The 133,787-nt window shown below is 50.1% G+C and overlaps 6 protein-coding genes across 8 annotated transcripts in view; 2 read left to right on the top strand and 4 right to left on the bottom strand.

Annotated features, from left to right (window-relative positions):
• SOWAHA (sosondowah ankyrin repeat domain family member A) overlaps positions 1-1,324 on the bottom strand; it is a 1,662-nt gene extending 338 nt beyond the window's left edge. The window contains exon 1 of the mRNA XM_040976556.1: positions 1-1,324. This exon is cut by the window's left edge and continues 338 nt beyond it. Coding sequence (XP_040832490.1) covers positions 1-1,324 — 1,324 coding nt within the window.
• Positions 1,325-26,599: 25,275 nt separating this feature from the next.
• On the top strand, positions 26,600-43,275 carry SEPTIN8 (septin 8). 2 transcript variants are annotated; one of them, XM_040971522.1, is made up of 10 exons: positions 26,600-26,877; positions 36,114-36,234; positions 36,910-37,105; positions 37,350-37,536; positions 38,505-38,666; positions 39,197-39,293; positions 39,386-39,554; positions 39,741-39,873; positions 39,980-40,164; positions 42,550-43,275. In XM_040971522.1, the coding sequence occupies exons 1-10, from the start codon at positions 26,848-26,850 to the stop codon at positions 42,590-42,592; spliced, it is 1,323 nt and encodes a 440-aa protein (XP_040827456.1). In that variant the 5' UTR covers positions 26,600-26,847; the 3' UTR covers positions 42,593-43,275. The 2 variants fall into 2 exon arrangements, with proteins under 2 accessions (XP_040827456.1, XP_040827466.1); XM_040971532.1 differs by having other exon boundaries at positions 26,746-26,877; positions 37,356-37,536.
• Positions 43,276-47,147: 3,872 nt separating this feature from the next.
• On the bottom strand, positions 47,148-53,458 carry CCNI2 (cyclin I family member 2). Its single transcript, XM_040974597.1, has 8 exons — positions 53,424-53,458; positions 53,214-53,329; positions 51,296-51,423; positions 50,853-50,981; positions 50,528-50,602; positions 49,065-49,205; positions 47,850-48,080; positions 47,148-47,210 (listed from the first exon to the last, which is right to left on the bottom strand). The coding sequence occupies exons 1-8, from the start codon at positions 53,456-53,458 to the stop codon at positions 47,148-47,150; spliced, it is 918 nt and encodes a 305-aa protein (XP_040830531.1).
• Positions 53,459-53,543: 85 nt separating this feature from the next.
• KIF3A (kinesin family member 3A) lies at positions 53,544-87,841 on the top strand. The gene is made up of 19 exons (XM_040971511.1): positions 53,544-53,594; positions 56,507-56,780; positions 60,424-60,568; positions 60,709-60,793; positions 65,003-65,108; positions 66,922-67,061; positions 68,057-68,254; positions 68,672-68,846; positions 70,905-71,003; positions 72,430-72,501; positions 74,495-74,503; positions 77,729-77,885; positions 79,203-79,383; positions 79,585-79,695; positions 81,377-81,502; positions 85,250-85,303; positions 85,634-85,702; positions 86,633-86,757; positions 87,724-87,841. Exons 1-19 carry the CDS (start codon positions 53,589-53,591, stop codon positions 87,770-87,772), a joined length of 2,181 nt encoding a protein of 726 aa, XP_040827445.1. The 5' UTR covers positions 53,544-53,588; the 3' UTR covers positions 87,773-87,841.
• A 10,384-nt stretch (positions 87,842-98,225) lies between these two features.
• IL4 (interleukin 4) lies at positions 98,226-105,620 on the bottom strand. 2 transcript variants are annotated; one of them, XM_040976538.1, is made up of 4 exons: positions 105,316-105,620; positions 105,058-105,105; positions 100,756-100,914; positions 98,226-98,360 (listed from the first exon to the last, which is right to left on the bottom strand). In XM_040976538.1, exons 1-4 carry the CDS (start codon positions 105,448-105,450, stop codon positions 98,259-98,261), a joined length of 444 nt encoding a protein of 147 aa, XP_040832472.1. In that variant the 5' UTR covers positions 105,451-105,620; the 3' UTR covers positions 98,226-98,258. The 2 variants fall into 2 exon arrangements, with proteins under 2 accessions (XP_040832472.1, XP_040832479.1); XM_040976545.1 differs by lacking the exon at positions 105,058-105,105.
• Positions 105,621-115,629: 10,009 nt separating this feature from the next.
• On the bottom strand, positions 115,630-117,495 carry IL13 (interleukin 13). The gene is made up of 4 exons (XM_040976529.1): positions 117,353-117,495; positions 116,478-116,531; positions 116,245-116,349; positions 115,630-115,974 (listed from the first exon to the last, which is right to left on the bottom strand). The coding sequence occupies exons 1-4, from the start codon at positions 117,479-117,481 to the stop codon at positions 115,858-115,860; spliced, it is 405 nt and encodes a 134-aa protein (XP_040832463.1). The 5' UTR covers positions 117,482-117,495; the 3' UTR covers positions 115,630-115,857.
• Positions 117,496-133,787: the final 16,292 nt, after the last annotated feature.

The raw sequence follows: 133,787 nt of genomic DNA, 5'->3' as shown, positions 1-133,787 counted from the left end.
GACGCCGCAGCGCGTACGAGGAGCCGGGCCGCAGATACTGGTAAGCCCTCCGGCCGCTGTGGTCGCGCACGTGCACCTGCGCCCCGAGGCGCACGACCAGCAGCACGGCGGCATCCTCGTGGCCGTGCAGGGCGGCTAGGTGCAGCGGCGTGTAGCCGCCGTGCGAGCGCGCGTTCACGTCCACGGGCGCGCCGCCGCGCCGCGCCACCTCCACCAGCTGCAGCGCCATTTCGTGGTCGCCGCTCTTGGCAGCCCAGTGCAGGGCGGTGTAGCCCGAGATGAAGTCGCGCTTGGCCGCCAGGCCGCGGTCACGCAGCAGCAGCCCGTGCAGCTGGTGGGTCCAGCGGCCACCGGCCGTTCGCACGAGCCACTCGTGCTCAGCCGGCTCCAGGGGCACGGCAGAGGGCGGCGGCGCGGCGGGCACCTCCTCGGTGTCGGGGCTCAGCAGCAGGCGGGGACCTGCGCGCGACAGGCGCCGCAGGTGCGGGGAGCGACCAGGGCCCAGGCCCAGGCCCAGGCCGGACTCCTCCACCGAGAGCCGCCTCAGCAGAGGCGGGGAGCTCCGTGGGCCGGGCTCTTCCGACAGCTGCCGGCGCAGGCCCTGGTCCTCAGCCCGGATGCGGAGCGCAGCGGGGCCCGGCACGCAGCGCACCGGCAGCATGCAGGGCTTCGGCGGTGGTGGCGCGCGCGGGGCCGGAGGTGGCAGTCCCGAGCCCGGGCTCGGGGTGAGCGCTTCCGTGCGGGCTGAGGATGGCTCCGACGGCGCCTCGGGTTGCGGGGCCGCATCCGCACAGGGTCCCTCTGAGGGCTGGGCAGGCTCCAAGGCTGGAGGTCGGGGGTCTGCGGGGCCGTGGACCGAGTCTACCGGCGACTCCCCAGGGGGCGGACTGGACGCAGGGGCCGGAGCCCCGGGGGCATCCTGTGGCGTGGGCTGCCCCGCCGGGTCCTGCTGCACGGGGGCCGGGGATTGAGCTGCAAGAGCAGCGCCTTCTCCCGGGGCTGCGGAGAGGGCGCTCGACGGCGGCGCTGCGATGCGCAGGGGCAGGGACAGGGACTCGGATCCCACCGGGCGCCGGGGCTTCTTTCTTAGCACCACGAACTTGACACCGTCCAGCTCCTTCACCACGGCCACGTCGTTGACGAACTGCTTGAAGCGATCCCTGCGCGCAGCGCGGCCATGCGGGTCGCCGGCCTCCAGCAGCGGCTTGAAACGGCTCAGCAGCTCCGAGTTGCGCACCTTCCCGCCCCGCTCTTGCAGGAAACCTAGCACCGCTGCCTGGCTCACTCCGGCGGCCGCGGCGGCCGCGGCGGCAGCCAGCGCCATGGCCAGTGCCTGCCTGGGACGCAGCGGCAGGTGGAAGCGACGCCGCTGGCTGGACACACGGAAGCAGGGGTTTCCGGGAGTCACCTGGTCGCTGTCCCCGCGGTGGCTTGGGCGTGTTGCCGAAGCTGGACTTCAGTCAGGCCCACGCCCTAGGGCAGGGACGTGGCCGGGCGCAGGGTGCCGGGGTCTGCCGCCCCCGCCGTGCCGGGCAGCCAGGCTGCAGCCTTTCCGTGCTGTCCAATAGGCGCCGGGCTCCATGGCCCGTGGCGGGATGCTCGCCTTACAGGTGACGACTGCCGCTGGTGCCGCGGATGGAGCCGGGGGCGCGCGGGTTGTGCGGCACCCCCCACCCCGGAGTTAAAGGCGTAGCGCAGTGCTGTTGCTAGGTGGGCGTGTTCCCCAAGCCCGCAGCGGCGGGTGGGCGCAGCGTGCGTGTGCTTGCCGTAGGCAGTAGCTAACCACCGCAGAACAGTGGGGCGTGATGAAAATGGTCTTTAAAATCCACAGCCCTGCCCCTCCAGTTTGTGGTTGTGTTTGTACTGGAAGACAGCTTCATGCGGGCTACCGCAAAAAGGACTGGCTGTGCGTGCACTGCGTTACTAGAAGAGGTTAGTTAGCAAGCACTTTTCTCATAAGGCACCACGTTTTCACATAGGATTGGGTCATGTGGGTGAACTGAAGCTGGGGGGCTGGGAACTCAGTTTCAATCTCCCACGCGGGTACCTGGGACATAACAACCAGAGCCATCACTGCTGTTTCGGGGGCCTCATTACCAGGAAGGGGGACCCGGAGTGGGAAGTGGGTGCTGTGGGACGCAGGTACCCGAACACGCCAGACCGCCCGCCCTCAGGCTGTTTTCAGAATTTTGCTCTCAGATGCTGCCGGAGCTCCTGGTTTGTGCTGGGAACTTTTCAAAAGGCTGTTAGGTGAACAGAAAGGATAAAAGCAGGGGCCTAGTGGAAGGAGCAGGTGTACGGGGGCGGGGGAAGGGAGTGTGATGAACCTTTGCTGATAAGTACCGTGAGAGACTAGAGGGGTAGGTTGCAGCTGTGAGCTGAGTGGGCGGGCGGGGTGGGGGGTGACTTCCAGTGTAAGAGATGATTACAGGGACAGCTCCAGGGGAGCCCTGAGCCTTCTTAGCAGGCACCACCGCGCGAAGGAGGCACTAAAAATACTTGATGGGTACACAGAGAACGCTGTTCTGGGTCAAACATTGGTAATTGGATCTGGGCTCTGCTTTGGGAGTATGGCTTGACCCGCTGCACTTCAATTTTCCTATCTGTAAATGGGATGGGAAAAGTATTGACCTCCTCAGGTTGTTGTCAGGATTAAAGGGAAACAGGGAGCACTTAGGCCATTGTCCTTCCAGTGAGAATTGACAGTACAGGCACTGCAGTAAAACAGCAAGGATCTTCTCGTGCAAGGTGCCAGCCCCCAGCTGGGACACTCACGGTTTAAACTCTGCCCTTATGAGCCTTGCCCTGCAATGACAATGGCTGTTTATCAAAATACACCCTTAATGATGGTGTTGAATCAGTATAGTGTTGCAGCTTTTTTTTTTTTTAGTATTTTGGCTTGTCTGTGTTATTTCTAGATTTTAATGCTTATGCGTGTTATTGCTTATACAAAAGCTTTTTTAAATTTATTTTTATCGGAAAGGCAAATATACAGAGAGGAGAGACAGAGAGAGAAATCTTCCGTCCATTGGTTCGCTCCAGGAGTGGCTGCAACAGCCAAAACTGAACCAATCTGAAGCCAGGATCTCCCCCACGGGCAGGGTCCCACGGCTTTGGACTGTCCTAGACTGCTTTTCCACGCCACAAGCAGGGGGCTGGAAGGGAAATGGAGAGGCCAGAACACGAACCGACACCCATATGGGATCCCAGCGCATGCAAGGCGAGGATTTAGTCACTAGGCTACTCTCGCATGGCCCATATAAAAGATTGAAATGTTTTCCTTAGGATGAAGTGCTGCCAGTACAATGAGGGTGAGCAAATGAATTGGATACTTTTAAGACTTGAAACCTTTTGCTAAGTTGTTTCTCCAAAATTACAGCTGCCTGCAAGCCCGGGTCCTTCCCTCCCTGGAGCTGAGCAGTATCTTCTCTTGTCCATCTCAAGCCCAGGGCTTCTGTCATCCTCTCATGCACATGGGCTTTATTGTAGGGAAGTTCAAACTGGTTACCTCTTATCATGCATGTGATTTGTTCCTTTGTGAGCAACCTTTGCCCCTTTGTCCTGTTCATTAATGTTTTTCTCGTTGACGTGCAGGTACTCATTATTCTTCCCATTTGTCATTTATCTCTTAATATTTGTTTTCTGATGACAGCTCCATTTTTAGATAACTGCTATTTATTGATAAATGGTGCTTCTTTAGCTTAAGAATGTAAGCACAAGAAGTGAAAAAAAAAATAGAAAAAAATGTAAGTACAAAATAAGGAAGTATACCTCTCTTAGAAAGGAGCACTTTGTGGAGCAATATATCCTGTTGTATCCAGGAAAGCGGTGACCCCCAAAGGGTTGTCACAAAGCCCTTGGAAGAGGTCCTTGTAGCTCCTAGTGACTCTAGTCAGCTGTCGGTTCTGTCCACATCGTGTCTGTCGGTAGAGCTACACCCTGCCCATTCCTGCAAAGCAGCGGGCCAGGTGCTCTGGGAAGAAGAGTCTGTTGCTGAGCAGAGGAGAGAGACTCACACAATTACTTCTGTTGTGTGGCTAATGAAGCAAATGTTCAGGTGCTCAGTAGAGGGTGACTGTAAGGAAGGGGTGCAAACCTGGGGGATGGCAATCTGAAGATAGGACCCAGGCTAGGAGCAGCACCGTGTCTGCAGTGCCACGGGTGTGCCCGGGAGCTGAGGGAGACAGTACCAGAGCAGGCCCAGGCCATGGCTGGTGGACCCTACATGCTCATCCGGACTCCCTGCTGTTTGCCACTGAAAGCTTCCTTTTGAAAAAGTAACTTTGTTTCTGATAATAAAATTTATAATGTTTTTTTCATGTGTCAAGTGGTTTCCAAAATGAAAAAAAGCAAAACCAAAAAAAGAGTCCCAGTCAGCTCCGAGTTTTTCTCCATGTGTAACGTTGGATCCCACCGTGGGATGCTGGAAGCTACCTCACCCTCGGGCTGTGCATCCTCAATGGCTGCTGAGCCAGAGAAGTGACAGCTGGGTCTGCGCAATGGGCGATGGGTAACAGATACTGTCCACTGCGCGGCATCAGCATTGTCTCCTTGGGCTTTCAGCACAAGTTGCTAGGCCCCTTGGGAGACCTCTGTCTTGACCTTACAGCTAGTAGAGCCAGCTCTGGGCTCTGCTTCCTGCTGCCTCCCGGGTGAGGAGGAGGAGGCCACTCCCTGTGGAAGACTTGTGTGGTTTGAGCTCATTTTGACCATCATCAGAGGGCCAGACAAGTGAATCATCCCTGATGGGAAAGGAGCTGCCAATACCAGCAAAGTTGATCGACAGTGCTTGGCAGGCTGCAGGCACTGAGCTATATATACAAAGAAACCTGTCCTCAGGTCCCAGCGAGTAATTGGCTGACCCCAAACTTGAACCCCAGGCTATCTGCTTGTGCTCATTTGCCATGCAATGTTAGCTCACCAGCTACTTAACATCAGTGTTCTCAGAGTTGGGTAAGACTCCTTGTACTAACCACGTTTGAGCCTTTCTGCTTGTGCATCTGAGCACCTTCTGCTTTAATATTTTAAGTGATTAGTTTTCAGTGTGAGCAATTATTGGAGCAAGGATGCCAATGACATCCAGTTCCCCAGGCTGCTTTTCGCTGTTGCTGCCAACCAGGCCACAGAATCAATTCTCCCAGTGACCTAGCACTTTGCTCATAAGCATCAGGAAAATCAGATATAGAATGTACATTCCTCACTAGGGTGAAATTCCATCACATGACTGCAGCGTGAGGAAGGCCGCAGGAAGGTCGGCAGCCCTTAGTTCTGTAGTGCACCGCATCCTATGCTGTAGTCCGTTGCTTATTGTAGGCCATCCTGCCCTCTGAACCCCAAGCCCAGGCATCATCAAGAGCCATGGTGACCGCCTGCTTTGCAGCCCTCATATCCCCTGTCAGTCCATGTGGATCAGTGCCTGCCACTGGGCTTGGTCCTTTCCAGTCTGCCAGCTGTCCTTGGCAAACAAGAGCCATGTGTCAGGCCCTAGGAGCCTGGAGCTCCAGGGACCCGCGGGGGTGGGCTGCCCAGCAGTGGCCGTTGAGGGACTTTGCCCAGAAAGCAAGCTTCTGCAGTCTCAGCTTCCGGAACAAATTGAGTTTTGTTCTAGCTTCCCAGCCCAGGGGAAACCAAGCTCAGTCCAGTTCTCTCTGAGGTCAAAGGGACTTTAAGGTCAAATCCTTCTGAGAAAATGCACCCTCGTGGACTTTGCCACAAACCGTGTTACATTCATTCCTGTGCTCTCCAGGCTGCCTCAGGTGCAGGCCTCACACTGCTGCCCGGTTGCTAGGGAGGGCGCAGCTAACCCAGTCCCTGGTGGTCTGCAGGGCTGGGGCCCCGCCCCCTGCCAGGTGAACTTGGTCAGTTGTCACACTTTGCACCCTTCCTTAGTCGCCCCCAGTGACATGTTTGATGGTCTGTTTTCCTTTCAGGCAGATGAGCTTGGGAGTTAGGAGCGACCTGACCTAGCAGAGCAGCCCAGTGCTGTTCTGAACATCCCCTGCTGACAGGGTAGGATCCATGTGGAAAAACGGGCCTGGCTCCAGCCCTGTGGCCTCTGACGGTGTATGGAGAGTGAGCCAGCTGATGGGAGCTCTGCTTCTGAGTCTTAAATAAATGAATAAAATTTGAAAATGAACGTATAAGGTTACTGTCTGCATGCCTGACTCCTGAGGGGCGAACCAGTCCATGGCCTATAGTATTGTGCAGGAGGGTTGTAGCTATGCAGGGGCCAGGCATGAGGCTATGGAGAGAATGCTTGTCTGGAACTTTCTCTTCTTTTCAAATTAACGAATGTATTGAAAGAGCTCTAGACAGGCTAGGGGAGACAGCCTTCCGTTTACCAGTTCACATCTCAAGTGGCTGCAGCAGCCGGAGCTGAGCCAATCCAAAGGGAAGAACCAGAAGCTTGTTCTGATGCCCCCTCGTGGGTGCAGGTGCTCAAGCCCTTGGGCCATCCTCTACTGCTCCTACCAGGCACATTATCAGGGAGCTGGATCAGAAGTTTAGCAGCTGGGACCCAAGAAATGATCCCAGGCAGTGACTTAACCCACTGTGTGTGCCATAGCGCTGGGACCCAACACCATCCCCTCCCCAGAACTTTCTGAATGTAAGCTCCTGGTAGCTCCCTCTGGTCTTGATCACAGGGAGCCGAGTGCAGCAGAGTTGGCAGCCCAGGCATCCGCTCCAGCTCTGCAGGACCCTGGTTGCACATAGAGTGGTTGCAGCAGGACAGGGCACAGTAGAACGCAGATGGAGCTGGGGCAGGGGCCGGGGGAGGGACCCCACCTCCCACATGCAGCTTCCCAACACCAAGGCCCCAGGGGGAAGTGGCTGTGGGCTGCGGCAAAGCTAGTTCTGCATGCTTCTTCCTCTCTTCTTCCTTCTCCAGTGTCTCCTCTTCCCCAGCAGTGTTGATACAATTCCCTGGGCGAAAGAGCCCTTTCTTTCTTTGCTGGAAAATCTTGGCAAAATATCACTGTGTTCCAGTGTCCCCAGAGCTCAACATACTGGGCCTTAGAAAGCACCCAGCCGGGAGACAATGAGAGCACAGTCTGCCGGGGACCTTCTGCGTGGCTGGGCCAGGAGGACAGGACAATCGTGTTGATGTTGTTCGCCAGGCTTGGGCTCCTTTGTGCTCGTTTTTCACTGTTCAGTCTAAATTCTTAAAGGACCTTGTTTGTATTTCCGTTCAGAGAAACTGTTTGTGACTCAAAGCTAGCAAACCATATTTGTCCTTTTCCATTCAGAAAGGGTCACACATGGAATGGTTGTCTCCAAAACTTGTGCCCATGCCCCCAAATCTGAGTGTGATTCTGGAAAAGGGGTCTTTGCGGATGTCATAAATGGACAGATGAGCATGGGGAAAGGCTGGTGGGCACTCAGCTCAGGGATGGGCACCCCCAGAAGAGACACGCAGCGAGAGAGACCAGGGCCGTGGCAGGGGTTGGGGTGATGCACCCAAGAAATGCTTGTAGCTGTCCAGAGCTGGGAGAGGCAAGACAGCATGTCACCTAGGGCCTCCAGACGCAGCCAGACCCTGCTGACTCCCCAACTTTGGACATCTGGTCCCCAGAACTGGAAAAGAAAAAATGATGTATCTGTGAAGTTACCCAGTTTGTGGTCATTGCTTGTGGATGCCACCAGAAACCAAAACGGAAGTTTAGACAGAAATGGGCTCAGCCCACTCATACTGGTGTGGAAAATTCCATTTAGAATATGGCAGGCAGGCAGGCAGTTAGCCTGGCAGTTAGCCTGGCAGCGGAGATGCCTGTTCTCAGACAGGAATACCTGGGCATGGTTCCCCCTCCAGCATCTCACTCTAGCTTCCTAGCTAAACAGACCATGGGGCACAACAGGGATGGCTGCCACCTCCAGCTCCCACCTGTGGCCTGGCCCAGCCCTGGCTGTGGCAGACATTTGAGAAGTAAACCAGGAAATGACAGCACTTGCTCGCTCATTCTCTCTTTTTTCCAAACATGCACATAGTTATGTACATATGTAAGTACTCATGAAATGGGCCTAGTGCAATAGCCTAGTGGCTAAATCCTCACCTTGCATGCACTGGGATCCCATATGGGCAACATCTCATGTCCCAGCTGCTTCACTTACCATCCAGCTCCCTGCTTGTGGCCTGGGAAAGCAGTTGAGGACAGCCCAAAGCCTTGGGACCCTGCACTTGTGTGGGAGACCTGGAAGAGACTCCTAGCAACTGGCATTGGATTGGCTCAGCTCTGGCCATTGTAAACATTTGGGAGTGAACCAGCGGACGGACGATCTTTCTCTGTCTCTCTTTCTCTCTATAAATCTCACTTTCCAATAAAAATCTTTTAATAATAATAAGATCATGAAATGAGAGTAGCATTCCCTGGGTCCTTGGGACACACGTGACCTGAGATTATGAGGAGATCACAGGAATATCTCAACCTAAAGCTGGAACAAGCTGGGAAATCCTGCCGTGGAGCAGAAGTTTTTTTTCTGGGGCAAAGGTGCCCAGGCCCCAAGGAAGATTCCTCCATTTGTATTTAAAAAAAAAAAAAAAGACTTATTCTTTATTAGTTTGAAAGGCAGATAAAGAGCGAGGCCTATCTACTGGGTCACTGCCCAGATGGTGCAATGGCGACACCTGCAACAGGCCACAGCCAGGTGCCAGGAGCCAGGTGCCAGGAGCCAGGTGCCAGGAGCCAGGCGCCAGGCGCCAGGAGCTGCTTCTGGGGTCCCAAGTGGGGACAGGGACCTAAGCAGCTGAGCTGTCGTGCTCTGCTTTCTCAGGTGCATTAGCAGGGAGCTGGGTCACAAGTGGGGACATCCAGGCTTGAACCAGTGCCCATACACAATGCCGGTGCTGCAAGCAGAAGTTTAACTCACCATGCCACAGCTCTGGCCCCAATCAATGCAGTGTTTTATGGGATGAGATGCTAGGTTGGAAGAGGCTTCCTACAGCCCTTGGGTGTCCTGAGATGATGGTTGACTTGCTGAGTTTGCCTTCCCCTGTCCCCATTCATGGCACGCTTCACCTTCCCAGTGTTCCCCACCAGCCCGCACAGCCTGTTTCTCAAATTCTCCAGGATGCAGTGTTCTAGGCACTTGTCACCAGCTGACAGAGCTGATACAAGGAAACACCTGACATTTCTGGTATTCTTAATAAGGTTTTATTTATTTGAGAAGGAGAGAAAGAGAGAAACATTCCTATTCACTGATTTGCTCCCCCAATGCCCACAACAGCTGAGCCTCAGCCAAAGCTGAGAGCTGGGCCTTCAGTTGGGGTTTCCCGCGTGGCGACCGGCAGCTGCTTGAGCCAGGCCCTGCTGCCTCCCAGCATGCATCTCAGCAGGAAGGCAGAATCAGAAGCAAAATAGCCAGGACCTGAGCTGGGGTACAGAGGCCTGGGGTATGCGCATCCCTCGTGACACATGAATACCTGCAGAAACACAGAGAGGATCATGTGGGGCAGCTCCCGCCTTGTCGGAGCCGGCCTCTGCTGAGGGAGACAGACACACACGACAGATTACCTGGGGTGGGCAGTGCTGCCAGGGGCCTGGGGCATCGGCAGGAGAGATCCCTGCTTGGAGGGTCTGATACATTCTGAGAAGGTGGCACTTAGGCTGCGTGATGCCACGAGCTATGCAGGCTAGATGGGAGGAGCTCGCGTCCCAGTGGAGGAGTCAGCAACGCAGAGGCACGGAGGGCTTTCGTGGAGCAGCAAACAGTTGTGTCAGAGGGCTGGCAGGGGCTTCGAGAGGGCAGCAGCTGGTTGGGGAGGGCGGCTGGTACCAGACCATCAAGGGCTTCCCACATCTTTGATGACTCAAAGGGAAGAAGTCCAAATTGGTTATCATCTTCCCACCCCATGTCCCTCCCATGGCATCTCCAGCTCCTAAAAGGGCCTCAGGCGCCTGGCATGATGCTCCCTCACCCTCTTCGTGCCTCGTCCTGTGCTCAGCCAGGTCATCATTATCTCCTGTGTGAAAGTGTGCGAAGTGCCTCCTGGCCCCCGTGATTTCGTACCCCAACTCCAGGCTCCCTGCTGGGCCCTTCCCCCTATTGCTCCCCCTCTACCAGAGCTACAACATCTGGTCGGAACAGTGCAGCTCACAGGAACTGTCAAGGGACAGTTCAGGCTTAACCCCAGCTCAGGCTTTCTCTGCTGGCCCCGGCAGCTCCTTTGCTTAGTCCGGGTGTCGGGACTTTGGCTGGCTGTCTCAATACCCACCCCCCCCAATACTGTGCTGCATCTGCATTTTTCAATGGAGTACTCAAGTAGGGTTTTGTAGCCTTCTAATATATTGTATCTCCTTTTCTCATTCTCAGGCTCTTCCTGCTGTAGAATTCCCTGAAACCATAATGTTTAGCCTCTTTGGGCTTGACCTGGCCTTGGCCAGTAGTCCGAGGAAAATCACTCCTTCTGTGCCTGAGTACATGGATTCCATTTAACCATGGAGGAATCTCCCAGAAATCCTCAAACAAACAAACAAGCAAACAAATAAATAAAAGTTGCTTTGAAGTAGCCACGCAGTGGTACTCCCAGCACCTGCCCTGTGCTGTCTACTCCCTCCTGGGTTTGACCTTTCTTGTCTACATCGATTGTGAAGTGTGGTGGTTTTCTTTTTGGTTGCTTTGTGTTCCGAGTTTTCTGAGTCATCAGCCATTGCACCCCTCCCAGTAAGGACTCCACCCCATCGCCTCACCACTTCCCAGGAGTCTGGGGACAGCCCAGCCTGGTTTCTGTCCCAACTTCTGACTGGGTCCTGACCCAGTCCTGGAACTCCCCTACTTTCCTTGGGTGCACTACCAGCCTCTTCTTGCTATAGATTTCTCTTTCTCCTTCCAGTTTAGTGATAGGGGAAAGTGTGCCGTCTCTTTGTTGTAGAGAGAACATCACATAATGAACAGTCAAGGAGCTGTCAACCCTTGGCCAACAGTATTTCGCCTACACCCTTAGCTACTCCTCACCACTCCCAGAATATTTTGAAGTAAATCCCAGATCTGGTATGACCGGAAAATGTTTCATTATGTATCCTAAAAAGATAAGAGCTCTTAAAAAAACAAAGCACATAGACAGGCAGGGGGAGTGTTTGTTGTGGAGGCTGGCATACGGCTGTAGTGCTGCATCCATGTCTGCAGCCTGGCTCTTCTACCCTGGGCACCATGCTGCTCATGCACACCCTGGGAAGCGGCGAGGGCTCACGCACTTGGGTTCCGCCATTCACACAGGAGGTCTGGACTGAGTTTCTGGCCCCCAGCTGCAGCCTCCCCGAGCCCCCGCTGACGCAAACGAGTGCAGCGTCACTGGCTCCATGACGTGGAGCTCTCTGGCTCCATTGCTCTTTCTCTCCCTTCTTTTTTCAAATTAAAGATTTTTAAAAAATTATTTCATTGGAAAAGCAGATATACAGAGAGAAGGAGAGACAGAAAGCTCTTCTACCTGCTGGTTATTTCCCCAAGTGGTCGCAAAGGCTGCAGCTGAGCCAATCCAAAGCCAGGAGCCAGGAACTTCTTTCTGGGTCTCTCACGCAGGTACAGGATTCCCGAGGCTTTGGGCCGTCCTCGACTGCTTTCCCAGGCCACAAGCAGCCAGAAAGGAAGCCAGAAGGGAAGCAGGGCTGCTGGGATTAGAACCAGCGCCCATATGGGATCACAGCACATGCAAGGCAAGGACCCAGCCACTAGACCATTGTGCTGGATCCTCAAATAAATAATTTTAAGTAAAAGAAAAATGTGTAAAAAGTATAATCCACTAATTTTGGGGTGATTTGTTGCATGATTCTAAAACAGGGTATGTGGGTTTTTTATTTTAACTGATACTGGCCTCTGTGATTATCACCAAGAAATCATTCTCATTATTTTAGAAGCATTTACTAGGCCCAGAGCAATGGCTCAGTTGGTTAATCTTTCCCCTTCAAGTGCTGGGATCCTATATAGGCACCATTTCATGTCCTGGCTACTCCACCTCCCGTACAGCTCCTTGCTTGTGGCCTGGGAAAGCAGCAGAGAATGGCCCAAAGTCTTGGGATCCTGCACCCACATGAGAGACCCAGGAGAAGCTCCTGGCTCCTGGCTTTGGATGGGCTCACTCTAGCCGTTGCAGCCACTTGGGGAGTGAGCCAACAAAAGGAAGAGCTTTCTGTCTCTCTTTTTTTTGTAAAACTGCCTTTCCAATGAAAATAAATCTTTTTTTAAAAAGTAATTTGCCATTTTTCTCTTTGATTTCTCAGCATTTCCCCCCTTTGTTTCTAGGTCCCACTTTTTTTTTTTTTTATTACAGTTGAAGTGCATTTAAGTTTGCAATGACATGTCTGTATTTACCATAGTGCATCTAGGTTGAGCTTTACCTCCCTGTAAAGAATACTGCTTCTAGGTAAATGTTTGGCAAAGTGGTTGGGGCAGTATGTGGATGCCCCACCTCAGTCCCAGCTCCTGGGTTTGAGTCCCTGCTCTGCTTTCTTTGGCAGTTCCCTGTAAATGCACACCTGGGAGGCAGCCAGGGCAGGTCTGTGTGCAGTTTCTGGCTCCCAGCTTCAGCCTGGCCTCATCCCAGCTGCTGCAGGCACTTGGGGAGTGAACCAGTAGCCAGCAACTCTGCCTTTCAAATAAAATAAGCTGAAATATAACTGCCATACCATCAACACACCTGGAACTGTTGGTCATCATGTCTCAGTATCTTCAAATGACTGGTACGAGTTAATACTCTAATATGTTTGAATTGCATCTAATTACAGCTATTTTATTGATTTTCTTTAAAACTGTGCTTGTTTATTTATTTGAAGGATAGAGTTACAGAGATGGTGGGAGACACAGAAGTATCTTCCATCTGCTGAATCACTCCCCATAGGGCCATAACAGCCAGGCTGGGCCAGGCTGAAACCAGTAACTCCTGCCTGGTCTGCCACGTGGGTGCAAGGGTCCAAGAACCTGGCCTATCCCATGCTGCTTTCTCAAGCATACTAGTAGGATGTGGATTGCAACGAGAATGCCTGGAACATCACCCATGTGGGTAGCTCAACTTGCTATGCCGCAGTGCTGGCCCCTGACTACAGTTATTTGATACATCTCTCTCTGTTCTAAAAGATTTATTGATTTTTATTGGAAAGTCAGATATACAGACAAGATGAGAGACAGAGAGGAAGATCTTCCCTCCGATCATTCACTCCCCAAGTGGCCGCAACAGGCGGTGCAGGCCAGGAGCTGAGATCCTCTTCAGGTCTCCCACGCGGGTGCAGGGTCCTAAGCCATTGTGTGGTCCTTGACTGCTTTCCCAGGACACCAGCAGGGAGCTGGATGGGAAGTGGAGCTGCCGGGATTAGAACTGGCGCCCATATGGGATCCCGTTGCGTTCAAGACAAGGACTTTAACCACTAGGACACTGTACCAGGCCCTGATATATCTCTTGAGTCTGTTTTTTTTTTTTTTAAAGGATTTAGAATTTCTACACAATGGCATTTCTGCTGTTTCTTTTCTTTTCTTTTTTTTTTTTTTTAAGATTTATTTATTTTATTGGAAAGTCAGATATACAGACAAGATGAGAGACAGAGAGGAAGATCTTCCGTCTGATGATTCACTCCCCAAGTGACCGCAATGGCCCATCCGAAGCCAGGATCCAGGAACCTCTTCCGGGTCTCCCACATGGGTGCAGGGTCCCAAAGCTTTGGGCCATCCTCGACTGCTTTCCCAGGACACAAGCAGGGAGCTGGATGGGAAGTGGAGCTGCTGGGATTAGAACCGGCACCCATATGAGATCCCAGTGCGTTCAAGGCGAGGACTTTAGCCGCTAGGCCACGCTGCCGGGCCTCTTGAGTCTGTTTTGAGCTATGATTTCCCTGCTTCTTTTTCACACACACACACACACTCTGTTTTTTTTTTTTTAAATCTTGTAAAGTCTCCCAGAACCTGTATCTTGTGAGTGCCCTCCCATCATGCCATTTTTTAAAAAAGATTTATTTTTTTATTTGAAAGTGCTACACAGAGAAAAGGAGAGACAGAGCTTCCATTCCCCTAATTTATTCCCCAAATGGCTGCACTAGCTGGAGCTAGGCTGGTTCAAAGCTGGGGTCCCGGAGCTTCTTCTCCGTCTCCCACGTGAGTCAGGGCCCACGGTCTTGGACCATTGTTCGCTGCCTTCCCAGGCAGCTAGCTCCATCATGCCGTTTGATATAACCCTTTGACTCCCTGTCATTTCCGTGGATTAGTGGTTAAATCCCGAGTCTTGATCAGATACAGGGAGGGTGCCTCGTGGCAGGTGTTGTGGGCCTGTGTATGGGGCCATCCTGTCTGTCCTGTTTGCCGTGTGGGTATGTGGGTAACCATCATCTCAGTGTAATGAAGGGGTCACAGCATGCTGATGTTCTAATCCTGTCCGCTTCTCTGTTAGCTGGGAGTTCTGACAGGTTAGGGAGAGAGCCTTCCTCCTCGCTGTGCCATTTCCTGAGGTTCATATGGAAAAGGCAGGATTACATTTTTGAATCTTACCTTTTATTCAGCAGTTCTCAAATGAATGAGTGCCTAGCATCTTCCAAAGACAACCAAGAATTGCTTTTTTTTTTTTTTCATAAATTTGAGCAAATTGGATAGCACAATCCCTAGCAGTGCTCACACCATCTTTGCCTTCACTGCTGTGGAAATCTCACCGTCGGCCTGGCCTCTCACCTTGCCTCTTGCTTGAGGTCCATTCCAGTCCTGCTCTGCTTTCCCTACCCTGCGCCCAGGAGAACTCATTCTCATTCTCATTGGGCTGGCCATATTTGTAGGCCTTCCTAGTGGACACAGCTAGAAGTACTAGAAATATATGTGTGTATATATATTTTTAAGGATTTATTTATTTTTATTGGAAAGTCAGATTGAAAGAGAGGAGAAGCAGAAAGATCTTCCATCCATTGGCTTACTCCCCAAGTGACCATAATTGCTACAGCTAAGCTGATCCAAAGCCAGGAGCTTCTCCTGGGTCTTCTGTGTGGGTGCAATGTACCAGTACTAAGGCTTTGTGCCATCTTCGACTGCCTTCCCAGGCCACAAGCAAGGAGCTGGATGGGAAGTGGAGCAGCCAGGACACAGATTGGCACCCATATGGGATGTTGGTGCTTGGAGGTAGAGAATTATCCTGTTAAGCCATGGCACCAGCCCCTAGAAATACATCTTTTGAACATTATTTAAAGACCCAGTGCCGAGGCCAGCTTTGGCTGACTCGAGAGCTTGCAAAGGATGCGTGGATCAGGGAGACAATATGAAAAAGAGATAAGACATGGACCACTATGGCATGATGCTCATAATGGACAACTCAGAAAAGTTGCCTTCTTTATTTATACACAAATCATCACAAGCTTTTGCCCAACATCCAATTGTTTTATTTTTACTTCATTACAAAAGAACAATTACAAAATCAATCCTAAAAAACATTATTATTATTTTACTTTAGAGAAAATATTTTCAGTGAGCTATTACTCATTCAAACCTGCAGTGACCTGGCTGAAGCCAGGAACTCCACGGTTGGCAGTACATGTGGTTACATAGTGACAAGTGGTTTACTTATATCCAAAATCAATTTTTACTAAACACAAACTAACTAATATTGCTTAAAATATCAAGAGTACAAAGTTAAAAGATCATAAATGAAAGGAATTCATAAAATCATATAACATAGATTCTTTGCAAAATCTTATAATCAAATCATGCATTAATTACTGTCACCTTCACCTAGTGCTGATTCAATTGTTTTTTATTCTTTTGTTGATTTAATTTTTTTTTTTTGTCTTTCTTTTGTTAAAGGACAATGAAAGAGATCAAGGCAACTCAGCCAATATACAAACGGAGGGCCTTTACAAGAAACTTCCCTTTATCTTTTTTTTTTTTAAGATTTATTTATTTATTGGAAAGTCAGATATACAGAGAGGAGGAGAGACAGAGTGGAAGATCTTCTGTCCGATGATTCACTCCCGAAGTGAGCGCAACGGCCGATGCTCTGTTGATCCAAAGCCAGGATCCAGGAACTTCTTCCAGGTCCCCACATGGGTGCAGGGTCCCAAGGCTTTGGGCCATCCTCGACTGCTTTCCCAGGCCACAAGCAGGGAGCTGGATGGGAAGTGGAGCTGCTGGGATTAGAACCGGCGCCCATATGGGATCCCGGTGCGTTCAAGGCGAGGACTTTAACCGCTAGGCCACGCTGCCGGGCCCACTTCCCTTTATCTTTATAAACTGTTTTCTTTCCCTAAATATGAGTGCCAGTATAAGATAGAAGTTTTTATAAACTGCTTCCTTTCCCTAAATATAAGTGCCAATATAAGGTTGAGACTTTTAGCCATTTTGGAGGGGGTCGGTTCACATTTGTTTTGCTTTAGAAGATCTCCATATACTTTCTGCTTTCCGTGGTGAGAAACCAAAATGTGTCATATGAAGTGTTATAACAGTTTGAGGCGCATGGTAAACAAACTCTTTGTACTTCCATGATCGCCATCTGTTCCAAGGTATTATCAAGCCATTTCTTAAGGAAAACATTACTTATATTAAGGCAAATTTCAGGACAAAGGTGGGCACGTAACAGGATGTTTGGAGACATTATGGGCTCAATTTGTACTATTGTATACTTTTAGGTCTGTGTCATAGCCTTAAGTTGCTAAAGGTATTTTTATCATAACATGATTGATCAGTTTGAGGTGTCATACCACTTACAGAAATCACATCACATTAGCAGAAAAACAACAACACCCTCAGGAGAATTCTATGAAACATCAGAGAGGTGATTGAGTGTCCATACAATGAGGTGAGGCAGCAATGAGGTGACTAGAGACATTCTGCCGGGCCTTGCTAACTGAGGCGCGGTGCTCATCGCACACCCATGCCATCCGACCCAACTGCATGGCTCCCCACAACCCAGCATAATGGCCTTGTGGCTAAAGTCCTCACCTCACACATGCCAGGATCCCATATGAGCAACAGTTTGTATCCCAACAGCCCTGCTTCCCATCCAGCTCCCTGCCTGTGGCCTGGGAAAGCAGTCGAGGACGGCCCAGAGCCTTGGGACCCTGCACCATGTGGGAGACCTGGAAGAATCTTCTGGCTTTGGGTTGACTCAGCTCCAGCTGTAGTGGCTACTTGGGGAATGAACCAGCAGATGGAGTATCTTCTTCTTTGTCTCTCCTCCTCTCTGTATATCTGACTTTCCAATAAAAATAAATAAACCTTAAAAAATTATTTAAAATTATTTACTTATTTGAAAGATGGCTTGAGAGAAAAAGAGAGAAAGGGATACTTCTCGTACTGATGCCAACCGCTGGTTTACTTCCTAAATGGCCTCAATAGCCAGGACTTGTTCTGGCCGAAACCAGGAGTCCAGAATTCTACTCAAGTCTCCCAGGTGGGTGGCAGGGACCCAAGCACTTGCTCTATAATTTGCTGCTTTCTCAGGTGCAGTACTGGGGAGTTTGGTGGATAGCAGAGCATCTGAAACTTGAACCAGTGCTGTGATATGAGATGCTGCCATTGCAAGCAGCAACTCCACCCACTGTGCCACAGCACTGGTTCCAGAAGCATGTTTCTTCAACATCAGAAACATGATGAATCCTCCTTCAAGCTTCCAAATGACACGGAAAACTAAGGCCTTTCACTTGCTCTCATAGACCTTGTTCCTTCTTTTTCCCATTCCCCAAGTGAGGTACGGACAATGCCCGTTTTAAATACCTGAAGGCTTCTTTATTTTCCTTTTGGGAGCGGACACCTTGGCTTAGTCACCAGCCTAGTTGAAAATACTTTTCCCTGAAACCTTTGAAGACATAGCTTCCTTTTCTCTTAAGCAACCAATGTTACTAAAGGGAAGTCTAATGCCATTCCTCTTTTAAAACTATATATAATAATAAAGGAATTGGAGCTACATGTCAGCCCTATGTGAAGGGAGATGGCCTGCGCTTGGGGTTAGAACTGGGGTAGCTGCTGTGGGAATGGGCAGGTGGAGACGGGCGCCATGAGCAGGGATTCCGAGCAACCCCGTGGGGCCAGAAGGATGTGGCACTGTCAGCCAGCAGGGTATGCGACACCGTTCATCTCAGTAACTCTGGGCAGCTCAGTAGCCTGCCAAGAGAGCAGATGGGCACTTCTGTAACATGGCTGACCTGCTGTCCTCCCAGTGGTGGCCTAGAGGAATCCGTGTCACTCCCACAGGCCTTGGCTTCCTTCCCAGGCACTGTCTGCCTTGGGTGGGCTCATCCTTTGTGTCTGAAGCTGCTGCTGACCAGAGCAACTTAGTGTCTGTGCCTCCCACCCTCTCTGTGTCCCCTTCCTCTTCCTTCCTCATCCTCTTCTAGATCTTGGAAGGGACTGCCGTGCCAGTTCACTCACCCAAACACCCACAGTAGTCAGGGATGGGCTAGGCAGAGCAGAAGCCAGAAACTCCACCAGGTCTCCCACCTGAGTGACAAAAACACAAGTCCTGGAGCCATCATCTGCCACCTCTCAGGCTCGGTAGTAGGAAGTTCAATGAGAAACACCAAGTCGCTGCATCTTTTTTTTTAAGATTTATTTATTTTATTGGAAAGGCAGATGTACAGAGAGGAGGAGAGGCAGAGGGGAAGATCTTCGGTCTGATAATTCACTCTCCAAGTGACCGCAATGGCCGGTGTTGTGCCAATCCAAAGCCAGGAGCCAGGAACTTCTTTCTGGGTCTCCCACGTGGGTGCAGGGTCCCAAGGCTTTGGGCTGTCCTCTACTGCTTTCCCAGGCCACAGGCAGGGAGCTGGATGGGAAATGGAGCTTGCTGGGGTTAGAACTGGCACCATATGGGATCCTGGGCATGCAAGGTGAGGACCTTAACCACTACGCTATTGCACTGGGCCCAAGTCGCAGGGTCTTAAACCAGGTCCTCTCATAGGGAATATGGGCACTCCCAGCAACTGTTTAACCTACTGTGCCAGAGCACACACCCTTCTCACCACAAGCTTCAAATGCAATCAGCAGGTTGCAGGATCCAGGCATCTCAACTGGGTTCATGAGGGGTGAGTGCTTGGCCTAGTGACAAAGGTGCACGTGTCCTGCTTGGGTGGGCCTGCAGTCAGATCCTGGCTCTCGCTCAGGACTCCAGCTTCCTGCTAGTGCAGACCCTGAGAAACAGCAGCAAGGGCTCAAGCAGTTGGCTTCCTACCAGCCACACAGGAGACCCGGTGGAGTCCCCTCCCCGTAGCCCCGGCCAGACACCCTAGGCATTCGGGGACTGAAGCAGCTGAGAGAGCTCTGCCTCTCACATACCCCCACTTGCCCTGACCTTCTGCCTCTTTCTCTTGTTGCCTCGTGCTCACAAGCACCCTGCTGCAGCCGGGAGGGACTCTTGGTGAAGCAGTAGTATGACCCAGACAGGTGAGCTACAGGCCTGGGCCTCCTCTTGCCCAGCTTTTCTGGACTCCCTTCCACACTGGCAGCAGGGCCTTGGCTTTCTCTGTTCTCCACCCCAGTTGGCTGCTCTCTCTGTGTGTTTTCTTTTTTGCTGACTTACGATTGTTTCCACTGCTAGATCAGGAGAGGGTGACCCCCTCTCAGCTTCCTGGAATCCTTGCTCCCGGCACCCCTGGAAAATCCTTTGGGCCCAGAACAATCTTAGGGTCTCAGTGCTTGCACCCACACTCTGGGTCCTTGGAGCTCCTTTGCAGACCCGACTGTCTGAATTGATTCGTTCCAGAGACGTGGTTTTCAGACTTATTTTTAGCTACAGAAGCAAGCAGCTGGCATGGGGCTGTTGGAGGTGGGGCTGGGATGGGCAGAGTTCCCCTCCCCCCAGTGCTGGACCCTCTCTCTTGGTCCCCACAGACCTCCAGAGCCAGTGTGACAACCGCTGCTCCATATTGCCTGGCATGTCGACCTTTCCTTGACTCCTGGTGGCTTTCTGGAGACCCTTGTGCAGCGAGCAAGATTCCTTCTCCATTCCTGTCGTGCGCACTGAAGGTGAATCCTAACCAAAGTGTACTTTTATGGTTTTATTTATTTGAAAAAAAAAAAAGAGTCTTACACACAAACACACACACACCCCTTCCATTTGCTGACTCACTCCCCAAATGCCCATAACATCTAGAACTGGGCCAGGCTGAAGCCAGGAGCCAGAGCTCCATTCAGATCCTGCAAATAGGAAGCAGGACCCCAGGCACTTGGGCCATCCTCCATGGTCTTCCAGAATACATGTTAGCAGAAAGCTGAATCTGAAGTGCAGCAGCCAGGACTTGAACAGGCATCCTAACATGAGATGCAGATGCCCCAAATGTCAGGTTAACCCACTGCACGACAGCCACCACCCCAAAAGCAAGACAACATACTCATCCCTACCTAGCCTTGTTGCCATGTAGGGCTTCCTCTCAACTGCTGTGGCTGTTGGGATGGAGGTCACAGGTAAGTGGGCTGGTCAGCTGCCCACACATCCCCTGACCTCCCTGTGGACGTAGCATATTAAATGTTCAAGATCGCTAGACTGCTTGGTTACTGAGCCACTGGTATTCTCCCCGGTAGAGTTCCTTTTAGCCACACCTACTCTGAAAGCAAAATGTTTGCACCTTGGTTGGAGGGGTGGACAGGCCATGGGCAGGTGCTTTGGACAAACTGCGTGCTGCTGGGGCTCCATCCCTGCCCTGTGACCTGGCAGAGTAGAGCTGCCACCTTAGTGGGCAGCTCAAGGCCATGGGGTGTTATAGGGATGCCCGCAGTCTCAGGGCCTGGGGCTGTCTTTGTGGCCCATGGGACACTCTGGAAGTCACTAGTTCTGGGCCTTTCGCTTGCATGCATGGGTCCCACCAGGTCCTGTGTATGGGCAAGGGAGTCCTTCTGTGTCTTCACAATGGTTTTCTTAGAGAAGCCTTCCAGGTTCTCTGAGGCATGGGCTCTGCCAGCTTTGGAAGCATCCCTGTGGGGCCTTGGACTCAGGCCTCTCAGGAGCCCCATGGACCATGTGCCAGCCCAACACTCTGCAGCCCCTGTGGGCCACCGGCTCCTGTCTCTACCTCAGTGCCAACCTTCCTGGCAGCAACAGGCAGCTTCTCTCCAGCCAGCTTTTCCATCATGACAGGTCTCTTGCCACAGCCTGGTACTACTGCCATTTGCCCATGATGCCCACGGGTTCACGCTTTGCAAAGCAGGAGGGCTTGCCTGCCTGGCCAGGACCTTTCCAGACTTATAAACTAGGCACCTGGGTCACAACCTGCTCTGCGGTCTGCCCTTGCTTTGTGCCAGTTCAGCATCTGTGGGTCTGACTCAGGCCTGACAGCCAGAGGTAGCAAGTGCCCCTTGGAAAATGTTCTGGGACATGCTTACTGCTGGCAGCCCACATAGCCCACTGCCAGTTTGGCCTACAGAGAAAGGTGGGGAGCGCTTGGAAGTGTCATGATAATAATAGTAACAACTTCTGTAAATTTGCACGCAGATAAAATGTCACCTCTTGCAGACGGGGGATCCAGGGCTCAAATTTCTGCCCAGAATAAGGAGGAGCAAAACTTCATCACACTTTGGGGGAGGTGGCAGTCGGTGTGGTTCCAATGAAGCGCCACAGACATTGTTTTTTTTTTTTTTTAAGATTTATTTATTTTTATTGCAAAGTCAGATGTACAGAGAGGAGGAGGAGAGAGAAAAGAAGATCTTCCATCCAATGATTCACTCCCCAAGCAGCCGCAATGGCTGGAGCTGTGCTGATCTGAAGCTAGGAGCCCGGAGCTTCTTCTAGGTCTCCCGCATGGGTGCAGGGTCCCAAGGCTTTGAGCTGTCCTTGACTGCCTTCCCAGGCCACAAGCAGGGAGCCAGAAGGGAAGCAGGGCTGCTGGGATTAGAACTGGCACCCATATGGGATCCGGCACTTTCTTAGCCTCTACGCTACTGCGCTAGACCTGACATTGTTCTTTTTATCTTTTTTTTTCCTTCCCTTTCTTCTTTCTCTCTCCCTCCCTCCCCTCAATGTTCCTTCCAGATAAGGGATAGAACGGAAAAAGAGAGGTTTATCTTCCATCCATTCCATTCCCCCACATGCTTACAACAGCCAGAGCTGGGCCAGACTAAAGCCATGAGCCTGGAACTTATCCAGGTCTTTCACATGTGTGACAGGGACCCAAGTACCTGAGCCGTTACTGTTGCCTTCCGGGGGTGTGTTGGGGGGGTGTGTTGGCAGGAAGCTGGGTCAGGAGCAGAGTCAGGATTCAACCAAGCACAGGAATATAGGACATTGGTGCCACGAGCAGCAAAAGAACTGATGCTGCAAACACCCACACAAGACACACTTCCAGAAACACTTCTTGGAAAAAAAGCTGAAGCATGAAGTAGAGTCCAGCAAGAAACGAATTGAAGTAACTCGCAAAGGCCTTTGTGCAAAGACATCAATGGTAGCTGAATTCATTTTAATATGAAAGGAACACTAAGTAACTATGAAATTATGTTTATAGAAGACAGCGATTGTTACACACAGGGACAATGTAACAATACGTGACACATGTCAGGGAATGGAAAAAGGCATGCCTGCTGGTTTTTCAAAGCACTGAACACAATACACACTTTATAATTGAGAAGGTCGTTAAAGAAAATGACTCTAGCCTTTTAAAGTTTTCACAATGTTTGCTTAACCTCAGAGGTATCTTTGAGGAAGTAAAATCTCCTGTGGTCAAGGAACATTCTTTGAAGTTCAGCTCTCCCTTCAGTTTCACGTCAGCTTCTTTTTTGTTCTTTTATAGCCTAGTAAAATTACGTTTAATACTTCGTAGGCAAATGGGATCTGTATTATAGTCCAAATTCTTGTAACATATCTCCATTATCTTCCTCCTGAAAATATGCCTGGAAAAGCCTTGGGGTGTGCTGGGTAAGTGACAGTGGTTAGACCTGGGGGCGGAGGGAGGGGATTCGGCTGGTGCAAGCCTTTCTGTGTTAAAGCACACATATGTCATTTTCCTAAAACCACGCAGTTGTTCAATTAAAGGGGCAAACAGGCCAGGAAATTATCCCTGGTTAATTTGTTTCTTATTTATATAGTTACTTACTTTTACTTTATTGACTTGAGAGAGAGCACTTCCATTTGCTGGTTCACTCCCCAAATACCCAAACAGCTAGGGCTGGACCAGGCCAAAGCCGGGAACCAGGAATCCAACCCCAGTCTCCTACACAGCTGGCAGGGCCCCCGCCACAGAAGCTCTCACCTGCTGCTTCCCAGGGTCTGCACGCACAGGAAGCCAGGTTCAGGACTGTAGCCAGGACTCAAGTGCAAGCATGTGGTAGGGGCTGTGGTGTCCCTAGGAGCCTGCCCCTGGGTTATCCAAGTGCTGGGAGACAGACACTTGTTTTCTTATCTTTTTTTTTTTTTTTTTTTGATGTCCCAAGAAATAAGCAAAAATGTTAAGTATTAGAAACATTTATTTTTTCATGGACCAGAATCAACAACCTAGAAGAGTACTTGGCAGGGATTGCTGTTGTCTGCTAACATCTGTCGTCCTCAGGGACCATGTTGGGAATTTTTAGCTTCACCTGACAGACAGAAGGAAGACCCCATTTCCCAGGCCTGGCAAACAGGATGTCAGCAGAAGAGCCACATGGCAGCCACCAGCATTGGTTGAGAGTGTAGAGTGTTTATTCATTTTGTCTGTGTTTGTCTTTCTTTTCTGGCATACAGCAGTCAGTATATCGCACCTGGGTGGCCAGAGCCATCAGTTCAAGCAGCAAGATGGAAGCTGTGTGTAGAGTTGTGTGAATCCTGGACCACTTGCCTCAGGGATGTTAGCAGGACATTGCTGAGTGGGTGTTTGGCTCCGTGCGAAGGTGCTCTTTAAGCTGCCCACCTCCCTGCTAGAGGACCTTGCTGGGTCCTGTTGCCAACCAGTGTTGGCTCCTGATGGCAGCTTCTTGCCAGTATACACCCTGAGAGGTAGCAGGCTGTCAGAGGCAGGTCAAGTACTTGGGTTCCTGCTGCCATGTGCGAGATCCAAACTGAACCCCAGGCTGCTGGCTTCAGCCTGGCGCAGCCCTGATTGCTGCCGGCATCCCGGGAGGGAATCAGTAGACAAGTGTACTTGCTTCTCTCTGCCTTTCTGGCTAGAAGGGAATGAAACAGGGAAGGAGGAAGAAATTTCTATGTTGCTGAAGCAGAGGAATTGAATCTCAAAAGATGGCACTTAATCCAAATCCCTACACACACACACGAAAATTTAGTCTGCGGATGCCATTTGTTTTGTACACCAGTGGGGGAAGGTGGAATAACCAGCCCAAAATGCACATAAGGTGACAGTGTTGCCAAAGTACTATAAGCAATATGAACGAATATGTGTGTGAACTTGAGCTAAGAGAGAATCTTCTGTTTTTACAAGTAAAGGTGAAAACTACAAAGATAATAAACTTAATCTTTAAAAGATTTATTTTTACTGGAAATGCAGATTTGCATACAGAAGGAGAAACAGAAATATCTTCTGTCTTCTGGTTCACTCCCTAAATGGCCACAATAGCCAGAGCCAAACCAGTCCAAAGCCAGGAGTCAGGCTGGTTCTCCCGTGCAGGTGCAGGTGCAGGGTCCCAAGGCTTTGGGCCATCTACCATTGCTCTTCTAGGCCATACGCAGGGAGTCAGATGGGGAATGGAGCAGCTGGGATAAAAACTGGTGCTCATTTGGGATGACAGCGCTTGCAACTGGAGGATTAGCTAGTTGATTTATTTGGGGGCCATTGTGCTGGCCCCCAAAACTTAAAATTTTAAACTTCTGTGTGACAAAAATAATAAAGCGTAAAGGCAAGCAAGATGCCTTGAGGGCAGCATTTCCTGGACCAAAGCTTGCAGGTGGTGCTGGGTGTGTGTGTGTGTAGTGTGTTTCGGTGCAGATGGCTAGGTTGGGGCCGGACTACAAAGAGAGCAAGGGTGCTTGTTAGCCAGCCCACAGCTCCAAGGGCTTGTTCAGAAGCCTTTTTCCTGTATGGAACTCAGCATTCCCACAGTTACTCGACTATGGAACAGCCAGGACTCAAACTTGCACCGTGGGATGTGTGCACAACAGGTGGACACTTAGTGTGCTGAGCCATGGCATCAGCCGCTGTTCCATTGCTGATCCAGCTTCCTGCTAATGTGCCTGGGAAGGCAGCAGAGGATGGCTCAAGTACATGGGCCCCAAGCACCCAACTGGGGGACCTGGATGCAATTCCTGGCTCCTGGCTTCATCCTGGCTCAGCAGTGGCTGCTGCAGCTTCTTGGAGAGTGAACCAGTGGGTGGCTGATCTCTCTCTCTCTTCTTCCCTCCCTCTCCCCTCTATTCTGTTTCTCCCTCTCTGAATCACTTTGCCTTTGAAATAAATCAATGAATCATATTCAGAAACATAGTTTAGGTGGATCCCAGGGAGCTGGGAGAAACTTCTTGATGGTTGCAGAAAAACAAAAAGGAAACAGCAGATCTGGTGGAGAATGATCCAGTCCATACAGACTGCCCACACACAGTGTCCTGGCTTCTGACATTAGGCCCTGGGGTCCAGAGAGGGACCCTTTATTAAGCACTGTCTGAACTACATCTTAAAGCCTGTACTTACTTTATCTCATTTCAACTTGTGACATAGGTACTATAACTACTTTTTTTTTTTTTTAAGAAGGAGAAGGAGGTGTAGCTCAGTTTAACCTGCCCAACTAGGATTAGAAAGCTAGCAAGGGGTGAAGGTAGGCTTCCAGTCTGGAAAGCCTGGGGCAGGTGCCCTTCTGCACTCCTAGGCCATTTGGAAAGAGGAGCGGGCAGCTGGTGAGGTGGGAGGTCAAGCCAGGGGCTGGGGACTGAAAGGAAGTGTCTCATAGCCAGGGCAGGAGCAGGGAGGGGGCCCCTATGAGAGCCAGGAGCACCTAGCCAGGCTTTGGTCTTCTGGAGTCTCCAGGAAGCACAGGGAAGGGGTCCATCCTGAGGGAGATTCTGTGGGTGCCAGTGCGGGGGGAGGTATACACTGCCTGGAGTGAGGCCAGTGGAGGAGAGGACCAAGCCTTGCTATGTACCCAACAGAAGGGTTAGAAGACGCAGGTTTCCTGGCTTTGGAGTGGGCAGAACTGAGAAGGAGCTGGAGTTCCTGAGGCCTCGGCTTCTGAGTTCTGAGCTTCTGAATTTCTGAGTTCTGAGCTCCGGTGGAGTCGTGATACCGTAGAGGGAACATGTGTGCCCGGGGAGCCGTGGCCCTCCGCCAAGTCCGGACTCACGCCCCATCACCTCTTGGCCTCCATTGGGTCTGGAGCATTAGCGTCTAGCTCACCTTGCCGCTGCCCAAGACCCGGTGGCAACCGCACATCCTGCGTGGTCCTTGCGCAAGGCGCAAAGGTTGGCCCCCCGCACAGGGCAGGCTGCCGGTCCGGACGTGCAGGTCCCGCCCGAGTCCCGCCCTGGCTTGGGCCAGAGCATCAGGTGGGGCCCACGGCTCACACACGCACGAGGTGGAGGAGGCCTCTCTCGGCCCGGCCTCGCCGACCCTCAGCCCATTGTGTGGGCTCGTTCTCTGGAGGGAGCGGCCGGCGTGCGCCCTGGTGCCAGACCCCGACAGCCCCACACCAGCTCAGCCGAGGGCTCCGCGGGCCAAGCGGCGCACGGTGGTCCCACAGACTACAAGTCCCAGCAGCCCCGCCGTGGGCGCCCCGGCCCCGCGTGGAGACCCTCCCTGCCGTCCGGGCGGCGGGGTCCCGGGCTGCGTTCGCTCGGGGCCAGGCCGGGCGGGGAGGCCGGCCCAGCGGGCGGGGGGTGGGGGCAGGCGGGGGCGGCTCCGTGGCTTCTCCCGCCGCTGCCGCCAAGGGGAGTTTCCAGGAAGTGGCCATATTGGATCCATTCAGCCGCAGCCGCCCGGGCGGAGCGCGTCCCGCAGCCGGCTCGTCCCCGTCGCGGCTCCGGCGCTCGTTCCAGCCCGGACGCCCCGGCACTCGTTCGCCATGGCGGCCACGGACCTGGAACGCTGCTCGGTGAGGGCCGCGGGGCGCTGGAGGCCGCCCTGCAGGGCCGGGGCTTGCGGCGTGCTGTCAGCGGGCGGCGGGCGGGGGCGCCTGCGGGGCGCCAGGCTGGGGTCGCCCCATCGGGCTCGGGCTTGTAGACCTAGTTCACGGAAAGACGCAGAGACCCGCGGGGTTTCGGGCACGTGTGAAACCAGACTGGAATCCTCAGGCCACGGGAGGATGCGGGACATCCTGACCCCGGTGGCCCGGGGCGCTCCTGACTGCACCGCTGGGGAGCTCCCTGGCCGCGCAGGTGCTGCTGGATGGGCTCGGTCGCTGAGGAGGCAGCCCTGGCCACCCAGGCAGGTCTGGCCCCCTCAGCTCAGGGCAGTGCCAGGCTCGGATCCCGAGGAACTTGGGCCTGCTATCTCTCCCCTGACCTCGCATTCGCCTCCATGCCTGCATCCAGATCCTGGGTGCGACTCCGGGCATGCCAGGCCTCAGTGGTCTGATCTGCGGCAGCCATTCCCAGGAAAGCAAGCGGGTCCTGAGCTAGCCCAGTCGAGGGCGCGGGGGCGGTGGTGAGGGGAGGTGTCTGCTGACGTCCCTGGTGGTCCCTGCAGGGTCTCCCTGGATCGCAGGCAGCCCACTGCCAACTTCCTGAGGATTTTGTGATTCCTCCTGCCCCGCTGCTCTGGAAGGAGGCCTTCTGGGGGTTGTGCGCAGTGCCTCTGGAGTCTGGGTGTGTCTGGGAGGCTGGACTGTGACAGTGTGTCCCCGTGCCAGCAAGTGAGGCCCCAGTCGGTCCTTAGTGGAGAAAGGCCTCAGGGGCTTGGGGGGGGAGGATCCTGAATATGTGACTGATAAAGAATCAGTTCTGGAGCTAAATAAGGGAGCCAGGACTTATGTAATTAATGCTATAAATACTGTCGCCTGGATTTATATATGTAAATCCCCCCACCCCCCCACCCCCGTCTGAAAACACATTTGTTGTTCTACTTTGGAAGTGTGCATAGCTAAAGCAGGAGGTGCGGTCTTTCCACTTCCTGCCCTTGGTATGTTCCTGGCCGCGGGTGGGGGGCTGTGTGTCAGGGAATGGAGTCAGGGTCAGAGGTGGGACCCAGGGGAGACTGACCTCCCCGCAGGGGCTGACCTGAGTCCTCCCCTCAGCTGGAGCTGGAGCTGCTTAGTTGTGTCTGCGTGCCTGACTGACCAGAAAATTATGCACGGGTCTTGTCTGTGGCCAGTTTCATCCCGCAGGTGGGAATGGTATGTGGAGAAACCAGAACCGGACCAGCCAATATGCATGCCGGCTACTACCTGTTGGCTGTGTGCCCTTGGGCAAGTGACGTAACCCTCAAGGTTCTGACCTGTGCGGTGGGATGCGGGCACTGCCATGTCACAGGGGTTACTGTTGAGGGTTCAGTGGGGAGAGTCCAAGTGAGGAATGCAAGATCCCTGGCGTGTATGTGGGCAATCCTGTGATAGGAGGCAGGGGTGCCCCAGTGTGTGGCACTCCCAGTCTACAGAGAGGTCCTGACCTGCCAGGGTGTGGGCGCAAGAACCTGCCTCTCAGCCCTTTGTGTCTACCCCGGGACTGTTTCTGTGCAGGGGCCGTCTCCGGTAGTGGGGAGGGTGGGGAGTGGTACAGCACTGCGGTCAGGAGACCTGGCCCCACTGTTAGTGCCTTCCACACTTGCCGCGCTCTGGGTGGAGAGCTCAGGCAGAGCCCGACCTGAATTTCAGGGTCTGGACTGCATTCTCGCCTCCTGCTTGGCTGGCCGTCTTGGGAAAATCATTTCTGACTTTCTTGTTCCACCGCTGGCACAGCCACACTTGTCTGTTCTGGAAAAGGGTCTGTGGCACATTTGGTGACGTAGTGATGGAGCGTGGTAGGTTTCCGTATTTCTGTGAGCAGCTCAAGCGTCAGCACCCTGAAGAGGCTGGCGGTCGTGCCGACCCGCGGCTCACACAGACACAGTGCTGTGCTCTGGGGTGGAGCTGTTCTGGGTTGTTTCCCCACAAGGTGTGATGCACACCCCGCACATTCCTGACCTGGCTCAGTGCTCCGGCAGGGCCTGTGGCTCGCACCTGCGTGTAGAGGGGTGGGAAGCGGCCCTCTGGGGATGTGGTCTGCCCTCATCCTTGCCGGGACCCCCAACCCGGAGGCTCCCCACTCTGCCTCCCCACTCCAGCCTTGCTCCCCTCAGGCTCCAGGGAGGGAGACTGAAGCTGCGAGGGCAGAGGAGGCAGCGTGCTGCAGGGCAGCCTCCGGCTTGGCCCTCTTCCCAGCCAGTCATGTACCCCCCCAGCTTTGCTTATCTCCAGCTCCATCTGTCACTTCCCCAAGAAGCAGGTTCCCAGGCAGTGCCCATCGTCTCCCGCAGCAGGGCAGGGGGAGGCAGCACCTCACCCAGGGCACCCAAGGCCTCTGTCAGGGCATAGTGGGGAAGTGACCACGGACTGCCTCGCTGAGCCATCCTGAAGGAGAGAGCCAAGCAAGATGGCCACGCGGCTCTCTGGGCCTGACAGCCCTGGGGGGCAAGACAACTGGTACCCGGAGGAAGAGGAGAACAGAGCAGGGTGGGAGAACAGAGCAGGGTGGGAGCTGGCCACGTAGCAGGAAACGGAGACAGTCCCAATGCTGGGGAGGAGGCTGGGAGGTCAGGGCCTGGCTCTCATCAGAGGCGTTGGTGGCAGGGAGGGCATTGGATTCTTTGTGCCCCTTATCTTGTTGTTGCCAACAACCTGTGATGAGTGACATAGCTGATGTGGTCTATGGCCAGGACAGGGTGGGCCCCAGGCCCAATCCCCAGCACCCAGGACCCCTGAGATAACAGAGGGTGGGGCTAAGTTTGGAGCCCCAGGATGGGATCAATGGAGAGTGTAATGGGTAGTCACTACCATAGTGTCACGCGAACTGGCTGGGTGCAGACACTGGAGGCAGCTGGCTTTGCGATGGCAGGGCTCAGGGCCTGGGTTGCCAAGCAGGCACCACCCCACCCCCCCCACACACACCCCATTAGTTCTGCAGCCTTTCTGCTCCCAGTACGGCCAGCTTGGGTCTCCAGAGCCCCAGGCAAGGCCCCAAGGCACACACTTTGCCAGACAGCCACATGTTGGATTATGTAGCCAGGAGGCGGGCACATCAGCCTGGGGTAGGGACACCACCCAAGGTGGGCTTTGCTGTAGAGCTGGGCACACTCTGCCTTCTTCCCTGGGGCTGCCTGCATCCCTAAGAATTATAGGAGGTGCCACAGCAGGCAAGAGGAGAAGGGCCAGACAAGGAGCATCTTGGCAGCAGCTGCAGGCACCCCTTTTATCATGGGAGTGAGTTACAAGTCTCCTTCCTCAGAGCACCCGGTGCCCAGGTGAATCTCAGCCACCCTCCTAGGGACCGAGTGAGCTGGCCAGCACCAGAGGAGGGTGGGGGGACACATGTGACCCTGAGGGCTGCCTGGGCAGGGGGCAGCTGGAGCCTGGGTCTAGGAATGGCTGTGGATTTGGAGTCCACTCCCCAGCTCAAGCCTGCTACCCTGCTTGGGAGTTGGGGGCAGGCCACAGAAGAGTGGCAGTGTGGTCCTGTGTCTCAGCTTGCCATGCTACCAGCCGCAAGTTCCTCCGCCTGTCCCAGCATGGGCATCCCTGATGGCATGGTGGAGAGATACAGCCGCCTCTGTTGCCCACAGCCCCTTCCCAGACACTCCCCATCATGAAGCAGAGACTGGCCCCTCCTTCTAGTGGTGTTTGCTACTGGAGTCCACAAGCCAAGTGAGTAAATAGGGATGCCTGGGATTCTGGTACATTCTGTGGTCTTGAGTGCCCACCCTATCTACCCTGCAGTGGGGTGGCTCACTCTGTCTCTGGTGGTACAGTCAAGTCCAAGTATGTGTCTGCATCCCAGGTCCTGGTGTGGATTCCAGTACCCGGGAACTGTGTCCTGGGCTTTGCGGACACCTGGTTCTGATGGGAAAAGTGTTAAAGACAGCATTCTCAAATAAATAAGCTGCAGTCCTACTGTGTGAAGAGGAGGGAAGAAAGTGTCACTTGGTGAGAGAAGGTGACCCAGAGAACAGTATGTTGGGAGTCAGTAGAGGGCTGGTCTGGCGCTCCTACATTGGCTTTGCGAATTGTGGGTCGCAGGAGGTGGGGCGTGACAGGCCTGTGCTGCTATTACCTGAGCTCTGGCTGTCCGCACTGTCTTAACGAGGCCTAGGCCCTCTCCCTCAGAACAGCCTGCTCTCAGGTTCCGGAGGGCAACCTCCCCACCCGTACCCTCCTACCCTCCTGCAAGCATCCTTCTGCTTGTTTCCCGTAACCTTTGACCTGGGGTTAGTGGCTTGCTGTGGAATCCCGGGATCGAGCCCAAAGCCTTCCCTGGGAAAATTCCTGGGATTCCTCTGGGCCTCCAGGACAGTCATGCTTCTGAGACCACAGGTCCTGGCCGCGGCTTGTGCTCTGGCTATTTAAGTCCAGGCTGCTGGGAGTAACGAGCCAGGGCCGGGGGCTTTGCGCCAGGAAGATGGGTGGAGAAGGCGCCCTGTGATACTGACTTCTGATCCCCTTGTTCCATGACTGGATGGTCCTCCCTCGGGGCTGCAGCTGTCCTGGGGACACCAGGACACGCCAGCTTGTGAGGACCATGGGAGAGATAAGCAGCCCGTGCCAAAGGCACAGGAAAACACTGTGGCTGACTGGGATCCTGGGCCCCTTGCAGCCATGGCTGGGTCTCCCCTCCCCCCCCCTTCCTAACAAGCAGCCGCATTTGGGAGGTCTGATCCCAGGGCTGTTTGTTCACCCGCATGGTCCCTGGCTCCACTGCTTTAGTCGCTCAGCAGAGTTCCAGTTCCTTCTGGACGGAGGCCTGTTTGTGTGTGTGGGCAAGCTGTTCAATGTGGATTCTCCCCAAATCCAACCTCATTTTCCATCTCTCGGCTGGCAGCAAGAGCCACTCTGGAGGCCCAGACGGAGGAAGGCCTAGTGCTTGTTACCTGCCTCTGACCAGTCAGCTGGGCATGGCAGGACTCAGTCCACCCGGGCAGGGATTATTTTGGTTCTTATCTCTGATGGGCCAACAAAAAGATGACCCGGGGAGCCTGGGGCCTGGCGTGGGGGAGTGACTGGAGAGTGGCCCCAAGGCATTCTCGCCATGGGTGTGGAGCACTTAGGGCTGCTGGCTCTGGCTCTGTGTCCTGGACATTGAAGGTATTTAGAGTCGCCTTGTCTGATGGGAGCTGGCAGTTTGGGAAGGGCTGGAGGCAGCAGTGTCCCCTCTCACTGGGGCCCAAGGACGCAAACAGCGTGCGGTGTCCCTTCCGCTTGCTTGCCTCCTAAGCCTGGACCCCACACTGCCAAGGCCTTCTGCCCATGCCAGAACTTGGTCGTCTCCAGGTGAGTGTTTTAGGTTTTCTCAGTTTGTATTGTTTGCCAGCAGGTACAGATGAGGCCATTTCATGCACATCTGCATCTCTGGGTTCAGAAGACTGCTGTGTGGTTTCTTTACCGCTCCCTTGCCCAGTCCCCACCTCTTCCTCGGGGACCCATCAGTGGCCACCTCAGGGCTGCCTGTCACCCAGCAGCATCTCAGTCTTGGCTGTCCGATAGTCCTCTCTGCCCTCAGATCCTGGCCTCGCCCTCTCGAGAGCGTGGTCTTACACAGTAACTCAGCCACTGGTGCCTATTGGACTGCACAACAACGAACGTGCAGAAGCTGACCTCAGGTGGTTCCTGCATGGAGTAAATGAGATGCGAGTTTGTCACAGTCCTTGTCCCTTTGATGCTTGCCTGATCTCCTTTAGCACTCGCTGTGGGCTGAGCCAGGGTCAGGTGCTCTCACAGCCTCCGTGGTGGCTGTCTCAGTGCCTGGCCCATGGGGGAGTCTCTTTGGGTGCTGAGTGAATGAGGGGTGCGAGGGAGCCTGCTAAGGCCAGTGATGCAGTGGACAGAATGGTGGGGTAGAGGGGACTTGAGCTACCCTGAGGTCCCTGCCTGAACCCAGCTCGGCTTGGGCTGCATGGTTGGGGCTCCTGCAGGGTGCTGAGGTTGGCCTTGACCTCTGTTCTGTCCTCTGCCTCCCCCAGTTCCCTCTCCTCACACTGCCCTGTTCCTCTGCATCCAGAGTGACCATAGCAGCCCGGAGATGCTCCCTTGCAAGCCCTTGCTGACCGCAGTCCACCTGGGAGGTATGGCTGGGGCACGGGGAAGGCCACAGGCCAGGTCATCCCAGGCTCGTGCAGCCACGTTCTCAGCGCCCCCGTCCTCTCCCAGTGGGCCTCAGCTTTAGGCCGCCTCTCCTGATGGCCACAGGAGGGTCATGAAGACTTGGCCTGGCTCATATGCCTCTGCCTGAAGAGGTTGTGAGTTTGTGCCGATTGGCTTCAGCCGGCATGCTGCCAGACTGATGGCCAGAGGGGAACCTGGGGCGGGTACCCTGGAGTACGTGATGCACCTTGAATCGTATGTCACTGGGGATTGCCATTAGTGAGTCACCCCCAAGGAAAGCCAGGAGGGAGAACCTGTGTCCTGAGCCAGACATGAAGCATCTCCGTCAGGGCTGGCAGCCACTCCCTTGTGTGTCTGGGAGGGGTGGCGGTGGGGTGGGAGAGTGGGTGTGTACGTGGCTGCTCACTGAATGTGTGGGTGTGCACATCTTCAAGTGTGTGTGTTGTGCTTACTGTTGACTCACAGCCTTTCTGAGGTTCCTGAAGCTCCTGAGCAATTCTGACCTCTGGCTCATGGCCCCGGGCTGACAGGGCAGCCTGGGCAGCACCCTGGGGTTGAAGGCCTCCCTGGCCTCCCCACAGGCAGAGCCGAGCTGTGTGCGTGCAGGGCAGGCAGGGCTGCTGAACCTGGAAAGGTGGGCTGATGAGAGCCCCGCCCAGGACTTCTGTTGGGATCTCTGGCTATGAGAACAGTTAACGGTGTGTGAGTGCGCAGATGAGCGTGTGTGAAGGGATAGGACTGCCGCTGTTTCTCTGCAACTCCTCTGTGTTGGAGTGTGAGTGTGTGAGTGTATGGCTTCCAGACACTGCTGACTTGGTGTCTTTTGGCGGCAGACTACAGGAAGTTGGCCTGCATCCTGATGGTGTCACCCTTGGACAGGGAGGATGAATAAACACATCGCCTTCTCTGCAAGCAGAGCACGCCTTACGTTTTGGAGATTCTCAGTCTCAACAGACTGTTTTGTCCTCCATGGGATCCTTGGGCTTCCGGGAGCAGGTGGGGCCGCCTGAACCGTGATGCCCTGTGTTGGCCCGGCCGACAGCCAGTGCTGCAGTGAGGGAGGACAGTGCACAGGCACTCATTAATGGCATGTTGTTGGTCACGTTGAGGGGGTAGAATGGAAGTCTGTGGACTAGGTAGGGAACCAGCCTATGTGAGAATAAGGAACTGGCGCCATTGCAGTGAGTGGGCAGGGTGTGAGAGCAGGTGCCGGAGAGAAGCTAGAGCCTGGGAAAGGGGCAGAGTTGAGGGCTGGGCTGGGCTGGAACCCAGCTGCCAGAGGCCTGGGGTGCCTCCCAGAGGTTTGGCGTGACCAGTGGGCTGTTGACACTGCGGCAAGCTGCCCTGGCAGGCTTGTTTGGAGTCATGTTTGCTGCCCTAAGAGGACCTGGGCTTGAATGGGCTAATTGGGTCATGACATTCTGGGGACAGGGAGAAAGGGTCAGCTCTAGAACAGAGGTTCCTTGGAGAGGGAGCAGGTTCAGAGGCACTCCTGACCTGGGGAGGGCCCCAGGGGTCCACACACACACACACACACACTGAGGAGTCCGCCATGCGGCGCTGCACTTGGCAGGGGCGGGTGTCAGCAGCAGAAGAGGGAAGGTTGGGTTAGTGCCAGTGGCTCTGGTACAGAAGGGTGTACAGTTAAGCCAGGGCTGTGGGCACCCCCGCAGAGCAGGAACCATGCGTGCTGTGTGCTCCTGGGCCCCTCTGCCCATTGGGCCTGCACTCACAACTGCACAGGGGCTGCCCCTGGGCTGACTTCTGGTTCCTGGGCTGGCCTTGGCCAGGCTGCTTCCTTCTCTCTGCAGTGGTGGACGGGATGGACAGGGACAACACTGCATCTGCTGTCCTTGCTCTTCCCCACTGGTGGCCAGAGCAGAGGGAGGATGCGTGACTGCCCTGTGCTGAGCTGCCCGGGGCCTGTGCTGGGGAAGACTGAGCCTGGGAACCTGGCCTGGGAGGGCACCATTTCTCCCCCATCCCCAGGAAAGCCCAAGAAACTAGCTGCACAAATTGGAGCCTGACCTTGACCATCTGCTTCAGGTCCTCCTGGTTTCTTTTTTAGTGTTGTGGGCCGGCTCCATGGACTCATTCTTTCAGGGCTGCTTGCCAAGGCCAGGCCCTCAGATTTTTGCCTGGCGCCCTCTTTCAAATTGGCTGGGGCTGGGCTGAGTGTGGGAAAGTGGGAGGAGCTAGAGTTTGGGGATCTCATCCTACGTGAGGCGTGGTGTGAGAGGTCTCCCCTGTGTTGGGTGGTGAGTGAGCCCTATGGTTATGGGAGGAGTTGAGTTCAGGATGATAGGGCCCAGTCTGGGAAGGGACTTCAGGGTTTACCACAGCAACATACTCTGCTATGTGCCTCTTAGACTCTAACCTGAGGGCTGGGGCCTGCATCATGGAGTAGCTGAGAAAGCACAGCTTGCAATGCCAGCAACCCTTACAGGCCCCAGTTCATGTCCTGGCTGCTCTATTTCTAATCTAGCTCCCTATTAAGGCTTGGGGAAAGTGATGGAGCATAGCTCAAGTGTTTAGGCCCCTGCCACCGCCATGGGAGACCTGGAAGAAGCACCTGGCTTCCTCCTAGCCTAGATCCAGTCATTGCAGCAATCTGGAGTGAACCAGTGGATAGAAGACTTAGCATTCTTCCTTTCTCCCTCTGTAACTCAGACTTTCAAATAAGTCAATCTTTGGGGGGCGGGGGAATGTCCAGAAACCCCATGGTGTTTCCTCCTCAGGAGGAAGATGATTAGGCCCTTATCAGTAGCAGCCAGAGACTCTGGGACCAACCTGTGTCAGAACCCCCAGCCCAGGCATTCCTGTCTGTCCCAGGGGAGAAAGGGCCTCTTCCACGGGGGACAGTGGGGACACTGGGGTTTTTTGGCTGTCCTCATGGGAGCCTGACCTGTAGTTGGAGTTCTGGAGCATTCCAGGTATATCTTGAGACTCACTGGGTCTGCACAGGAGTATGGGGCTGGTGTAGCTCAGGGCCAGCCTTACCTCTCCAATGGGCTCACAGCCTGACATGGCTTCTCTCTGGGCAGAATGTGGACCCAGAGCCCCGGAGCCTCTCGCTGGGTGGCCATGTGGGCTTCGACAGCCTCCCGGACCAGCTGGTCAGCAAGTCGGTCACTCAGGGCTTCAGCTTCAACATCCTCTGTGTGGGTGAGTGTCACCACTGGCTGTGTGGGAGGTGGCACGTTGCCTGGCCATATGCTGCTGCCCTTGCCTCCTGACACCATGGGTCAGGGGATGGGTGGTGTCTGCCGGGCCAGGTAGGTGCCATGAGAGCTGTGGGAGTTTGTCTCAGTGATAGCTAGTTTGGCCAGTTTGTTGGTTTGTTGGTGTTAAAAATGCAAACCCTGTTTCTGCTCCTAGCATTGTGTGCTGGGGGCTCCCTGACTGTTTCAGCCTCAAACACAGGGGCTTGGCAAGACTGAGCAACCCTACTGCCCGGGGAAAACTGCCCCTTGCCCCAGCCCTCCAGGTCTTGGGACCCCCATGGGCCAGGCAGGAGGGACCTGCAGGGGAAGCTTTGTGTGCTGGTTGGTGGCTGGGTCCTCTTGAGGCCAGCACAGATCTCTGTCCTGTGGCATCTCCTAGCCACGGTGTCCTCCCTCTCCCCCATTGCCTGAAGATGTGTTCTGTGTTTCATGTAGCCGTGTCTGGCTTCCAGGTCTAACCCCATGACTCACTCTCCCCAGGGAAGGGTTTGAGTGGGGTGAAAGGAGGTGCGGAGGGTGGGAGGAGCAGCCCTGTCTGCTGTGTGGGGCGAGGGTGCCAGGGAGGTCTCGGTCCCAGCCCTTGGCACCCCTCTGCCCCTGCGTCCCTGCCACCCAGGGGAGACCGGCATTGGCAAGTCCACCCTGATGAACACGCTCTTCAACACGAACTTTGAGACCGAGGAGGCCAGCCATCACGAGGCCTGCGTGCGCCTGAGGCCCCAGACCTACGACCTGCAGGAGAGCAACGTGCACCTCAAGCTGACCATTGTGGATGCTGTGGGCTTCGGAGACCAGATCAACAAGGATGAGAGGCACGAGGCGGGCAGGGCCCAGTAGGAACAGCCTAGGGCCCGTAATCCAGGGAGGCACGGGAGGGTGTCCCCGGGAGTTTCAGAGGCTCTGTGGCCTCTAGCTGCCCTCTTGCTGACCCACTCCTCCATAGAGGGATTGGTGGAAGGGTCAGCAGCCTGTACCAAGGAAGGGATCCCCTATAGGGACAGCCCAGGTGCCCACCCAGCTGTGTGGCCGCCTCCCGGGTGATGGAGCTATGTGTAGTTACAGGCCCATCGTCGACTACATTGATGCGCAGTTTGAAAGCTATCTGCAGGAGGAGCTCAAGATCCGCCGCTCTCTCTTCGACTACCACGACACCAGGGTCCATGTCTGCCTGTACTTCATCACACCCACCGGGCACTCCCTCAAGTCCCTGGACCTGGTGACCATGAAGAAGCTGGACAGCAAGGTGTGGGTGCTCCTGGTTCCTAGGGTCCCCCCATATCCCTCTGTCCCGTAGAGCCCCCAGGGAGCTGCTCAGGAACCTGTGGACAGCCTCCTGGACCCGGTCCCCTGTGTGTTCTGTCCCACAGCTGTGCCTGTTGCTTCAGCGGTCTCTCTTGCCCTGGGCTCTTTCTCTGTCTGCTGAGTCTGGCCCTGGGTCTCTCCTGGTAGCTGAGCTGGTTTTCACTTTTGGCCTTGCGGGCTTCACTTCCTTTTCTGCTTTCCACCTAGGTCTCCCCTGTGCTCGCTTCCTCTCTTCTCCCCACGTGCTTGCTCCTGCCATGCCCTGTTCCCCTCTCCCTGGCACAAATCCCTCCTGGGTCTCCCATCCCCACCCCTAAGTTCTCTGGGGAGAGGAGCGAAGTCCCGGAGTTGAGTGGGCATGGGAAGAACAGAGGAGGCAGCTTCTCAAGGATGTCAGGAAGGGCCATGGTCTTGGACAGCAAGTGACTGCACAGTCACCTACCCAAGACCCTGTGACTACTCTCCCCATCTTGGGGACTACATTTCATTGGAGGTTACATTTCTCAGGGTAACCTTGACCTGGGAGATCCTGGGATCTTCCTGAGGTGACTGCAAGTGGATTATCTTACTGTGCAGTAGGGAGCTGGGCCCCCTGCCCATGCTTCTCCAGGCCCCTGCAGTTAATTAAGGCTCCCAGAGCATTCTAGGTTAAAGTTGGGTATGCCCAGGGGGCCTGGGGTGGGGGCCAGATCATGGCCTGAAGGGAACCATGGCTGTCAGGAGCTGCTGCACCTGCTGGCTCCAGCCCTGCTGAATGTGCAGAAGAAGCTGGCATTGGACTGGGCATTGGAGCACCTGCTTTCTGGCTCCCTGCCTCTCCCAGGGATGTGGCCTGGGCAGGGTTACCCACTGTCAGGGAGTCATCGCTCAAACCAGTGACCTGCTGTGTCCCTTCTTTTGTCCTGGCAGGTGAACATCATCCCCATCATTGCCAAGGCTGACACCATCTCCAAGAGCGAGCTCCACAAGTTCAAGATCAAGATCATGGGTGAGCTGGTCAGCAACGGGGTCCAGATCTACCAGTTTCCCACAGATGACGAGGCTGTCGCAGAGATCAATGCAGTCATGAATGTGAGTGTCCGACCGGGCTTCAGGGGCTGGGGAGCTGGCAGAGATCTCAGACACGGTTCCAGAAAACACTCTAGGGTCCACCCTTAGCTTCTGTGGGATGGACGGGTGGGCATTAGGAGCCTGTCAGTCCCATGTCCTGTGGGCGGCAGCAGGAGGAATCAGCTACAGGGCTAGCCCTGGGGCTCCCTCAGGATTTGAGAGGGGGCACAGAGCAGGATCCTGTAGGAGTGAGCAGGCTCCAGGCTTGCAATCTGTAAAAGATCTTGGCCCTCAGGGTCTGTTCAGGGAGCTCTGATATCCACTGGGAGGCCTGCATCTGGAAGAAACACTGAGTAGTCTGGGGCCACAGGAAAGAGGAGTCCCTCCCTATTGGGAGGTCCCCGGACACTTCTACAGAGGAGAGCTGCTATGTGAGCATCCAGCCCCAGGACCTTTGTCCAGGTTTGGCCTCTGCTCTGTGGCCCTGGGCAGTGGGCATGGGTGTGTGTGTGGCCTGTTGGTCAGCCTGTGAACATGGGGCCCCTTTCCAGGCGCACCTGCCCTTTGCTGTGGTGGGCAGCACCGAGGAAGTGAAAGTGGGCAACAAGTTGGTGCGTGCCCGGCAGTACCCCTGGGGCGTGGTGCAGGGTGAGTGCCGGACTCGGTCCCCTCCATGCCCGCTATCTCCTGCATTCCCCTGGTGCTGCCCCCCAACACGCCTGTATGTCCTCGGCTTGCAGTGGAGAACGAGAACCACTGTGATTTTGTGAAACTGCGGGAGATGCTGATCCGCGTGAACATGGAAGACCTCCGTGAGCAGACCCACACCCGGCACTACGAGCTCTACCGGCGCTGCAAGCTCGAGGAGATGGGCTTCCAGGACAGCGACGGCGACAGCCAGCCCTTCAGGTGACTGCCTGCTCGGGCCGCAGCCGGGTGCACCGTGCAGGCATCCAGCTAAAGGCTCACATGTTGCGGGTAGGGGGTTGTTGCGAGCCAGGGCAAGACCCTCGTGAGCAGGGCCGTTCTCTGGCCCCACCTTGCTTCCCTCTGCCACAGTCCGACTCTCGTCCTTTCCTGTTTGGGTCTCCGTAGCCTACAGGAGACGTATGAGGCCAAGAGGAAGGAGTTCCTGAGCGAGCTGCAGAGGAAGGAGGAGGAGATGAGGCAGATGTTCGTCAACAAAGTGAAGGAGACAGAGCTGGAGCTGAAGGAGAAGGAGAGGGAGGTGTGTGCGGGAGTGAGGGGCCAGGGGGGCACGGGGGTTGGGGTGGGACAGGTCTGGTGCCTTCCCAGCCCACGCTGAGGTCCCGCCCGTCCCCTTCTGTTCACAGCTCCACGAGAAGTTCGAGCACCTGAAGCGGATCCACCAAGAGGAGAAGCGCAAGGTAGAGGAGAAACGCCGGGAGCTGGAGGAGGAGAGCAGCGCCTTCAGCCGCAGAAAGCTGGAGGTCCTGCAGTCACAGGCCTTGCAGGCCACCTCCCAGCAGCCCCTGCGCAAGGACAAGGATAAGAAGAAGTAGGTGGCGGCTCCCGCCCAGCTGGCCCCCTCCCACGCTGGCCCCCTCTGCTGCTCTCTATGCCCTTGGCTTCTGCTTTGCTCTTGCTCCTCTCTCTCTCTCTCTCTCAATCTTTCTCCCAGGAGTTTGTTTTGCTCTTCCATTTTCTACTGACCCTTCTGCCCCTGTCTTGCTCACTGTCCTTTTTCTTCCCTTTGGTCCTCCCTGGTCATCGTGCTGTCACCATCTGCCTCTCAGATGACCATGCACTCTGCCCTCCTCTTTCTCGCTCCTTTACTTCACCTCACTGTGTCCCTGCAGCAGCTGGGGCTCTGGGATACAAGGCAGGGAAGGGCTCTAACTGGAGCTGCAGGTCTCAGGGAAGGAGCTGCGGCCAGGCCAGAGCCAGGGCCTAGGAAAGCCCGCATGTGTGGCAGGGATCCAGAAGTCCCGTGGTGATTGCCTGGACAGCCATGGTGAGGCAGTGGCCACAAGTGGTGACCAAGCATGCTGGGGACACTGTGCTCCCCGGGCAGCTGGTCTGCAGGGCCTGTTGGCTGGGAGGAAGGCCAGCGGCTCCTTGCAGGGGCTCTGGCTTTTGCAGGGATGGGAGGCTGGCTTCCGGCACAGGCTGGGCTTGTCACTACAGACAGAGAGGAACACAGGGTGGCAGGGTTTGCCCCGCCCTCTGGGAGGATAGTTAGCTCTGAATCCCTTCTCCTTGGCCTTCTTACCTAGCTCCACACTCTCCCTCCATCCCTGTGTCCCTCACATGTCTTTCATAGCCTGTGCCATAGCCACGTCGCACTGTGAGGATCTGGTCCTTCCCTGCCTGTCCCTGTTCTTGGCTGACCCTCTCCTGCCAGGCCCACCCCTCCTGGCCTCCATTCTCAGGCTGCATTTCCTCCTGGAGTCTTTGGGTGAATTCCTGCCCAGGCCTGCCCATCCTTGGTGGCAACGGAGCCTAGTGGTGTGGGCTGAGAAATGCGCCATTGGCAGGCCTTGGGATGCCGCTTCTGGCGTTGATAACATTCCTCTTTGCATTCCCTAGCATGACCTGGCACATGCACACACATGCACATGCAGGTATGTGCACAAACTACCTGGTGTCACTCCTGCCCCATCACATCTGTCAGCACACAGAGCACAGAGACACACAAACATAGGCTATAAAGTATGAGGGGCTCCTCCCTGGGCCAGACCGGCAAGGTAGAGGCAGGGCCAGGCATTCAGTAATCAGATGCTGTCCACCCCAGGCACACCCTCAGCTTCCCTGGTTTCCCCATCCCAGTGCCCAGTGGATGTACACCTGCTACTGGCTGGCTGTGCTGGGACAGGCAAGCTTTGCCCTTCCCCAGAGAGAACCTTGGCTCTGTGCCCTTCCCAGCTCCAGGATGCATCTCTGCTTTGCTTTTGCTTCCTGTCCTAGTGCCATGTCCAGCTCCTGGCTTGGCAGGTGTGGGGGCTGGGCTGGAACTGGTGTTGAGTTTCAAGCTGGTGGCTCAGAAAGAAATTTCTCCCAGGAGGCAGGTGGAAGCTAATAACCCAGGTGCCCACACCAAAGTGACTCCACTCTGCCCCCTGCCTGTGGGGCCAGGCCTTCAGGTGCAAGAGATGGCTGAGGCATTGCCCTGGGCAGCCTCAGTGGGGGCTGTGACCAGGTGTCTGGGCTTGGGGCTGGGGCACATCCTCAGGCCTGTTATGTTAGCTGCACCTGTCGGAGCTTCTGTCAGTTTGGTGAACAAGAGCAAGCTCTCTGCGGGCCTTGGGGGACCAGGGGTTGGGTGAGGAGGGGAATGGGGCAGGGGTGGCTGAGTGTCTCTTCCTGCTGTCCTGGTTCAGGGAACGGGCTGGGTCAGGAGTGTGTTGCAAGGCTAGAGGGAGTTATGACAGGTCTTTTTCATGATCCTTTCCTTGGGCAGCTTTGATTGGTTATATTTTACTCTTTATGTTTTAATCCACTTTTGCCAATTGCCTCACAGTCAGATCTTGACCCCTAGCCCGGGATGCCGCTGCGGTGAATTCTCTGCTTTGCTCCTCACACATGCCAAAGAGCCTGCCCTGCCCGGTCCCTGGTGTCCGTCTCACTGTCTCCTGTTCAGTTTGGTTTGGTCTGCATACCTTTTAACGTGTCCATTTCGTTGTGTTTGTTTGATTTTTATTTTTCAGTTAACGCACATTCAGACTTATGCGCTGAGGGTGGACTTTAGACTGTCATGCGTTAATTTGCTTGCGTTGCGCCCTGTGGCCCTTCTCCCATAACCCGGTGTGAGGATGGACTGGGAGCCGGGACAGACGCCAGTGTTTACAGCCTCGCTTGGGGGCCCCGGGCCGCCCTTCTCTATGCAAACTCAGAAAAGCCATGAATGCTGGAATCCAAAACTGACAAGGTTTATTTCTTTCAGAGCCAGTGGCTGGTCTTCCATTTACAGTGTCACTATCCCCTGAGGCAGCTGTGACGGGCCTGCCGGGCATGGCCCCAGCTGGCGGTGCCGGGCATGCGTCTAGCATCCAGCAGGAGTGTCCCGCCTGAGCGTCCAGCTTGTGGCGCGGCCCTTGGGACAGCCACCCGGCCCAGTAGACATGCTGCATACTTTGCCTGTTCCCCTTCCTTTGAATTTTTCTAACCTCGAGCTTAATTTTTATAATAACTTTCCAACACTTACACTTTTTTTCATTTGGGCACCAGCATAAAGACAAATAATACCCTCTCCATTATTTTCATAAAGTAACCCAGACTTCTTGGTTATTTTTTAAACTAAAACTACACCTCTAAACCTCCCTTGTGTATGAAGCACCCTGCTCGCCTGCAGTAAACGAGCAGGGAGAGGTGGGCAATAAACGTCCTAGAACAACAGTGTTGGGAACTTCTTTCCGGATGACAATGGAGCCAGGGCAGGAGCCTGGGCCACATTTTCACTGTGAATGTAAATGGAACAGCAGCCCTCAGCCGCCGCCCGCGTGCCCTGCAGGTGTCACATGTAAGCAGGGACACCCGCACCACGCATGTGTTCCGTATGGGAGTCTGACTTGAGTTCCCAGACCAGTCCTGCATTTTGCACATGCGCAGGTGCCGGGAGGGGCAGGACTGTGGCCTGCCAGCCACCAGCTCCTCCGTCCCACGCTGGAGAGGTGGAGGAGCGAGTGGTCAACAAGCTTCCCACTCCAGCAGGACTCTGCAGAGCATCGTTTGTGGAAAGTCCTCTGGTGCGGCAGGGAGACTTTGGAAATATGGGCTGGAAAAGATGGCTGTACCTTTGGTGCAAAAACTGAAATCCATGCAGAGTTTTTGTTTTTCCTGGTGCATATATTTCGTGAACCTTTTTTGAAGAAGACGTGTGCATGGATTGCAAGATTCGTTTGGCACCAAAATAACCGCGTTTTCGTTCTGTTTTCCACGGACATTGGAAGTAACACTTGAACTGGTAGCATTGAATCCTCTGTGCTCCTGTTGGTTTGCAAGTGAAGGCACAGGGGGGATATGCTGAGGAATTGGGAAGAAAGGAGTCCTTTCACGGTGGTACAGCCTGGCGCCAGGCCCTGTCTCCCACATGCCCTTGCTGGGAAGCCCCCAGCCATGCCCATGTAGTACTGGGTTATCTGTTTTCCATGCGTCCTATCTCCCCAGCTCTCGGCTCTGTCTCCCTTCTGACTGGTCTGCTCTAGTGCTACCCAGGATGCTCAGGTGTTCTGCCTTTCTCAGACGATGTAAGGGAGGCGGAGGGCAGCCAGGAAGGGGCTGGGGCCTTCCTTCACCCTCAGCAGAGCAGGCTCTGCTGGTGCTGTCAGGGAGCAGCCCCAGGTGCTATGCCCTGACCGGGAGGGCATACAGATTTTATGGGGCTGGAGGCCTGCACTATTTTGAAAGGATTTCTTTAAGAAAGCCAGATGTAGAGTTAGGCGCCAGGCCTCGGGAGGGCCCTAAAGACGTCACCTCCTTGGCTTCATAATCGGTCTACTTCTGGCTGTGACCAAGAGTGGGGCCTCAGAGTGGCTCCTGACCAACGTGAGTTCGCATCTCTAAGCAAACATGGTGGCCAGCAGCTCCTGCTGAGGGCCACACCTTGCCAGAGCATGTATGTATAATTGGGTCCTGCCTCTGTCAGGAGAGGTGGCCCAGTGCCCTGCAGCAGGACCCCTGGCTCATGGGCCACCCTGGGAACCTCCACAGTGAGCAGTCTGCCACCCATGCCCCCATAGTCTGTGGGCCCAAGGCTTCCCTGCTTCTCTGGGGGAAGACAGGGTGTCCCTGGGGGTCTGGGCTACCTCCACAGGTGCTTTGTGACACCCTTTCCCCTGCTGTCTGAACCCACAATTTTGTCTTCTTCAACTGAGACCAAAGTAATCTTTGACTCACAAGGTGAGTTTCCAATTGGCCTTTGTTTAGCAAGCCGCCTGTCATGGAATGCTGGGCCCCACCTGCTGGCTGCCACTTAGCTCGTACTGGTTTTCGTGGGCATTACTAAAGCTATCATAGAGGACCAGGTTGGCCTGTACTCCCATGTCTTTGAGGAACCATGCTGCTTTGAGGCAGAGTCACCATGTCATGTACCATCCCCTCCTGGACTTTGGGGAGAGACACCAGGGGTGCTGCTGACCGCTGTGCCAGGTGCTGTAGCAGGCATGGACTGGGCAGAACTGCCCCCAGCCCCAAGGCAAACCGAGTCTAGGTGGTTTAGGACTGTGCCGACTGTGGTTGTGTGTCTGTGTGTGTCCATGTGCCTCCCAGGAAGCAGGGCCTGAGTTACTGGATCAGAGGCCAGAAGGTATGTGGCTTGCTCATCTGTTACGATAATATGCTTTTCTAAACCGGCTTCATTTGTTGATTCATTTATGCCTCCATTTGTACACTATTTTTATTCCTTTCCATTCACTTTGTACTCATTTTTTTCCCCATTAAATTTTGGCATTTCTTTTGAGTTTTTATGGTGTCTTTTTGTTTTGGCAATAGCTTTTCTGACGTAACTAGTACCCTGAGCCTGTTCACCTGCTACAGCTGCGATCAAAATGCAACTTGTCTTATGTGCTCCTCTTGGGGGTTGATTTCACATTTGCATTGCGTATGCTGCTGTGGACATGGGCAGAAGGTGGATGCGTGGGTGTGAGAAGGGCGGGAGGAGCAGTTGCAGTGAGGAGCCGAGGTGAGCACAGAGCTCAGGAATGTTGGTGGGTCCAGGTGCTGGTCAGCCCTGCAAGGAGGCTTGGCATGGGCTGGCAGATACAGAGTTGCTTCTCCTGTGTCATGCTTCAATGCCTCTAATCCTCCTCATCATCCTATGTTCAGATACCACTGTTCCTCCCACAGCGACCCTGTTACCATTCACAGGCATTGCACCAGGCACAAAGAGGTTAAGCCATGAGCCAAGGTTGTACAGGGAGTCTCTGGAGAAACTGATCTGAATTTTGGCTGTCTGTACTGTTGAATGATGAGCTACAGGCTGGCTCCGATGAAATGATGGAAGAACAGCAGAAAGTGGCAGTGTTGAAGGGCCTAGCAGTGCTGAGATGGTGTCATCATGATGGGAAGCCCCCAGGGACAGGAACATGTTGGGCTAAAGAACAGGCCAGTGGTTGAAGGGAGTCATAATGAGGGTACATGAACCCATTTGTTGAGCTTGGTCTACCAGGCATTAGGAAGAGAAACAAGCAAAATGAGGCAGTGGGAATTGAGGTCTGGGGAGCTCGAGGAGAGTGTGAAGATGATAATGGTCAGCTGCACCTATGGGAGGCGGGAAGGCAAAGTCCTCACCCAGCTTTGGAGGACACCGTATCCCCACTCCCATCCCATGGCAAGGCAGCCTGGGCCCCAGTGGGCCCTCAGGACTGACTGGAGGTGCCAGAGGGCAGTCGAGGCTACCACGGGGAGCTGTGGACCAGAGCAGCCAGCCCTTGTCACAGCCACTGGACTAGGGCTTGGCTGCTGATGGTATACGATGTTCACTCCAGCCAGGCTAAGCTCAACAGGAGCCCTTGTGTGGGAAGATGCTGTTGGCATTGCTAGCAGCTTTATGTCATTTCTGCAGAAGCTCCAGCAAACCAAAGTGGAAGGCAGAGGTGTGTGCTGACTCTAGAAGCCGGCTCTCCCAGCCTGGTGACGGCTGGGCCGGGTGCACATCCAGCCTGGCCCACATATCCGCAGGACAAGCTCTGCAATGCGAGGATGTCACAAAGCACCTCCAGTTGGGTCCCACGGCCATTCACAACCCAGCTGGCGGCGGAGGCAGCTGCAGGCCACTGCTCAGAGGCAGCTCTGTGGGCCCAGGGCTTCAGAGAGGCAGCTGGCTTCCGCCCGCAGCCAGGGCAACCTCCCCCTGGGAACACAGTGCACACCTGCTTGCCCCGACAAGCAGCTCCCGGGCATCGCAGAGGATGTCCCCCAGTTAGACTTAACACCCGTGACTTGGCCTGCCTGCCTGAGAGAAAGTGGCTGCATGGTCAGTGGAACACACACCAATCCCGGTACTTTTTTTTTTTTTTTTAATCCCCAGTACTTGTGAAGGAAGACCTGAGGCCTGACTGACTCAGGGCAGATGTGTCTGCTTAGACCCCCATCTCTGGGGTGACAGCCAGGGTGGGTGGGCCTGGAAACACTGCACAGGAGTCTGGGAGAAGCCTGGGAGGTGAGTCAGCAGGAGGCAGAAGGCAGGCCCCACTTCAGCCCCCTTTTCCAGCTCTGCGCGACAGTCGCAGTCTTCACCGGATGAGGAAAGAAAAGCCAGAGAAGTTGGAGGCTGCATTCATTCGTTCGTTCGTTCTCCCTAGGCTCGGGCCCTTTGAGACACGGGGAGGCTAGGGTGTGCTCTAGCAGCCACACTTGGGTTGCACCAGACCTTCCCTGCCACCCTGGCCCTGGTGTTCCTCAGATTTCAGCCAGGAACACTGCCTCAGGTGCTTGTCCAGGGCCTTCTTGCCTCCTAGTTATGCGATTCACGGAGCCCAGAGCTGTGCTGTGTGGGTGCGAGATGGGGCAGGTGCAACAGGAAGCATGTGCACAGGAGAGCGACTACAGAGTCCTCAGCTGCTGTCTGACGAGTTCCTTGCAGGACATGTACTGCTCCATGTTGACCTGAGTAGGAATAGAGTGCCAGCCTTGGGCAGGAGCCTCTGAGGCCATGAGGAGTGGACAGCAGGGTGCCAGTGTGTGACTACAGAGCCAGCTAAGGAAGGCCTGCTTGCCCTCCCTGCACACTAGCCTCACCCCCAAACCTTGGGGAACTCTTTCCCCTCAGTAACTGTCAGTAGTTCTACCATGCATTATAGTCTAATGAATCCATCTGGGGGAGATGCTGGCAACCCATGCCCTCTGGCCCTCCACCCCTGTAATCTGCCTCATGTTATTCCTGGTGCCTGGCACATACATTCATGGGAAGTGACTGGGGTCTGGAGTCAACACTTCCTGTGCTACACTCAGAGCTGCTTCCTCCCAAGCAGAATGTATCCCCACTGTGGATCCTCGTGGATGCGGGGCTGCCCATGGAGAGAGTCTCTTGCCACTAGGGAGCCCCACTCTCATCAGCTCAATGGAGGGAACCTGTGTCCATTAAGTCCATAGACCATGGCCAGGTGTGGGAAGCCTAAAACTCAGGGAGACTCCTGGCAGAGCTGTCTGGAGTTCTAAAGAACCATGGAGTGCCATGGGATGGGAGAGCATGCCAGCCAGAGGGGCACAGCTCTGAGCCTGGTGTAGGGCCAAGTTGATGTCTACCTGTGCTTTCTTCAGCAGATCAGATGTAGGAGCGCAGCAGTCGGGCATGAGCTTGTCCAGCTCTAAGGTGATGATGACCAAGGCCAGTGTGGAGCCCTTGAACTGCAGCAGCTGGTGGCCCGCCATACAGTGCTGCAGCTGCTTGGTCAGGGATGCGACGTGGAGGGAAGGATTCCTCTGAAGCTGCAGCATCTGCTCCTGGGGCCAGCTCACGACAATCAGGCCGTGGAACTGGAGAACAGGATTTTTTAACTTTAGAATGGAAAAACCCCCTCCTTTTCCTACGTCAATGACCAGAAGTGCAAACCATTGAACTTCCCATCAGAGAGCACCTGGTGTTACCAAACCCTGTTTATTCTTAGTCATGGCCCCACCAAGGTGGGCAGGGCAGGGGAGCAGTGGAGTCGGGGGGGCTTGGGGGGGCCAGTGAAAGAGGCTTAATGCCCGCTGGGTGGCCAAGCAGAGCTTCGACTCTGGAGAGACAGAGTGTATTGTAGGACAAGGTCCTTATCAGTTTAAAAGGACCTAGTTGACAATGTTTCCATTCTGAACAAAAAGACACATTAATCAAGCTCAAAGTAGCAGAAAAGTTACTTGTATCAGCTTGGAGAGAAGAAACTCTAACTTGGCAACAGTGGCCATTTTTCAAAAGAAACATCCCTTAATGATTGAATCTCCAAGCCTCCCAACAGCCCAAACCGCTCAACATTGCCACATCAAGTAATTTTGCCTTACTAACAGAATCCTGTCCTGACAGATGATGCCCACATCCCAACTCCGACAAACACAAACTAATGAATGCTATTTTTTTAAGTGCCAGATCAATATGGTCTAAAGCCTCAGTAAGGATTGTGTGTAGGTGAATCGAGACAGCTAAGTGAATGTGTGTATAAAGTGAGCAAGATAGATATTTATGTACAATATTCTTAGAATGCAAAGTCCAATATTTTTGCAGCAAGTATTCAAAAGAGTAAATTAACCACAGTCATGCCGTTGTAAACACTTTTTTGTAAAGTTAACCCAGTATCCTTTCCAAGTGCGAGTCTGATGGACTGGTGTTGAACTTGAGATACGTCTCCCCCTTCTGTATGTCATGAGCCTTGTGGGTCACCCCCTGTGTGGCGCATGTACAACAACGTGTGCGTGGACGTGCTTGGCCGTCCAGTGTGTGAACAGCTGTTCCAAAGGCAGATTCTGCAAACCCCTCATGCTTACTATAGTCAAAAAGTCCAGTGGCGTCGCAAGATACAGGTCCCAATGCAGTTTGTCCAGAATGGTCAGCTCCATCCTCAGCAGCTCATTTGGGCTGTAGGCAGGGCCGTAGTGCTCTATGAAGTCTTTCACCTGTGGAACTAACTGTAAAAGAAAAAAGAGAGAAAGAAAATAAAGAGGCCAAGGCCCTATACCATGTCATAGCAGCTTCTGTTTTCTTCTCCCTGGGGACCAGGCTCCATGACCTCCTTGGGCCTGCCCAAGTGCTTCTCAAAGGCCAGACCAGACCCCAGCTGTGTTGGGACAGCTCTAAGGAAATTGTGATGACATGTGTGACCATCACACGGAGACCCTCTGTGAACAGGTCTCCATCCGCAGTTGCATGCCGGCAGGCACTCACGTGAGGGTGCCCTGGTGGCTGTACCTACATTACCTCCCCGTCCAGTCAAGCACTCCAGCAGCCTCGGTTGGGCTCTGGCCATCCCTGCTCCTGATCCCTCCCTGGTTACTTGCCATACAAGCACCAGACAGACCCATTAATACTGCCACTACGATCATTCCCTTCTGCCTTAATTTAAGGTGGTTCACGGGAAATTAATGATGCTCCTGCCCCTGCTCTGGGGGTCGGAGTGGAAGAATATTAAGGCTAGTGTTTGAGCAAACATGCAAGGGACAAATGCAATGAAGACTGGATGTCACCATTCTAGCGAAAGGAAGTATTGTTGTTAATTCCTAGAAATGGTTCGAGGGTCACTGGCATGGTTTTCAGTCGCATGAAAGCAACTTTCTCCAGGGGGATGGGGAGGCACAGAGCCGTTCTAATCCACAGGGGCTGAAGACATTTGTATTGAGAGTTTGGAATGGGAAGTACACAGGCAACTTTTTTTTGTATTGCTCCTCAGAGCCAGAGATGAGCTGAGAGAGGCCTTGCAGCCTGGGAGTGTTCCTGAGGACTAGAGTGGGAGGGCTCAGAGCTCAGGGCAGGGGAGGTGTGGCCTGAGAACTGGCCTGAGGCCCCGAGGCAAGTCCACCCCAGCCTGGAGAACTGGTGGCCACTTTTCTCTACCCTCTTGCCCTCATGTGCCCAGCCTTCCTGCCCCTTTTAGCAAAGCATTCTAGAATCCCCGGACCATGTTCATGGCCATGGTCACTCTAGGTCTCCAGCAGCTTTCTTAAACCTGGTTTCTAGGGAGTGGCCATGGGCCCACATGGGTGGAGCGGCCTTCAGGACAAGGCCAATCCGCCAGGGGTCAGGCTCTAGCTTTGTTGGCCAGGAGGCTTCAGCTGTGTTCCTCTGTCTTGGGGGGACGGTGGAGGAAAAAGGAGGGTCCCCAGGGTCCAGCAAGCCTAAGGAATGGGCAAGAGAGGTCCCAGGAAGTTAGGGACTTCTCCCCACTGCTCCTCCATTTCAAGGGCCCAGGCCTTTTGTGGAGACTGGCAGCCAGCATACCTCCCAGCACACACACCTCGTCCTCCTCCTCAACTTTCACAGCCAGTCTCAGGGAAGCAACAGCTGCAATGTGGAGTAACTTCTCCTTCACCTGCAGTACACAGTAAGCGCATCTGGGGAGAATCTGGACCCGAAAAGTGCAGGCACATACACCCCGCCTCAACACACCAAGTGAGGGCCTCCCATTTGCCCAGTGTCCACCCCTTGCTTCTGCTTCCAACCAGAAGCAAGGCCCCCCAGGAGCCATTGTCTGCAGGCACAGGCTGCTGCAGGGGCGTCCACCTATCAGGCAGCAATGGGAGTGTCTTGGGCCTCTCACCATCCCTCCCAGGCTGCCCTACCTTTCCTGAAGCCACGAGGCGGCTGAAGATGGTCAAGGCCAGGTTGAACGTGGCTAAATTGAAGTCGAAAATGTTGGGGAGCTGCAGGAGCTCCTGTACAATGCCCTGGAAGGCGGCGCAGACCTCGGGCTACAGCAAAGAGGAAAGGGCAGAGGGCAGTGAGGGTGGCCGTGGCAGAAGCAGCCTTCCTGTAGGCACTGGAGCGCATACAAGAGGCCATTTGCTTCATCGTGATCCATGGGACCAGGTGCCTCAGTGCCAGGCCTTGAGGCTCACCCCACTGCAACCTGCCCTCTCCCTGAGAAGGAAACCGGTCAGACAAGAGAAATGAGGAAAGCGCCTGTGAGGCGCCACACCTGACCAAGGGGCCAATCTCCTGGGCGTCTAGCACTTGAACCAGGTGCACACCACCCCGTCTGTTTTCCCTGTGAGTGTGCTGGTACCTGGGGTTGGTCACCTCGCCACTGGCGAGCCTCGCGGTCCTGGGTCAGCTGCAGGCGGATAAGCAACTGGGGCTCCCTCACGATTTTTGCGTCGTTGGGCCGCAGCCATAGGTCCCACTGAAGCAACTCTGGCAGGGGCAGTAAGGGCCCGAACGTGGCCACAGGTTGCTGAGCGCGCGCCGCGGGGCGCTGGGGTCCTCGCCCCGACGGGGTCAGGGAGAATGAGGCTGCCCCTGACGGGCGTGACTCCAGGTGTCTATTCCACGAAGCCGGCACAGAGGCGGACCGTGGACGTTGTGGGAGCAGACAGCAAAGGGCCTCCTGGTCCGGACTTCTGACTGAGGTCCTCCCATGGCTTACTCTGGAGGGTGAAAGCTTTCGCTCGTCCGAGGCCATGAGACAAGCAGGATCCCTTGTGTGGGGCACCATGTTGTAACTCGGTTTTTTATAACCCAGAACTTGGGCGCGCAGCTGAGGCTGCCTCCGGTATAGGCGGGTTCAGCTGCTACACCTGTAGCTTCTTCTGGGACTCTGGAAGCTGTCCCCCCAAAGCGGCCCCAACGGCCAGAACTGAGCCCATCCGAAGCCAGGAGCCTGGAGCCTCTTCCAGGACTCCCACGTGGGTGCAGGGTCCCAAGGCCTTGGGCCGTCCTCTCCTCGACTGCTTTCCCAGGCCACAAGCAGGGAGCTGGATGAGAGGCAGGGTTGCTGGGATTAGAATTTTGGCGTTCAATATGGTATCCTGGCACGTGCAAGGCAAATACTTTAGTTACTAGGTTACAGCACGGGACCCATCTTTCAGATAATATATATATTTTTTTAATGAAGAGTTCATACTGTACGACTGACTCTGTTAAAAACAGAGCTAGTTTATCACGTTCATTGCCGTGGCCCTTAGGGGTGGGTGGATAACGGCTAGAAAAAAGCACAAGGAGCTTGTGGAGGGATAAGGCCCCAACAAACACGTGGGAGACCCAGGTGGAGTTACTGGCTCCTGGCGTCATCCTGGCCCAGTCCTGCCGTGTGGGGCGTGAACCAGCTGGTGGAGAAATGTCTGCCTTGCTCCCATTTCCTCTCTTAAATCTGCCCTTGAAATACATTAAACAAATTTTTTTAAAAAATGATTCATATTTTCACACCTTATCTCTAGTTCCTGTGAATCCCAGGGGGACCGCCAGAGATACCTAAGCCCTGGGCAGGAAACAGCCTCCTGTTTAAATACAACACACATCAGCCAGTTACGTAAATGACAGCAGCATTGTACGTTAAGACAATGAACAACAAGAAGGCTGAGTATGTTCAGTATAGACGTGGTTGTTTTTGGAAAATTTTCCCACCCGTGGCTGCCTGATATCCCAGAGGCAGAAGTCAGGAATGCTGGGGAGTGACTGCATCCTGGCAGCGCATCCTCATGCCAGCAAGGAAGCCAGTTCGGTGCTCAGCTGCCTTAGGAAGGCCTGGCACAGAGGGCGAGAGGGCGGCTCCCTTGGGCCCCACTGAACATCGGATGTCGGGGAACAGAGGGAGAGACCGTGGCTCTGATCCGTGCAGCTGTCGGAGTTCAGTTTCCAGTCATGGGGGGGGGGGGAGGAAAGACGTGTGTGCTGGGGCGCTTTTGGGGGGGACAGGCCCCCAAAAAGAGGTAGGGATGCAGAGTAAAAGTTTCCGTTTTGTGCGGCAGTTAAGCTGGAAGTGCCTTTCGCACCTCCAAGAGAGGGCTTTGGGCGCGAAGGATCATTGGCCCTTTCACAAAGGTTTGCTGAAATTCTGCGTGCACCGGGCGGTTAGAGACGCTGGGAGATGGGCCACCTAAGGGTAAGAGCGCAGCTCAGGCCTTAGTTTTCCAGCTGGGACGCAAAGTACAATGGTTGTTGACGTTCGGGATACTCCAGGTGTCACAAAATTGGCCTTGACGAACCCGAGCGCGCCTCCTCCTCAGGCTCGCGCCTGCCAGGTGTGGCCGCCTCACCGCCCGCGCGACGCCCAGCGCCGCGGCCCGGCAGCACTGCGCAGGCGCCGTCTCCATCTGGCGTCCTAGGAGATGAGCCCGGGCGGCCTCCGCGCAGGCGCACTTTAGGATGCCAGGACCCCGAAAGCGGAGCTGGGGCGGGGCGCGCTCGGAGCGCGCCTGCGCACTGCGTGCTCTCGCCCGAGGAGCCGCATTCTCGGGAGCGTCCAGGAGGTGTCCGGGCGTCTCTGGACAGCGTCTCTCGCCCACGCAGGGTCGTGTCGAGCCGTGTCGTTGGGCCGCACCCCGGGCGGGGACGTCCGCCGGGCACGGGAGGGCGTCACGATGCCGGTGAGGAGGGTCGCTCGGCCGCGGGAGATTCCTCCTCCGTGAGGCCTGGCCCGGGGGCGCGGCCGTTGCCATGGAGGCGCGGAGCCGGCGGGCGGCCCGGGTGGGGCGGAGCCGGGCGGTTACGGGAGCTGGCGGGTGGGCCCGAGGCTCGCGGGGGGCCAGTCCGTCCCGGGAGGGTCCTGGGGGCGAGGCCCGTGTCGCCCGCATCCCCCGCTCATCCCGGGGGCCTGCGCTCGTGGCGGCAGGATGCGCTCTGGCACCCGGGCGCTGCCCGCTGGCTAGGGCATCTTGGGGGCGGCCGCCGAGGTCCGTGGGCCTGCGGGAGGCGGCAGAGCGGAGGCCGGGAGCTGGCGTTCCCGTGTCGCTCGCGGGGCGGGATGTAGCCTGCAGGTGTCTTTGTGTGCGCTTGGCGCTGTAGGATCTTAGTGCCTTCAAAAAGGGGGCGTTGTTAAGTCCCAACACCAGAGGCACGCGGGTTCTTCCGCCGTGGTGAGGCCGCAGACCATTATTTGATGTGTCAGGGCCCTTATTTCCCGCATAATTAAACTTGTCTCTTGGGGTTGTTATCTGGGACTTGAAGGGCAGCGCTTGACATTCAACATCGAATGCTCTGTCCGTTGCTTTCGAGTTATTAAATTCGTTCCAGAAATAGTGGGCACTAAACACAATGCTAGATGCTATACTTAGAAAAGCGGAGCCAAAGCAGCCAGGTTTGTTTTAGAAGCAGCTGAATACCAGGCACATTATGGGAAGAGGGCACTTTGATTCGGTGAGACTGCTGGAATGGTTGGTTTTGGGACATTTCTGAATGTTAGCAACTATGAAAAATAAAATGATACACACCAAGAGAAGGAGGTGCTCCCAGAGCCGTAGGGTGCTTTATGGGGTGAAGAGGATCCTCCCGGAAGGGGGCTTTGAGAAGTGGTGGTTAGCTAGGGGAGGAGTGATTCCGGCCAAAGGACTGGGCAGCGGTGAGCAGGAGCAGGGGCGAAGATGCCAGAAAGCCCAGTGGGCGGTGGGCGAGAAGGCTGCAGGGAGATGTGGGGAGGAGCCAGTGTGTTCCCAGCCATCTAAGGGCAACTTGTGGAGAATATTAGGTGGGAAACGGGCGTGCCTAAATCAGCGTTGGCCTTGACTGCCTTGTGGAGAAGAGACTGGAGGGTGACCTCATTAGATGTCAGCGTGCGGTCAGGGAGGCGGCTGGGCTAGAGGCACGAGGGGACCAACGGAGGGGGCGTGACTGTGTCAGGATGTGTTGTCACTTGGTCACTGACCATGTCAAAACCAGCGATAGAGTGCCTGAAGTGGAAATTTAAAGTATTCTGTTCAGTTAGCTCATTAAACAGCTTTCCTTTAATAATGAGATTGTGTTTTAATACAAATTCATAAATCATCTGAAATTTCAGAAATCGAAACTTGTATCAGTGTTCCTAAGATTAGGTCACACCAGGACATTTTTCTCTTTTACTTTTTCTTGTGTGAGAAGATGAGTAAATGATGTATGGCTGTGTGATGTTTGGAAGCAGTTTGCCAATGCGTTGTAAGAGATAACACTAGGCGTGTCATGGGAGCCCAGAACCCACTACGCTGTTGATTCAGGTCCTCAAGTTCACGCTCCCTGTGTTTTCTGGTTGGCAGGAGACTCAGTGTCAGAGACTTTGTGCAGCAAGTCTTAATTTGTTAATGTTAATTTTTTGTCTTTAAATATGTATTTTTAAAAATTTTATTGGAAAGTTAGATTTACAGAGAGAAAGAAAGATCTTCCATCTGCTGATTTACTCCCCAAGTGGCTACATGGCCACGGCTGATCTGATCCTGAAAGCACGAGCCAGGAGCTTCTTCTGTGTCTCCCACGCGGATGCAGGGTCCCAAGGCTTTGGGTCGTCCTGGACTGCCTTCCTAGGCCACAAGCGGGGAGCTGGATGGCAAGCAGGGACTCTAGGACATGAACAGGTACCCATATGGGATCCCAGTGCATAGAAGGCAAGAACTTAAGCCACTAGGCTACTGCACTGGGCTCTGTTCTGCATTTTGTTTTTGTTTTTTTTAAAGATTTATTTTATTATGAAGACAGAGTCAAAGAGAGAGAGAACTAGATCGTTCATCATCTGCTTTTTGCTTGCAAATGGACCCAACAGCCAGGCCTGGACCAGGCCAGAGTCAGAAACCAAAAATTTCTCCATCTGCTCGCCCCCGTAGCAGCAGGGACCTCCGCCCTTGGGCCTTCACTTGGATACACACTGGCATAAGTCTGACCCAGAAACAGAATGCCAGGTCTCAGACCAGCATGCCATTGTGGGCTGCCAGCCTCAGCATGGAGTATAACCTGCTACACCACAAAACAGATGAAAGCTCTGCTCTGCTGCCCGTCCCGCGTCACTATCCTTTTCTTCTTGGACAGCATTTAGTACAGATTCAAGTGAGGGTTTTCTCTTTCCTTTTGTGCCATAAAATAAACTGTATCCCGGCCCGGCACAATAGCTTAGTGGCTAAAGTCCTCACCTTCCATGCACCGGGATTTCATATGGGTCCAAAGCTTTGGGATCCTGGACTGGCGTGGGAGACCTGGAAGAAGCTCCTGGCTCCTGGCTTCGGATCGGCTCAGCTCCAGCCGTTACGGTCACCTGGGGAGTGAATCCTTGGATGGAAAATCTTCCTTTCTGTCTCTCCTCTCTCTGTATATTTGCCTTTCCAATAAAAATAAACAAATCTTTTAAGAACAAACCATTTTTCTTTGTTGTTTAACAGTCTTTCTATAGGAGATGTTGAATTGTATTTATAGATACTTATGAAGTCCTTAACACATGCAAAGCACCGAGAGAACGAGATCGCCTTTTGCAGATTTTAAGTTGTGTCTGTTGAAGGTAAAAATAAGTGCTCCTTTTCTTTATTTGTGAAATTGCTTCCACCAGGTCAATAAGTCCGAGAAGCCAGAAAGCTGCGACAACGTGAAGGTGGTCGTTCGGTGTCGGCCCCTCAACGAGAGGGAGAAGTCCATGTGCTACCGGCAGGCCGTCAGCGTGGACGAGATGCGGGGGACCATCACCGTGCACAAGACCGACTCTTCCAACGAGCCTCCCAAGACCTTTACTTTTGATACCGTCTTTGGGCCAGAAAGCAAACAGCTTGATGTGTATAACTTAACTGCAAGACCTATTATCGATTCTGTCCTTGAAGGCTACAATGGTGAGTGCTTTTTGTTGCTCTAATTGCAAAGTTCTTTTTCTGAACACTTCCTACATCCCCAAATTTCCTTTTTGCTCATTTGCAGCTATGTCCTAGGTAACCAGGAGGTTCACTTTCTGTCATGACAGTTTTTCTGGCAATTTCATATTAATCACAGTATATGATTTTATTACCCTTTAAAAATATTTGTTTATTTGAAAAGTAGAGTTATAGGGAGAGGGAACGACAGAGATATCTTCCATCATCTGGTTCACTCCTCCAATGGCGGCAAGGGCTGTGAATGAGCTGATTTGAAGCCAGGGGCTTTTTCTGGGGTCCCAACCACATGGGTCACCTGCTGATTTCCCAGGCACAGGAGCAGAGAGCTGAATTGGAAATAGTGCCATGGGACTCTTAACTCTGGTGTCTATGGAGTGCTGGTACGATACGCTGCAGCTTTACTCACTACACCACAGCTCTGGGCCCTTTATTATTTATTTATTTAAAAATTTTCCATCTGCTGGTTCACTCTCCAAATGGCTGCAGTGGCCAGAACTGAGTTGATCCGAAGTCAGGAGCCTCTTCTGGGTCTCCCACATGGGTTCAGAATCCCAAGGCTTTGGGCAATCCTCTGCTGCTCTCCCAGGTCACAGGCATGGAGCTGGATGGGGAGTGGGGTCACCGGGATTAGAACTGGCACACATATGGGATCCTAGCACATGCAAGGTGCTAGGCTGCTGCACCAAGCCCTTCTTAGCATGTTTTAAAGTCATCTATCTTTTGCATACATTAATATGCACCCCCCCCATTTTTGTGAATTGGGTGAACTGTGTAAAAGCTGGATGAAAATTGTATGCCTCATGTAATAACATTTTGTTTATTCATTATTTTCTGGAAATTTGTGTTGTTTTCAGTGTTTTAGCTGTCACACATTATGTTGCTATGAACACGGATTTGTACCTGTTTGTGTAGATACATTTTAAAGTTTCATTTGGAAAGATACCCGGAAGAGAAAAAGAGATGTAATGTGCTTGTCATTTGAAGAGCCTGTTTTCCCGCGTGATGGCTGCACTGCCTTTGCCCTCACTAGTGTGACTTGCGGATTCTTGTTTCACATTCTACGGCAGTATTCTGTGAGCTTCCGCAAGCCCCTGTTCTCGTTATATATGCATTGACCACTGACATGCTCGGTCGGGTATGCAGTTTTCACACAGTACATATTTTCTCCATGCTGTGGTTTTTTTCATTTTCCGATTTTTTTTTTAAATTTAAATTTTTAAAATGTCTGTTACCTGGGTGAGGGATTGCAGACCATGCAGGTCTCTGGGGCAGATAGGAAGGGTGGGGTGGGGGTGAGCAGGGTGAGGGAAATGACCCTGGCCTCCCTGCTGTGAGAGGGTGGGGGATGTCTGCACTGCTCCTTGCTACCAGATCTCAGCGCCAGAGGACAGAGATGGTCCCCTGGTTTTGCTTTCGCTCCTGGCCCCCCGAGTGGGGAAGAATGTCCTGACGGTGTTACTTGAGTAGGACTGTTCTGAGATAGTGTTGGCTTTGTTGTTCCAGGTGGGAGCTTCCACTTGCCCACACTTGCCAGCTGTCTGTGTCTGTTTGCTGTGTCCATAGCCTTAGATGTTTGGTGGTGAAAAAATAAAATTGGCCTGTAGTGTGGTTCAACCTGCTGCTGTTTCCATCTTTGGTGAGGCAGAACTCTGTTGGATCAGACTGCCTAGCTGTGGTCTGTGGTGCATTTTGGTATGCTGTCAGCCCAGTCCCACAATGTCTGGCCAGACCAGATGTCATGTTATGTTCCTGAGTTTGGGGATTGGGGAGAGTGGGCCCAGGGGGCTGACGCCGAAGAGCCTCTACTGAGTTGGTCCCCAGACTTAACACTTCTGTGCACCAGCAGGTGTTGCAAACCACCCTAGCCCTACCCACTCTCCAAGACTGGACCCTTACTGGTACTGAGGTTGTTGAAGCCTGGTCAGAAGACCCCTGAGGACTCCCTCCAGGCCTGCCCTCTCAAATGTGCACACAAATGCTGCAGCCTAGCCCAGTCTGGCTTGTGCGTGCCCTAGCTTGCCCCCTCAGCTGCTCTTGCCCCAGTGTTGGCTCTTGTGCACTTGGATAGATGCTTTGGCTTGACCCAGGGAGGCCCTCTGGATTCCCCTTTCTGATCTACCCCATTTCAGCTCTCAGTTACCTACAGGTGCAGTGGCCAGGTCCTGGAAGCTCTCAGAAATCATTTTGTACATGTCAACTGAGCACTCAGTGGCCCCCGTTCCAACCCATCCCCAGTCCTCCAGCCCCTAGCAGTGCACACCCCTCCCACAAACGCTAATGGTAGTAACGATGGCAGTGTGGTGTCCCTGACCTGGTATGTGTCCATAATGGGGACCCTGCCTCCTACCCACATCTTTAACAACAACAAAAAAAAGAACCAAATAGGCAGCTTTGCTGGCATACTGGTGTGTTTAATACAGAGTTGGCCTTTAGATTTTTTTGATGTCTTCCCCTAGAGGTTTTGTGATTTTAGATATATGTTTAGCTCTGTGATTATTTATGTGTTTTCTATATATGATGTAAAATAAGAGTCTTGGTTCTTGTTATTCTTGCCTACCTTTGTTTTCATTTCTTGCCTGTGGAAGTCTAGTTGTTCCATTATTGTCTATTGAGAAGACTCTTCTTTTCCTGTTTAATTAATTTGGCATTTTTTTAAAGCTTTATTTATTTATTTGAAAGGCACAGTTACAGAGAGAGAGAGAGAGGGAGAGGGAGAGATCTTCCGTTTGCTGGTTCATTCCTCAGGTGGCCGTAGTGACCAGAATTGGGCCAATCTAAGACCAGAAGCCCGGGACTTCCAGGTCTCCCATGTGAGTGCGGGGGCACATGTGCTTGGGCAGCCTTCCACTGCTTTCCCAGACACATTAGCAGGGAACTAATTGAAGTGGAGCAGTTGAACTTGAACTGGTGTCCATATGTGGCCAATGCTGCGGGTGCTGGCCCCTTTTTTGGCACTTTTGTAAAAAAAATCACCTGACTACAAATGAGCTTATTTCTAGAATGTTTTATTTCTTTTCTATTCTCTTACTTATTAGTTTGAGTACAGCTTTATTATATTTTGAAATTAGATCGTGTAAGTGCTCCAACTTTGTCTTCACTGCTAGGTCCTTTGGGTTTTAGAATCTATCAGTTTCAACAAAAACAAAATGAAACAACAACAACAACAAAAACCAAAAAAGCCTGCAGAGAGTTGAGGGGAGATCGTGTTAATTTGCCCTGTGCTGAGATGAACATTAGCTGTCGCTCCGTACGCTTAGGTCTTGAGTAGTTTCTTTCATCAGTATTTTGAAGCTTTCAGTACACAGGTCTTGTCCTTCCTTTGATGTTTTCATTCCTCTGAAGTTTTTGATGTTGTGAATAGAATTGTCTTTATAATTGTACTTATTATATCTATATTGCTAAAATATTTTAAAATGTCTGTTCAGTTTTGGTATCAGGATAATGCAAGTTTCATGGACTAAATTGGGAACTATTACCTAAAGGAATTTGTCTAAAATTAGAATTGTTTCTTTTTTAAGCAAATTCTGTCATTGAGTCAGAGGAGTTCATTTTAAGAATGATTTTTGTAGCGTGAGACTAACAAGTCACTGTTTATTATTTTCAGGTACGATTTTTGCATACGGTCAAACTGGAACAGGTAAAACTTTCACCATGGAAGGTGTTCGCGCTGTTCCTGAGCTTAGAGGAATCATTCCCAATTCATTTGCACACATATTCGGTCATATTGCAAAGGCAGAGGGTGACACAAGGTAAAAGTGGATCCTTTTATTTTCTAATAATTGAGAATGTAAACATAGGAAGGGCATTTATGTTCAAGTGTTACAAACATGTTTTCATACTGTTCTTATTTTATTGCATTTAAGTTTAAGAAATTTTGTTTTATTTGCAGATTTTTGGTTAGAGTTTCATATTTAGAAATATATAATGAAGAAGTTCGTGACCTTTTGGGCAAAGATCAGACACAGAGGTTAGAGGTAAGATAATTGAAAGTGAGTATTTCCAAAGCAATGGGATACTTACTGAATTAAGGCCCGTTTCTGTTAAAGGTAGCTTTAATGTGTTTTTTAAAATATTTGTTTTGGGGTCCCAGTATGATGGCTCAGTGGCTAAACCCTTGCCTTGTACATGCCAAGATCCCATATGGATGCTGGTTCCTGTTCCAGCTGCTTCGCTTTTCATCCAGCTCCCTGCTTGTGCCCTGGGAAAGCAGTCTAGGACGGCCCAAAGCCTTGGGACCCTGTACCTGCATGTGGGAGACCCAGAAGAAGCTACTGGCTCCTGGCTTCAGATTGGCTCAGCTGTAGCCATTGCAGCTGTTTGGAGAGTGAACCAGCAGATGGAAAATTTTTCTGTCTGTGTCTCCTTTGTGCATATCTGCCTTTCCAATAAAAATGAATACACATCTTTTTTTAAGAAGAGTATGCTGGATGCTGCAATAAAACCAGATGCATTGATTTTTATGTGAAAGGCACATTTTACATAGGGGGAAAGAGAGAGAAGGTCTTCCATCCACTGGAAGTGGAATGGCGGGGACATTGACTGGCATTCATTTGGGATGGCAGCACCACAGAACAGAGGATTAGCTTTATGTGCCTCCATACCAGCTCCTGGTTTTAATATTTTAAATGGCCTTATTTGTGTGTTATTTCATATATATGTGTATCTGGCTATAAATTAGTGAAATAAGATTGTTGAGTTAGGTGAGAAATGAGTGACAGATTTGATAGATTTTTCCAGATACTTTGATATTTTAAGATATGAGACAACCAATAAAAGATTAGTCTTTACAATAATAATGTTAGAATTAGGATTAGGGATTTCACTGTCAACAAAATAGAGGAGAGCAATTTATGTTGGATGACAGTGGAATAGAATTTAGAGCAGCAACATCCACTATTATTAACTTTGATCGAGAGACGGGCATTTGATGAAATTAAAATAACACACTTTTATTTCATTTAATCTTCACCGAATTTCAATTTTGCTGATATGGAAATTGAAACTTAGAAGGATTCCATGACTTGCTCAAGGTCATGACTTGCTCAAGGTCATGTTGCAAGCAAATAGCAACATGGATTAAGAGCATGATTTCTGGGGCCCTGCTCTTTCATCTTGATTCTAGGCGATGATGGGGAGCAAATTACTTAAGCTCTGTGAGCTTTACTTTCATCATATATAAATGGAAATGGTGATAGTACCTGTTTCATGGGATTATTGTTAGCATTAACATACTCTGGGGTTTAAATTGATTCTGATGCACAATCCATGGATGAGGTAAATAATAAATGCTAGGTGTTTTTAAGTTAACTGGATAAGCTGAGTTTTTGGAGCTTTGTGTTATCATTGTTTGGGATTGTTGTTCTAGGGCCATAGTAAAGCCTTATTTTGATAGTGATGACATATACATAGCAAATGTACAAGTTTGATGCAGTTGTCATCTGGCTTTAATGAATACTTTGTTAATTTTCCTTTTTGAGTGCAGAAATTACAGATTAAATTTATTCTCAGGATATTCTTTTCAATGACTCTCAACCCTGATAGACTCAGTGTACTTTTTTATATGTATTTTATAATGCCTTTCTGAGTGTCCTAAAATAAAATTTTATGTGATAAAATCTGCTTAAGCACTCAATTCTTAAAAGTCAGCATGTTGTCCTACTGTAATAAAGGAAAATAAAAATATTTAAAAAATAAGACACAGGGATGAGTTTCTGGTGTAGCAGTTAAGTGCCACTTGGAACGTCCGCACGCCATGCCAGACTGCTTGGGTTTCTGTCTCAGTTCCATTGTCAGTTCCAGCTTCCTGCTCATGTGTGCCATGAGAGGCAGCAGGTGCATGGCTCAAGTAATTGTATCCCTGCTACCCACGTTGGAAACTTGGCTTCAGCCTGGCTTAGCCCTAGCTGTTGTGGGGCTTTGGGGGCCCTAGACATGGCTGTTGGAAATGAACCAGCAGGTGGGAGATCTCTCTTTCTCTACCTGTCAAAACAGTTTTTAAAATAAGGAAATAAATAGACAAATAAGTACAAACTTCTGTCACTGATGGTAACACCTGTTGAGGAGTTTAGACCACCTGTACAACGTGCCTGAACCCTCATTTGTAGCTGTTGCAGCCATGGTGATTCTTTATGCCTCAGATACAAGTTGAGTTCTGGTTTTCTGACTTCAGCCTGGCCCAGTCTCAGTCCCCAGTGTGATAGCCATTTGAAGAGTTAATCAGTAGATGGGAGGGGAGGTCTGTCAACATTGCCTTCCAGGGTCTAGAGCACCGAGACAAGTTGGACTCAGAGTCAGGAGCCAGATGTTGGCCCCAGCTACTGATTATGGCCTTGAGTCTCTAAGAGCTGTTCCCAGTTTGTTTTTATTTTTGAACAGTGAAAAAAAAAATGTTTTCAAGATTTTTCAAATTTAAAAAATTTTTTAAAAATTTGTTTAAATTTCCAAAATTGTTTTAATAAACTAGTTTTTAGAAGAATTTTGCACCAAATTGAATAGTATTCTTTCTTGTTTTCCTCTGTTCCTGTATTTTATTATTGTAATTACTGTTAAGTGGAAAATCCCATTGTCTTTATTTGTAAAATGATGTCATATAATTATTTTAGTCTAGACTCAGATAATTACAGTTTTTTTCATCCCTGTGAATATCTGATAGGACATTCATAGTTACGTAGGACAGCCTCATTGGGTAAGACACACCCATTGCAGGATATTTAGAATCCCTAGTCTGTTTCTGTAAATACTCATAGAGTCCTCTAGTGAACTGTAAACACCCCCACAGATTTATTCAGATCTATCATTTAGTATTATAAACTATACTTGACATAAAAAGTAAATTACTGTTTGTTTGTTTTTTTTTTTGATGAAAGCTTACCACCCATTTTCTGAGACTTTCATAGGTTGAGTGATTTTGTTTTTATCTTTCACTTGAGTGATCAGTTATCTATACTTCATAATTGAATTTTGAGTTGATATCATATTGTGGGTGGAAAAAACTTCATAAAAGACCTTGGAGTTCAGTAGTTTGCAGATTGATGTCACTTTGAAGAATACTTTTAGTGTGTAATGAAGATGAGCAGGAAGTGTGACTGTAGCTGCTAAAAACTTTCATAGCAATATGGTTTCACTATATATAACTTTTTTAAAGATTTATTTTTATTGGAAAGGCAGATATGCAGAAAGAACGAGATGCAGAGAGAAAATCTTCCATCTGCTGGTTTATTCCCCAAGTGGCTGTAATCGCCAGAGTTGAGCTTATTCAAAGGCCAGAGCCTAGAGCTTTTTCTGGGTTTCCCACATGGGTGCAGGGTCCCAAGGCTTTGGGCCATCCTCGACTGCTTTCCCAGGCCACAAGCAGGGAGCTGAATGGGAAGTGGAGCTGCTGGGATTAGAACTGGCAGCCATATGGGATCTCGGCGTGTTCAAGGCGAGGTCTTTAGCCGCTAGGCCTTGCCGCCGGGCCCAAAAACTTTTTTTTTTTTAAGTATTTATTTGAAAGTCAGAGTTACAGATAGAGGCAGAGAGAGCTCTTCATCTGCTGGTTCACGCCCAAGGTGGCTGTAACTGCAAAGCTGGGTGCCAGGAACTTCAGTCATGTCTCATGGGCGGCATGAGTCCGTACATTTATCCATCTTCCATAATGCATCCCAGGCCATCAGCAATTAGCTGTATTGGAAGGAGAACAGGCAGGGTAGGAATTGCTGCCACAACGCTGATTCTGCAAAAAAAAACTTTGGAAACTCATGTGTGGTTTTTTCACTATTTGTGTTTTCCTACACATTATTAATTAGATGCTCAATAAGTAATTGTTTGAAGTATTGGGGCTGGTGTGGTAGTGCAACTGGCTAACCTTCTACCATGTGGTGCTGGCAAACCCTATGTGTGCCGATTTGTATCTTGCTTGCTCCTCTTCCCATCCAGCTCCCTGCTGTGGCCTGGGAAAGCAGCAGAGGACGGCCCAAAGCCTTGGGACCCTGCACTTGTGTGGGAGACCTGGAAGAGGCTCCTGGTTGCCAGCTTTGAGTCAGTTCAACTTTGGCCGTTGTGGCTATTTGGGAAGTGAACCAGCAGATGGAAGACCACCTTCCTTCTCCCTCTGTGAAATCAGTCTGCCAAATAATGATAAATCGTTTAAAGAAGTATTGACGTCAGTGAAAAAGTCTTTGTTTTGTTTTGTTTTGTTTTAGGTTAAAGAAAGACCTGATGTGGGAGTTTACATCAAGGATTTGTCAGCTTATGTTGTGAACAATGCTGATGATATGGATAGGATTATGACTCTAGGCCACAAAAATCGTAAGTATAATGCATGATTGTGATTCAACATCTGTATAATCAGTAGGCTGAGTAAGAAGCAAAACTAGTCTGGCACTTTCCTCATAGAGACTACAATTTTAGGTTTCTTCAGAACCTTCTTGTTTTGATCATTTGTTATGTAGAGAACATATATGAATGAAAGGTAGCACAGGTTATTTTTCCTACAGACCAAAATTTTCCTTTTCAATAGTGCTAATCTTTGAAACGTCCCTATGTCTGGCTCTTATTATTTTAATAGGAGGCAACTTCAAAACATTCATGGAAAATGAAATTGAAAGATTATTTTGGTGTCTGCAAAACATTTGTGAAATCATGTCTTGTTTTCTGTGTATTTTCGTTAGCTTTTGCAGAATTTAGTAATATTGATAACACTTATTGAGCACTTGGTAAGTGGAAAGTGCTTGTCTAAGTGCTTGCTTGCTTGTAACCCTCAGTTTAGGTTAGGAAAGGCCTGAGGCTTTAGTTTAAGTAACCTGTTCAGGACAGTATAATTACCACCTAGCAGAACAGGTACCTGAAGGCAGGCCAGCAGGCTACTCTGAGAAGTCACTACTAGCTCTGCTTTGTTGACAAGAGAAGCAAAACAAAATCAAAATATACATTCTTTTTGGTAATTGCTTCAAAGTTTTAATCTCAAGAATAAGAAGCTTTAGTAATATTAATTGCACAGAGACTGCAGGGCTGGTCTCTCTTTTTTGTTTGATTCTTCTTTCTTCTCTGTCACTGTGCCTTTCAAATAAGTAAATCATTTAAAAAAAAGAATTAAATTCCTACTGGGTCCGGTTGGGCTCAGAGGCTAAATGCTCCCCCTTGCAAACACCAGGATCCCATGTGGGCTCTGGTTCATGTCCTGGCTGCTCCACTTCCCATCCTGCTCCCTGATTATCATCTGGGAAAGCAGTAGAGGATGCCCTAAGTCCTTGGGACCTTATACCTGTGTGAGAGACCTGGAAGAAACTCCTGGCTCCTGGCTTTGGATTGGCTTAGCTCCAGCCATTGCGACCATTTGGAGGGTGAACCAGTGGATGGAAGATCTTTTCTCACAGTATCTCCTTCTCTCCATAAATCTGATCTGCCTTTCCAATAAAAATTAATCAATCAATCAATTAATTAATTCCTTTTGACTCAGTAGTTCTTATTTTAGATGCATAATCTAGAAAAATATTTCTCAGGTATAAGTAATATAGTATAAATAAATAAAAATAAAGATAATAGAATATCATTTATGTTATAAAATAAAATATTGTGTATAATGAAACTTAATTTAAGTCTGTAAAGATATTCAGTATTGATCATTAAGTTTAAAATGAATTACTTAGCAATATGTACTGTATCATTTATGTGTATGTGTAAAGAAATTAGTTCAAATCAAATATGTAGGGAGCGTGTGTTAGTGCATGTTTGTGTGGTTTTTTGTGGTTTAGAAGCTGAAGTCATGCTTCTCTTATGACAGCTGAATTAATCATGGCGTTCCTTGTTGTTTTAACATGTGAGTTCTTTCTGTTTAATAGTAATAATACTTGGGATAGATTTAGATTTTTTTGCTAAGGTTATGTCCTTTGTATGAGAAACAATACAAAATCTTTGGTTATCACCAGAAATTATTTGAAAAGGTTTCATAAAATGGCTGAATACATACCTGTGTTTTGTGTTTTACCCATGCTTGCTTTCTTTCTTTTTTGTTTGTTTGTTTTGGACATTGATGGAAATAAGTCTTTTAAGTTGTTCTGGATGATTATTTTTAAAGACATCATGTGTTTCACTTTTTATGAGTTTCCTTTCTTTATTGCAGGTTCTGTTGGAGCAACTAATATGAATGAACATAGTTCCCGTTCCCATGCCATCTTTACGATTACTATAGAATGCAGTGAGAAAGGTGTTGATGGTAACATGCATGTCAGGATGGGGAAGCTCCATCTGGTAGATCTTGCTGTAAGTTGAGGATCCATTGATATTACACGTGAATAGATACTAAAGTAGAAAATGTGGATTATATGTCATTTTCAGGTTGTTACTCTTGTGTGTGTTTAACGTATGTATTATGGTTTACTTAAATGTATATGGAAGTATATAGAAGGGTGTGATAATCTCCACACCTGTAACTCAACTGCGACAGTCTTATTTGATCCATTCATGTACTTCTTCCTTTCCTTTATTATTCATTTTCTTAAAGCCAGAGTTACCAAGAGTAACTCAGTAAGATCTTCCCTTTTCTGATTCACTGTCCAAATGGCTGCAATGGCTAGACCAAGGCCAGATCAAAGCCAGGAGTTGAGAGCTTTTTCCTTGATGCCATGTGGGTGCAGGGGCCCTAGCAGGTACTACCCTCTGCCGCTTTTGTAGGTACATTAGCAGGAGCTGGAGAAGAACTTGAGCTAACGTCCTTATGGGGTACCAGCATCACAGATGGTGGCTTTACATATTATGGCACAATTTGGGCCCCTCCTTAAAATTACCTAAAAGTGAATTCCAGGGTCAGTGTTGTGGCATGGCAAGGTAACCCTCTACCTACAGTGCTGGCATTCTGTATGGGTGCTAGTTAGTGTTTCAGCTGCTCCACTTCTAATCCAGTTCCTTGCTGATTGCCTAGGAAAAGCTGTGCCAAGTGTTTGGGCCCCTGCACCTGTAGGGGAGACCTGGAGGAGACTCCTGGCTCCTGACTTTGGAGCAGCCCTGGCCGTTGCAGCCATGTAGGGAGTGAATCAGTGGATGGAAGGTGTTTACTCCCTCCCTCCATCTCTCTCCCTCCGCCCCCGTCTCTCTGTAGTTCTTTCAAATAAAAATAAATAAATCCCTAAAAGAAAAATTGCTGGTCTGTGTGTTTAAAAAATTGAAAACCATACAGCATATTAGATTATTTACTACAAATTACAAAAACTTTGTAAGGATTTTTGTATTTTTAAATTTTAGCTTATATCTATTTCTAGGGTTCAGAAAGACAAGCAAAAACTGGAGCTACTGGGCAGCGCCTCAAGGAAGCTACAAAAATCAATCTTTCTCTTTCTACTCTTGGAAATGTAATTTCTGCTTTGGTCGATGGAAAAAGCACACATGTGCCTTATCGCAATTCTAAATTGACTCGGCTTCTTCAAGACTCTTTAGGAGGAAATTCAAAAACCATGATGGTAAGTCAAAACTAGTGAGAGTTAGCATTTGGCAAATGTAAGGTGCTAATGTGTGCTGATAACTAATTGTACAACATTATTAGTTTTTTTAAATTTTGGTTTGCAGTTATACTTTGTGTAGTTTATTAATATATATTAATACACATATAATAATGCATATGCAATACACATTTGTTATACATATATTGATTAGCTACAATATATTATAAATATATAAATTATACATATTATAAATAATACATATAAAGTACATATATATAAATGCAGTGTCATTTGTAAATACATGTGGTTGATACTCTTGTTTTTAATGTTGGATGGAGTGCATTTGTCTTTAAAAGTTGTGTTTTTATATACTTGTAATAATATTATTAATTTTATCTATGCCGTGTGTAAAATGACTTGTATCTAACTTGACAGTGTGCAAATATTGGGCCAGCAGATTATAATTATGATGAAACTATTAGTACCTTACGTTATGCCAACCGTGCTAAAAATATCAAAAATAAAGCTAGAATTAATGAAGATCCAAAGGATGCTTTGCTTCGTCAGTTTCAGAAAGAAATAGAAGAATTAAAGAAAAAGCTTGAAGAAGGTAACTTTTCTTAAAATACTATTAACATTATCTAAAAATCTATTGTTAACCATTAAATTATGAAATGCCTTTTGTACTATTAACATGATATTTAAAGGAATTTCTGGAAATTAAGTTGGTACTTGGCATATTTTTCATACTAAACTTTCATGAAGTTATATAATACTTGTGTATGTGGTTTTTAGAAAAATTAATTTTGCTTAAACTGATACATTTTATTAGTGTGGCATTTATAGTCTTTTGTATGACTACTTGTAAAATAATGAATTTTTATTTATCTCTGTGTAAAAGCAAGCTTCCCATAGGGTATGTGTTAATTGACACTTGTATATGAACAGAGAGCAAACTCAGTGTTGGCTAAGAGAAAGATACCAGGCAGCCGTGAGTAGACCAGATTTGCTGTGAGAAGACAATCCATTGAAAGGCTTTGAAAGTATGCTTTCATATATAAATTTGAACATGAGATTTTATTTTGAATTTTTTTCTGTTTAAAAATTTTCAGTTATTTTTGAGGTAGCATTTTTAATGTATGTTATAGTTGAGGTTGAATGCTCAACTAAAGAATTTAGCAAGTACAGCGCAGAAAGACCATAGTTCAGCAGGAAAATAGGCAAGGGCCATAAACAGTGATCAGATGAGAAAATGTACAATTTCACGGATATAAAGTAAATTTTAAAATGGTCACAAAAGTCATCAAAATTATAGCAGTCTATAATTTTTTATTTTGAAAGATTTATTTATTTTTATTGGAAAAGCAGATTTATTGGGAGGAGAGACAGAGAAAAAGGTCTTCCATCAGCTTATTCACTCCCCAAATGGGCATGACGACTGGAACTAAACGGACCCAACTCCAGGAGGCAGAAACTTCTTGCAGGTCTCCCACGTGGGTGCAGGGTTCCAAGGCCTTGTTGGGCCATCACTCACTGCTCTCCCAGGCCACAAGCAGGGAACTGGATGGGAAGTAGAGCAGCCGGGACATGAACTGACACCTATATAGGATCCCAGCACTTGCAAAGGGAGGATTAACCAATTGAGCCATCACACCTGGTCCTTGAAGCTCTCTTTTGCATAGCAGAGTTACCTTTTACATGCTCATTCAGAGTGAGTGAGTTGTCCAAAATCTGGGAAAAGTCTCTCACAGTCAGTGTTAATGCTGAGTGCCAGGGTTAATCCTGCATGTGTTCAGGGAGTCGTCAAGAGAAACAAAATGATGAGGGGAAGAATGTTAGAGAATTAAGTCACAGAGATGAAAAGGACTGGATTTTTTTTTTAAGATTTATTTATTTTTATTGGAAAGGCAGATTCATAGAGAAAAGAAGATACAGAGAGAAAGATCTTCCATCCACTGGTTCACTCCGCAGGTGACCACAATGAAAGGAGCTGAACCCATCTGGAGCCAGGAGCCGGGAGCTGCTGCTGCGGCTGGTTTTTTTTTTTTTGTTTTGTTTTTTTTAAGGTTGATTTATTTTTATTGAAAAGGCAGATATACAGAGAGGAGGAGAGACAGAGAGGAAGCTCTTCTGTCCGATGATTCACTCCCCAAGTGGCCCCAGTGGCTGGAGCTGAGCCATTCCGAAGCCAGGAGCCTCTTCCAGGTCTCCCACACGCGGGTGCAGGGTCCCAAAACTTTGGGCTGTCCTCGACTGCATTCCCAGGCCACAAGCAGGGAGCTGGACGGGAAACAGGGTTGCCAGGTTTAGAACCGGTGCCCATAGAGGATCCTAGCGTGTTCAAGGCAAGGACTTTAACCACTATGCTATTGCACCAGGCCCCAGGAGCTTCTCCAGGTCTCTGTTGTGGGTGAAGTGAACTTAGATAATAAAACTTGGTGTTTTAAGTCTGACCACTAGGTGGTATTTATAGCCAATGTTTTTTAAGGTTTAATTTTTAGTGTTGTTAATGTGGAGTACATACCTTTTTTGGCTATTTTTTACTTTTGTGTGTGGCAAAATGCATATTATATAAAATTTGTCATTTTAACTGTTTTAATTCTGCAGTCCACTGGCATTAAATGACTTAAAACAGAGTAAAAAGAAGTGTATTAAATTTGTCTCCCAGGGGAAGAAATATCGGGCTCGGATGTCAGTGGGTCAGGAGAGGATGATGATGAAGAAGGTGAGATTGGAGAAGATGGAGAGAAAAGGAAAAAAAGAAGGGGTAAGTCTTCTTTCTAATGCTGGCTTCCTATGCCTGGGGCAGGGGAGTGCACGCGTTTTATTTCGCCATTTTTGGTTATGATAGCATTTAGAACAGAAGACACGTGAATAGCTGCATTTGTTTTCTCATACACTGATCTGTTTGTAACTGACAAAACATATCATTTGTTCTGTTTTATTGCTTTTCAGAATTTAAAATATAAAGCTCTAGAAATGTTATGCAAAGTATAAATTTTATTTAGGAACTTTAATCTGTATTAGGAATTCAGTGGATTTTAAAATTGATGATTCAACTTTTAAATTCTTTTTTCTAAATCTACCTTCCTTCTCATCTTTCTGTGGGGCATTTGTTGCAAGTTGATGAAGATTGAGTTGTGATAGGAATGCGGACACCGAGTGGATGAGTTAGACGTATTATAGTGGCCTAACTTGCAGGCCTCTTTACTCTGGATGCTTCCTTTTTTCAGAACTCTCTTCCATTAATATGGATCATTGTTTTCAAGTTGATGCATATTTGCTTATCTGAGAATACATCCAAAACTGCTTTAAAAAGTATGATTCCATTTTCAAAAGACAGGAGAAGCATGATTTAGGAGAGTTGGCCAAATACAGCTAACCACCTGTTTTTGTAAATAAAATTTACAAAAACACCCATGCTCATTTGTTTACATGTGGTCCGTGTCTGCTTTCACATGCAGTCACGTGACCTGCAGAGTCTGCAAGTTGTTATCTGTCCTTTTGTATAAGGTGTTAGCCTTTGGTTTAGAGAAATGAATTTTTGTTTATACCTGCTTTTTCAGAGTAGATTATTTGTAGCAAAATCAAACTTTTAAATATAAAGAATGACCATTGTATAACACACTAAAATATTTAATAATACATATTTCTTTTGGGCTTAGAAAATTAAATTTTTTCAGTGATTCAAAGTTTTACTGTCAAACCTTCAACTCAAGTAATTATATTGGATAGTTTGATGTTTTGGTGGGAGACAGCATATTTGGAATGGACCAGCCTGCTTGTAATGAAGGATAATTTATCATTCCTGTGTTGTATAAAGCTCCATTCCTTTAATTTTCCAACTTAAATAGTCTAAATAGACTTAAACGGTACTAAGTGGCTTATTTGGCTTTTATTCTGGTCATTTACATCCTTAGAATTGTTATGTTCTCGGTGAGTACCAGAGTTTGCCTGCCTGTAGTAGGTGTTCAGATTAGTACAATTTTCCCCTGTAAGGTTTGTGAAGTAGAGACTAAAGGCTAGACTATGAAGACTGGTTTTAGGGAAAAGAAAGTTTTTCATTTTGAATGCAAAACTCGATGTCCTTTAAAATTCTTTCTCTGGAACTGAATTTTTTTCTTTGTGTGTTTGTTCATATTCTTGTTTCCTCTTGGTTTGGTTCCAGTTGGGCTCATTTCTTTGTCTTCCAGGCAGTAGCAGCAGCAGTAGTTCAGACTCCACATGTTCTGTCATAGAGAAACCTCTGGATAAGTTCTTGCCCAGTGAGTGGCAGCTCTTAAATCCTCTAACAGAGCTTTGGCTTTTCCATAACCCATGGCCTCATTTGAGAAATGCTGCAACCGCTCCCTGTCATTATTCGAAGAAAACATGTTGGACTTCTCTGTAAAACAAAGCATGTGGTGATCCCCTCCCTCCTTCATTGCTTCCCATTGACTGTGATTGTCAAGACATGCGCTGTAGCTGATGCCCAAGACAATGGAAGAGAGATTCATGCTTTTGCAATCGAGATAATGTAAAGAGAGCTAGTAAGCTGTACAGAGAATCATTCTTATTACTGTTTTTTAATGTTTTGATATATTTCTACTGCTGTGCAGGATAAAGCATGTGCAATAACAAATCCTCAACCTGGAACAGTACAGGTTGGATTTGGAAGTGTACCAATATCCATTATAGCATGTCACATAGTTAACATTTTATAACTAGTCTTCTACTAGCAGTGGCTTAAGACTAAAGTCTCTTAAATAAAAATGTGATGATTGAAGCCATTGAAGAGAAATTGAGTAGTATTTTACTTCACAGGAGCATTATTCCTGTTTCTAAATTACTCTATTTAAAGAAATGTTTAAAGATATGATTTGATACTTAGAACCACAGTTAGTTTATGGTGGATCTATTTAGACTTATTTCTTATTTCTTTTTTAAACCTTAAATTGAAAAGTATTAATCATACACATATATGTATATTTTGTTTCCAGAAAAAGAAGGGAGGTGAAGTTTTTTATAGCAGCTTGCAGCTTACTGTCTTTTAAAGCATTATCTGTGTACTTACCTTTTCTAAAACTAATAAAAATAATTATTTATTGTTTAGCTTTGTAAAGGAAGAATTCCTAGATTTTTAGAAATATTTTTCTCTTGACAAATTTTAAGCAAGTTACCAAGACAATTTCAAAGGTCACTTTTTAAAATATATGAAATTGCTTTATACAGGTATAATTTTGTATTGTAACATGTGAAATAGGAAAAATATCAGTAGGAGGCATGTAATTTACTTTTTAAAAATTTTACCTTAAGTCTTTAAGAGAAGTTAAATGAAAGTATGGTATGAGTTGTACTTCATTTAATTTTTCACTGCAATTTGCATACCTCACCTTGACTGTTTTGCTGCCACGTGTTGGGGAGCGGCGAGGTGACTGTCCAGCCTGTGGTTGCTGTGTGTGACTGTGTGCACGCCCCCTCTCCCAGCCCTGGAATGGCCTTTTCTCAGGTGTCTGTTGCTGTGTCACCAGATGGAATCGTTACTACAGTTCTGCTTAAGAATATAGTGATAGGTTAAATGTAAGCTTACTACTGTACAGGTGGACTTCATTTTGTATAGCAGATTTTTTTTCTGAAAAAAAGTTGTTTATTAATTAAATGGAAGAATTCAATCTGTGTGGGAAGATCTGCCATATTTATAAATTCTTTCTTGTATTTTTTAAACCAAACAGTACACATCACTGTAATCTGTCTTTAGTTCAGATTTTTTGTGTTGGATTTTCTTAAACTGAGGAACACCTGTAATGTGAATTTTTATACTAGAAGAAGCATTGAATTGGTAAAATATGGAAGTGGACAGTGTGAATTTTGTTATTTTTAAGTTGCTATTTTTTGATTGGCTTAATTTTCTGTTTTGTCCTTTTAGATAATTTTCCAGGGGCAGGTTCCCAATTCCATGTATGCCTTTAGCATAACCACATGGTGCTGACTATTACATTTGCAGGAGTTTGAAAATCAGTGTGAACTTTTGATACAGATTTGTGATGTTAGATTAAATCTTATTTTTGCTTAAATCACGTCTCATGTTGCATATGCTTTCTTTTTACTTGAGCTGTGTTTCAGTTTTGATGTTTTGATTTATTTATATGCTTATACTATAAATGAATGCTATTATGCAGTTTTCTTTGTTTTACAAAAGAAATAATGTTTCCTTTTTTCCTCCTCGTCTCTATGCATTCGCTTCCTGTCTGCGATTTGCTTACTACTACTTATTGCAAGATCAAGCAGGTTGGTGTGATTGCTTTGCACTCCACATGGTACAATTATTCTAGAAAGAACTTTGTCATCCAAATACATTATTGTTTTTAAATTTAATACTTTTGTTTTTGCAAGGTAAGTATGCATCTTGCAGTTACTTTTTTTCAATTTTAGCTTTTTTTTTTTTTGAAGAGTTGTTTATTTTTATTGGAAAGGCAGATTTATAGAAATAAGAAGACAGAGAGAAAGATCTTCCACCTGCTGATTCACCACCAGATGGCTAACATGGCCAGAGCTGAGCTGATCCAAAGCCAGGAGCCTGGAGCTTATTCTGGGTCTCCCACACAGATGCGGGCTCCTGAGGTCTTGAGCCATCCTCCACTGGATGGAAAATGGAGCAAGCAGGACGCGAACCTGTACCCATATGGGATCTCAGCCTTTGCAAGGGGAGGATTAGCCAATCAAGCCATTGCAACAGACCCTAGTTATTGCTGATGTTTTAAGAACCTCCTCTTTTCATAAATTTGTACAAATTCAAGCTAGATTTTGACGATACAAAAGTGAATGATTTCATACTTAAACATTTTTTCCTTAAAGCCGAGAGTCAAATTCCTGATTGCCTGCACCTGTGGGTTCCTTTTTTGCTTTTTAAAAATCTGTTTATTTTTATTGAAAAGACAGCTTTACAGAGAAATCTTCCATCTGTTGGTTCAATCCCCAGATAGCCACAGTGGCCGGAGCTAAGCTGGTCTGAAGCCAGGAGCCTGGAGCTTTTTCGTTTTTTAATATTTAGAAAATGTTTATAAAGTGACTTTTACTGACGCTACAATTTTAAGTACCTGGTTAGAAGAGTTGGTGCATATTCACATAAAATATTATTTGATTATATATATATTATATATATATTTGATTATATATTATATTATTTGATTATATTATTCAAACTGATTCTGGCTGCAGTAATGTGTTAGTTAAAGATTAGCCTTTTGTAACTAACCCTAGATGCATTTACATGATCATTATGAAACTGTTAATAATCATAATAAAATTAAAATGAGGTTAACAAAAAAAAGCATAAAATTGATTTAAAAAAAAAAGAATAACAAGATTAAAAATTTTTTATCTGAGGGCCCTAGCTCAGTGGCTAGATCTTCACCTTGCCTATGTCATCATCCAGTGTGGATGTCAGTTCATGTCCCAGATGCTCCACTTCCCTTCCCATTCCCTGCTGTGACCTGGGAGAACAGTGGAGGATGGCCAAAAGCCTTGGGACTCTGTGCCTACATGGAAGGTGGGAAAAACTTCTGGCTTCGGGTCATCTCAGCTCTGTCCATTGCAGCCATTTAGGGAAGATCTTTCTGTAAATCTACCTTTCCAATAAAAATAAATAGATCTTTAAAAAAAAAAGTTACCTGAATGGCTTTGAATTACTAAATTACCTAGTCTTAATTCATCCATAAGCATATGCTTTTGTATTTCTGTGTACAAAAATCTTTTTCTTTTATTGTCTCCTAATGGTGTTTGAAACTTTTTGACTCATAACAAAACAATTAGAAACCTAAAATTCTTGTTTTTATAGTTGATCAGGTAATTTCCTCTATACCATTAATATCTATGTCATCATATATACATTTAAAAATATTTTCTTTACATATTTATAATTGTGAGACAAAAAGGAAGTAGTTTGTAAATTTCATGAATTTTCTCTTCACATATGGCCACATACTTTCCTCCCTTAAATTTCTTCTCCATAAATTTCCAAGAAATGGTAATATTAATGGGAAAACCTTCCTAGGAATTCACTGGGAATAGAAGTGAAATAGACTTCTAATTGTATCAGATGATTTGATACAAGTCGCCTTGCCGAACAGAGCAGCAGAACCATGTCTGTAGTGACTTTCAGGATGCAATGAATCACACCATACCAGAGCATGAATTTGGATCAGTGCTTTTATTTTCTCTTTTATTTAATTTGTTTTGTGGCTTAGATTTGCTTTGGATTTACAGTACTGTAGAGATGAAGGATAATGTAGCTTAAACTCTTGAAGTTTTTAAAATACATTTTTGTCCTAGAGTTAAAACCTTTGGGTCATTCTCTTTCTTGTGATTCTTGGAAGAAGCTATTCAGTTGTGTATCTCCATCATAATTATTTTTTAATTCTTTTTCGTTACGAGCGAGAAGAATTGGGTTCTGGGTGGAGACATTGACAGTGTATGCACTCTCCTGGTTTATGTTCCTCTGTGGTCCTTGGGAAGGAAGGAAGTCAGGAATAAAACAGCTTTCAGGAAAGCCTCAGACCAATTCTGTGAAAAGTTTAGTTTTCTGGAGGAATATATGTTTCTAAGAAATTGTATCACCAGAAATGAATACTCTTTGATTCAGTTTCATATCTAGTTTATTAACCAATTTTCATTTTTCTTGAGTTTAAAGATTTTGAAATTTATCAAAAACTTTTATCAACCACCTATTAGGTATATGAAGAACACATTATAGCCAAAGTAATCCATTGGAAGCTGTAATCCAGATTTTTAAAATTTAGCAGTATTTTTAACTTTATTTTGATATTTGGCATATTTGATCTGACTTAGGAAAGGCATGGGCTCTGGCATAATCATCACAGGCTGTTCTAGTTGTTCACTTACAGTATTAGGATGTGGGATGATAGCTTACTAGCTGTAAATTATCCGGACAATGCTAGGTAAATGTTACATCATTAATATGTAATTTATTCTTTCTTGCATAATTTGAAACAAAACTTTTTTAATTAATAAAAATTTTAGGAAAATCTAAAAAATAAAAATGAATTCTTTATATGAATAGATTTATTTTGTATTTATATGTAACATTTAACATGTTTTATTTAGTTTTAGGAAAGATAATTTTGAGAAGCCACCTGATTTTGTGCTTAGTTATCAAGAAAAAGTAAATGAAGAACCTGTTGGCTTTTTAAAAATGTTGAGGAGCACAAATATTTGCCTTATGTTTTTCTTTTTTTTCTACTCATCTGTTTTGCTTGTCTTTCACGTACTTTTTTTCTTAATTATCATTGCACAGTTGAATAAGAGCTTGGATGTAACAATGAGTTTAAAAGTTGTTCTATAAGCATAATAAGTAGAAATGAAAGGTTTTATTGGTTTGATGTCTTTAGAATGTTAATGCTTGGTTTTGTATACCTGAGTATCAAGTGAAGACAGTTTCTGAGTCTGGAATAGTGACTCATGTTAGTGATTATTGCAATTGAATGACTCAAATAGGTAAAAAGAAAGTTTCCCCAGATAAGATGGTTGAAATGCAAGCAAAAATCGATGAGGAGAGAAAAGCACTTGAAACAAAGCTTGATATGGAAGAAGAAGAAAGAAACAAAGCTAGAGCTGAATTAGAGAAACGGGAGAAAGATCTTCTTAAAGCCCAGTGAGTATTTAGTAAATTGAGATGTGTTTGTGAGCTAAATTTTTAATGGTTTTCATAGGATGTATAGCCGTAAAATTGAATAGCAATTGAAAAATTTATTTTTATCTCCAGTATTGTTTAATATAGAAGATCACATTGTATGTAGTATATTTTCTTCCTTTTTTTTTTTTTTTAACAAATTCATTGATTTATTTGAAAAGCAGAGTTACCGAGAGGGTGGGGGAGAGGCAAAGAGAGTAATCTTCCATTTGTTGGTTCACCACCAAAATGGCAGTAGGTTGAAGCCAAGTGCCCTGAGCTTGTTCCAGGTCTCCCATGTGGGTGTAGAGTCCCAAGCACTTGGACCATTCTCTGCTGCTTTTCCTGGACCAGAAGTTGAGTAGCCAAGAGACAAAATGGCTCCGATCTGGGATGCCAGCGGCACAGTACACTACACCCCAGTGCTGGCCTAATATGTGATGTATTTCAATGTTAGCTCTGTTTTCATGATTTCAAATCTGTGTGGAAGTAAAAGAAATCTGTAAAATTGGATCATATCATGAATTAACACTACCCAGTGGTATAATTTTGTAAAGATGTTACATAATTGTATTTGTTTTGAGATTGTAGTTCAAAATCTTGTTAAATTTTGGGAACTGATGATATCCCAAAAACAGTATATGATTTTTATATAAAACATTCTTTTTAAAAAGACCTACATATTTATTTTATTTGAAAGAGTTACAAAGAGATAGAGGGAGAGACAGAGCACGAGATCCTCCATTGACTGATTCACTCCGCAATGACTGTAACAGCCAGAGCTCTGAAGCTGGGAGCCAGGAATTTTTTTGGTTTTCCATTGTGAGTATAGGAGCCCAAGGACTTGAGCCATCTTCCACTTCTTTATGAGGCCATAAACAGGGAACTGGATTGGAAGTGGAGCAGCCAGGACATGAACCAGCATTCATATGGGATGCTGTTGTTGCCAGTGCAAGATTAGCCTACTGTGCCTCCATGCCAACCCCCTATTTATTTATTTTTTAAAAGAGAGAGAAAGATCTTCACCTGTTTGTTATCTCTCCAGATGACCACAGTGGCTAGCACTGGGCCAGGCTGAAGCCAGGATCCAAAAGTCTCATCCTGGTCTCCCATGTGGGTGTCAGAGACCCTAGCAGTTGCATCATCAATGCTTTTTCCAGGCTATTAGAAGCTAGCTGGATTGGGAACTGGGCAACCACAACACCAGTTGGTTTCTCATTTCGGATGCCTGCATCGCAGCAGTGTTACCTGCCCATGCCACAGTACTGGTCCTGAAAATATTCTTATTTTAATGAGCAGACAAGAGCATCAATCTTTGCTGGAAAAATTGTCTGCACTGGAAAAAAAGGTCATTGTTGGTGGTGTTGATTTGTTGGCTAAAGCTGAGGAGCAAGAAAAACTTCTTGAAGAATCTAACATGGAATTGGAAGAAAGAAGGAAAAGAGCAGAGCAGCTTCGCAAAGAACTTGAGGAAAAAGAAGTAACGTGACTTTTTTGTTCTTAGTTTAATATTTTGTTTAAGTTATTTAACTTTCCAATTAAAATATAGATAGTTGTAATCTTAATAAATTTTAAAGCCAATTTGTGGATTACTTTGGTGTTAATAATAAGAATATCATTTGTCAAATAACTAAATTGTGTTTTCACAAAAAATTCTGAAGATTACCATTTTGTGTCATAGCAAGAACGCTTGGATATTGAAGAAAAATATACCAGTTTGCAAGAAGAAGCACAGGGAAAGACCAAGAAGTTAAAGAAAGTGTGGACAATGCTAATGGCTGCAAAGTCAGAGGTTCGTCTCTCTTACAAATTACTCGTGGGGCAGTTGTTTAACTTCATGCCACATTAAGGTGCCTGACTGCAGGTTCTGCTGTTGCTGAGTTGGGAGGCAGCAGCCAGAGCTCAGGTAACTGGGTTCCTGACACTCAGGGGAGAAGCTGGAGTTGGATTCCAGCCCAGCCCAGTGCTGCCGCTGCAGCGTCGGGGAGTGAGCCAAGGAAGGGAGTATGCTCTCTCTCTTGCACTTGCTGTGTGTATCTCTCTCACTTTTCTGCCTCTGAAAGGGAAGTAAGAATTACCCACAAATAGAATTCTGAAGTTTAAAAAGTTGTTGTTTTTACAGGTTTATTTATTGTGGTATATATAGCTGGCAGAGCCCCTGTCTGAAATGCCAGCATCCTATTTGGACACTGGTGCAAGGTCTGCTGCTCAGTTTTCTGTCTGACTCTGATGGCCTGGGAAAAGTAACAGACGATGGGCCAAGTGTAGTAACTAGGGCTCAAAGCAGCACGCGTGTCGGATGACGGCACCGCAGGCCGTGGCTCAGTTCACTACACCACAGTGCCAGTGCCATTTTCTTTTTCTTTTCTTTCTCTTCTTCTTCTTTTTTTTTAATTTGTCCTGGAAGTAACTTTCCTTTTTTTTTTTTTTTGAAGATTTATTTTTATTTTTATTGGAAAGGAGGATATACAGAGAGGAGAGACAGAGAGGAAGATCTTCCGTCCAATGATTCACTCCCCAAGTGAGCGCAACGGCCGATGCTATGCCGATCCGAAGCCAGGAGCCTCTTCCGGGTCTCCCACATGCGGGTGCAGGGTCCCAAAGCCTTGGGCCGTCCTCGACTGCTTTCCTGGGCCACAGGCAGGGAGCTGGAAGGGAAGTGGGGCTGCCGGGATTAGAACCAGTGACCATATGGGATCCCGGGCGTGCAAGGCGAGGACCTTAACCACTGTGCCACCTCGCCAGGCCCAACTTTCATTTTTTTTAAAAAAAAATTAATTAGATGATGGTTACATAGTTAATCAGGGTTGGGGGGAGAATCCAGGGTCCAGAAAAAATGGGTGTGATTATCACTTCTGAATCTTCTATTTCTTCTTTCTCTTTCTGGGGTGAAGGGGGAAGATAATGGGAGAAGGCATACCCAGTCTCCCAAACTCCCCATACCCGGAGAAGGGGAGTGGCCATCCAATATCAGCCCAGGGTCCCAGTGTGGTACATACCAAAGTGGTTTTTGTAGTTCTGAATGCTGTCGATCTTGCTGATCCATAGAAGAAGAATCCCTCCCAATGTCCATTGGCTGACATAGTTGACCTTAGAGTCTCCATTTGCCCAGATTTCTGCTGTCATCATTTAGCTGGGGCGGTTGTCCAATTTGTTCTGCCTCCTTGCTCTGCTGTGGTACCAGATGTCCTCTGCAGGTCTCCATGGGCTGCCACGGCCTCTGTGTGCGTCAGGGCCTGCCATCCACTACTCTGTCTTTTCCACTGAGGAGATAACCGGTTCTCATAACTGGGTGCACAACCTGGACCCGCCAGATCCTCTGCCCCAGCACCCCATTTTCTAACCATAATTTTGTTAAAAGAACTGAGTAAGGTCTCACGAGCCTTCTTGAATCAGTTTCCTCAGTTGTCGTGTGTAACTGTTTTATGCGTAGCATCTTGTTTGTTCATGTATTTTCACAAATTTTCTTGTAGATGGCGGATCTCCAGCAAGAACATCAGAGGGAAATTGAAGGCCTATTGGAGAATATTCGACAACTTAGCCGAGAGCTTCGACTTCAGATGCTTATTATTGATAATTTTATACCTCAGGATTATCAGGTACGTGAGAAATTCTCTGACCTAGATTTTAGTGGTTGACTGTAGTTAAGAAACAAGGAAATAGGGGGTTCGACATGGTGGCATCATAGGCTAATCCTCTGCCTGCAGGTGCCAGTTGGTGTCCTGACTGCTCCACTTCCTATCCAACTCAACAAATGGAAGACCTTTCTCTGTCTGTCCTCTCTCTGGAAAAATCTGCCTTGCAAATAATAATTTTAAAAAGGAGGAAGTATAATTTTCTAAGGTCACTGATGCTAAATGTTTATATTTCACAATTGGCCATAAAATTTTCTAGAATCCCATCACATTTTATTTAGTTGTTGATGTTTTGAATATGTGACTCTGAGTATCTAAGTATCTAAAGAAGAATTTCCTAGCTGTTTGGAAGAACTGAGATTCATGTCAGTTCAGTTCATCATCACGTCATCATGTCATCATTCATGTCAGTCCTGTTCATCAGTTGAGCATCCTTTATCATGCAAGTAGAATAAATAGATCCCTTGTGTGTGTTCTCCCTGCTTCTGGAGGTTCTTTCTTTTGCTTTCTGTATATGTGGTAAAATTTACATCACAGGCCTGGTGTGGATTCCTCACCTTAAATGTGCCAGGATCCCTTATGGGTGCTGGTTTTTATCCCAGCTGCTTCACTTCCTATCCAGCACCCTGCTTGTGGCCTGGGAAAGCAGTATAGGGCAGTCCAATGCCTTGGGACCATGCACCTGCATGGAAGACCCGAAAGAAGCTCCTGGCTTCACATAGGCTCAGTTCTGCCTATTGTGACCACTTGGGAAGTGAACCAGCAGATGGAAGATCTTTGTCTCTGTCTCTCCTTCTCTCTGTAAATCTGACTTTCCAATAAAAACAGATAAGTGTTAAAAACATACACATCACATTGAAGTTTGCCGTGTCCTCATCCTGTTCCTGTTGTTTTTAAGTGTCTAGTTCAGTGTGAATACATTCACATGATTGTGCAGCAGCTATCATCCATCTCAGATGTTCTGAATAGCAGTATAACTTGTAAATCTTTTTTTTAATTTTTAATTTTTGATGATTTTTGCATTGTTGATTAGGGTGATAAGGGTCAAAGGCTATAGGAAGGTTGGTGAGATCACCATTTCCACATTATCTTTTTTTCCTTCCTGTATTTGGGGGAAGTGGAGAGATAAGGAGAGAAACCACATCCAACGTCCCAAATGCTTCTGCACCCTGGGATGTAGGACAGCCACCCAACACCTCCCTAGAGTCCCCAGTGTGGGGCATGCTCTGAGGGTCCTGCTCAAGAGGATTTAGTAGTTCAACAGTTCTGAATTACTACTAATCTTGCTACTCCAAGCATGATGAAATCTCTCCAGAATCCACTGGTTACATAGTCCACCTGAGAGTCTCCATTTGCCCAGATATTCACTGCCAACACTTGGCTGAGCTAGTTGATGCGTTTGTTCTGTCCTTCATCCTCTGTTATGGTCCAGGTGTTCTCTGTAGCCTGTAATGTACTGCCATGTCCTCCGTGCGCACCTGGATATGTTGGCCACTGCTCTGTCTAAACCACTGAGGAGGCCCGTGTCTGACATATGCACTCCACGATCAGACTGTGGAACCTGCAATTCTCTCCATGGTTGGGGTTCTAAGTTCAGCAATTCAGTTGGGGGAACCCCCAACGAAACTTCATCTGAGGTGATCCCAGATCTGATTCTTGTTTGTGCTTGGCAATACAGGATCCAATACAGTCTGTCGCCCCAATCAGCTTATGCACGTGCTGGTGGTTGCAGCTGATGGGTCAGTTGTGTCTCTAGTCCTATCTCCTACGCAAACCAATGGGTTTTGCAGCCCAGCCCAATCCTGCCCATCATACACTCAGCCTTCACGTACACCAGTTGGTTCAGCAGGCCTGCCCTCTGCCCTGGTTGCTGTGCTGGCAGCATGAAAAATCTTTTTAATTTAAAAAAAAAAAGTCTTTCTGGTACATTTTCGTATGCTTTAATAAAATAATTTTTAAAAAATGATTTTAAATCTCATTGTAACTTGAAGAAGTATGTTTGAAAATGGACTTTAAGGGTGTTTGTTTTGTTTTGTTTTGTTTTGAGTTATGTTGTGTTGTTTTGTTTTTGCTTTGAACCCCAGGTACATGAAATAGATCCTGGATTTGTGGTCACTTTCTTTCTGGGTCCTTGGGAGGCTTGCTTGTATTGAGTGTTTTATTTTGAGCTGATTATCCCCAAAACAAAAGCTGGGGCCTTGTGGGTGACTTCGCTTCTACCAAATGGTCTCCCCCACCCTGTTCCTTCACTTTGCTGCACTCCTCATCCTGTTCCTGTTTTTTTTTTTTTAATAAAACTTAGTATTATCTACATATAAGAAATGTGCATTTAAAGATTCATTTTGAAAGTATCATGCAATATCTATTTTGAGATGTATCATTTTTAAGAATCATGTATTTATTTATTTAAAATAAGCCATGACAGAGAGGGAGAGCTCTTCCATGTGCTGAGTCACCCTCTGAATATGTGACAGCTGAGCCTGGGCCAGCCAACAGACTCCTTTGTTGCATCAGGGACCCAAGCACTTCCCATATGCATTAGAAGGAAGCTAGATTAGGGGTGGAGTGGCTGGGATCAAGCTGGAACTCTGATATGGGATGCAGGCATCCCAAGTGTCAACTTAGCCTGCTTTGCCACAATGCTGTCCTAAGACTTAACGTTTTTAAAAGAGGTGGACTATGTCAGCCAGTGAATTCTGGAGAGATTTCATTGTGCTTGGAATGGTGAGATTGGCAGCAATTCAGAACTGTTGAACTATCAAAACCACTTGAGCAGTGCCCTCGGAACGTGCCCCACATCGGGGACCTGGGACGGGTGAGAGGCTTACTGTGGCTTCTCTCCTTATCTTCCCTCTTACCCCAGATACAGGAAAAAAAAGAGAGAGAGAATGTGGAAACAATAGTCTTACCCACTTTCCTGTAACCCTTGATGCTTTGTGCCCCAATCAACTATGTAAAGGTTATCAAATAAAATAATAATTTAAAAAATCATAAAGTAAAAAAAAATTTTATTTGAAAGGCAGAAATCAGAGAAGAGGGAGAGACAGAGATCTTCCATCCACTGGTTTGCTGCCCAAGTAACTGCAATAGCTGGGGCTGGGTCAGTCTGAAACCTGGAGCCACGAGCTTCCTTTGGGTTTACTGCAAGGGGCCGGGGCCCAGCATTTGGACTGTGCTTTGCAGCTTTTGTAGGCATGTTGGAAGGGAGCTGTATTGGAAATAGAGCAGCTGGGATTCAGATAGGCTCATATAGAATACCAGTGTTGCAGACAGCAACCCAACATCATTATACCACAATGCTGGTCCCTGATACTTAATATTTTTAAAAATACTTATTTATGAGACAGAGAAGGAATAGGCACTCCCATCCACACTGACTCACTTCCCAGTAATTAACCTGTAATTACCCTGTAATTACTCAGTCTGAACAAGAGCTGAAGCTGGTATCCAGGAGCACCCAGGACTCTCAGTTGTGGGAACCCAATGACTTGAGCCTACACCCCAACCCCCGCCAGCGTCTGTACCAGTAGGAAGCTCGAGTGATGAGCCAGAATTGGGTAGTGAACCCACTTGCTTCGGTGTGGAACATGGGCATCTTGCCTGCTGGGCAAAATGCCTGATCCAAGTTTTGACTTTTGTCATTTAACATTACTAAATGCTTAGTTTCATTACTAAAAAATTAGTTGAGATGATTTTTCACTCTTTTTAAAGGAAATGATTGAAAATTATGTCCATTGGAATGAAGACATCGGAGAATGGCAGCTGGTGAGTGTTCCTTCTTGCATGAAGTTCTGCTGGAGTCCTTCCTGCGAGCTGGACACAGTGTTGTGGAGATGAGATGGCCATGGTGTGAAACCGATGAGACCCAGGAGTGTGGGTGGGAGGTTTTTCTAACTGGCCACACCTTCAGAGCATGCCACAGATGTAGTATAGGCCAAGGACTAAGTGGACTGAATGGTTTTTGGGTCCCTTTTCATTCCAGCATTCAAATCCTGTCTTACTAGTGTAGTCTCAGAGGATCTCCTCTGGTTTACCTAGTTCATAGTGTTGATTACTAATTATGACTTGTTCTCCCCTCTGCTTTTCTTTTTTGAGAAATGTGTCGCCTACACAGGAAATAACATGAGGAAGCAAACTCCAGTACCTGACAAAAAGGAGAAAGATGTAAGACAACTTTTTGAAAAATGTATTTTTTAAAAATACAGTAGTTGCTTCTTCATAGAAATAGGTTCTTAAATTATTATTAATATGCTCTTTATCTGTTAATAATCTGTACTTAGAAATGAGCTAATCTTCTGGAAATAGTTGTTTTAGGGTAAGTCACGATGGCAGACTTATCATTTCTATCAGAAGAGGGACATATATTCATTCTTTGCAGTCCTCTTTATCCACGTTTCCCGGTCATGGGACTGTGGCTAGAAAGTAGAATGAGTCTGTCTTTTTTCTCAAAACTGGTTCTGGTTCTAGGTCTCCAAAAAGAGTGAGTGGCTTTATGGAAAAGAGCAGCCACTTTTCTCTGCGTTTAAGGAAATGTATAGTGTGTCAGGGCTTCTTAGTCACCACCCTCTTGTCGCACGCATTTACATTTTTACTCTTAAGACTTGTTTGTTTACTTAAAGGGCAGAGTGGTAGAGAGTGAGATGGGGCAGGAGAGAAAGGAGACAGGAAGGGTGGAGAAAATCTTCCATCTGCTGGTTCACTCCCCAGTGTGTGTGACAGCCGAGACTAGACTAGACCGAAGCTGAGAGCACCGAGCTGCATCCAGTTTTCCCATGTGGGTAGGATGGTGCACAATGCTTGAACCATCATCTGCTGCCTCCCAGGTACATCAGCAGGGAGCTCTACCTGAAGTGTGAAGAAGGCAGGGCTCAAGCCAGTATGGGTTGCACATGTCCCAAGTGGAGGCTTTATGCATTGTGCCCCAATTCTGATGCATGCTGAACATTTTATAGGAATTGGGATTTGAAGATCCCTTTAGACTTTTGCTAGATTTTGCTTCCTGTGTGGTATTTCTAGGAATTTTCCCCAAATTTGCCCCCCAAATCTGGTGTATCTCCTTCCTGTAAGAGTGGCTTGTTTGCTTTTTTGATTTAGCCCTTTGAAGTGGACCTTTCCCATGTGTACCTTGCCTATACTGAGGAGAGCCTGCGTCAGTCCTTGATGAAATTAGAAAGGCCACGGACGTCAAAGGGCAAAGCAAGGCCGAAGACGGGGAGGAGGTGAGCACCGCCCTTACACTCCGTGCAGCGGGGGCTGTGATGTATCCTTAAAGTTAAAATATACTTAGCATGATAAATATTTTGGCTAATGTATGAAAATGAGATTCCGTATAAAATTATGGCTTGGGTTAATTAAATTGGCTAACTGCTTCCATCCTCTTGAGTAGTATAATTTATTTTTAATTTGCTCTGTTCTTTCCAAATGTATAGATTACCTTCCTGCTTATTTAATTCCTGAATTTCTTAATTGTTCTAGTGACATGCCAGTTAGTTTGTCTGGTTAGTCTCTCAAGGTATTGTACCCACTGAGTAGCTTTCCTGTCAGAAGCATTACCCCAGAAAATGGATTTCTTGAGCCAACTTTGTTGGCAATCTTTTCTTTTCCTTTAGGCACTGGCCTTGGGGTAGTATCTGTGTATCATGTAGACCCAGAGAAATCAAATTATAGGAACCCTGGGCTGGAGCTTGTTTTCTTCCCTCCCTTTTCTGCATCAAGGGGAGTTTAGGATATTCCATATGATTGTAGCACTTTGGAATTCCTGAAATGGTAGAAAATAATGAGCTGCTCTGACTCCGTGGGACTCTGGGTTACATGTAGGAAGAAGTGTATGTTCTTAATGTAGTTATTATATCACTTCATAGACACAACCTGACACTTAAGGGGATAGTGGAACCTGGAGTCAGTTACATATTAAAAGTATACACACTTTTGCATTATCTTTAGCATTTAGGTCAGGGGTTACAAACTTTGATATGTACCTTAAACGAGAGGTGATGAAGGGATTCACATGTGGCAGCCCGTTACGGCTCTGGTGTAGTGGGGCGCTGTCCTCCTGTACTGGCAAAGTCTCAGTCATGTGTGACCTTAGCCTGTCTCTGGCCACCCTGTGTTTGCTGCTACCTAGTATGTTTTATTTCCATCCTCTAAGCAAGCTTTCATACTTTGCTTTTCTCTTCTCCAAACAGAAAGCGTTCTTCAAAGCCTGAAACTGTGATTGATTCTTTGCTACAGTAAATATTATAGAGTTAAAATCACAATAAAAACTAATGATATTCTCATGGCTGGACAAAATCTTTAATTAAAGCATTGAAGACATCTGTGTAATTCCAAACAGCGAAAGCTGTTTATCATGATGTAAGACTGGAAATCATAATTCAGTGAATGATGTTTGTGTATATATTAAGTTAATGTAACATACTGAAACCGTACACCTTGTGATTGTTGGCGTTGCCACACCCCTCTTGGTTGTATTGTGTGGGGAGCCTGGGGGCACTTTGTGTTGTGGAGACTGGCAGTTTAGAGGTGTATATAAATCTGCTGGTAATTTGCTCAACTACTGTATATGTAGATAACCAGAATTTCAGAGCAGTTAGGAAGTATGCCCTAATTTGCACATGGAAAGTAGCAGACTGAATTGCCCTGTGTCATGATACTACATGTGAATGCCGGGCTGCACAGCTGAGAAATGACTGTCCTCAGACTAACCTGCCCAGCTGCTTCAGGAAGTCCTGATTGTATCTTAAGTATAATTGGTCTTAGTGAGTTGTGGAGAATTTTATGTTTCAACAGTCAATATTTGCAAGTGTACATTTTTTGAAAAGGTGAAAATGTGTTTCATCTAGACTTTTTTTTTTGCCACTTTGAATTTAACTATACTTCCTTGGTTTCTCTGATTTTATGTTTTCTTGAAACAGTGAATTGTACCTAAGAGAGGTGTAGAACACAAGAAGCGTTAGTCCTCGCCACTTGTGTTTTTAAAGCTTCACTTTGAAGTGTGGCCTGTGGGTGTTGGCTTTGTCTAGTTCCAAATTTTGGTGGAAATGAGTCTGTGTCTTCCAACTGAAAAGGGTCCCCATTTTCCAGAAAATGTGCCCAAGCAAAATTAGTATCTTTTAATCTTTGAAACACTGTTTTATTTTTCTTTATACTTTATAAAAATTACATTTTCTTTTAATTTCTTCTGTTGGTTAATGCAGTGAAACAATATTCCTCTAAAAATAAAAATCATGTGTTATAGTAAAATAAGTTGTAATAGATAGAATTACTTGTTCTTTTGTTGACTGCTTACAGCGTTTTTAGGTTTTTTTAAACTTATGGTACTCCTGAACTACTTTGTGGGTTTTAAAATTACATGAGCAAACGTGGGCATTGTGGTGCTGTGGGTTAAACCACTAATGTAGATGCCTTCACCGTGTCGGAGTGCTGCTATGAATCCTGGCTGCCACCTACATGGGAGACCTGGGTGAAGCTCCTGGCTCTAGGCTTTGGCCTGGCCCCGCCATGGCTCTTTTGGGCATTTGGGAAGTTAATCAGTGAATGGGAAGAGATATGTCTCTCTCACTCTTCCCTCTGCCTTTACAATAAATACAAATCAGTACACATTAAAAGTAATAATATGTAACTAGCTTTGAAATACATTGGTTGCAAAGGTTTTAAACTTCACAATTAGTATTTCTTAAATATAATCTCATCAGTTTGGTTAATTGTTGGATTATAATTACTGATGGTGATATAAAGTTTGAGGGAGGGCATGAAAGTGGAAGATGATGAAGTGATGATGGAAGTGTCCATGCATTTGAACTCCTGTGGAGAAGTGGAGCGCTGGCTGGCCTGTGGATGGTGAGTGTTTTCTGTCGTGGGAGTTGGGTTTCACTGCTGGCATCTTCTTTGTGGTGTGGGGCAGTTGAGGGTAGTTAACTTCTCTGTGGAGCACTAACTTGTTACTGTGAAGACTTGAGGTGAACATGTATGTGTCTTTTAAGAGTTTTGTGGTGCAGAATAACTTGATAAATGTAAAGTGTGTTGGTAGTGTGCCTGTAACTGTTAGTAATTACAGAAATCTTAATTTTATCAATAGGAAAAAAAAAGATGAGTGCTGCTGCTTTTTAATCTTTAGCAAGTAAGTTAGAGAAAGAATAACTTTTGAACTGTTTTAACACATAGTAGTTTAAACTTTTGTTTTACCTTGACACAATAAGAAAAAATTTGTAAAAAGCCAAAATCCTGAGAAACTCATAAAACAGGCTGCATTAACATGTAAGCATTTGTACTTGAACAATGATTATATCAAATGAACACTGAATGTTTATCTTAAGAGATGATAAAACTCACCATGAAAGCCAGCCTTGAACATTGACACGAAGACGTGGGCATTGGCTTGGAGCTGGCCACTTAGCTCAGCTCCAGGAGTGCTGGGTTTATGTCACGTGGAGTGTGTGTTTGTCCACAGATGAAATAAATTGTAACTTCAGTATTCATTTCATGAAAGAATATAAATAAACCAGCTTACTCATTATGTGAAGCAAATATGCATATTTTAAATGTATGTCTAAAGTGATTACTGAATAAGTATTTTCTCCTTAATTTAAAAAGTAATATTTATTTATTAAAAGAAGCTTTGGTTAAATGTTACAGTTTATAGTGTTCTTTAATATAAACCTTATAATTATATATGCAAATAGGGTTTTAAAGTATAATTTTATTCCCATTTTTGTCCAGATTCTTGTAAATATGAGATTAGTCAAGAGGAGAAGGATTTGTGTTGGCATGTTTACGCCGTAAGTAGAATCCGCTTGACAAGTTGTATTATTCATGTTCTGAAAAAGGAGAATTTCATTTTGCAGCAGAAAATGTCTGAATGTGCTGGGAAAGAGAGGGTGCTACTTTATCTGCAGTATGCTTTAAAAATTACAATTATGGCGCAGGGTTTTTTGTTCATTTGTTGCCTTTTTTAGTTTGTTTTTATCTTAGCCCTTAACTTGTCTTAAGGAAAGTCCCTCTCCTTCCTACAGGGCTGTGAATTAAGGATGAGGCCAGTGTCTGCCCAATTTCTTAACATATGCATTTGTTTTCCTTTTTAATTATTGTTTTTTTTTTTTAATTCTAGAGGAAAACATAGATCTTCCTAGTGCCTTTGAACTTACACTGTAGTCTAATATAAATCATTGATAATTTCAGTAGCATTACTGCAGTGCGGTGTACTAACCAAAATTACAAATTGAACAATGAGTTGTTGCGTTGACTTCAAAAGCCACACTTGCATCCTATCTTATGTATAAATTGTATTTGCTTAAATTGTATATATCAATATTGTATGTATCCATGCAGCATGGTTAAATGAGAAATAAAACTCTTTTAACAAGTGCCTGTGGTAGTGGTCTTCTTGGAACTTGCTTTTACTTGCAGCTTAAAGTGATGAGCAGGTTCTTTGTGCTTGGCCTCTTCATTTCATGTGGTTAAAGAGGCTTGTGTTGTTTCACACCCAAACATTCTTACCACTGTAGGACTTTTAAGCAGAAGTCATTGTGAAGCAGACACTTGGGGAAGATGTTTTTAAATATACTTCTCATTCATCTAAATTTTCTACCAAGAGCACTGAAGTTTTGTTATCCCTGTCATTAGGTGTTTGAGAATAGAAACCAGTTCTCAAGTCATGCCTTCAACAAGTGTGTGCAAGCAGACTGATGGAATTATAACTTCTGTAACTCTTGCCAACTGAGGTTTGGAGCCAGTGTCTGCCTGTATCAGGAAGCCTGTTAGCACCGGGGTTGCCAGGATGCTGCCGCGGACACAGGAGAGCTCTTAGCCCAGTGGACTCTTCCCCCCACTTGTGGACAATCAGAACTAGGTAAACTAATATGGATTTTGTGCTGGCTGATAGGACTATAATATTTGACGCCCCCCTTACCTGTAGGCTGTTTCTCCCAGGGTCACTGTTTGCTACTTCCTTTCTTCTTTGGTCCTAATAATTATATTGTTATTTTCTGTCTTAGTCCTTTCTAACAAACCACTGAATCCATTTTTGAAACAAGATAGTACACAAGTACCTTAAGCTTACAGTTAGCGTGAGCCTTACACGGGCATGTTCACACCACCTAAAGCCACAGCCTTAGCTTGATGCCAGCTGGAGGAATCTTCCAAACACATGTTTGTTGTAACATTATCTGAATTTCCTATTCTTAAGCTGTTTCATTTGCAAAGCAAATCAGGTATTCAGTCTTCCTTCGGAAGTTGAACAAATGTGTGGGAAAATGATTGTGAAGAGGCTACTTCAAAAAGAGCCTGTTTCCCCTCAGCATTGATCTTGGGCTTCCTGTGGCCCGATCTTCAAGTTACTTTATCAACGTTATCAGAACATCAGATTTTCTTACCCGAGCACGTTCATGGCTGTGACTGAAGAACATGACAGATCAGACATTCTGCCACACCTGCTCCCCTCCCCCATCCCTTTGAGAGGGCTGGGGAAATTCTAGTTTTGAATCAAAGGCTTTTATTTCTCCAGTTGTACAGAGGAATCTAACTGGGACTTTACAACGGAATAAAATATTTCTCAGAGTCGATATCAATCTCAGCAAGAGGATATTGCCCAACTCCTCCTTAAAATACCAGAGTCATCACGCGGTCGGGTGGCCTTGATTTCTCCTCCCCACTGCCTCGGGTGTGCTGTGCTGCTGTGGCCTGTGTCCTCTCCAGTGTTTATGTCTGCATTGTTCTGACTAGGCTCTCCCTGGGAACGCAGACCTGCGCCTCCTCTGTCAGGAGGGCAAGGTGGCGGTGTCAGTGTTAGTGACAGTGGGTGTGTTGACGAGGGCGAATGGTCCTTCCCTTGCAGCCTGCACAGTCCCTGCATGTGTCTCCCTGACCCAGGGCTCAGCCGAGCCTTTCAGGGAAGTGCTGCTGTTGAGACTTTGAAGCAATTTGGTAAGTAGGAAGGCATCGCAGCAAAGATAGTGGTGTGCATTTGGAGATCCGTGAATTGGGGTCAGAGGGCAGGCAGGGATTGGCCAGGCCCCTGTTGTGAAAGAATTTTCTGGAAGTGGGAAGCCACAGCAGGATGTACAATGGAACCCTCAAATAGTGTCTTAGAAAAATAAGTCCTGGGGCCCAGCGAGGTAGCCTACTGGCTAAAGTCCTTGTCTTGAATACGCCAGGATCCCATATGGGCACTGGTTCTAATCCCGGAGGCCCCGCTTCCCTTGCAGCTCCCTGCCTGTGGCCTGGGAAAGCAGTTGAGGACGGCCCAGAGCCTTGGGACCCTGCACCTGCATGGGAGACCTGGAGGAAGCTCCTGGCTCCTGACTTTGGACTGGCTCAGCACTGGACGGAAAATCATCTTCTCTTTCTCTCCCTCTCAGGAGCCGTGGATGCTCTGGGCTGCGGGAGACAGTGCGTCTTTACCTGACTTTTCTTTTCTATTCCTTTTCTTCTCTTTTTTTCTTTTTTTTTTTTTTTAAGATTTATTTATTTTTATCGGAAAGATTCACAGAGGGAAGAAGAGACAGAAAGATCGTCCACTGGTTCACTCCCCAAGTGAACCAGTGGCCATAGTTGAGCTGATCTGAAGCCAGGAGACAAGAGCTTCTTACAGGTCTCCCATGCCGGTGCAGGGTCTCAAGGCTTTGGGCCGTCCTCTACTGCTTTCTCAGGCCACAAGCAGGGAGCTGGCTGGGAAGTGGAGCAGTTGGGACACAAACTGATGCACATATGGGATCCCAGTGTTTGCAAGGCGAGGACTTTAGTTGCTAGGCTACCGCGCTGGGCCCTACCTGCCTATTCTTGAGCTGCCTAGCAGGTACCCAGGTATGTTGTGACCACTGGCTAATGGCAGGAAGGATCAGGCAGAGACTGAAAGGTGAACTAGAAAAAAGTGGTTGGGAAGGATAGAGTGTGAAAGAAGGGATTCTAGGAAGCTAAGAAGTGAGTGTCTGGGCCTTAGGGCAGAATGCCTGTTCCTGAGAGGGTAAGCATAGCACCTGCTGAGGGTTGTCTGTATTCTCCTTAGCCTGAGCTAATAAGATGGACGCTAGGAGTCAGCCCCAAGAAAACTGAAGGTACTGTCCTGTGCTCAGTGACACTGGTAGCATGTGCCAATCCAGGATTGCTTGATGAGGCCAGGCTGAGCCTTGCTCCATAGGAGGCAGGCAGTGGCACAAGTGGACCGTAGCAGCAAGGACCCCTGTTGCGCTTTTATCAGAGGCCAGCATTTCTCATAGTGGCCCAAGGATGTTTTCATTAGACATAACTCCAGAGTTCAACTAAGTGGCCTTTTGCTATTCATTTATTAAATAAGTTTGTATTACCTTCTGTTAGATGCCAGTTAAAGAGCGTCTATTTAAAGGCAACAGGCAGAAGTGACTGATAGCCAGGAGGGACAGGTCAGCCTTCAGTGTCACAGTGACACACGTTCCACATACAAACAGGAGGCGTGTCCCAGGAAGCAGGTGCTGTGGGTGTCTGTGTTGCTGAAATGAGTGTATCTAAATGACAGGCGTCGTAACTTCCACTTATTCCTTACACAGGGCCATGCTAATCTCTGTATCGTTCCAATTCTAGTATGTGTGCTGTTGATGTGAGTATTCCCTTACTCCTGAACTTGTGCCTCACTCACACACTGTGAGTGTATGCTCTGCAGCTTGGGCTCTCTCGGTCTGCTAAAAGGTTTGGTGTTTCCATCCCGAGTCCAAGATTTTGGTCTGAAGTAGCTTGAATGTTAGTTGCATTAAATCTTGTCTTTTGACAGACCCGCCTAAGAGCCTGCTTGTATCCTTTCTCTCAACTTGTTCCACCACTTTATGGCTGGGTGGGTGGGTGGAGACACAGCTTATCAGTTAGGGTGTTTGTAACCCACACAGGAGCACCTGGGTTTAATACCTGCCCCCGGTTCCTGATTCCGGCTGTCTGTTAACCCAGACCTGGGTGGGAGCAGTGATAGTTCAAGTCGTTGGATTCCTGCACCTGCACGGGAGACCTGGAGACAGTTCCTGACCGTTGTCTTCACTGGCCCTTGGCTTAAGGTGGACAAATCCCAGCTGGCGTGGCTTTTTTTTTTTTTTTTAATCTTTCTGACAGGTTTTCCTTTGTTACCCGGGCCTCATACACAAACTATAATCCACAACTCATCCTGTAGCAGTCTACAGCTCACATTAGCCATTGAATGCAAATAAGTCTCGATCAAAGAAGAGAGGAAATTAAAATGTTCAGGGTGTACCTCCTCTGATTGGCTGGGCAGCCCCCATGACTCTCCTACATACTTAATGCCCTTGGCACATGGGTATTTCATGTGGGCAGGGTGAAACTGGCTGTGGTCAGGGTGAGACTTTAAGCTTTTGATTTATTCCCTTATTTTGAGAGGGTTAAAAAGGCATTACCTATTTTTGTGTAATTTTAGTACTAGTATTAATTCTGGTGACGTGAAAGTGAAGATGAAAAGAGTGCTAAATCATTGTTACTAGATCCATGTCCTTGCAGAGAAGATGTTCTCAAAAGGCAAGTTTCGATGATTTGACACTTGATTTTGTGTTTTCCTGCTCTGATTTCTTTCAATAATGGCTTTGTTGAGATACAACTCACAGACCATGACACCGATCCTTCCATCCTTGGATCCTTCGGGAGGAGGCAACTCAGGAGTTAGTCTGTTCCTAGCCCTCATGCGACATTTTGTCACCATCAAAAGAAACACTGTACCCACTCACACACTCTTGCCCTGGCTCCAGTGCTCCAACCCCTAGCAACCAGTAACCCATTTTTGCCTTGGTAAATTTTCCTGTTTTCAATATTTCATTTAGGTAGAATTATACCCTGTGTGGCTTCCTATATCGGGCCTTTTTGGCCTAACACGTGGCCTGGGGACGTCCAGGTTGTAGTTTGTTTCCTTTTGGGGTCAGTAGTCTTCACTGTGGGGGTCCTCCCCTCAGTGGACAGACGTTTGAGTTGCTTCCCCTTCTTTGCTGTTATGAAGTCACTGTACACAAAGTTTTCTCTGTTCATGTTTCAGTTCTCTGATACATACCTAGTCTCATTGGATCTTACACTGTGTTTCACCACTTGAGAAACTATAAAATTGTTTTCCAAAGTGGCTGCGTCATTTTCCATTCACAACAGTAAGGATTTCAGCTCATTGTTGTCATTGTCTTCTTCCTTTTCCTCTTCCTCTTGCTCCTTCTCCTTTTAAAATTTTCATTGGAAAGTCAGATTTGCAGAGAGCAGGAGAGATAGAAAGAAAGATCCTCCATCTGCTGGCTTACTCCCTAAATGGCCACAACAGCTGGAGCTGAACTGAGCTGAAACCAGGAGCCAGAAGCTTCTTCTAGGTCTCCTACGTGGGTGCAGGGTCCCAAGGTTTTGGGCCATCCTTGACTGCTTTCCCAGGCCACAAGCAGGGAGCTGGATGGGAAACAGGGCTGCCAGGATGGCATAAACTGGGCCCCTAGGTTTTGTTTTTGTCAGCATTTGTTATCATCCAATTTATAGGTTGTATTCATTTACTTTATTATTATTATTTTTTTTTTTACTATTTCTGCATATATGAGGACGCGCACACACAGGAGCATATAATGGAAAGCCAACAGCTTCCAGCCCTACTTCGCTCCCTGTCACTGATGTCCCATTCCTGTACCTGTGAGGGGCTTGGAGGAGTGCATGCTGGGACCTGATACTGACCATGGTCTAACCGAGAGCCTGGAGTCAGGCACCTCAGGGTAGGTGCACAAAAAATGGTTCCCTGGGAACACTGCCCAGGTGACAGGCTGTGCCGCAGTGTTCTCTGTCCCACCGCTACCCTGTCCCAGGCCTGCTTTTCATCCTTGGAGAAAACCTGCATCCTAAAGACCTAGAAAAAGAAAGCAAGTTCATGAGAACTAGGAAGCGTTTCTATGTTTAGAACCACGTTATCGTGTACTCTGTCTCACTAACTAGAAGACCCAGTGTCTGTTCTCACAGGTTGTTTAGAGACCCGGGAAGAAGGAATGTAAGGAAAGCTTACAATGTCCCTTCTGCCTTGGACTCCTGATCCTCGGTCCCCTGAGGCTTTTCCCTGTAACAGTGCTCTGTGCCCCAAGTCCTGAGATCCAAAAACATCCACAGCATTCCCAGAAAGTTTTGTTTTGTTTTGTTTTGTTTCCAAGTTGTCTAAATGCTTTCATGTTAATTCTAAATATTTCTTGATTCATTCACTGCTGGGGTTTTTTTTCACTTTTCACCATGAAAATTTTCCAACACATATAAAAGCAAAATAGTTCAGGCCTGGCATGATATCCTCGTGGCTCAAAGTCTTCACTTTGCATGTGCCAGGATCCCAAATGGATGCCGGTTTGTATTCCAGTGGTCCCACTTCCCATCCAGTTGCCTGCTTGTGGCCTGATAAAGCAGTGGAGGGTAGCCCAAAGCCTTGGGACCCTGCACCCACTTGGGAGACCTGGATGAGGCTCCTGGCTCCTGGCTTCAGATCAGCTCAGCTCCGACCATTGTGGGTACTTTGGGAGTGGCCCATTGGATGGAAATCTTCTTCTCTTGTCTCTCCTCTTCTCTGTATATCTGACTTTCCAACAAAACAAAACAAAACAAAACAAACCCAGAATAGTTTGATCAACTACCACATATTCATCCCCAACTATAACACCATCAACTTTGACCACTCTTACAAATTTTTGATTTGTTGAATGGATAGCATGTATTTCATTCCATATTGAAACAGTGAAGGTTTACCTTATTAATTCTACCCCCTCTCAAATTATTTATAGTAAGCTCTTTTTAGTTGTTGTGTTAACCTTAAAGGTGTCATGAATAATTACATCTCATGTTCTTCTGTCAGTGTTAATGTTATGAAGCTGTGTTAGTGCCCAGCCTCTGTCTGCCAGCTGTCTCCAGCAGTTCTTTTTGTCCTGTCAGGTGGTTGGTGGTTGCAATCGTTTGTCTACTGCATGTTGTCTGTTAGTTCTGAGACTTGAGAATCCAAAGATTTATTATGGGTTTAAATATTGTTCGCTGGGGAGCCTGGTAGTGTGTGAGGATTACTTGTGTTTTCTGCAACCTCAGTGAAGGGAGATGAATGATCGCATCATACTTTTGGTTTAGATACACCTGACAGTAGAGCTCACGGACCCACTGAGCAGGCTGTCTTATCATTTATATCTCTCATGGCCTTGTATTTAATTACTCTGCAGTATCTCCCCAACTATAGAGGGAACTCCTTAAGAAAGAATGGCCTTGGACCTGGCACAGCAACCTCACGGCTGAGATCCTTGCCTTGCATGCACTGGGATCCCTTATGGGTGCCAGTTTGTGTTCTGGCTGCTCCACTTCCCATCCAGCTCCCTGTTTGTGGCCTGGGAAAGCAGTCAAGGACGGCCCAAAGTCTTGAGACCCTGCACTCAGGTGGAAGACCTGGAGGAGGCTCCTAGCTTCAGATCGGCTCAGCTCTGGGCATTGTGGCCACTTGTGGAGTGAACCAGTGGATGGAAGATCTTTCTCTCTGTCTCCTTCTCTCTGTGTATCTGACTTTCCATTAAAAGAAAATAAATCTTTTTTAAAAAATGGTCTTTCAGTTTGGCTGCTTTAAGTAAAATGAGTTTTCCTGAAAGTTGCATATCTCGGCTTTGAAAAGTAAACTTAATCATCATTAAATAGCATTGCTGTTAGATTATACATATACTTTATTTTATGATGAATTATAAATATATAAATATTAAAATATAAAATCATCAAAATTTATAAATTAAAATAGTTAGCTTTGATGCTTTGAGTATTTCTTTTGCATTGTCGTCTTTAGCCTGTCCAGGAAGTCTTCCAGTGTAGTCTGCGTGGCTCCCTTGGAAGGGCAGTTGTTCTGTGAAAGAAACATTTTGTTAGCTTGCATCAGGTGGCGTTTGTGTTGCTTTCATGCCTACGGACTGGTCCAGGCAGGGCCTCTGGCACTTGCCACCTGAACAGCGCTCAGTCCCGGCATCCTTGCCGGTTAGCTGGGACTCTGACTGCCAGCAGGCCAGATCCAAAATAGGATCTGCATGTTGTGAGTACACACTCAACTTCCAGAAGTGGTTTTTGTACTACCACCATGTGTCAGCTTTTGTTGGGCAGGCAGTGTGTTGGTGGTGATGTCACAACCTCTGGAGACGTATTACAGTGGGGTACTGCTCCAAGGGAGTGACATGAAAGTGCACTCAGACCTGTCCATGGCCGTACTGGGCCCTCTGCATGGCTGCTTGACTTGCTGAAAGATTTAGCCATGCTGCCCTCCTGCTCCTTGGTGACCCGCAGTGTGTGGCACTACAGGTGGAAAGGATTCCAGGTCACCACTTGAGTTTGAGTTGCATAAAACAAACTACTTAATTGGTTTTTTTTAAAAAAATAAGTTTCTTCTTATGTAATGTGGGACCAGTAGAGCCTACCCTGAGATGAGAGGTTTCCAGACAGGCCCTGTTGGTTGCCCTGATATTTTCAGTAAGTGTGAGGCCCAGGAGGGGAGAAATACCCCTGCTCTTTTCTGAAGCCAGCTCCTCTGCGAAGCTCCAAGGTCTGCTGTCCTTTCCTGGTTTCCTCCCTCTCTTGCATTAACTTTGCTTGTGTCTTGGAGTCTTCTTCCTGGTACCCCAATATTCTGTATAGGCTCCCCACCTTGAAAGAGCTTACTTCTCCATACCTGCTCTTTGGTAACTATTAAACATATCAAAAGATTTTTCTGTATTCACTGTCCTTTACTCACCGCTTCCCACTCCAGCCTCTGTTGTATCTGTTCCATTAGGCTTGCATCTCTGCCTCTCCCATTACTCCCATCCATTCCCACTTGTATCCGTATCATCTGTGCTATCCATCATGCCAAACCCACTGCCCATTCCTACCACTCCCTCCTTAAGAGTGTTTTCCCTTACCTTGTGGGGCACCACACACTGCACAACTGTGGACATGTCCCTGGTCTCCTGTGGTCTGTGACAGGACCAACCATTGCCACAGGGGCCCAGGCAGGAACTATAAGGTCATCTGTTAATTTTCATTCCCTATAACTAAACTGATTTTCCAGCAAAGGCTCCTTGGCCATGTTCTTTAGTAATGCCCCAGATTCAGCCACCTTCAGAGTCACCGTCCTGTTCAAGCCACTACTGCCTTTATACTGGCTTATGGCAGCTTTCTGACCAAAATAATAATAATAGCAATAATAATAATAAATACTGTACGTGCACTCAGCTTGCTTACCATACCATGCATGACAAGAGTGGTCACTGAAGGGCCTGGCTCAATGGCTCGATGACTAAATCCTGGCTATGCAAACACTGGGATGCTGTATGGATGCCAGTTCATGTCTCAGCTCTTCCCATTCACTCCCTGCTATCGTCCTGGGAAAGCAGTAGAGGATGGCCCAATGCCCTAAGATGCTGTCCCCACATAAGAAACCACAAGAAGCTCCTGGTTCCTGGCCTCAGATCAGATCAACTCCGGCCATTGTGGCCTTTTGGGGAGTAAACCAGCAGAAGGAAAATCTTCCTCTTTGCATCTCCTCTCTATAAATCTGATCTCTGACTGAATGCTCTCAGTCCCTCTCATCCACCCACTGATTGTCCTTTTGAGCACAGGAAACTCGATGCTACCCTGGCCTCTGCACAGTTGAACCTTGTGCCTGTTGATCAGGTGACCTGTGTCTTCTCAGTTGCCTGCGTGGATAGCAAAATGGACTAAACCAGTCCTGCCCACTCTGACTCCCGTGTCATTTCTGTGTTTTTCTTCATAGCATGTTTCATTACTGAGCAGTTTGTGTTTGAACACACCATGAGAGCAATAGACTCCGCTTACTTATCTTTATTCATTCGTTTCCTTGCGAGAGCTTTCTCCACTGGCTGAGTCTTCAGATGCCTGCAGTGGCCCCTGGCCGGGGCTGAAGCCAGAGGCTAGGAGCACAGTCCAGATCCCACTGCTTGAACCGTCAGTGCTGCCCGCTAGGGCGTGCATCACCCGGAAGCTGGAGTCTGGCGCTGGAAGTGGGAATCCCAACCAGGCACCATAATGTGTGATGTGAGTATCTTAACTGCTGGGATAACTGTGTACCCCTGCCTGTTTTCTTTAAGGCCTATTATCTCTAGTGTTTCAAAGAGAACCTGGCACTTGTAATGCCCCAACAGATGTTTACTGGATGAGTCAGTGAGCTGGTTCATCAAGGTTACTACATCTGAACAGGAGCAGTCAGGAGGGAGGCTGTGTGCGCAGAGCCCAGCTACCTGCCGCATCCTTACCATTCTTGCCATGCTGCAGAGGTTCCTGTCGAGTCCCTTCAGGTATCTGAGAACGTGTTGCTCTCCATGCTGGGTGACACACTGGAGCGTGCGCTGATGACGGTACAACTGCCGGAGTGCAGTCGCAGCCCTGCAGAATGCTTCCTTCTCAGTCGTGTTCTAGAAAAGAAATGACAAACACATGCTGTCTCTGTTCTAAATGTGGGAGCAGTGTTTTCACTTCCTGATTTCTTTCCGGGAGGACCAGTGCAGAGGGTGAGGCTGCTTCACTGTGGATCTGTAGCCAAGCACTCCTGTGTGTGCCCTGACCTGCAGCTTCTCCAGAAACCTCTCGCAGCCACCTCCCTGCTCATTCAGCCACCTCCCTGCTCATGCAGCCACCTTCTCTCTACAACTCCTCAGTCTCTTTTCTCTTGGAGGGTTTTGCCATGGGATACCCCACGAAGTAAGTGGGCAGGGGAAGGTGAGCTTTACATCTGAGGCTCTGCAGTCTGCATAGAGGCGTGGGAGCTCTTCTTTCTGTGGAAGATTCTACTTTTCATTCCTGCAAGGTTTTAGGATCCAGCTTTCCCTGGGAATCTTACTGCTCGTTGACTAAATGAATGCCAGACCTTTGGCCTGGAAAAGGCTGTTGTGGGCAGCACTCTCCATTTGCATCCTCACAGGAGACAGCAGTGCATGTAGAAGTTTGTAGCGAAGTGTGGAGCTGAGACTTAGCCCCCACTACAAGAGAGAAGTGCTAAGGCTGTCAGGGCAAGGTGCCCCAGAGCTGTGTCCAGGCCAGTCGAGGGGGTGTTTCTGCAAGAAGGTGGTGTTGAGCTGGGCCTCTATAAGGAACAGCACCTCTATAAAGAACCTGTGGCCTGGAGTGTGCGTGCGGAGTGTTGGAGCTTTGATGTGGCACTGCCCACTTCTGGGGGACCGTGGGCCTTAGAAAAAGAAACTGGCTCTTTGGTGGAACCCAGGAGAGGGCTTCTGTGTCAGTCTCACCCGGCCTGTGCTGGTCCTCTTATTTTCTACTGAAGAGCAAAGACATGAAGCCCGGAGAGTGGTCTTAACCTGAGCCCTGCTTCCTTGGTTTCTCCTGACACTCAAGGTGGCAAATGTTCAACAGCAGTGACTCAAAACTTCTGCCAGCCAGAGATGATGACTGTTAAGATTTTGGCAAATACCTTCACAGGTTTTGTTTGTTAGTTTATAGTGTGCTTCCCCTCCCTGCTCCGCCCCCTCCCAAAAATATACAAGAGCCAATTGGGATTGACCCTGTTTTGTAACGTTTTTACACTTAAAATGCTGTACTGTAAGCATTACGTTGGTCAGTGCTGTTTAAGAAGATAGAATTGAGAGCCGCACAGAAGCCAGTTGTGCATTTGTACCATGACTTGCCAGTTCCCTATCATAGCAGGGTTTTTTTTTTTCTGTAGATGATGTGGCAGGTAATCTCTGTGGTTATCTCATTTTCTGTAAGTTAACTGCTAGGGTGCATTTTAAAGTTTTTGAAGGAAGATTTGGACCCAGACTGGGGCACCAAAATCCTCAAGCCTTGCCCCTTTCCTCTCCTTTCTTCCCCTGTGGGGCACCATGCCACAGTGGAAGTTACTCACTCAGAAAGCTGACTAGGTGTCACCCCGGTCCCTGACCGTAGGCAGGAATTTAGAGCAGTGCCAGTTTCTCTAGACTCCAGCAGTCAGGAACCCCCTCATTAGGTGCCACACCTGCCCTGGTGTTAGGTGGCTGGCAGTGGGAGGCAGACACTCCCTGTGTGCCCGGGTGGGAGCAAGCACCCTCCTCATAGAGTAAACAGACCCCAGAAAGCCACGGGAAGAGTCCCTTTGATGATTTTCCCATTGAAAGTGAGAGAGACTTCTCTGAAACCTGAGCTCGGAAGCCTAGGTGTTATGTTGTCTTTTGGTTTTCACCCAAATATGACCACATAATATGGGAGAAGACCCTTTTTATAGACATTGTTTAAAGTATTGTGTAAAGACACTGAATATGAAATACAAGACAAAAAAAAAAAAAACCAACATCAAACGGAAGATGGATGCCAAAGAAGTCATAAAGGCCTTCAAGCCTGGTTCTCTGGCTTTGCTGTGAGAGGATGACTCTTCATGCTGCCCTTGGCTCCCTGCCCACCTGCTCCCAGCTGACCAGGGGTAGGAGGGGCCCCTGCCCGCGGACTCTTTCCCTGAGGGCATGCCAGGAAACGACCATGCGGGGGCGCTGACTCAGACTGCCAATGCAGTTTTGGACTAGCCACATCTAGGGTCATCAAACCTGCCCTATTAGCATTGCATTTGTTATCTCCAGCTCTGCCCAGATTTAGTCAACCGGTTCTGTGCATGGGGAAATCCTTTAAAAAACCCAAACAAAGCTGCTTGTGGTTCAGCCTGTAGCTCTGTGGAGTTGGTGGACTTGGGCTGTCTTTGATAAACAAGAAACACCTCTAAGGGTCCACCCAAGAAAAACGTGCCTGAGCAGCTTGCTGTCCTTCAGGCACGGATTGCCCCAAGACCCAGCATTCCCATAAGCTTGTTCTTGGCAACGGCTCTCCTGAGAATGCTCCCCAAATGAAATTAATACACTAGGGTTTAAAAAGATTCTCCCTTGGGAGCATAAGCTCCTTTTACTCCCACATGCTACTCCTGTGGGGTTTTATTTAGAAAATAACAGCCTTTCCAGTGCTGAGTGTCGGAGGGAAACAAAATGATGGCAGGATGAGGTTAACAAGAGGGGGGGAGCATGCTCTCCAGGGGAGACAGAAGAAATAGGGATGCTCAGAGACAACCAGAAGGATCAGAAAATTTGGAAGCAATGAGTTTACCCAATCTTCCCTAAATCTCAATCTTTCCCACCCTGGTCAACCATGTAATCATTAAAATAAAAAAACAAAACAAAACAGAAAAGAAATGGGGACAGGTGAAGGAAGGCAGTGGGGACTGGCAGGAGAGGTCTGCATATGTGCTGAGAGAGGCATGACTGAGCGATGGCAGCAGCCATGCCTGACCTGTGCTGGGGTGGCGGCCTTCCAGTGACACGGTGCCACCCAGCCTTCCCCTCATCTCTGGAGTTACCATCATGGAAGAGCTGCTGAAGGCCACGCATCTAGTTAACGGCAGAACTGGGACAGAAGCCGTAGTCTGTCTCCCTGGCCGGTCTCTCTATCCCCACCACTGACCCCAGAGCCAGTTCCTCCTCCACCAGTTCCTTCCCTGGCGGAGCTGGAGGCTGCTCAGCATTGCAGCATCTAAGGGAGGTGGGGTCCCAGCTCAGCTGCCTTCAGCCTCCAGCAGCAGCCATCTAGTTGCAAGGACTTAGAAATTATAGAAACATACTATATTGGTTTACATGTACAGATAGAATTTTGTCCTCTGGAATCCCATCCTGATTCAGACTCCTGGAATGATCTTTGATAAAACGAGCTGTTCCAGGGAAAGCCCTGGAGCACAGTCCCCGGGAACAAGCACTGGTGCGTGGCTGAGTCCTGGCCAGGTCAGCCCTTCAGCGTACGCAGAAAGTGTGCACTCAGGAGCACTGGGACTTTCATTCTCACTCGTGTGTTTCCATGAAAACAGGAACTGAAGTGCACCAAGCCATTGATATGGCCCCAGTCATGTGTTTGTCAGAGAAAATACGCTATCAGCTGTCAAATCTATCTCCTCCCACTGCACATGGAGGGGTGGGGGCGAGGCGCAGGGCCATCATGGCCGCTTGAGCAGCGAGGCCGGTAGATGCCCACGCAGTCAGAGCTGGGATGCCTCGGCTCTGTGCGGCAGGATGGTCCCGGCACAGGCTGGAGGGGGCTGAGCTTGGCAGGACAGGGCAAGCCGAGGGCTTAGGGGCAACCAGGCCGGGACCCCAGGGCGCTGTGAGGTGACCAGCGTGTGAGAGAGGAGGGGACAATAGCTCTTCTGTTGCTGTAGGAAGTCTCTTAGACAAAATGAAAGCTCCCTTAACCTGTAATCTCAATTTCTGCTTTTCTGTGAGAATATCTGGTTTTTCAGAAATGTATGTGCCAAAAAACTTCCCTCATTCAACAGGTATTTGTTTTTCTTGACCAGGACCTATCTGTATTACAAAATCCAGGCTTTGTCACACACCTTCTAAGTCAAGTGAAACCAGAAACACCAAAACACGCTCCTCAACAGTGAGAAGCATAATTCTTGTTCTTTGAAAACATGTAACACCTCACAGACAGCCTGGGCCTGCCCATTTTCCCTCAAGCAGTTTCTTGTTCCAACTCTGTGGACAGCTCCCCCCGCATCAGCCCCTCTGCCCGAGCAGGCACAGTGCGCTTCTTACCTTGGGGACAGCCAGGGCGTCAGCAATGGTCAGCTTGGTGCATGGAGACTGGCCCCGGCGGGAACAGGAGAACAAAGAGACAGAGTTAACCTCCCACTGGACCCGAGGAGCGCATCTCAGCCCCTGCCCCCTGGGGCCCACAGCCCCCCACAGGCTCCCGGTCCTGCCACCCGCTGCAGGCCAGCAGCCTCCTGACAGGGCTCGTGCCTGGCACACACGGCGTACGTAAAGATTGTGCTAGATAGCACGGATACTCACCTTCCTCTCTGTGAGGAGGTTCAGGGTTTTGATGACCTCTGGTAGGATGATGTCGCCCCTGTAGCTGTGGACGAGGTGACCGGTGCCTGCCAGGAGGCAGAGGAGGGTGACAGGCAGGTGACAGGGGAGCCCCATCAATAGAGCTCGGTGTGCGGGATGCTGAGGGACAATGAGTTTATCAATAGACACCACCGATGCATTCTGATGAAGATTTCTCTATATATAGAGTTAAAATTGCTGAAACTGAGGAAAAATAAGTTTACATTGGAAATTTTCGTTACACCAGCTTGTCAGTTGCTGGTGGCCAATCAGCACCTCTCTTCCAGGAGAAAAAGTGCCTCAGAGAAGTAGGTAAAATGTTCCTGTGAAATGAGACCATAGGAAAATGAAACCTTTTTTTCTAAAACTAACTACAAAGTTTCAGCATAGGAAATTACACCATAATTTGCTCTTTAGATTAATCTTATCAGCTCAGGGTTGCTGCTGGCTTTTTGCTTTGCATAGAAGGAAGAGACCACAGGTGTCCGAGTTTGCTTTAGTGCAGTCCTTCTGGGGGAAAGATAGAGTAATATCAAGAAAGGTTGACTTGCACAGCGCTTCAGCCTGGCTTCTTCCAGGTATGGGTGGCGACTTGGAAATTCTCCTGTCATGGAGAAGTTGACCCAGGGCGCTTTCCTCAGGAGAAGGGGATCCCCTCCTCACCTCCCTGGAGCCAGCGGTTTCTGAAAGTGGAAGGCCGGAGAGAAGCCAGGTAGCATCAGGTGAGGCCGTGCGCTGGATGCCCGGGGCAAGGTGTGACCACCTGTAGATCTGACATCCCAGCTAGGAACAAAAAGACCGCTGTGTTACCAACGTGCGTGTTGTCAGTTGTCCGTGTTCCTCCCCAACACTCCTGATTGTGAGTCTCATTCCCTGAACTTGGTGAGGCATTTGCACACCTTGACAGTGACCCTAAGGATCCTGTGTTGGCTCAGGTGCCTGGGCACCCCGTGCAGGGTCCCCTTCCCACCTGGAGAAGGGGCTCAGACACAGCAGTCACCCAGGCCGAAGGGCCATCTGCCTTCCTTCCACTCCCCCATGCTTGGCTTCTAACCTTCTCTTCACTCAACCACAGAATCACCTGGAAATGTTTGGACTGAGAGCTTTTCCCCCCTTTTATTATTTTTTTACTTGACAAATAATATGTACCTACTTATGGTGCTTTAAGTACATATGTCTAAGTATATAAGTACTTCTATATGTTAATGTTTTTAAAGTGGTAGACAGTGTGGAGTTGCTAGATCAAGCTTTAGTTACCTTGATTTTCATGACCATATTGTCTGACTTGTGATAAGGACAGTCAGAACTTCGCCCTCAGGGTTTGTGAGTGTGGGGGACCAGTTCCAGCTGCCGTCACCATGTCACTCAACACAACCCCCAAACTCCTCTCCCTGGCATTGGAGAGTTTGGGACCAGCATCTCCCCATGCCCTGCAACCTCCACCCTGCTCTCTGCTTCCATGGGTGTGACGGATTTGTAGTCCCCACAGATAGGGTATTTCCCAAAGATTGTGGGAAAAGCGGAATGAGCTGCTGATGTGCGTCTCCCACAGACTTTCTGCTTGGCCTCACATGTGCCCTCACACGTGTTGGCCTCTCTGAGCCTGACCCCAGCTCCCCGATACTGTGGCAGCTCAGACTCCCTTCTTTCTCAAGGCTGCATAGTATTCCCCCGTGTACATCCAGCCTCGGCGGGAGCCCACCTCTTCCCCCGGAGCTGTGTAGCGAGGCTGCCAGACTCAGCAGGCACTTCTGACAGCCGGGGCTGAACCATGCCCTGCAGGGAGGGCCCCAGCCGCAGCTCAGGGGTCCCCAGGCTGCAACGTTGGATGCTCACACTGCCCCCTCAGCCTCGGTAATTTGCTGTCATAACTCAGGAAAGAGCCCGAGTGAGGTCACAGTCATTTGACAGCAGATATGCAAATGAAGACCAACCCCAAGAGGAAACACCCAGGGTAGGGGCCAGGCAGATCGTCTTTCCACAGACCCCAAGTATGCCATACACTCAGCTCCTAGCCTGACGGGCAGCTGGTCCCGTAGCCAAGGAGATCTGCTGTGTTCCTGGACTGGGTTATAGATGTGTGAATAGCTGAATGAACCACTGGCCACCCAGCTGGACTCGTTCTCCAGGCTGGTGCCACAGTAGTTCAGTGGCATGGCTGGACCCTCTCTGTTACCCCATCTCACTGCACCCCAGAACACTAGCAGAAGCCATCAAGGCTCTCTGCCTCCCAGGAACTTGCGAAAGAAATTTCCAAAGACATTCCCAGAGTTTTAGCCCATTGGACCCTTTAGAGTCAAAACACCGGCCAGCTCTGTGTGGGGGAAGTTGGTTCTTTCCTACGGACAGACTTGGTGGGCTTCGTATCAGGCCAAGCTGAGGGTCCCAAGGCTGCAGGCAGAGCAGGGGTGGGCTGTGGAGTGGCCAACCAGCTTGGTGCCCCACTGGAAGGTCTGGAGGGAGGCAGATGCTGGGGAGAGATGGAACAAGGTAGAGTCTGCAGTGTCCTGGTAGCAGCTGCTGGTATGTTTGACAGATGTTTGTCCAAGATGTCATGTGGGCTTAAGGCTGTGCAGGTCAAGCTGGGAAACCAGGAACAGAATGTGTAGGCCTCTGGTTCAAAAGCAGGGACCAGAGGTTATCTTGTTCCTTCCAACAGGTTGATCAGGCCAGGGGGAAAAGGACAGTTTTCTAAATGTCAGAAAGTGACTGAGGAAGGGGGCCAGAGAGAGATGGGTCATTCTGCCCTGCAGTGGCAGTTTCTGGGGTTGCTGTTTTGCACTGTCCCATAGCAGAGCCCCAAGCTGACCAGAATACCAGGCAGTGCCTGGGCAGGAACCCAACCTACATCCATCCATTCATCCTGTTTCTAGGCCCTATCACCGTCAACAGAAAAGTCATTCATCGGCTCTGTGCTGTGGACAGGTCAGGAACTCTTTGCAGTCTTGATTTATTTGTGAAATGGGGATCATGACAGGATTCTTGTGAAGAAACAGAGGAAGATTCTAGGAAAGCACTCAGTATGTGTCACACCCCAGGGATCGGTTACCACTGGAGCAGGGGATGCCAGGGGAGGGCTCCAGGCCAGGCCTAGCTGCTCAGGCTCTCTCCACCCTGGGGGGCTTGGGAAGGTAGGGGTGGTCCATGCACCTGTGTCGTGAGGTAGCTATGAGGAGTACGTTTTACAGTACTTAGGATACACCTGCTGCAGCCCTGTCACTATCGCGATTGTTACTGTTATTGACTGTATCTTAGCTTGGGCACATGGCTATGGTTCTTAATTTCCCGAGCACATCCTAGACGAGGCAGGGCTACAGAGGTTTTATCAGCTGGCTGGTGAGGGACAGGCCTGCTTGCTTCCGGTCAGTCACAGCCAGTTGCTACACAGCAGCTGTCAGACCTCCATCTCCAGATCTGTGGGCAGGAAACAGACCCTGCTGTGGTTATTTCCACAAGAAAGGACTTGATGCAGGAAAGCAGGTGCTCATTAAACAGAGAGAACAGGACGATCGGGCTCTGGGTGGCCCGATCAGGGCACTCCTGGACAGACCCCTGGGAGAAGGCCTGCCTCCGTGGCTGCCTCTGGCGTTTCAGCTGCAAGCTGGGGTGCCCAGAGCTGTTCCCCAACACCCACCAGAGGGCTGCAGCAGAGCACCCTTCTGTGGACCCGCAGCCCAAGGAACATGGAGACAGCACCAGCCTCCCTGCCCAGGTGTCGCCACCATCCTGCTGTGTCCCGCATATGCCCTGCCCAGAATCCTCACTCCCCATGGCCAGTAGCCTCCTAGTGCTACCTATGCCCTCTGCAAGGGGGAGGTGGGGCGGCATGAAGAGACATTTAAGCAGAGACTGGGCCAGGCAGGTTTCTTTGAGGAGTACAGGCTGGAGAGTGGGGACAGGGCACTGTGTGTTGGGGCTTGAGGCCAGGGATTTACTGGGACCATGGTGGAACTCAGGAACTTGGGGAGTCTGGCAGGGGCATGGACAAGGAAACCTGAGAATTGTGCACTGGTCCTAGGAGCAGGGAAGCTGTGTGGATTGAGTGGGACTGGAGAGGGGAGCTGGGGTTTCAGAGCCCCTGGGCAGCCGTCGAGTGACCAGATTAGGACCATGTGCCCTGGACTCGACAGCCTCAGCTCGTTCCCAGGGCCAGCTCTGCCATGTCCTCTCCCGGTGACACGGGGTAAGGCAGCCTGTCCAGCTTTCTCCCTGAGGTGCAGCTCATTGTGGAAGTGTAGGTCAAATAGGCAGCCTCTGGTGTGGTGCCTGGCAGGCTCACAGTAAACCCTTGAGAACCTGTCTGCTGTCATTGCCATCATGCTTACTGCTGGCTGAGCTGTCTCACCTGGCTCCCCGGGCCTGCCTTGGGGGCGGCCACTCACAGAGATGGCCTGGGGAGGAAAGAGGGTGACCGAAGTGGCCACTGCTCAGTTCCGGCTCCAAGCATACAGAATGACTGAGCCATGGGGGAACATTCAGTGCCAGGGAACATAGGAAGAAAGGGGCCAGGGATGGGTGCTGTGCAGAGCAGAAAGAAGTGGGACCTGCAGTGGGTGGGAAGTGCTGGGTGTGGGCTCAGCCCAGGGCACCTGTCACACACATATGCAACTGCCCCAAAGTCCACCTTTGCATAGGGCTCAGGAGCTGAGGGAGGGGCAGAGAGATGAAGCAGGATCAGCTCTGAACCACTAGTTGTTGATGGAGGTACCTGGGGGATACCGTTTTTGTGTGTTTGAAATGGTTTGTACTAAGAGGTCAGAAGATTGTATATGAAGACCCAATTTCCATATATATGTTTGGTATTTATATGTGATGTTCACATATATGTCAATCTTGTATATTTGTGTGACTAATATGAAGAATAGACATATCTGTAATTACATGATAGGAATATGTAGAATGCATGTGCACACACACACATGCCCAGCATGCATGCCTGCCTTGCCGCGCCTCATCCTCTTGTCTTCCTCTGCCCCCCAACCTTCACCTCCCACAGCAGCCAGAGGGTCGTGCCGGCACCTCCGTCACACGGCATCCTTTGTCTCACCTCTGGAGGGAGAAGGGCCTGTGCTGCACTGTGCATCCTTCTTGGCTCCAGCCACATGGGCTCCCACAAATGCCAGGAAGAGCATGCTCCACTCTCTGCAAGCCTCCTCCCTCCATCCCTGCTCTCACCTGATCTCCGCTTGCAGCCCAGCAGCCCTTGCTGGCCCCTCTCCTCCATGGCACGTGGGGCCCTGAGGTGCCGCATGATCCAGGCTTGTTGGTTCTGCTTCGTGCTGCACGCGCCCTGCGTTTGTTCCCTGTGGATCCACAGCACGTGGACAGTGTCTGGCTCCCCGTTTCCTTCCTTGTCCCTTGGTGTCGAGGATCGTGGGGTACCAAACTGTGGACCCCTTGTATAAAATAGCATAGTACTTGCATATAAGCTCAATCTCCCCTATACTTCATCATTAAAAATTTTTAAACTTATTTTGAGAAGCAAGGAGAGTGCCCCAGGAGACTTACTCCTGGGAAGGCCTGCAGCTGGACCAGGCTGGGAAGAAGCTAGGAGCCCAGGACGCACCCCAAGTCTCCCAGGTATTTGAACCATCAATACTTTTGCCTGAGCCAAAGCCAGCTCTTTCATATACTTTAAGTCATGTCTGGATGACTGGTAACACTGAGTGTAAGGTCAGTCCTGTGTAAATTGCTGTTTGGCTAAATTACATAGGGAATAATGGTAGGAAAAGTAACTGCACAAGTTCAGCTTAGGTGCAATTTTAAATGTATCTGTTTTCTTTGTCTGGTTGGCTGGCTCCCCAAAGGCAGAACTCACAGACGTCCTGTACCTGCTGAGTGCCTCAGCATGGCTCCAGTTCACAGAGGGCTGGCTGCCCCTCAGCCTGAGTGATAGCAGTGGAAGTGGGGGACACAACTGGGGCTGAATCAGGGCTGTGTAACCCTGGCACCTTTGTCACCACCCCTTCTCTCCCAGGCTGTACTTTCTGCCTCTGTCTCGGGGCACAGAGAATGGCAAGAGGTGGGAACCAGGGTCGCAGGGTATGTGGGGTAGGGGAGACACAGTGGCAGTGGGAGGAGCCTTTCCCCAGGAGATCCAAGAGCTAATTGTGGGTGCACCAGAACCCTCCACCTGCCCCCGGAGTATGTTTTTATTTTTTTTAAAGATTAATTCATTTATTCAAAAGTCAGAATTGGCAGAGGATCTTCCATCTGCAGGTAGATGTGACCATCACCCAAGATAATCACAGTGGCTGGAGCTGGGCTGGGTCTGACAGGAGCCAGGAACCTGGAGCTTCTTCCAGGTCTCCTGTAAGGCACTTGTGCCATCCGTCGCTGCTTTCCCAGGCAAGTCAGGAGGGAGCCAAACTGGAAGTGGAACAGTCAGGTCTTGAACTGGCATCCAGGTGGGAGGTTTAACGTGCTGCACCTGAGCACCAGCCCTTGTGCCCGGGGCATTGGTGTCTCCTCAGCCTCAGAGCTGGACCGCAGTGTCCATCCTAGTCAAGCCACATGAAGACCCCAGTACAGTCAGTCCTTCCCCCTCGCCACCATTGTGAACCCTGAGGGGCCCAAGAAGAGCTGGCCTGTGCCAGGGCAGTGAGGGGCAAGGCCTCTTGCCCAGGCCTCTGCAGGCCCCCATCTTCTGCCTGGGGCCTGTGCCGCACTTGTAGGCTCCTTCACCAACCCCACCATCAGCCCCCACCATGGGCCAGACACTAACTCGGGTTCTTTTCGCTTTTTACAAAAGTATGTGTTTGTCTTGCAGTGGGAATGAATGCATGCTCATTGTAGAAACCATGGCAAGCGGGGGGTGCATCTGTGACAAGTTGCCTTTTCTGGCCTGGTGTCCCTGCAGCTCCCCCCGGGCAGGCCCTGGGCCGGGAAAGGGCCTCTGGGCAGCGGGGCATCCAGCACCCTGAGGCCCAGGCCTCCTTCCCCACCGGGGTTTCGGGAAGAGCTGTCACCATTCGGAGAGCAGAGCTGACGAGAGTTGCTAAATTTAATTGTGTTGCCTGCGTCACCTGTGGCCGCGCCGCTGCGTCTGCCCCACAGCACAGGGCTGGGGGCGTTGGCGAGCCTCTCTGAGAGTCACTTTCCACAGAGAAGGCCTGTGAGGGAAGGGGCAGAACAACAGAAAGTGAGGTCGTAAGTAGAAAATCGCTTCTGGGATTTCGAATGGCTTCGTCACGGGGCCCTCCCTTGCTGAGAAATCAGTTGATCTGGGAGAGTCGTTGCACACCATTTGCCTGCTGCCTTTGGGTGGAGCCGAGAAATGAATGAAGACAGGCAGAGCCTGTGACTGTTGGATCGGAGCAGGAGAACACCGGAGGGTGGGAGGTGGCCAGGACACAGCCCCCGGTCCTACCAGCTGCGGGCACCTCTTGGACCCAGCCAGGCTGCCCAGATGGCAGTGCCAGCTGCCTTAGAGGGCACGGCAAGGGACTGACTCAGCCCAGAGGGGATGGGCTCAGCTCAGTGGCTGGCCACCCTTGGCTGGCTTTGTGGAGACTGAGCTAAGCTGGAGCAATGCCAGCCCGTCACAGGGAAGACATACAGGCCTGTCTCCCATCCCAGCTCCGCCTTCTCCCAAGCAGCTCAGGGGCCGGCCTAGGAGAACCCCCAAGTGACCTGGGCTGTCTGCAGACACCTTCTCAGAGCTGCAGCCGCCTGCGCGTGGTGCCAAGTGCACCGGAAACCCGTGCGTCTCTCGCTTCTCACTTAAGCCGCAGTCCCTCTTGCAGCAAAGCCACCCCCGGGGCCCCACGACCAGCACGGCTCTCCCATCACCGGGCACTCTAGTCCCTTGCTAACCAGCCCTCTGCCTCCGGCTCCTGCGTGGGGCCTGCCTCGTGCAGGAAAGAAGGCAGCCGTGTGGTTAGAGAAAACTCCCGGCAAATACCCCCGGCTCAGCCCCAGGGAGGCCACGCTGCCAGGGGCAGCGGCTGACGCATCCCTTCTGCTCGGTCTCTGCTCACTCCCTGTCGCCAGCAGAGGCAGCCTGGCTCCCCACGCGGCGCCTGTGACCGCAGGGACCCTGCTCGGGGGACTTGGTCGGCCACCTTGTTGGCAGGCAGCGACCGCGGCTGCCTTGCGTGCTTGCGGCCGAGGATGTGGTGAGCGGCCGCCCCCTAGCGGTAGGGCCTGGGACAGCCTGTGGGCTGGTGTGGCTGTGGGTGGCTGCAGGACTGGCTCCCAAGGGAGCGCCCCCACCCGCTCCACCCACGGGCACCCTCCCCTCGCCTCAGCTCCGGAGGCGGGCCCCAGGAGGTGCCCGAGGAGGCTCTCCACCTTGGTATTGGATGGGCAGGCCAGCTCATTGGTTAGGCAGGCTGAACTCCGTTTAAAGATGATGCAGAGCCTGGCATTTGGCCTAGCAGTTGAGGATGCCTGTGTGCCAAGTGCCAGTGCCTGGGCTCGGTACCCTGCCTGCCAGCGTGGACCCCGGGAGGCAGAGCCGGCGGCTCTCCATTGCAGGAGAGACCTGGAATCGAGTTGCCAGCTCCACTGTGGGTATTTGGGGAGCGAACTAGTCTATGAGAGCATGTGCACCCTGTCTCTGTGCTTTTCAAATGACAGTAGTGGTGGGCGCGTCACTAAGTTCTTAAAAAGCATCATTGCTCTTCCATAAGTATCCTTCTAGCCTTGAACTCCTAGAGTCCTGAGTCCTGTGGCCAGGATGGACGCTGACTCTTCTGCCCCAGCAGGCAGCCCCTGCTCACCTCCAGAGAGTGGGCCTCACTCCTGCAGACTCTGCATTTAAAAAAAAAAAATTCCTCTCATGCTAAACCTGGTATGTGTGTCCTGCCAGGCTGACGCAAGCCTGGGGGGCTGCCTGGTACAGTGTCAGGTGGTCACAGCAGATGCAGAGGGGACTTCTCAAATCCTTTGATGACCCTGGCACCCAGAGGCCTATCCTGTCCCCGTCCTGTACAGCCTGTGGAGACTCACAGGCCCTAGGCCTGGCACCACTGTCACCCATCCTGCTCCTCCTGGTTTCTCCCCTGGGTGGACGTGAGCAGTCCCTGAGCCATTGCCCACAGTTGGCAGCTGCCCAGTCCTCCGCTGTGGCCTGAGTGACACAGCCGTGAGCCCTGGCTGTCCGCATGGACACCTCGGCATCACTGGGGGTGTCCCAGAGGACACCTGTCTGATGACCCTTGCAGGTACCTTGTCTTTCTGGAACCAGAGATTGAAGGAATGGTGTGCCCAGACCTGCTGGTTCAGCGTTCCCACATCTGGCCAGGCCCCCCCAGGAGATGTGAGCACTGTGATGAGGAGTGGTCTTGCCAGGATCCCAGGCCTTGCCCTCCACTGCACCCTGAGGCACAGGCACCGCCCACCCACCCATGTACCCTGTCCAACACTGAGTGCTCCCATTGAAGGGCTCAGAGCTGCACACGCTCTGTGTCAGAGGCCCAGGAGCCGGCGATGGGTACTCGAAGGGAGCAGTGTGTCCAGCGGGCCAGAGTGCAGGCTTTGAGTTGTAGTGGTTCGGGGGCTCAGGTCTTGGCTTTGCTTCTTCCCAACTGTGTGTGTCCTTAGGTGAACCATCTGCCCCCTCTGAACCTGTTCAGGTAAGAGGGAGATGTGGCAACACGTGTGTGCAGTGCCAGCCTTGCTGGTGATGTGGCCTCTTCCTCCTCCTCTTCACTGTGGGCAGGTGGTGGCCCCCTCAGGCCACATCTTGGTCCCCAGAGCTGGAAGGCGTGTGGCCCAGGTCGCATTCCTCCCTGCCCCTCCCATAGCTAGGCCACCTCCCACAGGGCCCCTCCCAGTTGGGAGACCCCAGTGCCCCAAACCACAGACGAGAGATCCGATCTTTGTCATCCTTTTTATTTCTGGCTTCCAGTTTGAAACAGTGACCCCTCCCCTCCAACCACAGCCCCCTTCCATGTCCGGGCTGCACATCAGTATATGTTACACACTTTGCACTAGCATGCTAAATACTTTAAATACAAGGCAATTCTAGAATAAATTACTCTTTGGGTGCTGGCTGGCAGACGGGAGCGGCTCCCAGGCTCTCTCCTGTCCCTGGCTTTGGCTGAGGCCCAGAGGCCCCAGGACCAGTGAGGTAGCAGAGTTGTGTGCACAGTACATACGAATGGGGCTTTTAGCACTGCAGCCCCAAGTCCCCTGGCAGCACCAGCCTCCCAGTCCCAACCCAACAGACACGTTTAAATAACATACAATAATAAATAAGATGGAGGAGACCAGTCCCTGTGCTATACTGCCCCCAGCCCTGTGGGAACCAGGCCCCTCTCCCAGCCCATGCCTGGCAAGGATGGCACCCTGTGGGATGCCACTGCTCCAAGCAGGGGCGTGGTCCCCTTGTCCCCCTTGCTCAGAGCCTGGGCTGAAGGCAGGCAGCACAGATGAGGTCTAAACTAGGAATTCTTACTGCTCCCTCTCCCTTCCCCTACCCCCTTCCCCAGGGACACCCCGACAGCCAAAAGGCAGATGAAGTGGCAGCTGCTGTGCCTGGGGCTGGCCCCGCACACATCAGTGGTGCTTGTCGAGGGTGGGATAGCGGTACAGGTACTGTAAGTATTTGCGCAGATCATTCACAAACGTGGCCAGCTCCACCTTGGTGTCCCGGGCTTGCAAGCTGGAGACATACTGCAAGTGGAGGGACAGAGAAGCCAGTGTGTCAGTCAGTGCCAGATCTGTCTCTTATAGCCCACACCAGTCCCCAGGGGGTGGGATGACCCAGGTGTGACAGATGTGGAAACAGACCCAGGTAGGAGGTAAGGGCCCTGGAGCCTTGATCCTGAGAAATTCCACCACCACCCACCCCCCCCACCTACCCCCGCTGGCCTGCTGCCACAGTGGACCAAGGCTGGCAGGAGCCAGTAGTGAGTGAGGCTGAGATGCTGGGTAGGGCCTCACCTTGGCCATGGCCTTGTCTGGACAGAGTCCACTCAGCATCCGCTGAGTCTTGTGGATGGCATGGCAGCCGGAGATGTTGATGAGCGAGTCCAGGGCTGCGCAGTACTATGAGAAGACAGAGCTCGGCGTCAGGCCCCGAGGTGGGCAGGGGTGGGGAGCCCAGGTGGCAAGGGCACAGAAGGGCCCTGGAAGTCTGCTGCAGCCCCCACCCCATGGGGTACAAGGGTCCTTACCACGCCGGTCGTGAAGTTGACACTCCACACCATGGTCCCATTGCAGAGCGGGGCCTGAGGAGACAGAGTGATGGTAAGCCCAGTGCTGGTGGGGGTGGAGTTTGGGGAGGCTCCCTCTTGGGCACCCCAGAGCAGCTCTGCTTGCATCTCCCACCCTGTGTAGCCACTGGTAGGGGCAGGGAGGGGAGGACCGTGACACAGCTGTGGTGGGGGCAGCTCAGGCTGCTGTTGAGCAGGACTGATGGGCTGGCAGGTTTGTGGGGGAGGGAGCGTTGGGTACAGTAAACACCCTGGCCTCGGAGGTGGGGGACCTTGCACCAGTAGCAGCAGGGGTACTCTGGCCAGGTCTGGCTTGAACCTGGCACTCAGTCTCACTAAATCTCAGTAAGGCAGGGCATTGTACCTGCTGCTGGAGATGACATGCAGAACGCCCGGTGCAATCCTGGCAGCACGCCCTGCCCACCCTGAACTGTTGCCAGTAAGAACGAGAGCCTACTCCTCAACCCAGTCCCACAATAGAAGGGGCTCAGCCAAGCTATGTGGACAGTGGTCGGGTCACTGGCAAATGCCTGTGGATCCAGGTGTGTGCTGGCCCTTCTCAGCTCCCAGCTCCTTGGCAGAGGCCAAGGAGGGGCTGGTGGTGAGAGGGCAGGCTGGGCCAGGGGACAGTTGGTACCTGATGCTTCTACCAGGCCCCCACAGCTCCCACACTGCTGACACCTGGTGCTTTGCCATGGCTGGGCCTGACTCTAGCCCACGAGGCATCTCCCTGATCCACAAGCACTCAGGATCAGGCCCAGCTTGCTCAAGACTTCTTGATGAGGGCAACCCACCCCACACCCCAGCAGGCAGGACCCTGGCCAGCCTTTGCTCACCTGGTTCTGTGAGATGTTACGCAGCTCCGAAATCAGTTCCCTGAGGTCCGTGGTGGAAGGCACGGGGCCCGGAGATGTGAGGCCGCTGAGGCAGGTGACAGCAATGGCCAGAGTCCACCAGAGCGCCATGGGACCCAGAGCAACACAAGGGGGTCAGGAGCAGATGTGTGAATGGCCCAGCTGAGTGGCTTGTGGTCCTGGTCTCCAGTGGCAGCTTTTATAGGCCTGTTTGTGACGCACCACCACCCTGGTCTCCGCTGTCGGGCATATCTAAAAACCACATCTTTACTCTTTTTTTTTTTTTCTGACTGTGGAAAATCCAGCATGGTATAAAGGAAAGAGTTTGATTTCGCATGGACTTATCATGAAGTCTCCCATGCAGTTTCCACCATTGGGCTGGGCTGGATCCCAGAAGCAGGAGGGCCGGAGCGCTGCCCTGAGCAGTGGCTGCATTCACCTGGGTTTGCTCCTCGGCCATGAGCATGGTGGCACATGACTGCTGCCACTGCTGGTCAGCCATGGACAGGAAGCGATGGAGGAGGGAGGGTTGAGCTATCCAGTGAACTGGGTTCAAAGATCACCAGAGTGACATCTGCTTTGGACACAAGCAGAGCAAGGCAGTGCACAGCTCTCGGCCCACGCGGTACCCTTGTGGGAAGGATTCTGACAGGTGCATTCCCACGTCTCCTTTAGGAACCTGGTGTTAGCATGGTGGCTTGGATGACAGAGCTGACCCCAGGCAGCATGGATCCTTGCCAGGCTGGCTGGCTGAGCCCTGGGGCCAGTGTATAACTTTCTGGCCACCAGAACGGTGCCCCGCCCCCCATTGCCTGTACCCATCAACCTCTGAGGGACCAGCTCCTGCCTTTGGGAGACCCCCTTCACGCTCCCCCCTCCCCCCGCGTAAGGATGGAGGGCTGGGGCAGGGCCAGTCAGGCACAGGGGACAGCTTGCACACTGCTTCCTGCTTTTTCCTCCCTGCCCCAGAATGGCTGACGTTAGGATCTCTCCTACCCACTTCCTCCCCTGTCCAGACCCCGCTCCATGTGCTAAGCCTCCCGCACAGGCTTCCCTAAGGCTCCGCAGGGCAAAGGACACACAGCCCTCACTGCTGCCTTGCCCAGTGGGAACCAATCCCCAGCCTCACTTGGACGGGTCCAGCCCGACCCAGGGGCCTGGCCAGGTGACCCGTCCTGCCCACCCGCGTGGGCCTCAACTCTTCATTGATAGAACAGGCCAGGGACATTTCCCACGGGCTGGGGGTGGGGGCAGGGAAGGAGCGGGGACCACCATGTTCTGGTCCAAGTCCCGGGGCCCCCCGCGGGGATGAGTCAGCTGTCCCCTGTTCCCCATGACCAGCACAAGGCCCGCGGGGAGTTGGGGCCCGCGCGTGGGAGCCGGGTGGGAGCGTTGATGGCCCCAGAGATAGGGGTGCTGCCTTATATAAGAGTTGATGGGCAGATAAGCAGCCTCCGTGGGCCTGGGCCCTCCTCTGCGGCCTCCTTTGGCGGTGGCCAGGCTGATGCTGTCTACCGGGCTGTCCGGGAAGCTGCGAGGGGGCGGGGAAGGTGGAAGTGGTCGGCGGCCGCGCCACACAAGGCAGGGGCCTGCGGAACTCGTGCGCACCCGGGCGGGATCCCGGGCACCTGTGCGCTCCGGCGCGCAGCCCAGGCGCACGTGCGCGTCCCGCTCCGCACCCGGCCTTGTGGGGTGGGCAATCCCTAAAGAGAGCGTTGTTGGTGGTGGGGGGCTGCCGGCTTCCCCACGCGCGGTCAGGCGCGCCCCGAGGTTTTTTCTTGATTGTGAGCTAGGTTCCAAGCACACCCCGGAGTGCTGTAATTAGCTAAAGCAGAACGGCACCGCTCGGGGCTCGGCACACGTGGCCCGCATCTCGCCCCTATCCGCAGCCACAGGTGTGAGCTACGGGCACGCGCTCTCGCATGTGTGAGCTGCAGGCAAGCGCTCTCGCATGTGTGAGCTGCGCCTGCGCACTCCCGGGGCCAAGGCCCACGTCGAGGCCCGGGAAAGCCGCCGCTGCCTTCTCGAACCTTCCCTGGACTCCTAGCCTCAGTGGGACAGGCCAGGAGATCCACCCAGGAGGAGGAAGACGGGCGAGGTGTCCTCGTAAGTACAGCCAAGTCGCTTACTCCGTCTTCGGCCTCAGGAAGGCCGCGCTGGCCGGGGATTTTGAAAGAGGCGAGTCAGAGCGGGAGTTCTCCACCGGCCCAGCCGGCCGTGTCTCCTTCCTGCCTCGCCTCCCTGTCCCCCAGCATCCGTGCCCTCGGACTCTCCTTGGGGTTCGCCCACGCTGCCCTCTGGCACACCCGAGCGGGCCGGTATGAGAAAGTGAGTTCTCCACGGGTCTCAGCGAGGCCCAGTCGGCCATGTCCCCTCCCTGCCTCGCCTCCCTGTCCCCCAGCATCCGTGCCCTCGGACTCTCCTTGGGGTTCGCCCACGCTGCCCTCTGGCACCACCGGGTGCTCTTGCCCAGCCCCGTGGGGTTGGGAAACTCGGGGGACGAAGGCTGCCCTGTGCACCTTCTACCCGGCTCTGCGCCTCTAGCGTCTCTGTTCCCAGGGTCCCCTGTGCTGGCCGCCGGCGGGCTCAGTCCTGGACCCTGTGCTGCCTAGCCTGTCCTCCAGAGGAGCCCCCTTTCTGCTTGTCTTCATCTGCTTTAAAGATGGAGCATCAGATAAAAGGAGAGGTGAAGGGAGCTAGCTCCCATCTGCTGGTCCACTTCTCAGCTGGCAGCAGTGGCCAGGGCTCCGGGCGCCATCCAGGTGAGCCTCTTGGAAGGCTGCCCTTGGGCCGTCACTGCTGCCTGGGGGGCGGGGTGCACCTTAGCAGGAAGCTAGGTTGGAGGTGGGGGTGGAACTCAAGTTCAGACACTCGCTGGTGGCTCATCCTCCATGCCGGGACCGGCACCTAAAGCTTTCCGTTTAAAACTGCGTGTTCTCCTGGAGATCTGGCCGCTGCTTCATGTACGTGTTTTCCTACTCAAGTCACATTGATGTGTGTGATATCCGCCCTGACGGTAGTGTGGTGAAGTGGCCAGGATTCCACGGCCGTGTGGGGGGCAGTGTCCCCGCACTGCTGAGCCCAGAGGCCCCCTTAACACTTGGCTTTACTGTCTACACTCCTGCGTGCTCCTGAATCGAACCGAGGTTACTGCCTCCTTTCAGGTGTCCACCGTGAGTGTTAATTTTCCCTGCTTGCCATTGGTCCTCTGTTTCTGTCCTTCACGTTTGCCCCGCCCAGCAGAGCCCCACCTGGGCCTTGTTCACCCCAGCTCCTTATTCCGCTCCCGCACGGCAGGGTGCTGAGCTGTGGCTACTTTTATTTTCTTGCAGAGCTTTTTTTTCCCTCTGGAATTGATAATTGGCTCAGTGCTGTTTCTCAGTGATTTTAACCTGGAACCCTGGCCAGCTGGTGGACTTCTCTGGGCGATAGTTATCCGGGAGTTTTCCCTTCCTAGGAGTCTCCCAGCGCTCACTGCTGTTACTCTGGGACTTGAGGAATGTCTGTCACTCTGTGGCGGGAATGTCACAGGAATGAAGCAGCGTCCGGCGGCAGGCCAGGTTGGTGGTCTCTGCAGGTGTCGTCGTTGGGGCTGCTGATTGTGTGGGGACCACGGCTTCTCTGTCAGGTCATTCCGTTTGTCTTGTTGACAAGTATGCTGGGGACCCAGTGCAGTAGCCTAATGGCTAACGTCCTTGCCTTGCACACACTGGGATTCCATATGGGTGCTGGTTTGTGTCCCAGCTGCTTCACTTCCCATCCAGCTCCCTGCTTGTGGCCTGGGAAAGCAGTCGAGGTCCCAGAGCCTTGGGACCCTGCACCTGTGTGGGAGGCCTGGAGGAAGCTCCTGGATCCTGGCTCCGGATGGGCTCAGCTTTGCCCGTTGTGGCCACTTGGGGAATGAACCAGTGGATGGAAAATCTTTCTCTCTGTCCCTGCTTTTCTCCATAAATCTGCCTTTTCAATAAAAATAAATACTTTCAAAGAGACAAATATGCTGGGCACGGAAGTCGGAGGCCACGCCAGTAGTTTGTGGCCACTGCTCACTGGCGTGGAAGCCGGAGCGGCTCCTGGCGCTGCTGTGGCGCTCCCTGGCCCCTCGGGGGACCCTCCTCTCGTGCACGGGTATCATGTGGTTTTTGCACAGGTTGAATATCCCTCACCTGGCATGTGTAGGACTAGAGGGGATTTAGATTTGGGGAGAGGAGAGGTAATTTCATTCCGCATTTTTACTCTACTTGTGTGTTTTTTTTTTAAATTTTTAAATTTTTATTTAAAGGCAGACTTTGCAGAGAGAGGAGAGTCAGAGATCCTCCGTCACTGATTCACTCCCCAAATGGCCGCGGTGGCCGGAGCTGACTGATCTGAAGCCAGAAGCTTCCTTCTGGGTCTCCCACATGGGTGCTGGGATCCAAAGGACCTGGTCCTCTACTGCTTCCCCAGGCTACAAGCAGGGAGCCGAATGGAAAGTGGAGCAGCCAGAGCTCTAACCAGTGCCCGTATAGGATGCTGGCACTGCAGGCAGAAAATTGGCCTGTTATGCCTTTATGCTTGTCGCATCCACCTGTTTTTAACAGCCACCTGCATGGGAGGTCAGAAGCAGGATTTTCCGTTTGCAGCATCACATTGATACTTAAGATACTGTTGGGTTTTACAACATTCTGGTCTTTGAGATCAGGCATGCTTGGTCTGTAGAAAGTGGAGCTATCATTGTCTCTATTATGTATTTGTTGATGCACGGTTGGGTTCAAGAATGTTAACTCTATAGGTTATAATGGGACGCGGCGTGTTCCGTTTCTCATGCTGTCTCACCATGGGCCGCTAGGGGGCCCTCGGAGGGCCTGAGCTCCTAGGAGAGGCCCTACCTTCGTTTCCAATGTTCCCTACCTCCTGGTGCCACAGGTGGCTCTACACCTGCTGGGTGTTCTCCCTCCACGGTGGAACCACGTGCTTCCCCAAGGAGTGGAGGCTCCATGTAGAGACGGGGTGCCTTAAAATTAAGGTCTGGGCTCTAGGCTTTCCCCTGTTTGTCATGTCATGGCATTGGGGCCTTCCAGTGGTCAGGACCTGTGCGTGCAGGTCGGCGCAGGCACGTGCCTAGCACCCGTGTGTGCACGTCACTGCAGGTACTCGCCCCTGTGGGTCTGTGTGCGCTTAGTCTTCCTAATCAGAGAAACACAGACTTCGTCACTGTAATGATTTTTTTTCATAAGATTGATCTGTTTGAAAGGGAGAGTTGCATAGAGACAGCTGAGAGATCTTCTATCCCCGAATGTTTGCAATGACTGAGGCTGGGCTGGTTCAAAGGCAGGAATTTCCTCCAGGTCTCCCAAGCGGGGGCAGGGGCCTGAACACTGGGACCATCCTCTGTAGCTTTCCCAGGCCTGTTGGCAGGGAGCAGAATTGGAAGTGGAATAACTGGGGTACGAACCGGCACCCACATGGGATGCCAGCACTGCAGGTGGTGGCTCTGGTGCCAGCCCCCGGAGAAGTCCTTTCTGAGTATGCAGGACAATGGTGCTCAGCACACTCACATGGCCACACAGCCGTTTGCCAGAACTCTGCGTCCGTGAAACAGCCACTCCAGAGGCATGGAGCAAGCGGTTTCCCACGGTGGCCTTGCCCAAACGGGGGGCCGTCCTTCAGTTGTGTCTGTGGACCTGCTGCCTGAGGCAGCTCGGTGGGTGGGATCCGAAGCTCTCGGTCCGTTCTGTGAAGGCTCATTTCACTTGGCCCGGTGCCCATAAGGTGTGGGACCGCCTGTCCGTGGTGTGACACCGCACATCCGTTCATCACCTGCGCGGTGTCTGCCTGGCCTCGGCCTTGCGCTGTTGTAGATGCCGCACCTGAGACCGTGGTGGGCAAATGTCGTTTAAGACTTCGCTTACACTTCACTCAGCTTTTACCTGGAAGTGAAACTGGTGGGTTGTGTGGTGATTTTATTGTTAAGAATTGGGTTCTATGTTTCCAGGTTGTTTTGTTATTGTTATTTTTTTAATGGGCCACAGTGTTGGCACACTCCGGTAGTGTGCAGGGAGCCCAATTTCCCACAAGCTCACCAACTCTCGTTTTTTTTTTTTTTAAATGGTAGTTGTTCCTTGTGGTTTTGATTGACGTTTCCTTATGTTCAGTGATGCCAAGCATCTTCAAGTGCTGATTGGCCATTTGTGTATCTCTTTTTAAGAAGGTTTATTTTTATTGGTAAAGCAGATTTGCAGAGAGCAGGAGGCAGTGAGAAAGGTCTTCCATCCGCTGGTTCACTCCCCAAGTGGCTACAATGGCCTGAGCGCATCCAAAGCCAGGAGCCAGGTGCTGCTTCTGGGTTTCCCACAAGGGTGCAGGGCACCAAGACCTTGGCTCGTGCTTGACTGCTTTCTCAGGCCACAAGCAGGAAGCTGGATGGGAAGTGGAGCAGCCGGGACGTGAACCAGTGCCATGTGGGGTCCTGGCTCTCGCAAGGCGAGGGTTTGGGCACTGAGACTTCGGGCCAGGCCTCGTTTGTGTATCTTGTCTGATGAAGTGGCTGTTCAGTTCTTCGTGGATTTCTTGTTGCTGTGTTGTAAGAGCTCTGTATTTACTCTGCGTTTTTTGTTTGTTTTGGTTTGGTTTGGTTCAACTTTATTGAAACATAGATCAATTAGCAGAGCTATTATTTGGTCACTTATCCATTGACAACTGCCATTGTTTATTCAGTGATATATTAAACAGTGTGTTGGAAGATAGATTAACTAGTAGCTCCAAGCCTCTTAACAATTTAAATGGAAATCACAAAATGTTTGAGACCCCGCCCCTCAGAGGACCCCCTCGGCACGCGAGAGCCGTGAGCCGTGCTGCTAGGCCCCTGACCCAGCCAGGGCGGGGACACTGGCCACAGGATACGCATGCTCCCTTTAAAAAAAAAAAATCTGAATTTTGGGCAACTGTTCTCTTGTAACTTGACAGTTTCTGAAGGCAGTGATTGTCCAAGGTTGGATCTTGATCTCAGATGAGCGTGTGAATGAATGGCGGGAGAGAAACCAAAAATAAAATTTAAAAAAGATGAGGTCTGAAAATGGAGCAGCTAGATAAGAAAATCGAAACAGAAAATTTAAAAAGTCAAATTACTGTTCAGTAATTTAAAGTTTATTCCAGCCTTAGTGCAGGTTATTCCGACCTGAAGGTAGAACCGCATGCTGTGAGTCCGTCCAGCCCTGGGAGACGCGACTGTACTTAACTGTTACAGATCCGTGCCATCTCCGGCACTACGGATCACATAGCAGTGAACAAGTAGAGAAAAAAAAATTTATAAGTAGTTCAAGTTGCAATAAAAATGAACAATTTTTTAAAAAAATATATATATCCACAGTACGTCCTCCCATGTCTCCCGTGGGCTCCTTCTGGAGTCTTGGGGCTCCCACCACTCGTCTACCCGCCCCCTCGGCCTCTGACCCGCCTCGTCTCCCACCTGCGCAGGCCAGTTCCACCTGTGACAGAGCCAGCACGAGACCAAGAGCTAATCCTTCCCGCAGCATGGGTACTCGAGTTATGGCTGGGCGCACGCACGCACGCTGAGCGCACGCACGCACGCTGGGCGCACGCACGCACGCTGGGCGCACGCACACACGCTGAGCGCACGCACGAGCGAGCCAGACCCGCATAGCGTATGATCGGTTAGGAGCTTAGTGACTTGGCCACGATGCTCTAGCCCACGATCGCCTGCTGGTCCACCTGGGCACGGGACTTGATGACAGCGCAGTCAGGGCGGCTTATTCTTTTTGACAGTTCATTTTCATGCAGACTACCCCTTCAAATCACCTAGGTTGCATTTACAACAAAAATCGATCATGCAAATATGAACAGTAATGGCAGCATTTGTCTCAATATTCTTTTTAAAGATTTATTTTATTGTAAAGTCAGATATCTAGAGAGGAGGAGACAGGAAGACATTCCGTCTGATGATTCACTGCCCAAGTGGCCACATCGGCCGGTGCTGCGCTGATCCAGAGCCAGGAGCTTCTTCCGGGTCTCCCACATGAGTGCAGGGCCCCAAGGCTTGGGCTGTTCTTGACTGCCTTCCCAGGGCACAAGCAGGGAGCTGGATGGGAAACGAGGCTACTGGGAAATGATCCGGCACCCATATGGGATCCTGGATGTGCAAGAAAAGGACTTTAGCTGCTAGGCTACCACACTGGGCCCGACATACTGTGGATATTAACTCCCACCTCAACCTTGGGTTCCTCCAGTTGGCCTTCCTACTGTGTCCGTGCTGTCCTTGGCTGCCTGGTGTCTCTCCTGGCTGCAATAGCTCCCGGACTTGGGTCTGTCACCTGTGCTTCTGTAGAAAGTTTTCCGTGTGGATTCCGTTCTCTGGTGTTCTGCTGAGGAGTTTAGCATCTGTTTTCTTTTTCTTTTTTTTTTTTTTTTCATTATCTTTTTTATTGGGAAGGCGGATATACAGAGAGGAGAGACAGAGAGGAAGATCTTCCGTCTGATGATTCACTCCCCAAGTGAGCCCAACGGCTGATGCTATGCCGATCCGAAGCCAGGAGCCTTTTCCGGGTCTCCCATGCGAGTGCAGGGTCCCAAAGCTTTGGGCCGTCCTCCACTGCTTTCCCGGGCCACAGGCAGGGAGCTGGAAGGGAAGCGGGGCTGCCGGGATAGAACCGGCGCCCATATGGGATCCCGGGCGTGCAAGGCGAGGACCTTAACCACTGCGCCACAGCATCTGTTTTCGCAAGGACATTGCCCTGCGGTGTCCGCAGCTTCCTTTGCTTTGGTTACTTTGTCTGGTTTTGTAACCAGTGTCAACCTGGGAGGATCATCTGGGCAGTATTGATTCCTTTTATTCTTCTTGGAAGAATCTGACAAGGACCAGTGTTAGGGTCGGTGTTGTGGTTTAGTAAGCCAAGCCTCTGCCCATGGAGCCAGAACCCCTTTTGGGTGCTGGTTTGAGACCCAGCTCCTCCACTTCCAGTCCAGGTTCTTGCTAGTCATGCATCTGGCAAAGCAGCAGGAGGTGGGCTAAGGCCTTGGGCGCCTGGCCCGCGTGGGAGACCAGCCTTGGGGCGTGAACCAGCAAATGGAAAATCTTTCTCTGTCTTTCCCTCTTTGTAACCCTGTGTTTCAAACAAACAGATTTTTTTTTTTTTGAAAAACAAAGTTTTGGTGTTGTTTTTAAATGTTTTCTAGAATAACCAGTGAAACCTCTGATACAGCCTTTTGCTTTGTTTTATAGAAAATTTTGTTAATCATAAATTTAAGAATATTACATGTTATGGATATATTCAGATTTGTGGTTTCCTCTTACACCAAACGTTGGTAGCTTGCATGTGTCTGGGAGTTTGTGAGTTTCCTGTAGCTTCTCTGACTTGGCGGCCTGCACTCGGGAGGCCTCTGCCTGCGGGGACACGCTCCGAGGGTGGTTTCATTGCTGTGCCAAGCTACTGCACTGCCTGGCTACAGGCAGGCATGGCGTGCCACTGCCCGGCGTCACAGCATGTCCGGCTGTAGGGAAGGAACAGTCCATGCCAGCGGGGAGTTCCTCCGCCCCCTCTGCTGGCACTGTCCCGTGGGCGTGCCTCCAGCGAGCGGGGCGATGCTGCAAGGCACTCCTAGCTCAGCGTCGCCCAGTTTCATCCAAGGTCAAAAGTGGAGCCTTCACCCCTCCCCGCTTGACTGTTCCGGGCAGGTGGCTGGCCCTTCCCTGGGGTCCCAGCAGGTTTTGCTTCGCCTGTCCGCATGCGGGCTGCCTGTACTTCTCATTGGTATAAAATACCCCTCTCCGGTTCTATTTGGATGGTATACCTTCTGCTATACTTTTTTTAAAAAAAGATTTATTTATTTTTATTGGAAAGTCAGATGTCAGATGTGAGGAGGAGACAGAAAGATCTTCCGGCCGATGGTTCACTCCCCAACCTGCTGCAACGGCTGGAGCTGAGCCAATCCAAAGCCAGGAGCCAGGAGCTTCCTCTAGGTCTCCCACGCGGGTGCAGGGTCCCAAAGCTTTGGGCCATCTTCAACTGCTTTCCCAGGCCACAGGCAGGGAGCTGGATGGGAAGTGGGGTTGTCAGGATTAGAACTGGTACGGATATGGGATCCGGGGTGTGCAAGGTGAAGACCTTAACCACTACGCTATTGCGCTGGGCCCATTCTGCTATACTTTTATCTTTAACCATTTTATTATTTTGAAGTTAAAGTGTGTCTGTCACAGCCAGCATACAGTTTTCCTCCATCATTGTGGGTTCTAGACAGAACCTGCACAGACGTTCTCACTGTTGCCCCTAAGGCAGCCGTGACCTGTAACCTTTCCACACCCCCTGGGGGAAGCACTGTATGGAACCCAGAGACGGCAGCAGGGCTGCCGGTGTGAGTAGGGAATATGCAAACATGCCATATCATGTAAGGACTTGAAGCTCCCCAGCCCCACAGGGTGTCTTGCAGTCAGCCCCCACGGGCCCCCTGAATTTGTCACAGTTGGATGCGTTTAATGAAACCCAGTTTGCCAACATCTACTTTTTGATAAGTCCGCTCACGTTGATTAGAACTCGTGCTGATCCGAGACTTCTGTCTGCCCGTTTGCTGACTTCTGTCTGTGGCTTTCCCTCCCTCCCTCCCTGCAGCCCGCCCTGACCTGGCCACTGTGTGTGTGTGTGTGTGAGAGTGTGTGTGTGAGAGTGTGTGTGTGAGAGTGTGTGTGTGTGTGTGTGTGTGTGTGAGATATGTTGCAGTATGTTACAGCTTCCTTGTTACTTTTCTTTCACTGGAAAGGTAAATATGCAGAGAGAAGCAGCTAGATCCGCGGTTCAGTCCCCAGTGGCCCCAGTGGCTGGATCTGGGCTGACTGAAAGCCAGGGGCCTCTCCGGGTCCCACGCGGGTGCAGGGGCCAAGGTCTCAGGCCATCCTCGACAGAGCTGGATGGGAAGTGTTCGAGCCAAAACATGACCATGAGGAATGCCGGTGCCGCGAGGAGGAGGGTTAGCCTAGTGAGCCACCGCACTGGCCCTCGAGTTGTTGATCAGAGTGTTTTCCAGTTTCTTTGATTTCTCACTGTGGTGGAATTGTCTGATAACCTTTTTGATTCTGCATTTTTATTCCTGTGCTATCCCATTGTTTTCAAATCGCCATTGCTTCTTACTTGAAGTCATTTGATACTTTCATTAAAGATCGTTTATTTTCTAGGTTTCTCTTTTTTGTTTGTTTCAGGGAAACACTATGGTAAGACGAAGGAATAGATTCTGCATGAGAAGTTCAACAGCATCAGTAAAGGTAAATATAGAGGTTTCCTTGTTATAGAAAGAGAAGGGACCACAACAGCCAAGGCTGTCCAGGCCTCTGCCAGGAGCGTCCTGCCAGTCTCTCACACGGGTCCAGGGCTCCAAGACGTGGCTGTGTGCTGCTGCTTCCCCAGGAACATTAGCAGGGAGCGGCTGGAACTCAAACCAGGAACCCATCTGGGCCGCCAGCACTGCCGGTGGTGGCTTAGCTTGCTGCTCCCGCAGCTGGCATTGGTGTCTGTTTTTCTTTTTCTTTTCTTCCAACCTGACTTTGAGTTCATCCCACTTAGAATTCATGTGGCTTATTTTTAAAAGCATTATTTGAAAAAATTAATTTTTGGAAAGACAGATTTTACACAGGACAGAGAAGGTCTTCCATCTGCTGGTTCATGCCACAAGTGGCCAGAACTGAGCTGATCCAAAGCCAAGAACCAGGAGCTTTTTCTGGATATCCCATGTAGGTGCAGGGTCCCAAGGCTTTGAGCCATCTTTTATTTACTTTCTTTTTTTTAAAGATTTTTATTGGAAAGTCAGAGTCAGATACACAGAGGAGGAGAGATGGAGAGGAAGCTCTTCTGTCTGCTGATTTACTCCCTAAGCGCCCGTAGTGGCTGGAGCTGAGCCAATCTGAAGCCAGGAGCCAGGAGCTTTTTCCGGGTGTCCCATACGAGTGCAGAGTCCCAAGGCTGACCTGTTCTCAGCTGCTTTCCCAGGCCACAGGCAGGAGCTGGGTGGGAAGTGGGGCTGCTGGGATTAGAACCGGCGACCAATTGGGATCCCGCCGTGTGCAAGGCAAGGGCTATAGCCACTAGGCTATTGCGCTGGGCCCATTGAGCCATCTTCTACTGCTCTCCCAGGATAAGCAAGGAGCTGGATGGGAAGTGGAAAGGCCAGGATACAGCCTGGTTCCCCTCAGTGATGCCAGTGCTTTAGGGTAGAGGATTATTATGCCTCTGCACCAGTTTCTTAGATATGAAGATTATTTTTATAAAGAGAAATTTTTAACATATTCCCCACGTATTCTGCCTGCTCCTTTGTCTCTGCTGCCGTTGGCGCCAGCTCTGCAGGGGCTGTGGGCTCGCGCCTGTCCATGCTCTGTGCATCACGTTGGATCGTCTGCCCTCTCATGGCTTCAGGTCTACTGCTGCTTCCTTCTGCCACGTCCAAGCATCCTTTGAATTTTTATGTTAGTCCCTGTGTGCTTATTTTTTAAATATGTGTTTATCACTTTTATTTGAAAGGCAGATTTACAGAGAGAGAAGCAAAGATTTTCTCTTCATTAGTTCACTCCCCAAGTGGCTGGAGCTGAGCAAATCCAGTCTTGCAGGTGTCCCTCGTGGGTGCAGGGTCCCAGTGCCTTGGGCCGTCCTCCACTGCTTTCCCAGCCATAGGCGAGGGGCTGGAAGGGAAGTGAAGCAGCTGGGACTTGAACCAGCACCCATAGGAGATGCCATCACCATAGGCAGAGGCTTAGTAAGTCACGCCACTGCTCCAGCGCCGTCAGTCGCTGCATTTTCCAACTGCAGGCTGGTTTCCTGTCATTCCTCCTCTTTAATAGTCTCATTGTGGTGATAGGTCAGTCTCACACTTCCCTTCAGTTCTTTAGTTCCGACTGAACGTACTCATGGTAGCTGACGTGTAGCAGCCTTGCCCAGGAGGCCGGCGTCAGGGCGTCCTTGGAGGGTGTGTCCGCTGACCGCTTGGACTGTCGGCTGTGGCCCTGTTTTCTTGTTTCTTTGCGTGTCTTGCAGCGTCTGAACAGGCCAACTCCGGAAGTAGAGGACCTCCCCCTGGGGCCTGCAGCTGTGGTGGTCGGTCCTATGACTTTCTTAGGCTAATGCTCTGATTCCTTGTCGCATTGGCTCAGCAAAGTCTCAGCTCGGTTGGCAGTGAACCAATAATAAAGTGACGGAAATTTCCTGTCATGCTTCGAGCCAGCAAGGTGGTCTGAGGCCTGGTCAAGTCTGCCCACAGATGTGCCAGTGGTCGCCCGTCGGGCCGCCCCTTGGAGCTGCTGCAGGTACTTCACAAGGATACCTCACCACCTACTTCCTGCACAAGGGCAGAGCCCGCGCCGCGGCTGACCTTGCCACTGTGCACCTGGCCTTGAGAGCCCCAGGAGCCTTGTGAGCTTGTGGTGGCTTCCAGGGACATGGCCGCTCGTCTCCCCTGGTCCTGGTCACTCAGCACCAACTGGGCTGCTGAGGTGGCTCTGTGGCAGGAGGCAGGACGGCTGTTCGCCCAGTGTGCTGCATGGGCGGCCCAGCTGCGGCTCTCCCCTGGGGAGACACTGGGGCACTCCCAGGCCACCCAGCCCCTTGCACGCTGCTGGCCTTGGCAGGCGCCGCAGCCTTTTGCAGCCACCGTGGGTCAGGAACAGGGAAGTGAGGCTAGGGCAGGTGAAAGCCACTGGCCATGATTCAGTTCCCCGGCAGAGACTGCTGTGCTTGGCAAGCTCCCCTCAGGTTGTCAGTGCTGCTGTGCAGGAGCTGACCTCCAGTTTTCTTGACCCTTGGGGGAGTGGAAACGCCCTGTGACGGATGCCCTGCACTCAGCTGGCCACGCCTTCCCTCTCCACAGGCGGCTGTCTTGGCCCAGCAGTGCTTAGGAGCTGCCCGAGGACTCAAGTGCACAGATGAAATGAATGAGCCCTCCATGAGGGGCACACTGCCTTGATGCCCAGGCCTGTGTTGGCAGTGGACCACAGGCAGCAGCTGGCCGCAGCCGCAGAGAGCAGTTGCAGTTACTGTGGGTCGGGTCACATGCGCAGTAGCTTATTTGCTCTGATCCATGCTCAGACTGCAGATGTTTGGCAAGGTAAACCCATAGTGTTACGCTGTTGGATTGCATGTGAGATGGGAGATGAGAATGAAGGACAATGCAAGGTTTTTAATCAGAAGCCATTAAATGGAGTTGGCATTAGTTGAAAACTTATGGGAGGTGCGGGTTCTGCTGGAGAGGTGTTTTGGTTGTTGCATGTCCGAGCTGCTTGGAGGGTCGGCTGTCCCCAGGCAGCTGAGCACCCGGGTTGGAGTGTCCCAGAGCTCTGAATGGGAGATAGGTCCGAGCCATCAGCCCCCCGGCGGCTGAGCTGGGAGTTGCATGGCCTGCCTGCGCCTGGCACTGCCTGGCATGTCCACCTGCCTCCTGGGTTGTGCTTCTCACTTATCTCTATAGAAAGGTCTTTTTGCTGCTTCCATTTCAAGCTTGGAAGGCAGCTCTGCTGGTATGTGATCTGGACGAGCGCTGAGCCGGCCCTGGCGGAGGGCACACTGAGGTGTAGATCCAGCCATGTCTCCCCAGAATTTCCCTGTGGGGTTGCCTCCAGCGTCCGCGGTGCTCCCTGCTCCTCCTGCACCTTCCTCGGCTCTTTCCATCGCACAACCCCGCCTGGCTCCTGCTTGCTCAGACTTCAAGTGCTTCTGCTGCTGGGACAGCAGGTGTAAAACCAGGAGCTGGAGGTCACCAAGTGAGCAAGCGGAGAGGGGACAGACTGCATCTGAGCAATGCCCCTTGCCAGGCCACAGCCAAGGGAAGAGAAGGAAGCGGCAGAGCGGCTGGTGCCGGGCGCTCGGGACTGGCCGGGAGAGGGCGCTGCAGCTGCTGCCACTGCAGGGATGGGCCGCATGAGGGGATGAGGCCAGAGGATGAACGGGCGCAGAATCCGTGATCTGCAGTCTCGGAAAGGCTCCAGTGCTGGCTGCAGCAAGTGGCTCACGATAGGGTCAGCCCGAGGCCAGGATTCCAGGGGGAAACCTGGCGGTTTGTGTTCGATGGGGGCAGAGTGAGGAGCCCCAAGGCCAGGTTGGTCTCAGATGACCCCTGGGACACGGGAGCCTGAGACAGGCTCCAGGGGAGACAGGAGCAAGTGGCCAAGCTGGGGGGCTGAGTGCAGCAACGAGGACGAGTGACCGAAGACAGGCTTTTCTGGGGTACTGGGCCTCCCACGCCCTCCCAGGCAGGCTCCTTGTTCCCGCCTTTTCAGAAACAGCCAAAAGCAGGTGACTTGTTCAAGTCCCATTGCTTGTGAGTTCAGGTGCTAGCAGAACCCTGCTGACTGGTTCATTCTTTTATTTTTATTGGAAAGGCAGATGTACAGAAAGGAGGAGAGACAGAGAAAGATCTTCCGTCCGATTATTTACTCCCCAAGCAGCCGCAACAGCTGGTGCTGTGCCAATCCGAAGCCAGGAGCCAGGAACTTTTTTCCAGGTCTCCGGCGTGGGTGCAGGGTCCCAAGGCCTTGGGCCATCTTTGACTGCTTTCCCAGGCCACAAGCTAGGGGCTGGATGGGAAGTGGAGCTGCCAAGATTAGAACCGGTGCCCATATGGGATCCCGGCACGTTCAAGGTGAGGACCTTAACCACTACACTATCGCACTGGGCTTGACTGGTTCACTCTTAACCTTCACCCAGTGAGACCTGTCTGCCCAAGTGATATGGGAGGGAAGGATCTAGAAGCATCAGCGAGGAGTCCCAAGGACACTGTTCCCTCTCCGTGCCCACTGAGCTGAGGGTGGGATAGACTAGTTTACCTGGTGCTGGGGCAGTTGCTGCATGGTGACCCTGGGCTGGGGAGGCACCCCGCAGCTTCACTGTCACTTCTGGCTAGGAGGGACCTGCCTAGCTTAGCTCAGAACCCCATGGCCAGCGCTCGGGAGCTGAGCTGCTGGTGTCTTTTGCCAGGCTCTGTTTGGTCACTTGTTTCTCACAGGTTATTAGGACCAAAGGCTGTCAGAAGGTGGGGCATGGGTGGGTACAAGGGCCTCTCGAGGCTGTGTGGAGTTTGAACTAACCCTTCTCAGGCTGCTTCCTGTGACCACGAAGCACTCAGTGACAGAAGCGGCTTTGCTCCGGACTCCTGGGGCAGTGTGTAAGTGCTGTAGGTTCCAGGGGCAGTGTGGCCAGGCTTGCCCTGACCTGCAGCAGACATGCCGGGCATGCTGCTCCCGTGGTTGGCTGGCCCCGCGAGGAGCCTGGCTTGCCTTCCACCCTGACAGCCCTTGGGGAGGAATCCGTGCTTGGGACGGGCAGGTAAGGATGCACTGTGGGGCCTGCTCCGGCCGACTCCTGGAAGGCGAGCGCCGAGTGCCCAGGTGGCCTGTCTGGGTGTGGGAGGAAGGTACTTTGGGGAGGGGAGCCTTGTTTGGCCAAGAGCTGTCTGGATG

The sequence above is a fragment of the Ochotona curzoniae genome, unplaced genomic scaffold, assembly GCF_017591425.1.
Source record: "Ochotona curzoniae isolate NIBS_2020 unplaced genomic scaffold, NIBS_Ocur_1.0 contig_1, whole genome shotgun sequence".
Classification (NCBI taxonomy): domain Eukaryota; kingdom Metazoa; phylum Chordata; class Mammalia; order Lagomorpha; family Ochotonidae; genus Ochotona; species Ochotona curzoniae.
Note: the sequence above shows the minus strand (reverse complement) of the source record. Positions and strands in the feature narration are given on the sequence as shown.

Excerpts from the sequence above, each read along its gene's own strand:
- SEPTIN8 (XM_040971522.1), top strand. The coding sequence starts at position 26,848 with ATGGCGGCCACGGACCTGGAACGCTGCTCG. Across the intron at positions 36,235-36,909 it reads CTTCAACATCCTCTGTGTGG|GGGAGACCGGCATTGGCAAG; the intron begins GTGAGTGTCACC and ends CCTGCCACCCAG. Across the intron at positions 40,165-42,549 it reads AAGGACAAGGATAAGAAGAA|AGCCAGTGGCTGGTCTTCCA; the intron begins GTAGGTGGCGGC and ends TATTTCTTTCAG.
- CCNI2 (XM_040974597.1), bottom strand. The coding sequence starts at position 53,458 with ATGCGGCTCCTCGGGCGAGAGCACGCAGTGCGCAG. Across the intron at positions 53,330-53,423 it reads CGAGAGCACGCAGTGCGCAG|GACGCCAGATGGAGACGGCG; the intron begins GCGCGCTCCGAG and ends CTCATCTCCTAG. Across the intron at positions 47,211-47,849 it reads ATCTGCTGAAGAAAGCACAG|GTCAACATGGAGCAGTACAT; the intron begins GTAGACATCAAC and ends ATTCCTACTCAG.
- KIF3A (XM_040971511.1), top strand. Across the intron at positions 60,794-65,002 it reads ATCAGACACAGAGGTTAGAG|GTTAAAGAAAGACCTGATGT; the intron begins GTAAGATAATTG and ends GTTTTGTTTTAG. Across the intron at positions 65,109-66,921 it reads GACTCTAGGCCACAAAAATC|GTTCTGTTGGAGCAACTAAT; the intron begins GTAAGTATAATG and ends TCTTTATTGCAG.
- IL4 (XM_040976538.1), bottom strand. The coding sequence starts at position 105,450 with ATGGGGCTCCCCTGTCACCTGCCTGTCACCCTCCTCTGCCTCCTGGCA. Across the intron at positions 105,106-105,315 it reads ACCTCCTCACAGAGAGGAAG|TCTCCATGCACCAAGCTGAC; the intron begins GTGAGTATCCGT and ends CGCCGGGGCCAG. Across the intron at positions 100,915-105,057 it reads ACGCCCTGGCTGTCCCCAAG|AACACGACTGAGAAGGAAGC; the intron begins GTAAGAAGCGCA and ends TTTCTTTTCTAG.
- IL13 (XM_040976529.1), bottom strand. The coding sequence starts at position 117,481 with ATGGCGCTCTGGTGGACTCTGGCCATTGCTGTCACCTGCCTCAGCGGC. Across the intron at positions 116,350-116,477 it reads TCAACTTCACGACCGGCGTG|TACTGCGCAGCCCTGGACTC; the intron begins GTAAGGACCCTT and ends GTCTTCTCATAG. Across the intron at positions 115,975-116,244 it reads CAGACAAGGCCATGGCCAAG|TATGTCTCCAGCTTGCAAGC; the intron begins GTGAGGCCCTAC and ends CTCCACTTGCAG.